Source organism: Denticeps clupeoides, chromosome 8 (assembly GCF_900700375.1).
Source record: "Denticeps clupeoides chromosome 8, fDenClu1.1, whole genome shotgun sequence".
Taxonomy (NCBI): domain Eukaryota; kingdom Metazoa; phylum Chordata; class Actinopteri; order Clupeiformes; family Denticipitidae; genus Denticeps; species Denticeps clupeoides.
Window position 1 is genome coordinate 2533771 of NC_041714.1, and position 140651 is coordinate 2674421.

Here is a 140651-nt window from a genome sequence, read left to right on the forward strand (position 1 = left end):
ACGGCGTTTGAATATTCGTATCAGAGTCTTTAACATGATGTCGGGACGATAAGCGGCGCTGCTGCAGTTTGTCGTCTGTATTTTATCTAGAAATCATGTTGCCAGATCAGAAAGCAGCTGCTCCACCGCCGACAACTTGACTTTTTAGTTACTCACCAACTCGCTGCTACTCAGATTCTCTGTCCTCGCAGCTCTGACTGTTCATTTTAAATCCTGCATGTTGTGATAAACTCCGTTACCATGACAATGACGTACTTTTCCCGACGCGACGTGCAGCATAAAATGTGCTTTTAAAAAATGCAACTGTAAATGAAGCGGTGAAATACTAAAAACAGTAATAAATAAACTTTTTGTAAAGTGAAGTTTTGCTGCTCTTTTAACTATTACAACTCAGTGAGACAGGACGTGTGTGAGTGCTGGACAAGGTAGAAGCTGATCAGATGTGTGTGATAATTAACCCTCGTCATATCCCTCGGCTGCTATACACCTTTTGTCCTCTAGGGGCAAAAATCACCCCGTCTGGTTTACTAATTTAAGAAAATAAAGTTGTTGCTTCACATAATTCTGTATTATGACTTTAATATCAACTTCATTCAAGCACATTGATGCAATTTCTTTATTGTATAACTCATTAACATGCATATTTACCTTGTTTATTAGAAAAAAAACAATACAATTATAAATTATTCTGATTTTCTTAAAATTATTTGAATAAAATCATCAATTATTCTGACTAAAGTCAACAGTCAGAGTAAAGTGTGTTGATAAGAAAGCGAAGATAAAATGAATCTTTATTGTCATTGCACAATCAGTCTTAGTACAATTGCACAATGAGATTGGATTTTCCAGAATTTGCAATATAAAAATCTAAAAGCTGTACAATATAAAAATGTACAAGAAGTGGACGAGTTGTTGAGTGTTCTTCACAACCGCTGAGCTCTATTGGAGGTCTGCATATCATAAGCAATCTGGCGGTGATTGGTGTGTTGGAAAAAACCTGTCAAGTCCAAATTTATTAAAATAAATCACAGAGCAATTAGAAATAGTTCAAATTGTGAGGTCACTACAGAAATGTAACTTAATGCTGCCCACACATGGCATGATGTGAGGTGTCACCAGTTGTCACCCAAGCTCCATCATGAACAGCCTCCTCCTCCTGTACTTCCAGGCCGGTCTCAGACCACTGAATAATGGAGATACTCTGAGAATGTTGTAAAATATAAAAGAAATAAAGACACCAGATCATGGGTCTCGGTGAAGACAAACTTGGATGAGAACTGAGCCTTTCCAGCAGATGCAGTCCAAGGTCATATGAACTAAAGACGTTGTCACAGGAGATAGTCCTTCTCTGACTTGATTCTACCAACTTTCCCCTTAGAGGGTTTATCCTTCGTCTTCACAGAGTCTAAGTTTGAAAGTGTCAACTGTGATGAGTCTCTTCATTCTGATGAATCATATTTAATCTTTGTCTGGATTCATTTTTAATTGAAAATAATAATTTAAAGTTAATTTAAATATGATAAGACTGGCATGACGGATTTTTAATATAAACAAAAAGTTGTTTACTCACAGAGTATGAAGTTAGTAAAAAGCCTGGTGTTGAACCTTGGTGAGACTGTGGGTAAAAGTACATTTGACTGCCTTCATATCAATGAGATAAATCAATAAAATGTTCCAACTTCACTAAAGCCTCACTTCTCTCTTCTCAACTACTGAAAGTATATTGATTGTCATTGTGAAACACTGCAGCACAGCACACGGTGACACAACCAGGTCTGTCCTCTGCTTTTAACCATCACCCTTAGTGAGCAGACATGACAAGTGCCCGAGGAGCAGTGTGTGGGGACGTTCCTTTGCTTAGTGGCACATCATTGGCACCTTGGTGGATCAGAATTCGAACCGGCAACCTTCTGTGCAGCAACACACAAAACAGGCACTGATGTGATACAACACAGTGTCCGCTTACATGATTATCTGCACAGAAACTGCTGGTTTCTTTTCAAGCATGCTTTGGTTATCGGTGTAAAAGATGTCCCAGACTAAGTTTAACTCTCATATTTATTACAAACTGTACAAGTGCAAATATTTTTTAATATTAATTTAATTTTTTTCTTTAGAGTCAAGCTTTTCTTGGCTTCTTGAAAAACCCTGTTTGCTTCCTGTAGCCTCAGCTCAACATCATAAGAGAAGGTAGGCACAATGCAGACAGAAGGAAACTTCAATGAGCTTCTCAGATTTAGTAGAAAGGTTGAACTTGTGGGCAGTATTATCGTGTCTGATGAGCTCGAGGTAGAAGCAGCAGAAGACATGATTCAACAGGGATGAATGGCATCACTTTAGTGTAGAGAGTGACTTCTGTCATATGCAACTGAGACTTATACATATAGTATTTTCACACATGCCCTCTTTGGTAGAAGTTCAGATATGTTGAAAAGATAGCACAGAGCCCCTCTAAACACTGCGTCTTCAAACTGGAGATTAAAGTCACCCTGGATTTCAAGCTTTTCCCTTAATATGTCTTTGAGATGGTCTACAGATTCGGAAATAGCAGGACACTGCACCCTTCTGTAGTTGTTTGGGGAGATGTTCACATGCAGTAACATGGCCTGTAAAAAAAGTAAAAAAAAATAGATGACTCTGTACAATGGACATTTTAAACAGATCTAGAAATGCTAGCTTCCAGACCACACAGTACATTCAAATATGCATACATTTATTTAAAGGAGAATACAATCCATACCATACTATTCCATAAAGCAGAGCAGTCCTCAAGGTAACAAACACCTTTCCTCTGACCTAATAGAAGTGAAAGTGAAGTGATTGTCATTGTGATACACAGCAAGCACAGTGATACAAAGAAATGTGTCCTCTGCATTTAACCCTGTATCACCCTTGATGAGCAGTGGGAAGCTTTGACAGGGAGACAGACTCTTTATCAGGAAACCGATGCCTGACTACAGATCTCTTAGTGACATCCAAAGATGCTATTTGCAAACGAGGCTATCATTTCAACCATCAGCTGATGCTTAAAGAAACTGTGACTCAAACTGCTTATATGTCCTGTCTTATAAATATTATAGTACAAGTTCCTTTTGTAATCAGTTGATAATTTCCCCTTTCCAGATGTTACAAGAATATGATTTGTTGGAAGTGATGCATCTGCTATTTCCTGAACAATATTGTCATCCATCTGTATGTTATTTTTAGTAAATATCATTTTAAGTGTATGTGACTTGGAAACATGCAAGATATCATTCAATTCCATTAAAAAAAAAGTTTCTGTTCAAGAATTTCCCAGAGTGGAAAGATCCTGAGTGTTCAGGTGTCTGATGGGCTGTGGGATGAAGCTATTGCGTAGTCTGGCAGTGTTTTTCTAGATGGCAGGAGGGTGAAGAGTGCATGTGAGGGGTGTGTAGAGACCTTCACAATGCTGGTGGCTTTCCTGATGCAGCGTGTGTTGTAAATGTCCGTTATGGGGGGTAAGAGAGACTCTGATGTTCTCCTCAGCTGTCCTCACTATCCGCTGTAGGGTCTTGCGGTTCAATAAGGTGCAGGAATAACTTCACAATTGAGGATTTGAACCCACAACCTTCTAATTACGGATCTGCTTCCTTACTTGCTAGGCCACCACTGCCTAGAAGGTGTGTGTAAGGTACAAAAGTCGCTGTTAATTCCCTACATCCAGGTGTGGTTGCCACAGAGTGTCATCCTCGGTGACGCGCAGCTCGGCCGCCACCCCGAGTCCCGCTCTCCTCCGCCGCCATCTGCACCTGAGAATTTCGCTGCGATGCTAAATGTCTGCCACAATTCCCTCACTACGCTGATCTAATTCCAGCCCCCCCCCCCCCCCAACTACATAACTATCTTCGCTCCCGGCCACGGACTATTGCCCACTCACAGCGACCCCCGAACACCTCGCTGCTCCCTCCATATAGCTCCTCCCCCCACCTGCAATCAGCCTGGACCACGTGACGTCCCCGAAACCCCGCCCCCCATAGAGTGCGAGAGTATTTACTGAGGCAAAAGGCCATACTACAAATCCCACAATGCAGTGCTTCTTTTGACGTCCTCTGAGGTCGGCTCCAAAGTTCGAAGTCGGTGCTTTGTGCCTCCGACTGCACAGCTTCCTTTAAAATTGTGTTCTACAGGGGCACTCCTCTGCGTTTCATCTGTTTGCAAGGTACTGTCGTTGCTTAACGTGATAACATTGCATTCTGTGGACGTTCTCACGCGCCCCCGTTAACAATTACGCCACGGGCTGGAGAAAGCGCTTTAAACACAACGTTGAGTTGTTCATTTTACGCGGAACGTTAGTTCTCCTGGAGCAGTTTTGTTGCTTTGTGGCCCAGATCATTGCAACTCATTATTTCTACTCTCTTGAGCAGAGTTTGGCCAGCGTTTATGTGCGCCTGTTGTCACGGTTCTCATTACTACAAAACAAACATCTCTTTTTCACAGAGTCTCGTTATTGAAGTATTTACACAGTCACACATCAGCCCCAAAATGGCAGAAGATCCACGGAAGCCTGGAGAAATCCCTGAGGATGTGATTACTGACGACTGCATGGACTCCTACACCCACATCTACTGCCCAGATCTGCTCAAGTTAGTGCATGCATGTAGTCATCGCAAACAACCTGGCAATCTTTTAAGCAAGACCGCATAACAGTAACACATGTGAAGCTACTGAACTTATTAGGAATGCCTTCTACTTACCTCAGTAAAGTTAGCAGTGAGCTCTGTATTCAAGTCATTCACAGGTCTTTGCTGGATTTTTTTCTTACTCATGAGACACCAAACCTAGAAATCTCTACTTTCAAAGTCGGGTATGTCTGTGAATTTACACACACATTGAGCTTTCAATCACTGCAGCCAATAATTTGTAAGAATCCGTAATAATTCAGCGACTCGTCCCCTCTCTGCACTTTTGATTTTAATGCCAAGTTTAAATACAATAAAAGTTCCAAATTGAAAAACAGGGAGTGGTTTAATATACATTCCAGTTTGGGGTCAAGCTGTAAAGCCATGTACATCATGCACTTTGACACTTGTGAAAGTCAAAGATAATAGGGAAAGGGTTGGGGTTTTATTTTGAATTGCAGAAAGTAGTAGACATGCACTGTCTGAGCGGCAGAATTATTTAGCATTTTCACTATTTATCTGATGCAGCAATTGGAAAAACCCACGTGTGTATAAGTTCACAGACATACCTGACATTGTTAAAGTGGAGATTTCTAGTTTTCTGTTTAATGAGTAAGAGAAAATCCAGTGAAGTTCTATGTCTGTTGATTGGTGGTAGTAACCTAGTGAGTAACGCACTCGCCTAAATCCCACTTACTACCATTATGTCTCTGAGCAAGACACTTAACCATAAGTTGCTCCAGGAGGACAGTCCCTGTAACTACTGATTGTAAGTTGTTCTGGAAAAGGGTGACTGATAAATGCTGTAAATGTATGTTGAATTCAGAACTCACTGCTAACGTTACAGGTCTTCTACTATCACTTGTTCCCTTTTCCTAATCTAATTTTATATTAGCATCATGAACAGGTCATTGTTTTCTCTGTAGACTCATGTAAATCACTACTGTTTTTGTGGAAAATGTTTTTTCAGGGATCAGGTGGCCTTTATTACAGGTGGGGGTTCTGGAATTGGTTTTCGCATTGCTGAAGTTTTTATGAGGTAATCTTTACCCTGTGATTGAGTTGTGTGATTTAAAAAAAAAAAAAAAAAGAGTTTGCCTGAAAAGTGTCTGGTGCCAGTTATCTAATATATTACTTATCTAATATAAACCTGGCTTTCTCTTCACAGGCATGGGTGTGATGTGGCCATTGCCAGCCGGAATCGTGAACGCTTGACTGAGGCAATCAATGCACACACATGAAATGATCAGTATTTGCATATAGTGTGTATAATGCAGTGCTGACTTGGCCTGCAGCATCATCTAGGTGTTTGTCTGTATGTAGGCATCTCAGAAGCTGAGTAAAGCTACTGGCCGTAGGTGTCTCCCCATTGTTATGGATGTTCGGCAGCCGGAGACCATAACCGCAGCCGTTGAGGAAACGCTGAAAGAGCTGCACCGCATTGATATACTGATCAACAGTGAGGCGCGCACACACACACACACACCCACACACCCACACACCCACAGTACACGCCTCTCATATGCTCAACAGGTAGATGAAAAAGCTGCATCACCCGTGTTAAGAATAAGCATTTTTTGCACCAGCACAGATTAAGATGCAGAACAGTGTTTCAGTGTTAATATATACAGTTGAAGCCAAAAGTTTACATACATTTGCTTCGTATTTGGTAGCATTGCCTTTTAAACTGAATGACTTTGGTATTCTTCCACAAGCTTCTCACAACAGTTTAATGGAATTCTGGCCCATTCCTCCTGACAGAACTGATGTAATTTAGTCAGGTTAGGCCGCCTTGCTCTCACACGTCTTTTCAGCTCAGACCACAAATTGTCTATGGGATTGAGATCAGGGCTTTGTGATGTCCACTCCAAAACATTGACTTTGTTGTCTTTAAAGCACTTTGTAACCAATTTTGCAGTATGCTTAGGGTCATTGTCCATTTGGAAGACCCATTTGCGCCCAAGCTTTAACTTCCTGGCTGATGTCTTGAGATGCGTTTTCAATATTTCAACATGCTGTTCTTTCTTCATGATGCCATCAATTTTGAGAAGTGCACCAGTCCCTCCTGCAGAAAAACACCCCACAACATGATGCTGCCACCTCTGTACTTCACGGTTGGGATGGTGTTCTCACACTTGAAGGCATTGCCATTTTTCCTCCTAATATAACTATGATTCCTTATGGCCAAACAGTTACATTTTTGTTCCATCAGACCACAGGCCATGTCTCCAGAAATTAGGGTCTTTATCCATTTGTTTAATCTGTCTTTTTTTTTTTTTTTTTTTTTTTTTTTAAATGGCCTTTTCCTGAGTAGCCTTTCAGTGCATGTACAGGACTCACTGTGGATAGTGATCCACTCTTACCAGTTTCAGCAAGCATCTTCACAAGGTCTTTTTGCTTTTGTTCTGGGATTCAAGCCTTATCAATCCTTATTGGTCCAGTTGTGGACCAGTTGCTGCCAACCTGAGCACAAGAGTCAAGTGGCAGTTGAGAGAATTCTCCTTTTATACCCATTCCTTAAACCCCGTACATGGCATCACCCAAAAACATATTATCTTGCACCTTCCTGCATGCACATATGAGTCTTTGAAACCTTTGTACTCCACCATGTGAAAATGGTCTCTGCATCTGTAAATGCATATCTGCATCCATGTATGTGACTGCCGTACTACCACCTATTTTGTATGTGAACAGCACACTTTTCATGAAATATGCAAAACATGCTTTCTGAATAGAAAAATCACCCCGTCCTTTTGATCCCCAGATGCTGCAGGAAACTTTATTTGCCCTGCTGCTGCCCTGTCATTCAACGCCTTTAAAACGGTGATGGAGATTGACACCATGGGCACCTTCAACACCAGCAAAGTGGTCTATGAGAAGTGGTTTAAGGTGAGCTTCTTGTCTGCTTATCACTGGGTAGTAGACGCACCAGTTAATTTCATTGACTGCTGACTGCTCCACTTCCCACTTCTTGTCTTTCCATTTTGGTAGGATCATGGTGGTTCCATTGTGAACATCTCTGCCACTTTGGGTTATAAGGGTCAAGCACTACAGGTGCATGCTGGGTCTGCAAAAGCAGCCAATGGTCTGTGCTCCAAAATATTTATACTTATTATTATTATTATTATTATTATTTAATGTATTTAATGTCCTATATGCGCAGTTTTATTTATTTATTTATTTATTTGGGTTGAGAAATAAGTGCTTTTACCACTTACTACTTTGCCTTGTCCTGTTTGGTTGGGGCAGTTGTGGCCTAGCGGGTAAGGAAGCGGACCTGTAATCAGAAGGTTGCCGTTTCGAATCCTGAGCAATGCACCATCCTCACACACTGCTCCCTCGGTGCCTGTTGTGGCTGCCCACTGCTCACCAAGGGTGATTTGTTAAAAGCAGAGGACACATTTTGTTGTGTCACCATGTGCTATGTTGTGTTTCACAATCACTTTCACTTTACTACACATTTTGTATTTTAATGTACTTTACCTAAGGCCCTGGTCTAGTCAGTCTGGTATCCAAAAACAGCATTCAACAACTTTAATTCAGGCTTTATTAAATTTTCACTTTCTCTGGCTGTCTCATGCAGATGCTATGACACGGCACCTGGCAGTGGAGTGGGGTCCCAGTGGAGTGCGGGTCAACACTGTGGCACCAGGACCCATCTCTGGCACTGAGGGTTACCGCAGACTAGGTGAGGAGGGCCAGCATGAACCCTCCAAACACGTTCATCATCTCTGATCTAGTCACCTAGTCAAGTTTTGTATTTCGTTCTCAGGCGGTTCGCATGCTGAGAGTGGAGGAGCGTTCCGCAGCATTCCTCTGCAGCGAGCAGGAAATAAGACTGAGATGGCGCATGCAGTGCTCTTCCTCTCCAGCCGGGCAGCATCCTACGTCACCGGCAGTGTGCTGGTTGCCGACGGGGGGTCTTGGCTCACTTCAGCCAATGACATGGAAAGCCTGTTGGGTATAATCTCATCTCGCCTAGCTAAACTGTGACAGGCAGCACACAGGTGTGTGATATCGGTGTGTGAGACAGCTACCTTTTACATATACCTGCTTACCTGACACATCCTTATCAATCGGTGGCTGTTCCACTAATCAGTGTATGTGATCCCATCTGAAGGGTCATGTCGTATTTAATAATGTACTGCCATGCTACATGCCTAGATGGGGCAGTGGTGGTCTAGCAGGTAAAGAAACGGACCTGTAATTAAAAGGTTGCGGGTTCAAATCTGGAACCGCTAAGGTGCCACTGAGGTCCCCTTGATCAAGGTACCGTCCCCACACACTGCTCCCCGGGTGTGTCACATTTGACCACTTGTCTCTTCCAAGCAATCAATAAGATTTTAAAAATCTGTTGGATAATTATTAGTGATTTGTGAGACGTTAGCGAATGTTTCGGGTGTTCTTTCCAACCTGTCCTTTCTAAGAAATTAGACAGTTTAGATTGAATGAATAATAATGATTTAGTGTAGGACTAGGCTTAATAATGGAAATATGAATGATTTAAAAAAAAAAAAAAAAAAAAAAAAAAAGTGGTCTGAAATTAATTGAGGTTTTCCCCTTTAGGGTTGTGGTCAACAGAGCTGAAGAGAGACAGGAACTGATGCCATCTGCAGACCAGTGGTCGCATGATAATGGAGAAGAGGAGTCTGCATCAATATTTTGGATCTCTACAGGATCCAAGACTGATTGGTTCAGTGCTACAGTGCAAATACAAATTGACCTTATCAAACCTGTTTATTTAGGGATATATACTAGATTTCATGTTTAGATACTAGATTTTTACTAGATACTGTTTTGCATTTTGGCAGAAACCCTGAATTTATAAACGCAAATCTAATTGCAATATATGTTTTTTTTTTAATATAGTAAAAATACTTCTCTTCATTGCCTGTGATATTGGGCCAATAAGGGAATCCTGTGTAGTTGCCTATTTCAGCTCTAATGTTGTTTTATTTTTTATGGGATGTATATAATTGTAAATGTTGGAAATGAATAATTAAACATCGAACGCAACTATGTACTGAAACGGTACAGGTGGCACTGTCTTTCTTTACATATTTTGTCCACGAGAGGGCGCAACTGCATCTAAAATAATCCAGAACGTAGTAAGAATGGATTTGACGGCTGTTTTAAAAAACGTTTTCATACGCTTTTCCCCAAGTTTGTCCGTGCTTTATCCTGTGTAGTAAAGCGGCCTGCATTGGCTCGATTACGCCGCGATAGGAAGGCGTTTGTGCCGCGGCTCATGTCGGCGGACTGCGGCGCCCTCGCTGCGCCTGCGTGTTGCGGCCGTGGCTCTATCTGCAGCGGTGGAGGTGGCGTCGGATACTGATGCGAGCGCAGCCCGTCGCCCGCCCGCCAGCTCTCACGTTACTGCCCGGGAGTGAAATGGGGGGACGGCGCGCTGTCCCGCTGCGTCGCGGCCCGTCCTCCGGCCCTGAGGGACTAATTACTCGCGTCGGCGGCCGGAAAATGGATAATTAGCCGAGGCAGCTAACCAGCGCAGGTGGACGTTTGGTTTGTGGAGAAGCGTCGAGCAGGCGGCCGCGTCCGGCTCCCCCTGACCCTGCCACGATCGCGGTGGTTTGCCGCAGAACCGAAGCGACCCCGGAGCTCCTCTGTCCCCGGTTCGGGGCGGCCGAGCGGGCTTCCAGGCTCTCCGACTGGTGGAATGATGATGATGAGGATGAGGATGAGGATGCTGCTGCTCTGGTCGCGTTAGCCTGTTAGCCCGGGAACGTGAAGCGCTCCCCGCCAGCGACGCAGTCCGCCGCGGTAAAATCCTGCTAATTATGTGTCATAAACCCGCTTTTAGCGCCTGTCAGGGCGGATTAAAATCCGGGATCTCGGCCTACAGACGTGGAGCGACAAACATGGCCTGAGCTGCCCGGATCACTCGGCCACCAAACGCGGGACTCCACCAACAATATTTTAATATTAGCCATTTTTTTCATGTAAAGGGATGGTGTTTACCTGGTAAATTGTGATTATCTTTTTGTCTATTTTGGCGTTAAAGGTCCACGATGCATGTTTGCATATCGTCAGGGAGAATATTTCTTACTGTGCCAACATTGCATTTGCTATTCTTGAGAACAGAAAAGATTCGGTAATCCATTGTTTTGCCATTTTGGGAGTTTTGTCGTGGATAAGCGCAAGTTTAAAAGAGCCAATCGCCTTATCTGGAGTTTAAATTCTCATTTGCAGGCGGAAGGAAACAAACTGGCTATTAAGTGTGGCACCTAGCAGCAAATAATCCCTCTTCATCATCAGCCGTGTTCCAGCGGCGCGCCGTAACCGTGTCGGTGTGAAGGACCGATTCACTGATGGGTCTGGAGGAGAAGCGTCCTTTCATCCACTTCGCAGTCTGTTGGCCCGTGGCTGCAGCGTAAGAGGACGCTTGTACCAGACGGCACGGCGGACCAGGATGGAACAGGTTCTGCTGTCCAGCCCCGGCAGACATGCCAACTGGGACGCGGACCAGAATTCCCTGGGCTTTCTCTTGTTGGACTCCAGCAGTGCGGACCCACCCGGCGCAGGTCAAGAGACCGGAACCGGTGTGATAGAGTATGAGGGGGGTGAAGTGATGTCCCTCAACCTGGGAGGAATCTTCCAGGAGAACGCCTTAAATTTGGATCTGTTTCGGACTTCCCAGTTTTCCGGCGGGGAGCAGGTATTTCCATGGGAGCCGCATCTAGAGTTGGAAAACCAACCCTCCCCATCCCCCGGCTTTCCTGCCAGCTCGGAGGTGGACGCTCAGCAGGCCACGCCCCCCATGCCGAGCGAGGACCGGGAGCCCCCCGCGCCGAGCGAGGACCAGGAGCCCCCCGCGCCGAGCGAGGACAGTGAGCCCCCCGCGCCGAGCGAGGACAGTGAGCCGGCCACGCTCCCCACGCCGAGCGAGGACCGTGAGCCCCCCACGCCGAGCGAGGACCGTGAGCCCCCCACGCCGAGCGAGGACCGTGAGCCCCCCACGCCGAGCGAGGACCGTGAGCCCCCCACGCCGAGCGAGGACCGTGAGCCGGCCACGCCCCCCACACCGAGCGAGGACCGTGAGCCGGCCACGCCCCCCACGCCGAGCGAGGACCGTGATCCCCCCACGCCGAGCGAGGACCGTGAGCCCCCCACGCCGAGCGAGGACCGTGAGCCGGCCACGCCCCCCACACCGAGCGAGGACCGTGAGCCGGCCACGCCCCCCACGCCGAGCGAGGACCGTGAGCCCCCCACGCCGAGCGAGGACCGTGAGCCCCCCACGCCGAGCGAGGACCGTGAGCCCCCCACGCCGAGCGAGGACCGTGAGCCCCCCACGGCGAGCGAGGGCCGTGAGCCGGCCACGCCCCCCACGGCGAGCGAGGACCGTGAGCCGGCCACGCCCCCCACGCCGAGCGAGAACCGTGAGCCGGCCACGCCCCCCACGGCGAGCGAGGGCCGTGAGCCGGCCACGCCCCCCACGGCGAGCGAGGACCGTGAGCCGGCCACGCCCCCCACGCCGAGCGAGAACCGTGAGCCGGCCACGCCCCCCACGCCGAGCGAGGACCGTGAGCCCCCCACGCCGAGCGAGGACCGTGAGCCCCCCACGCCGAGCGAGGACCGTGAGCCGGCCACGCCCCCCACGCCGAGCGAGGGCCGTGAGCCCCCCACGCCGAGCGAGGGCCGTGAGCCCCCCACGCCGAGCGAGGGCCGTGAGCCCCCCACGCCGAGCGAGGGCCGTGAGCCCCCCACGCCGAGCGAGGACAGTGAGCCGGCCACGCCCCCCACACCGAGCGAGGACAGTGAGCCGGCCACGCCCCCCACACCGAGCGAGGACCGTGAGCCCCCTACACCAAACGAGGACCGGGGGCCAGCCACGCCCCCCACGCCGGCTATACCCCGGCACACCCCTGCACCTGCGCAGGGCTCGGAACGTTCGTTTGAGGACAGGACTCCCCCGCACGGCCCGCTGTACTTCCCCCCTTTCCCTGCGGAGTCTGGATGGCAGGAACCGGTGGAACGTGTGCAGACAGGCGTGCGCTCGGAGCTAGAACCGCACACACCGGAGCGCTCGGCGCTCGCAGACTTCTTCAGCTGGATGGCAGAAGGCACACAAGAAAGTCACAGCGGGCGCGGTTCTCTTCAACACGCGTCTGACCAGTCGGGTCCACACGGAACCGAACCCACACGCGCGTCACAGGAACACGTGGCCGACCTCCCCGACCTCGAACCGCTGTGGGAACTGGTAACGGACGTCCCTTTGGGAATAAACGATTCCGCACCAGAGGCTGAAAGCGTAGCTTGTGCGGAAATTTCAGCTGAGCTTGTGCTCGGCCCAGATGCCTGGTCTGAATCCAGGCCGAGTTTGGAGATCTCCTCGGAAATAGAACAGAGACTGGACCTCCAGCCTGAATTTGCACCTTGGTTGGACTCCCCGTCAGAACCTACTAGGAGAGAAGACGTCTTGCCAGAAGCTCTGGGCTGCTCTTCACACCCTCAGCCAGGTGAACACATGAATGAGATAAATACATCATCCACACCAGAATCTGAAACCGTATCTCATATCTCAGGTGAACCCGCACAGACCACAGACCCCTCTGAAGAGATGAGAGGTGTTTTATGGGAAATGCCAGAACCTCCATGCTGGACAGATGACCCATCGCTAAGCAGAGACGTCTCAGAGTCTGAACCTCTAGTAGATATTTCGTCATCAGAAACAGTCAGACCAGAGAGACATGTCCCACCAGAACCTGCGCACCGGGCACAGTGTCCAAATGACGCCTTGCTAAGTAGAGACACCCCTGAAACGGATATTCTGCTGGAACCAAAGCCTGACATCATCTCTCTAGAACCTGTGCCGTTGATTGACATCTTCTCTGGAGGTATGGAAGCCCCACCAGGAACACACAGTTCATCTGAACCTCGACCCAGGACAGACGGGGCGATTGCGTTAACCGAGCTGGTATTAGAGGGCGAACCCATGTCACAGCAGCGTCTGCCATATATCACAACTAAATGTTCTGTAGGTGCACACACACTCGAGTCTGACCGCTTCGACACACACACACTCGACAACAAAAGCTCCTCTTACTCCTCTGACTTTGACAGACCCACGTCCACAGGAGAGTGTGATTTCAACACAGACGTCCACCCAGATCCGGGCAGAGCGCGTGAAAGTGAGTCTTCCTGCAGTCCCGCAAGCCCCGCCCTCCTCACTTGCACAGGTGACCGTGACCGACTGGCCTGTTCGGCCAATCAGACGCAGCGTGAGGAGGGAGACACCGATACAGAGCTCCCTCGCGCACAGGTCGGTCCTGGGCAGGTAACTCGAGTCCAGGGCCAGCGGGATGGCTCCCCGGCAGCGGAGGCTTCAGGTGGGCTGATGGACCTACAGCACGTTGTTAGCCTTCCTGAACCAGCGTACCCTGAGCCTAGCCCATGCGTGGGAGCGCAAACACCCTTTGGGGCCGTTCCTGAGACCATGGGCCCCATAACTGTGGTTTCCTCAGCTCCGCTGAGGGAGGTCTTCCAGGCGTTGGATCAGGACGGGGATGGATTTGTGCGCATGGAAGAGTTTATGGAGTTTGCTGCTGCCTACGGAGCTGAACATGTAAGTGTGTGTGTGTGTGTGTGTGTGTGTGTGTGTGCATGTATGTGTAGTCAGAAAGTAACTAAAAGACGCCTGAAACGTGGGTCTGTGGAAGGTGTTTTTGGAAACTTGGTGTTTTGCTTAAGATCATTGCACCAAACCTGTTATATGTGGAACCTTTTATATGGAAATCGGCGTAATCACCTTTCCTTTCCCTCGCTGCTCTTGATCATGGTTCTTTTCGTCTTTCACACTTGGTAAGCACCCAGCCACCCACCCACCTCCACCCCATGTGTGTTTTTCCACTGGTCACAATACACTTTGTGGAAATCTGACTCCAGCGACACCCAAGAGCTCCTCTTTTATTATTCAAACCCCAGAGATGTAAAACCCACATTCTTTCTCCGCCTTTCCCACTCCCTTGTGTGTTTTTTTTCCAATATTTTGTTCGATGTGTTTCTGCTTTTGAAAGTCATTTCTGCACATCGGTGCTTTGCAGTCCATATCTGATCTTTATACCTTCAAAGCTCGATTGAAATCAACAGCTGCTTTTTATCAAGAGACTTGCAGCTAAGTGCACAATATGAATTTGTGTCCATGATATCGTATTAGTTCTGTGATCGGAAGCGCTCTGCTGTACCTGCTGGAGGACTTTGAGAAGAGCGAGGTGCTCATGTTTCCCCATGGCACATTCAGCCCCATTAAGGCGGGGCTGGAATAGAAACGCTGTGTTGTCCCAGGTTTCTTTTTAAGTGGGACATCAGTGAAATGATTCTAACGAATGCTCAATGCAATCTTGAGACAGTGATACTTCTATAAGATGGACACAAATTTTATAGAAGCCCTCTACTTTTTATGTAATTTTCTTAATGGTTTCTCTGGGCCTTAATTCACATTTTTAGCAGAAGTTTAAACCAGATTGGCATTTTTGACGGTTCCTCTTGAATTGAGGGTCCGCACTTTACTCCTTATTTCAGAAGGTTTACAACAGTCCTAACCTTTGTGTAAGAACAGATCACATGAAATGTCAGGTGTGTGTTTGTGTGCAGTCCCACTCAAGCTCCTACTGGAAGAGCTTCTGAGCTTCTTGAACTTCAGTCACCTGTTTGTGACATTGTGTCACTCTTCAGCTGGGTTATATTGCTGCTGGCTGTAATCAAACTCAGTAGCTAGAAATATATAATTGGATGGTCACTGTGAAACTAAAATATCCTACGCTGCCTGAATCATGAATGTTAGGTGTGATAAAGATTGACAGAATTTGTTCCTTTATTAAAAAAAAAAGGAAAAAAAGACCAATATTAGGGGTGTTTTACATGTCATCGTAGTATAAACAATTTATTGACAGTTTTTAATTTATACTAGTCACATGATAATTTTAGTGAAACAATTGTCACCATAATCATAAAACTCATGCTGTCAGGTTTAAAATATAACCGTGAGTTTTATGTTATTGCCAAGTGATATTTGTCTACACTCTCTCTGAAATTCCCCAGCCTTGTTCCTCGTTGATGTTGGAACATAGTATTCAAGTTTGTGTTTGTGTATTATCACTAGTAATCCCTGCAGTAACCCAGAAAGAACCCATTAAACCGCCTGTTTCATGGCTTATTTTGAACTAGCTAGAAGTATTTACTAGGCTTGTCACAGTACTGAAATTTCAAACTCGATCCCAATACTAATGATTGTACAGGGAGAGAAAAACATAAATGAATAAAGAATATTTTTAAGTCAGAACACCATATAAACACACACTACATGCAGAAAAGAAGAAAAAAAACATTGATTTAAAAAAAAAACCCAAATAATTCTATTTTAAGAAATGTATTTTAATGTTTTTGAGCCAAACAAAAAAAAGCACGGAGAGGGAAGCAAAGGCCCAGTTGTACATATTTAACTTTTACAGTAAAAATATTTTAAAATATTCATTTTGAACAACAACTTCGCTCCGAAGTTGTCCTGCTGCTCGCGTTGATAGCGACTACTTTGCCGCACTTTTTGCAAACACTCTCCCCAACTTTTGGTTTTCCCCGTTCATCTGGTTGATATGCTCTAGCAAGCTTGGTGCCACAGAATTATGTTTAAATTCTGTCTCTCACGTAAACATTGGGTCCTCCCGGTAGCCAGGGGAGGGGCTGTCCGCTGCAATGCCTGCTGAAAATTGTTGTAGTCTGCCGGCAATTTTCGGGAACCGGCAGATGCAAAACAGGAATTTACCTATCGATACCAGTGCTAATTGATATCGAAAAATATATTTTTAAGAAACGATCATGTTTCTTACCAGACTGGTTAAGTAAGCATGTGCAGGATTCATGTAGAGGGGTCTCGGATACTCTTATCCTATTTGAATGTTTGTGCTGATTGCTATACCGTATTATTTTGTGATCTGATACGGGATGCAAATGAAGACCCAGAAGAGGAAGCGGCTGCTGTTGGGACAGAGTGGTGCTGATGAGAGACTGTGATAGGCTCTGTGTTCGGTAGAAACAGTGGAGAGAGTTGAAATAAAGATGACCTGATGTTGTAGGGTGCAGCCTTCTCCCTCCCTCTGCTTGCTTTTCTCCAAGCCCTGTTAATCTGCTCTGGAATGTCCAAATTTCCCCTTTGTTGGGGGTTTGTGTGTGGCTTTGAAAGAATATTGAACTTATTTTAATGTGTGCGGGGAGCGTAGGTGTGAGGAAGTCAGACCAGCTTGATGTTTCCAGCAACAGTAGAAAGAAAGACACACAGCCAACCTTTTCGTTTCTTCTACACTTGCATGCTGTGTTCTCTACAAGCACAACCACATGCGAAGGGGAAATGCACACCGTGGGACCACAAGGCCACCCGCCCCACACGCCCTGTGACACACACAGAAAGTCCTGTGCAGGTGGTGCTGCTGTTTCCTGTGTTCATACTGATGCTTAGTTTGACTTGTATTTTTCTCACTTTTGAAAAGTCATGTAACTCACTCTCTTACATTCTTACAATGTGGATTCAGTTGTATGCAACATTAAAATTTCATTTTTAATAGTGTTGGGGAAAAAACGTGTTGTTGAAACGGACACAATCAAGGAAAATCTGCCTTGTTACTCAGTGGAAATGGGGAAACTCTGCATTTTATTATAAAGCCAGCAGTTTCCTGGCACCATCTGTGTTAGTTGTACCATAAAATATTTAATAATTATAATAACATGTAACCAATATTAAATATATTATGTTTTGTGTGGAAGTGGTATAACCCCATGGCCAGCACTGGACAGGTGACTGTGCGTTCATTATTTAGTTCCTTTCATTGACTAATCTGAAGATGAAAATGAAGTGAGTAAAACACTGCTGTACCGAGAAAGTGCTTTTCAGCAAGTGTGTTTACTCCGACCGATACTCCTGATGGTCTGAAACCGTAGAGACACACCATCTCGCTGCTGGCTGAATGAGCTGTTGCTTGGTTACAGACCACGTGGATGTCAGCTGGTCAGGAAATGTATTCTATCTAACTGTGGGTGTGTGTGTGTGTGTGCGTGTGTGTGTCAGGTTATGCTGCAGTATGTTGATTAAAAATTATCAAGGCTTTCTGCTTAACAGCAAAGTGCCCTTCAGTTGTTTGGATTCAGTTGTTTGGAGTTGTGTAAAGGGTAATGTGTGTTAATTTCTAACATTTCAAATTTCACAATTCTTAACAGTTACATGTCCTGTTACAAAGAAAAATGTAACCCATAGACTGATCAGCTGAATGGAAATGTTTCTCTGATTTTTATTCTGTTCCAAATTCATTGTTCATATCCTCAGAATTGATCTACTCCATTCACCTAACCTGTCTAATGTGTGCACAAATGGCGGTTTTATAGGCATTTAGGAATAACTTAGCTCCAAAAAAATGACATCCTCTGTACAAGAAGCATAATGAAAACGTTAATTCTAGGGACGTGTATTGGCAAGGATCTCATGATACATATGGATTGATACAATTATATCACAATATTGTGATACTGTATATATTGTGATATTCTACAGTTTACTGATACTGTGAAAACAGCTGAAATACAAGATGCTGGGTACAATCTGTCACATTAATAATTCAGTCAAGACAACATAACTCAGAACTGAATTTTGGTCTACTTTTGTATACAAATATATCGATATTTGATGTCCCTGAATCGATAATAGTAATAATAATAATAATATCACCACATAAAATATCCTGATATATTGCTGCTACGAGATATTCTATTACCCGTAGTTGATTCATTAATTTCATGTAAAATAAAGGAAATGTAATTTTCAAAGACACAGGTCTGGTATACAGTGTATTCCCGCAAACACTAAATATTGAGTCGGTTTAAACCTTGATGTGTATGACTGTTGTGAGAATCAAGACAGCAAATAACTGTTTGTGTGTGTCTGTGCATCATTTTAACAGGTTAAAGACTTAACTCGTTTTCTGGATCCCAGTGGTTTAGGCGTGATCAGCTTTGAGGATTTCCACCGTGGGATTACAGCTATCAGTAGTGGAGGTACAGAATACACACGCGCACACACACCACCTCTGCAGATTTCTCATCTACAGTTACTGCATTGTTAATAATTAATGAGCTGATGAACACACGAATGGACTGAGGCTGCATTACTCTCAGAAGAAGAGTGTTGGACTGTAAGAAGGGTGATTCATTTCAGATGGACTCACATGCTTTTTAATAATTCAGATTTTCAAACACACTAACCTTAACTAAATAGGTCAATAAAACCAAAAACATCTGTGTGGTTCTTACTCCCCCCCCCCCCCCCCCCCCCCCCTCTCTTTTTCTCTCTGATTTCTACATGTTTGATAGAACGCAGATAATAACTGCGCAACAAATGTTATATATGAAACTCAATAAGAAACAGAAGGAGACACACACTAGCTCACTCTATAACCAGCCTTTCTCGCTGCAGGCTCAGATCCAGACCTCTACAGACTGGAGCTCAGCTCAGTGGATACAACTGGACCAGCGGAGGAGTATGACGAGGTAACATTCCAATGTGTTGTGAGGGTTGTGAAGAGGGGAGTACTGCACATAAACTGTACTGATCCTGACTTGGTCATATATATATATATATACACACACACCCACACACCTGCCAAATACAGATTCCACCACACATCATCTCACTTTCATTCAACCTCCACGCTTTTCCCATTCACTCGTCTAATTCTCTCTTTAACCTACAAAGGTGGTGGAATCTTTGTCTGTTATTCTGGTTTGTGGACAGCATAGCTGGCATTCCACGTGTGTGTGTCGGTGTGAGGAGGGGAGAGAGAACTGCATCACCAGCACTGATCGTGTATACGCCTCTGTAACAGAAGCGCCCCCCTCTGGTTTACTTGGTTTATGGAGCCACCAGCATTGTCAGGACTGTTTGGGTCTGGTTATTGATCAGCTGATTTGAATACATCTTTCATGTTTGTCCTGAACTTCCTGACTTTGTGTGTGTTGGGTTTTTTTTTGTTGTCATTTTGTGTACATTTTATCTGGCTTACACTGGATTGGATACAGGTTGGAACTTTCGGTGGTATAGAGAGACAAACACAATTTGATGACTTTCCCTTTTTGCCACCTAGTAAATAAACACAAGATACAATCCTGACCAGAAGTAGGTCAGATAAGATTATACATTTTTTATTAGATTTGATCAAAAATATGCATTATGCAAGTATTAGTTATACATATCCAAACATATTTTAGTTATACATATCCAAAGCATCAAATTCACAGTATGTAAAACATTTATTGTGGCAGCTTTCTAGATAATGTCTCTGAGGCCCTGTGCAGTTTCAGTGTAAGAAATAAGAATGAAGCCACAACAGTATTTCTGGAGAGAAAATGTCGGTAGCCGTGTGTTGTGAAGCCATGTATGATGAATGCTGCTGCTGTTTCTCTGTGTTTGCTTTCAAAACACATGAGGTGGATGGGTGGAGAGCTGTAGAAGGAAGGAACACATTGAAATAGACACACTAAAACACATTCATGCCTTTAACATTCAAACTCGAGGGATGGCACAGACTCACAAGCTGTTCTCTGTGTGAGTTGCGTTGGTTATAAACACTCCGAAGCAGACCTCCCATAAAAAAAACACCCCAACCACTTTGCCCTTCGGACTCGCCTGTGACAACGCATGTGCATACACACAATTTTACACACTCCCCAGGACTGGGTAGAACACACCTCTGATCCCTCTGGACTCTCCCCCCCCACCCCCCCTCTCTCTCTTTCGTTCTCTTGACGGTAGAAGGGAAGTGGTAGGGTGTTGATGGCTCTGCACTGAAGGGCTTGAGAGTTTTCCTGTGGCGTAGCTCAGGCAGGCAGCATGTTGCTGGCCATGGCTGGCGGCGTTGCCGGACTCCTGGCTCCTGGAGCTCCGCTGGAACTCTCACAGGTAGGAGCGATCAGGTTGGGCCTTCTGATGGCGCTCTGCACTGGGTTCACCAGACCGCCTGTCTCTTTGCTTGAGAATCTCTTCTAAATAAGTGATATTGTTGCTTAACTTATTGACCTTTGCATTTTACAGCATTTATCAGACGCCCCTATCCAGACTTACAATCAGTAGTTACAGGGACAGTCCCCCTGGAGACACTCAGGGTTAAGTGTCCTGCTCAGGGACACAGTGGTAGTAAGTGGGGTTTGAGATTGAGCTCTGTCACCACGGACACAATGTTTAATGCTGCTGTGGTTTGTGAGAGGCCAGAGTCGAGGAGTGGATTACTGCTGATGAGTATGAATAATGGATGGATGACTAATGGGATATGAGCAGTGCATAATCATCTCTGCTCAGATTTACGGCTCGGCTTAATCATTACTTCGTTTTTATCCGAGAGAGAGAGAGAGACACCTACGAGTGGAAAATCGTTTTACATCACAGGTCAAAGTTGAACAGGTGGAGATGGAACGTTGGTTGCGGTTGTGTATGCATGTTTGCGGTATACGTGTGTGTGTTTCCTTCCGTAGTTAATATTTGGTTGTGGGAGGGGTGCCTTAGGGCCCTGAACAAGTCTTCTTTTGTACAAGGCTGAAAAACTACTCTGTAGGCTAGTGGTTTAACACTCACCATCCATCTACCTTTTACCCCCCTTCTCTGGAAACTTTATTAGGTTTGCCTACATTTGTAGACTGTTTTTCATCAGCAGTTTCTGGTCAGTGGACCACTGAGGTGGTTTTTGTGTGTGTAGCAATCACAGCGGACATCATGTCATCATTTGGTGGGAAGTGGTCCTCAAAATCGACAACTTCTGGGTTACAGTTTCTAACTCTTAATTGGGGCTGCTGGCATGTAGATATGGTTATAATAGAGTGTCTGGTCCATGTCTGATTATGTGTGTATATAGCACAATGTGAATCCAGCTACAAACATTTAACAAGTCTGTCTTGTGTGTGTGTGTGTGTGTGTGTGTGTGTGTGTACAGCAGGCGGAGGTGTCTGACAGCATGTATCTGGGCTCAGAGAGCGCTTACAGTGAGTGTGAGACGTTTACGGACGAGGACACGGGTGCCCTCGCCCCTCCAGAGCTGCACGAGGACGTGGAGACGGACAGCGGCATCGAGAACACGCTCACAGAGGGAGACGACTCACGCAACAGGTTGGACCTTTTAACCCCCCCCAACCCCGGGACCCAGGCAGCTTTCTGGGGAAATGGCTACTCGACACTCCCATTGCACCGTTACTGACACAGAATCTCTCTCACACACACACACACACACACACACACACACACACACACACACACACACATAATTAGTCTGATTTGTAGGTGTGAGTGATATTTGACATTTAGCTGATATGTTATACAGGATGTTGAGCTTGTGTGTGTGTGTGTGTTTTGCTGACTCAAAAATCCCTGTCTTCAGTTCAGGTGATTGATTGCATCTCATCCGACAGGAGTGTGTTTGTCCTTCCTGTCTGTGTGTGTGTCTGCTGACAGTGCTGTGTTGGGGTTTTCCCATGTTAAGCTCCTCTCTCAATAGCAGGAAGTGTGGTGTTGGCTCTTTCTCTCTCTTCCTCTGTTTGGAATGCCTCAGTCTCTCCATCACTATTCCCAATAACAGGTCAGCGATCCTGTAGCCTAGCTCTCCCTTTCGACTACATCAGCTCTGTGTGTGTTTGTGTATGATTGAGGGAGAAGGAGCACAATGATGCAAAATTCCCAAATTTTGCTGTCTGTGTCACTGAACAAGCTTACTATGCTTACTGAGCGCTATGACATATAGTTGATTTTGTGACCCTGGGTAATGTAGGGGTCCAGTCTGGATGCTTTTGTTAGTGTTTTATAATGGTGGCTAATAAGGTGAAGTGATTGTCTTTGTGAAGCACAGTACATAAAGAAAATGTGTCTTCTGCTTTTTACCCATCACCCTTGGTGAGCAGTGGGCAGCCATGACAGGCGCCCAGGGAGCAGTGTGTGGGCACAGTTCTTTGCTCAGTGGCACCTTGGCGGTTTGGGATTCGAATAGTCAACCTTCTGATAACTGGTCCACTTCATTAACCACTAGGCCATCACCACTGGTGATTTTAGTATGATCAGTATTTTATTAGCTAATCACTATCATAAATGTAGATTTGCATTTAAATTATTTATATCCAGGTTTATCGCCCTATAAAAGCTGCTCTGTGCATCAGATCCAAACACCCACACACATGCATCCTTCCCATAAATTCCAGGCAGGGGGTGTAACTGCAGGTCTATTAAGATCTAGCTCTTCTTAGTAGGCAGAGATCTAATTAGCATTCAGTAAAGAGGAACACCACCTCCTCTTTTTTGGTCTCAGGGGACGGATATTTCAATTCATTGTTTCAATAGTTCTGTGATAATATACATCTGGGATAATATACTGTGATATTAACAGTTGTTGTAACCATGGTAACAAGGGTTCAAACTAACGTATTTGGAACTGGTAAAGCATATTCAAATTGTAGAGTAGTTTCCTGAGAAGTGAATTGCACTCAGACGTCAGCCAAGTTAAGTAAAATATCAAACTGAAGGGATCACTTTTTGCTATAGCAACTTGCCTGATCATTACATATCTCTCGAGTCACAGATTACTGCTCTTATTCCATTGAATATATACATATAATGTATTATATTGTGTTAAACCGAATGCAACGTGAGCTCAGCACTGAGCGATTTCGTCAGAACTGAAAGTGTCAATCTTGCCACAGGCTTCATGGTTACTGTGCACCACCCTCACTATCCAATCACAAAATATTTCATATATTACACCTGGCAGGCCTGGCGTTCAACATTTCTCGTCAGCACCCCGCCTTCCTCGTGGTCTCTTGGTAAAATGATGTGGTTGAATCACAGCTCTAGACACTGTGTGCTTAAAGCCATTCATTCCCCTCTTGACTCATTGCAAGATGATATTTATTGTCCATCTTCAGTCAGTGCTGCGAAAGTTCATCAGGCATCACCAGGTCGCATGGTACACAAATCTCAGAAGAGCAAGACTATTTCAGACAGATGGTGACTGCATTACAAATGACACTACTTTGCACTCATTGGCTGAAGATTTTAGTGACACTTTTTTTTTTTTTAATGAATAATTTTATTATTGCAACACTGGCTTTTAGAAATCACAAAATTCACATGATTTACCATTTAAAGAAATCCCAAAATAAAAAGTAAAGTTAAAAAAAGTTCTTAAAGTAAAACCGCCAATGCAAGACGCAAAAAGTTTATTCTCTGCCACCGCAGCGGTCTGCATCCCATCAGTTGCAAACAGACCTGAACCCATCTCGAACACACCCACTACAATAATCCACCTCTCCTCCATACACAATGCGTCACAGCATGCAGAGGTCCCAGCACACTGAGGTCAAAGTTAAACTAAATTCCATTTTGACCACAGAGGCACAGAACACAATCACTCTTCAGCCACTCAGCTACATAGAAAACGTAGCAAGCACCGCGCTATGGAACCGGCTTTGCATTGGCTTGCATTCCAGACTCACAAATGGATTGGGAAGTGGATCCGCCCTGTTAGTCAGATGCCCAATACGTAAATTGTCATTTTCAGACACTGATATACAATTGGGTTGGGGCCATCCCTAATTACAATAGTGTAAAAATCCTGGTTCGGTTCAAACACTTGGCACTATGAACAGTAGCTGAAGTTCCCTGCATTCTAACATCTACACATTGTTTTATCCCAGTTCACTGCAGTTTTCACTGCCTCAGACGTCTTTCCTCTCCTGACCCACTTTTTTTAAGAATGGCAGACCACTGGGCCATATCTCCCCAATGGTGAGGAGTTTATATGTAATACGTTTCTGATCATTTTAATTAAACTTTCACAACATTAAAGTGTGTGTTGTTTTTTTTTTTTTTTTTTTTTTTAATTTTTTTTTTATGGTGACTTTTATGTTAAAATTGAACTTGACCTATTATAAGCTGCTTTTGATTTCAGTAAATATGATTTTCTTGATTTTCAGCAAATTTAAAAACAGTTGACAATTTTCAGTTCTTTACAATCTACAAAATGTTTTGGAACATTTTGGAAAGTTTAAAAATATATATTATTCGGAGTAACTGTAACATTCAAATTATACTTTATTAGTTGACTTGAAACTGTGTTTTGCATCAGCTATTTTTCGAAAATCAGAGAAGGCTCTCATTAGAGGTTTTTAGGTTTCAATTCTTCCTAATATCAGTGTATTAGTTAATGAATTGTGATGTATTATATTTATTAATGTAGAATACTTGCTGCATTTTTTGAATATTTTGAAGGTGACTGTGTGGCCTGGAACAGTTTGTGTGACACGATTCCTGTCCAGGCTAAGCTTGTGACTTGTTGAACAGTGTTGAAACGGCTCTTTACACACATGCCTGTTAACATACTGAAATGCTATTGCAGGAGATGAATCATTAAGCAGATTTATCTTCATCTCTCTCACTCACACACACACACAGACACAGACACACACACACACTCTTCTGGGCGGAACCGGGTCACCCCTGCTGATCCTTAAATCTGATTAACTCTCAGCCACTCAGTGCCAGGCTGAACACACACACACACACACACACACACACACACACACACACACACACACACACACACACACACACACACAAGCACATAGCGAGAATTGTGTTCCAGACATTCAGTCAGGGATCATGCTCTCGCCTGATACGTTTGTGTAGGTTCAGCCACCCCACCGCTTGTTCGGCGTGACTTTACTCCCAGTCAGTGGTTTTAGAACCGCTACTGTAACATCGACAACCTGTACACCCACCTGTTCAGCGTTTCCAAGGAAACCAGACGGCGTGTGAGAATGCGTTCTCTGTGCGCGCCAGGACTGCTAGTCAGCCATGGGTAAGGGTTTGGGTTTGTGTGTGTATGTGTGTGTGCTGATTGAGCGGTCTGCTGTGTCCTTAGGGTCTTTCAGGAAGCCTGAAAGTCGTGCTAAAACAGGACATGCAGTGTTTTCTGTTTAAATTGTGTGTGTGTGTGTGTGTGTGCACGCTCAAAAAAAGCTGACAACCTGCTTACTGTCCCACTTTTTACTTCATCACCATGGCAACGCTAGTGACCGGTTCAAAGGGCCTGGTTCTGCTGGTTTGTACATTGTGTGGGTTGTACTACTCCATTTTAACTAACTTCAGTTCAGTGGCGATCAGAGCACGTTTTTTGCTGCCATGGAGACGGTGGGATTAACTTGAATTAGCAGATTATCATGTAGACAGCATTTAATCTAAAACTGGCATAACACACATTGAGGTTTAAGATTTAAATCTTTTCTGTTGACTGCTGACCAGAAGATGCCTCTGTTCTATATACAAAGTTAGACTTAAATTGTAACGTTGTAACGTAGAATTTAAATAGAAAATCTAAAAAAGAAGCGTACCAGTAAATCTGCATAAACCGAAACTCTATATTTGGCTGATCAGTACACTGACACAAAGTTGGTTACGTGACAACTTTTTTTTGTTTGTTTAAAGTTTTGTTGAATTATGACATTACTGAAGTGATAACATGTTGTGTCTGTATATTTCACGCAAACATTTTTAAGAAGTGCAGTTACAGTGAGGGGAAATATTATTTGATCCCCTGCTGATTTTGTAAATTTGCCCACCTACAAAGTAATGATCAGTCTCTAATTTCAGTAGTAGGTTTATTTGAACAGTGAGAGACAGAAATAGCATTTTCATGAATGAACTAAGTATTTTATCCCTTTTGCATAACGTGCTTTGGTGTAGTTGGTGGCAATCACAGAGGTCAGACGTTTCTTGGCCACAAGGTTTGCACATATCTCAGGGGAAATTTTGTCATACTCCTGTTTGCAGGTCCTTTTCAAGTCATTATTGTTTTGTGGCTGAATTTGAACATTCAGCTCCCTCCACAGATGTTCTTTGGGATTAAGGTCTGGAGACTGACTAGGCCACTCCAAGACCTTAATATGCTTCTTCTTGAGCCAATCCTCTGCTGCCTTGGCCATGTGTTTTGGATCATTGTCGTGCTGGAACACCTACCCACGACCTGGCAGAGAGAAGGAGGTTCTCACCCAAGATTTGATGATACATGGCCCCATCCATCCTCCATTTGATGCGGTGCTGTTGTCCTGCATCCTTGATACCACAATGTTTCCACCTCCATGTTTTATGGTGGGCTCGATGTTCTTGGAGTCACAAGGCAGCATTCCTCCTCCTCCAAACATGGCCAAAGAGCTCGATTTTGGTCTGGCCACAACACTTTCAACTAGTCCTCCTCTCAGTCATTTAGATGTTCAGTGGTAAACCTGTACTTGTGCTTTCTTGCGCAGGGGGCGTAGTGTGTTTTCTTGGTGAATATGGTCCCAGGTGCCTTTATTTTATGGTTCTTCCATTTTTAATATCCACACCAACTGTTGTCACCTTCTCACACAGCTGCTTGGCTATGGTCTTGTAGCCCATCCCAGCCTCGTGTAGGTCCACAGTCTGCAGTCCACAGGAAAGCTTGAAATTAGAAACTGATCGTTTCTTTGTTAGTGGGGGAACAGATAATAATTTCCACCCACTTTAGGTGTACTTAGCCTGGATCTTTTTACAGACCCCTGACGAATAATCATTTTATACTGTAAAGGTTTAATAATGATGTAGCAAGACTTTTTTTTTTTTTTTTTTTTTTGTTAACAGATTTTTTCTAGAATTATTATTAATTTGAAGATTATAATGAGATTAATTTTAAATGTCCTTTTAAACTGCGCACTAGTAAAGAACTGCCTGTTTGCTAATGCCAGCACACCTTTTCTGCTAGGTACTCTCTGAGTGCGGATTTACATGGCCATGCCCTGACCGCTGTGATTGGAGGAGAGGAGGAACATTTTGAAGACTTTGGAGAGAGTAACACCTCTGAACTGCTTCTGGCCAATCATGAGGAGGGGAGAGCAGGGCTAGATGGGGACGGAGACCCTGAGCCCCCCAACCACCCTGGCAGTCCATTACGCTGCCCTACAGTGGTGACACCCAGGTACAACCCTTCACACACACGGATGCATCTTGACCTCTGTAATCAAACCTCATCCAGAGAAAAGTGTATGTTGCAGCTTTATCGTTTAGATTGTGTGAGTTCATCCCATCCCCTCTGTCTCCTCCACTGGCCAGGCTTTCCCTCACTTCCTGCGTTCAGACTAAAGTGGTGTACTTCTCTGGTGTGTGTGTGTGTGTGTGTGGGAGAGAAATAGATCAAATATTACATAACTGACCATAGTGTGTAAACATACATAAACACACAGTGTGAGAGAGACTGTAATTTTGTGTACATTTATTTTAATCTTCTGGTATATGTATGTGATCTGCTTTAATCACTTGCCCTCAACCCAACATACGTCCCGTTTGACGTATTTGCATGCACAGAAAGACGCACTTCTTCTTTTGCCTTTGCCAGTGCACCTGAGAAGCTCTGACTCACACCTTTTCTCCTTCCTTCCTTTTCTCACACCACCTTTTCTCCCTGTCTCTCACCCCCTGTTCCCCCTTCTTCCGTGTGTGTGTGTGTGTGTGTGTGTGTGTGTGTGCGCGCGCGTGTGTGTGTATGTGCACGCATTACTCAGTGGTGAGATGCCGAGCAGCGTTCAGGCCTTGCTTCAGTCGGAGGCTCTGGACTTTTTCTGTAGCCACTGCCACAAGCAGATCAGCAGGCTGGAGGACCTCTCCACCCGCCTCCACCTGCTAGAGATGAATAGGTAACACACTTTGTGTGTGTGTGTTTCGTGTTTGTGGTTTGGGGGAAAAAAATCCTGATTTGCCACCATCCCCGTGTCTCACGTTGCTTATTTTGTGTGTGTGTGTGTGTGTGTGTGTGTGTGTGTGTGTGCACATGAAAAGATTACACTGAAAGCATGCTGAGTTTATACTGTAGTTGAGTGTATAAAGGTAAGTTTGTGTGGTTCTTCCATTTGTGTGTGAAGATCATTCAGTGAAATATAATTTTTATCACTGTGGTGAAATATTATTTTAGACATGATGTTTTTAAAGCTGTTCATTTCATAATCCTGTTTGTAGTTCTGATTACACACACACACTCTCTCTTAGGCAAGTCGTGTGAAAAGTGTCTCTTAATGGAATAATTAGTCTCATTCAACAATTTGTTTCATTGTTTAACATGTAATAGGGCTGAAAAATATAACGAAATTGAACCGAAATCACCTTTTGAATAAACCGATCAGGCAAGCCCTTTCAGAACGGCTGCAGCCCGCCAGGCGAGAGGGTGCATGCGCCACCCCTGTGTCCAGTCACGTTGCACTGATGTCACCAATCAGATGTGTTGCATTTTAAAGCCACACCCACTTAAACGCAAACAAGGATGCTTGTGCTCAACTCGTGGTATTCTAGTTACAGTGCAATTCAAAATTCAAGATTGGTTTATTGTCAGTAGAACAGTATACAGTGTATTGAAATAATGTTTCACACAGACCCCCCTATAGTGCAATCATAAAAGAAAAATATACATGTACATACACACAAATACTGTACAGGTTATCTCTATGGGTGAAAAGTAAAGCTTTTCTGTACAATGAACAGGTCAAACAGGACATAACTGGACAACATCATGTAGGATGCTTTTAAGTGGATGTGTTGGGTATTTCAAACAGGACACACAAGACAAACATGGGCAAAATGTGCAGGAATGTGCAAAATGAGTTGAGATAGGCACCTGATTTTTGCACAAGGCTGGAGGTCAATTTTTGTTGAGTTTAACAGTACAACGCAGTTCATATTTCAATGTAAGGGTATGCTACAGTATTTAATACACAACATAATGAATAAATTGCAATTGTGATATTTGTCAAGAAAATTGCAATTTTATTAAAAAAATTGTTCTGCCCCATTATGTATACAGCCACTTATGGAGATGACTGGCATGAAGGGCCTTTTATCTGTTAAACGTAATCTAACTTGACTTCATTTTCAGTGTTTCAAAGGCAAATGACCTTTCTTTTTGTTGCTGAAAGTGCTCATTATACTATGATCCCCATAGTCTCACACACCAGCTGAGCATGTTTTCATCATAATAAAAAATACGGCAAGTCAGAAGTAATCACTAAAAATTATGGCTTAACTATGTCCTGTCAGATGTCGAGATGATAACCTCCACCCGCCCCAACCTTGTTGGGGGTAGAGTACCATCCACTCCTTCCTGCTTTCTTTCTCACTGTCTCTCTTCCTGACGTTCATTTCCTGTTGTTTTTCTCCATGTAGCTCTGGCAAGAGGCTTTCCAGCAAAAAGGCTGCAAGGTGAGTAACCGCTGACGGGAACTGAGAGAGACAAACATAAGTTTATTATAAATTTCCAACATTTGTGGGTGTTTTGCAGGCTTCTACAGAGCAGCACTCTGGGTTTGGATGGGATGGGAGACCTGGCCCATGGGCTTCTGGACCTTAGTGACACTGACCTCACAGACAAGGTACCCAATAATAAAACACCTTTTTCCTACTGGATACTCTAATCAACCACATTAAAATGTTCTAATGTGTTCATGTGTGCATCTGCAGGCACAGTAGCTCAACTGAAATTTTTTTTTTTTTAAATGGTATCATATGTTAATCAAAATGTGTTTTATTTATTTATTTGTTAACTGATGATTGTGTCTGTTGGTCAGGTGATTTGCACAATTTCCACTTGCTCATAATTATCAATGGTTTTGTGGTGTAGGTGCTTCTGCTGGAGCGGCGCGTGTGTGAACTGGAGCAGGACTCCCAGACGAGCGAGGAGCAGCATGCCCGACTGCGTCAGGACAACCTGACGCTGGTGCACAGGGCAAATGCTCTGGAGGAGCAGCTGAAGGAGCAGGAGCTCCGCTCAGAGGAGACCCTTCTCTCACACTCACGCAAACACAGGGACACCATTGCCAAGCTGCAGAGAGAGAGGGACCTGGAGATCGAGAACCTGCAGGCCCGGTATGTGTGTGTTATATCTGACTCAGGATCAATCATCAAACGTTAAATGTCTTGTGTGTGCGGAGGTTGTATGTGCTCCCCTTGTTGACGCAGTCCGAATTGAGCCACATTTGTTGAACTGGCTTTAAATTGTCTGTAGGTGTGAGTTTGAGACTGAATGGTGTGGGTGGGCAACTGTGTATGTTTGTTATGTAAATGTTTTGTATTTGTATCATGGGTTATGCACAGTGTGTGTGGTGGATAGTCCATCGTCTTTCATTCTGTGTGTGTAATGGAGTGCACTGCCACCCTGTGGCAGACTAAGGAACTGCATCAGCTGTCAGCTTGTGTGTGAATCAGACATATGTCCTGGGCTTTCTAAGCATGTACAATTCCATACATCAGTTTTTGAATAATTTTCTTTAATTTTATGAATGTTATTGTATCTTGGGTCACTGCCCTGTTTGGCTCTGAAGTGTTTAATCCTCAGCTTTCAAATGCTGTAGAGACTAGATGTGATTGGGTAATTCTCTGAACCAGACATGATGTTAATGTGTGTGATGTATGTGTTTTGTGTTGTGCAGATTGCAGCAGCTGGATGAGGAGAACAGTGAGCTGAGGTCGTGTGTACCCTGTCTGAGAGCAAACATTGAGAGACTGGAGGAGGTGACGTTCATGTTTTCACACTTTCACACAGTTTTACACCCCTCTGTTTTCTAAATTTATGAAAAGTGATGTGGTTTTACATATTTATTTGAAGAATGAAGCTAGTGTTTCATTTTGAAATCCTCTCACCGTACATAGGAGAAGCTGAAACTGCAGGATGAGGTGGAAGACATTTCTGACCGGCTGAACGAGGAGCTGGAGTCCCGGAGGAAAATGACCGACAAGCTGAGCCATGAGCGCCATAGCAGCCAAAAAGAGAAGGAGTCCACACAGGAGGTCAGGGATCACATCTCAGTGGCTTCAAGTTTAAAGGTCACTTCCTAAATTTGAGCATCTGATGATCATGGCTGTGCCTGTATGTGTCTGTGTAGCTGATAGAGGATTTGCGCAAGCAGCTGGAGCATCTACAGCTGTTCAAGTTAGAGGTGGAGGCCAAGAGGGGGCGCTGTCCCAGCGTAGGACTGCAGGAGTACAACACTCGAACACGCGAACATGAGCTGGAGCAGGAGATACGGCGGCTCAAACAGGTAGAAACATGCTCACCTGAGAGGATTGCTAATTTAACTCATCTTAATTTGTGATTTATTCATACTTACACCCTAATTTTATTTTAATTTATAAAAATAAAGAAATAAATAATGTGTATAGAAACTTTTCTGTCTTTATTAGAATTTGATGCATTCTTGGAGTATGACCATTCTTGGCCATAGACAACTTCCATTGTTAACAGAAGCCTGAATGTGAATGCTTGAGGTAGAAAGGGTGAAGAATTTAGTTAAAAATATACTGTACACAATAGCAATACTGTCTCGAGTGGGTTTTTATGCTCTCATATTCCACAGGATAACCGCAGTCTGAAAGAGCAGAATGATGAGCTGAATGGGCAAATCATTAATCTTAGCATCCAGGGGGCCAAGAACCTGGTGACCACGTCTTTCTCGGAGTCCCTCGCCGCGGAGATCAACTCGGTGTCTCGCAGTGAGGTGAGCACACACAAGCGCGCCAATAAACACAGTTCTTTTATATATTCAGGCTTCTTATAACAGGCTTCCCTGTTATTAAACTTCATGGTGTGTGTGTTTCTCTACACAGTTAATGGAGGCCATCCACAAACAGGAAGAGATTAACTACAGGCTGCAGGACTACATTGATCGCATTATTGTTGCCATTATGGAGTCCAATCCCTCCATTCTGGAGGTGAAATAGGTTCCAGCAGCCTGACCCCATGCCTTGAGGACTTCTTTGAAGTGGAGCAAAAGGGACTGGTTTAGCTGGAATAACGGAACTTTGGAAGAATATTGACTGATTCAATGCTCCCTTTGCCGAATCCCTACCGTCTGTCTCTGTCTGCAAGGCTGAATTTTGGTTCCTGTGAGTTCCTTTTGATTTGGGATGAGGGGCCTTATATTCCTCTCTCTCCCCCTGTGTGTGTGCGCGTGTGTGTCAGAGCCTTGTGCTTGTGCCTTGAATGAACGTGCAGCACATCCATTTGTTATTTATTGAACAGGACTCATTCAACACTAATTTGTTTCTGAGAGGTGTAGCCATACACGCATTCTGTTAGTGTGTGTGTGTGTGTGTGTGAGAACGAGAACATATCAACTGTTGAAAACCATATGAAGCATTGTGCATTTGTATGTGTGTTTGGCACACATTGCTTACAGTGCTGAATGAACATATAGTTACGTTTCTCCATCACATGCATGTAGATGAGATGCATGTACTGTTTTGTTTGCAGTGTTTTGCCAGTTTGTCACACCATTTCACCCAGGTGATGGACCACGGTGTGGTGAAAGAGGTCCTGAGGGTTAAAGTGTATGTGTGTGTGTGTGTGTGTGTGTGTGTGTGTGTCTGAATAAGAAGTGTCTTAGCATTTCAAATCCTAACGAAAGGACCAATGATCTATCTGTTGCTGCACTGTTGTCTTTTTGGTCAGTCCACCAATCAGAAAAAAATCACTGAAGAAAATTTCTGATTGTGTAAAGCCTTGTCGCTGGTGTATGCATTTGCATCCGTTTGAATGGAAGGACATGGAACTAGTCACAAAATGCTCAGTCACTTAATACGCACAGATGAAGATGCTTGAGTGACCATATATCCGGTCTGTGAAGAGGCGGAACATGGCCGTTCTTCACTCTGTTCTGCATTGGCTCATTTGAGACACACTGCTTGGTTCAGAAGAGGTCAGCTTAAAGAAAAAAGCATCCTGAGATGCGGACAGGCCTTCTCACCCTCTCTTCGCAGAAACTGAACTCTTCTTGTTAAGTTCTTGTTTTCTAACTGTAGATTGTACTGTAGGTATTTTTGTATAAAAAAAAAAAAAAAAAGATAAAAATGAAGGGTAGGCTTACTTTTATTTTGTCTTCCGCTTCTGACAAGATCTGTCATGAACGCTCTTCTGTGTGTACATATGTCACACGTGTGTTGATCACATGTAGATATTTATTTACTGAATCACACAGCTCACCTACACCCATTGGAGGGATTTTTCTTGATCTTATTTGTTGCAAATCTGAGAAAAGGAAGGACTGACCCCTACACTTATTTTCTGGCAATTCAGAGAATTAAGTCTCTGGTATAGTTTTGCACTTCTGCGAATATTGGGCCTGCCCTTGCCCCCAATCCTTGCCCAATGGTTTGATTCTGAGCCTCTGATAATGGTTGGGCTGTAAACGAGTCCATTCAGGACCAACGCAAGGGGTCTTACAGAGGACCACAGGGTTACCTGATGCACTTTACAGGAAAAAATCTGAGAAATTTTCAAATCAACTTACCATATTTTCATGGGAACCAAAGAGTTTACAAAGGCTTAAAGCCTGGTTCCTCACTTCTTCTTCCTGCTCTGGACGGTATGTGTGTGGGCATAGTCTCTTTCCTCATAATGAGTCTTAGAGAATTAGTAAGTGGGCACACACACAAGCAGTGTTTTTTTTTTTTTTTTGATTTACGATAAAGATTAAAATATGTAAATAAGCAAATAAAATGCTGTTCTTTTGTGAACTCACAAGTTAGTTTCCAAAGAGGTGGGTCTCACTGGTGGAGAATAACTCATCACTTAAAAAAAAAAGAAAGGGGAATGGAAAAAAAAGGGGGGGAGGGCAGGGAGGAAAAAAAAAAAGGAACAATGCATATAACCACATTGTAATGAAGGACCGAACTGTAGAGTGAAGGATTATGTATAAAAGCTAAAATCAGTATTGGACAACTTCTGTATGTAATCTTTACATTTGAGGAAATCTCTGTAAGATGTAACACTTATTGTCTGGGGAATTATAGTTTTCAAGTAATTGTACAAAAAGATCTAGAAGGAAATGAATAAAACTAAAATATCTTAAACACTGTGTCATTCATGTTTTTTTTTTCATTTGTATGAATCAACTGCAGTTGCTGGGTAACCAGATTGTGTAAATTATATTAATAGAGTTTAAAAAGTCAGTCCAGGTATGTCATGCATGCAAATATTTTAATTTTTGTTGTTTTAGTTAAGACCAACACTTTAAAATGTATGAACAAGGAAAAAATGTATGAGACAAAGACTAAACACATTCTAGAGCTACAATGCATTTGAAAATCCTATAATTTATCTAACTATATATATACATGTTTTTGTATGTAAATATATGTGTGATTAATGCGGAGAATCATTTTATCAAATCACAAGTTTTGCATTTGCATTAAATCCATTAAGTGTAAAATTCAGGGCAAGACCCTGACAAAACAGTTATTCTAATGCTAAATGTTAGCAACAGAGATCCAGAGAAGTGTGATTACTATGTCCATACTGTCTACAATTTATAGACATGGTTCACTGTGTTATTTAAAAATAATTTGTTTAGTGAATATATTTTTTTTTAAAGAGTTACTGCAAGAGTCACTGAAGTCAGTACAAACCATAATCTTCAAAGATCATTCGAAAGGGTATCCAAGCCACAGTCCATGGACGACAAGCAAGGTCCAGTCACTTCTGAGAGCCCGTAACCCTGTCAGGAATGGTGACATGGCTCAGTGAAAGAGGAGTTTTGGAAACTCATAAAAGCAGTGAATAATGTCTATGAAAGAAAAAGCTAAGAATAATCCAAGTCAAGTTTGCACCCTTAGTGCTGATCCCTCAATGTCAGGAGAATTAAATTGCTTTTATTTGTCATCTTTGAGGTCAAGAGGCCACACAGACCACACAGACCCCACAGACATTCACTGTCCCGGGATAGAGCTGTATGCTTCAGTCTGTAAATACCAAATAAAGGACCGAAACTTTACTGTCCCACACTGCGTCAGGTCAGCCACTAAAATGCCTCTCCCCAAAAACCCATCCACGAGTGACCTTAGTTACTACAGGCCCATTGTATTTAGTATCTATGGCTGTAAAATGGCTCAGCGTATTGGGCACTGTCTCCCTCACAGAGAATAGCTCAACAAAGACCTCTATAAGAATGACGTTCTTCCCTGAGATCTTGGCGAATAAGATGCCGCTTGTGCCTGGGATAAAGACTAAAATTTAGCTGTGTTCCATTACTCAACATAGTTGCAATATTCACACTTATTCACACTTAGTGCAATACTGTGCAATATGCTAATTGAATATTCAATATTTTATACTGAGCCTCATTAAATATCTGCGCGTGGACGGATGCTGCTCGCTGATTGGCCAGAACGGGTCCCTTTCTGAAAAGGCTCCCCCTGGCAAACAGGCAATCTTGGTAACCGCACTTGGTAACAACACGGTAGAATTTTTGTAAATACATTTACTAATTAATTTCGCCTATATATAAATTAGATAAAATGTTAACGAATAGATTTATTCGTGTATAGGTGGCGTTTTTCAGTCATTTATGCTATACGAGTATGGGAACGAGTACGAGTAACAATATAGTTTCCAGCCGGAAAAATTTACGAGTGCACATCATGTCATATAGCCGTAGTATTTTTAAGAAAGCAACAGAAAGGTTTGCACGTGGTTTTTCCTTTAAAATTCTATAGATTTGATGAACCATTGTATTCATAATTGGTTATGAATTAGCAGTAAAATCCGAAGCATGTGAATAATTATATCTCTCCTCGCTGCTTACATTTCTTCATGCTTAATACTGTCTCCTTTACATGAATCTAAATGTCATAATATTGCTTATGTAACTATTCGAACACGTGACCAATAAAATGCTGATGTTTTAGGCGGTTTTAATAACCTGTGTCGATTAAAATATGAAACCGTAAATTGATGTTTGCATAGCACGTGCTGACATGGATGTATATGATGATATTTTCTGTAGGTTGGGACTCTTGGAAGAGGTTACAGGTTCATAATGGCAGAGCAAGATCTACATTTTGGGGAAGTATTTGCATATTAAATAGAGCTCACTGAAGAAGATTCTAAAGGATGGCTTCTGCCGATGGAGAAGGAAATGTTCGGCTGGCAGTAGCTCAGTGCATCAAAACACTGACATCCGCAAAGGACACAGATGACATAACGAAGGTTCTTCGTCAGCTTTTGTGCTACTTGGAAGACGGACACCACGGCAACATCCCCTCCGAACAGAGGCTGGAGTTCTGTCGCTCACACTATACTCGCGTTCTGCAGGCGCTGGTGAAAGGACTTTCTGCAGACTGGTTTCATCGCATGACTGCTGCCCAGCGCAAGGCATGGTGGGATCGACAGTTCCTCTCCGGTCCTCCAGACCAAGCACTTCTTATATTGCTGGATGCAATTACTGCAAGCAGGTTTGTGTGAATTGTGATTCAGGTTGTTTTGTGGTGAAACTCTTTTCCCTGAGGTTGTATGTGTGCTTCTCTCAGTCCCAGTCTAGGTCTTGAGCATCTGGTGTGTGTTCTGGAAGAATTTCTACGCACAGGGCGCATAGAAACCCTTCTGTGGTCACGTACCGAAAAAGAAAACACGGGGGACTCTCCCCAGTTCAGAGAGGTGGTTTTGGGTCGGCTGGTGGGGCTGCCCTCCATCACTGCCAACAAGCTCCACCCACAAATACCTGCTGCTTTCCTCCCACAACCATACTGTCAACTACTGGGCAGTGCCATCCTGAACACCCTGGAGAAGACCTGCCAAGCCCTGAGAAGTGAGCAGACGCATGAATATAGTTATTGCATAATATATAGTGCAATATTAGCAGCACATGCCATTTACTGAATGACACTGCTCCAAATCAGTTGTTCCCAAATATGTTGAAAGCAATGAGTGCTGTTACAAAGTGAAATGTGTGATATGTGACTCTCTACTACTTTACATCCACTCTGAATGTGATTTGTTTAATCAAGAACGTGCAGTTCGAATTAATTACAGTGTATTAAAACAACTACAATGGAATTTAAAGGAAAAGGATAATCCCGATCTCCCATCCAATTTGCTGCTCCTTTGTTAGAAGTAAGCGATTAGTCCTGTGTGTATATGTATGTACACTGTATGTGCATATATGGATGGGAAAATCCACCCCTCAACCCATGCAGATTTACTGCATTATTTCCAGCAATTATTTGGAAATCAATGTATGTCCAAATCCTCCCTGCACATTTCACGCATGCAGAGTGAATGTCAATTTGCTCATTAAACAACCAATAATTTGAGACTGTAGCTAAATAATGTCCTACTACACACTTCAAAATATGGAAAACCAGTCAGGTAGATTTCGTCTTGTGTTTTCTTGTAATAAAATGCTGAAAAAACTTCTATTGCTTGTTTTACGGTATTGGACAGATGTAAAAGTAATTGTCTGCTGTATATGTGTGTTTTCAGGTGGACAGGACTGCTTTCTGAGTTTTCTAGCTGAGACTCTGGGAAAGGCCTGTGCTCAGGGATACGGTGGTAAGGTCCTATCTGTGTCCTAGGTGGCACATTTATAGCACATCACTGATTTCAAATGTACTTTATAAATTTGCCAACTTTTCTGTGATTAAAAGCTGATGACACAATTTCAAAAGAAATTTAAAGCTGATCATAGAAATCATGCCCTGATTAAAAAGTCAAGGTGCCCCTAAGCAAGCACTGTCCCCACACACTGCTCCCCGGACACCTGTCATGGCTGCCCACTGCTCACCAAAGGAGATGGTTAAATACAGAGGACACATTTTGTTGTGTCACCGTGTGCTGTGCTGCAGTGTTTCACAATGACAATAATTCACTTTCACTTTTTTCACTGTCAGTGTCCATACAATACAATACAACAAACCTGAGCGATGTTTAGTGTACAGTAGCAGCTGTAGCAGAACATTCAAGGTTTAGAGTGAAGGTTTGTTTTTTTTAAATGCATATTACTATTTCTTCATGTTCAGTGCACATTGTTTATTTGTGTGTGTTTAGCACTGCTGTTCGGGAGTCTGGCTCCACAGCTAAGTGCTCATACACACTTTGATGCCCTGTGGTGCCGTGTGTGTGTTAAATTGCTGGAGAATGTTCCGGATCGTTGGATGGAAGCGGTGGTAACAAGTCTCATTCAGACTGTTGATTGGTAAATATGCCCTCCTTTTCTAATTGAGGTCTTCCCATGTTCCTGTGTGTGTTTCTAACATTGCCTGTATGGTTTTATCATTTCTATTAGTCCTGAGGCACTGTCCCGGATCATGGGAAATGTAGCTTTGAAGAACACGAAAGCCCAATTTGTCATCACCCACAAACTCATACTGCTGCAGTACCACCACAAGGTAAAAGTCAGTGTGTAACTGTGATTTTCTGAGATATATATAGATTGGTAAATATAATCCCACTTTACCTTTCTTAGGTCTCTGTGGTGAGAAACCTTCTAGGTTATCTGGCTCTGGATGATGAGCGCAGACCACTACTTACTCAGGTAAGACAGCACAAAAGCCTTGGGCTGAACCAGCAAGGCATCAGTGGTAAGATCAGTGGTTCCCAAACTTTTTTCCCTAAAGACCCCTCAAACCTATTTCCTTCCAACATACACACATTAACAAAATATAAAATAATTCATTTAAAACTTTACATTATATTAGATTTAAGTTTAGATTAAGTTTATGTTAGAGCTGTAATCGTCCCTAAAGTCAACCTGACTGTTATGCTGTGTTGTGCATTTTAAATAAATAAATCCATTTATGTGCTATTTCCATACAGCCATGACCTGAGAGCTCTTGCACTGTTCAACTTTTTGCTTTCTTTGCGCACACTACAAGAGGGGATTTGTGGGTTTAAAATGTAATTGCCTCTGATTCACATCTTCAGCATCCATTTTTGCATCTATCTCATGATAATTGATTATCCGTTTGGGTGGGTAATTATTGTTTATACATTTAATGTTTACAAATATAATTTTGGTCTCCTCAGTGCAGATACAATTCTACGCCCGCCCATCAATAAACCAGCATATTGATACTGTATCCCATTTCCTTTCTTTATTGATGTGTGTGTATTTTTTTTCTTGTAGCTGTTGCAGGGTGTGTGTAATGCATGGAGTAACAAAAGTGCAATTAAACACACACCAGTAGAGCAACAGATGTATGTAAGCAAAGCACTGCTGCTGTGTCTGAACTTACTTAATGCTCAGGAGTTAGAGCAGCTACATTCAGGTAACACACACATACACACACACACACACACACACACAGCATTGCAATGCTTTCAGAAACATTCAGTGATAGACACAGTTTGGTTTTTCTGTCTTTAATTCAGACCTGTTACAGTGTCTGTTAAGTGGTGTTCAGTGCCATTTGGACAGCAATGTGCTGCTCATACGCAGGATTGGAATGGTGGTTGGAGAATGCATCAGTCAAAAACTGGACACACATTCAACACAGCTCTCATTTCAGGTAAAACACACAACCACATTGTTCACATTACACACCAGGCATGTTTTGTCCCATTTTTATTTCATTGGTTCATTTTACAAACTAATTAAAAGCACATTTGATTGTTTAAATAGTCATATCACTCTGTGAAATATATACGTTTGTCAGTATGAACCTGATGATGATTCCCGTGAGTTGCTGGCAATGATGCAGCCTGTAGACAACAACCCAGCTTCTTCACAAAGGTAAGTCATGAACTGAGTTAAAAGTTTTCGTAAATCTTACACTTATCATAAGTGTTTAAGTAGATGTTTTATTTTATTTCATCACGAGTAGATTTTAGGTAAAAAAAATTCATTAAAGCAATAAGTAAAAATTTTTTATAGCCCTGACCCTGCCCCAGAGGTCATTGTGGAGAACCCACCTAAACAGTCAGAGGTTTCAGATCCACCTGATGCGCAAGCCACTAACTCCGACTTGGACAGGTCAGGGTTTCACCAGGGAATTTTGTTCTTTACTATTCACCCAGTTGTGGTTTGGTTTCTCTCTTTTTCTCTTAGACCTACATTTTAAACTCAATTTTTCTTTTAATTCTTTTCAGTGATGATGAGCTGACCCCTTATGACATGCCTGCTGATCAGGAGAGGCAGAAATCGGCAACTCCACGTTACGTCAGAGACTGCTTAGAAGGTATATAAGCCATCTCTATATTAACTGCAGTGGCTAGAAAGGACGATAGGTGTAAAGAGTACTTTGACCATTCTGCTTCACCGTTCAGAGACCAGCAGCTCAGACAGTCAGATCTGGAATTTGATTTGGATCTGATGTCATAAGGGGAAAAGTTACCTCCCTTTCTCATGCTTTTTCCACCCAGAGAATTTTCCTCCCCTCCCATAAAACATTATATCCACTGACCGTCATGGCTTGAAAATGTGCAAAGCATTGCAGTTGATTGGATGATTGGAGCACAAATGTATTTTTTAGTTCCGTCATGCGATACTCTGAAGAACCAGCGGGTTCATTTAATTATTTTCTGGAAAAATTAGATTGACCTCCTGACTGCGCCAAACATTGTGGTTGCTGTTGATGACATCATTTCCACAAATGCCCGCTCACTTCTATAGGCTGCTCTCCTCCTCGTCCCGCCTCTCTCCTCCTCATTAGCATTTAAAGCTACAGACACTGAAATGGTGGATCCTGGAGAATCTCATTGTAGGACTGGATCAAAGTGGCTGTAAATCTGCACCAAGGCTGAATTCCTAAAGAGGCTTCAGATATAGTATTAGGGGATCACTAAGACCGATATAAAAGGGAAAAAAATCAGGACAGGGGACCATATTATTTTATTCTGTAACTACATATTATTTAATAATATGTAGTTACAGAATGCAGCCCTGTACTATGGGTTAACAGTCACGTGAGTCAGTTGTGGCTTGGGGATTGAGGAATGAATATTGATTGCTTGTTTTATTGGTACGCCTGCATCTGTGTGTGTATTGTAGGACTAATCAACTCTGATGATGCAGACCGTGTGGCTGCGTGTTTGTGGGCTGCTGCTGATCTTTTAAGGAAGAACCCTACAGTCACCCAAGAGGTCTCTCAGTGGCTGAAATACCAATATGAGTTGGATGACTGAAAATAACTACTTAGATCAAAACCATAGGTCTCTATAAACCATAGTGTCTGTGTGTATTTTTAGGTGAGCACAGAGTTCACTAAGGTCATGCTGCACTTAGAAGACAAGTATAACACTCTCAACTTTACCAGTCTCAGACACAACACCATGGTGGCCCTCACTGTCACTGACCCACAACCTGTAAGTTAGCACTCACTGGGGAAACTCCTATGAAGTCTCTTCTCTTTCTTTATCTAATTCCTTCAGTTTTTTACTTTGTGTTTTCACTCTTTAGGTGACTGATTATCTAACTACAGAGTTTTACTCTTTAAACTACAACCTGCGCCAGAGGCTGGACATCCTGGAGGTCAGAGGTTTTTCCTGCAACCTGTTTCTAATCTGTTCTTAGATTACACTCTATGTCAGTGAAAAGTTCGTTTTCCTGATTATTATTCTGTGTAATAGGTACTGGCTCTTTCTGCACATGAGCTTTCTCAGCCAATCACAAAGAAGCCTGACTGTACCCCTCCTGCAGCCATGGTGACTGCTTTTGACCAATACAGTGATCTTGTACACTGGAAGCAGGTGGTGGAGCAGCGAATTCGGAGCAAAACCAAATACATAAGCAAGGCAGGACTTTTCTAGGTGTTGGATTTTTGCATGGTTAATACATCTGTTGCTGTTGCATATTTTTGGATTGGTTTGTATTCTAGGGTCCCTCTCAGGCCCCTCCCAGCGCCCAACCAAATCGCTACGCTCCTGTTGCTGGCTGCTTCTTTTTTCCCCTGCTAAGAAATTATGACAGGTATGTAGGTGTAGATGCTTGTATTAAAAAAATACTACATTGTATGATTCATTTTGGCCCTTCTAAATGATGCTAATTATTAAAAAGTACAGTATGGATTCATGTAGTGTAATCATGAATGCTACCATCTAGTGAAGGTTCTGATGCCACTAATGTGAGCAATTTAAATTTATAAGGAGTCATAATAGAGCAGCAATGCTGTTATTCTTTTTCAAAATATGATATCATGAATTAAACACATACATCCCATTCGAAGAAAAAATGCTGCATTCTTTTTTATGAAAGTATGTTTTTCGTGACAAAGTTACATAAAGTTAGGTGGTCCTTACCTTACAACCAGTCTGTTCTTCTGTTTGTCCAGTAACACAGTTATTATTGTGAGGTGTTCTTAGCTCAATTCTAAAAAAATGATAAACAATCAGCAAATAAGTTGTGTAGCACTTATTTACCTCATATTTTGACCTCCATTCCTTCCTGTATTCATAGACCACAGGTGACTTTTGACTTGCTGGGAAGTGACCACATGGTGCTTAGTCGGCTGTTGAACACGCTCGGCATGCTCGTGCATCTTGCTGTTAATGCACCGGTACGTTTTTTTTTTTACTTTGTTTATTGAGTTTAATAGAACACAAGAATATTTACAACAAAACATAAATGTGGAAACTACAACCCCCCACCCAAATCCAAAGTATGTGTGTGTGTGTGTGTGTGTGTGTATATAAATATACATTTACATAAATTGCATCACACATGGGGATGGGATGGATGGGACATTTTTACTCTGCACATGCCTTTCTAAAACCTGTAATGATCATTTCTCTCTTACGCTGTGTTTGTATGTAGGTGGTGACACAGATGGGTAAGGCTCTCATGGACTTTGTGTGGGCACTGCGTTTCCATGCCGACCAGTGAGTATATAGAATGCGTACAGAGCTAAGACTTTAAATACTTGATAAGCACACGATGTAGCTCCCAACTCATCACCCCACTTTTTGCTCTGTTCTCCTCAGATGTGTGAGGCGAGGAGTATTGGTGTGTGTGTGTGCTGTGTTTATGAGCATGCCCAGTCAAAATCTGCTAATTGAACTGAATGAAGATGTGCTGGACACTCGAACTTGGCTGGCAGGTACGGTTAGCTGGATGGACCTTTTCTCTTCTTTTCACCTTCTCCTTATCTGTCCCCAAAAAAGCGTTTAAGGAACCAGATCCGTAATTTAACATTAAATTAAATCGAATCCGTAACCGCCAAGGTGCCAATGAGGTGGCCTTGATCAAGGTACTATCCTCACACTGCTCCCTGGGTGCCTTTCATGGCTGCCCACTGCTCACTAAAGGTGGTGGGTTAAATGTAGAGACCACATTTCATTGTGTGCATCATGTGCTGTGCTATGTTTTAAAAAGGACAATCACTTCACTTTCATTAAGCAGATGCCCTTATCCAGAACGCCACATAGTCAGTAAGACATACAGTGTTGTGAAAAAGTGCTTGCCCCCTCTATGATTTCTTACTTTTTCCCTTCTTAGCCACATTTAAATGTTTCAGATCATCAAAAAAGATTAGTCAAAGACACCACAAGTAAACACCAAATGTGAAGGACTTTATTATTAAGGGAGAAAAAATCCAAACCTACATGGCCCTGTGTGACAAAGTGATTGTCACCCCCCCCATTAAAATATAACATAACAGTGGTTCATCACACCTAGCCTGATGACTGACTGACACACGTGTTTTCAATCAAGAAATTACTTAAATGAGACATGCCTGACAAAGTGATGTATTGCGATTCTCTGGAAGATGAAACCAAAATTTAAACTGGTTCTAATATTTAATGGGATACTCAGATAATGTGGAACATCATTTAACATCATAACTCAGACATTCAAAGTTCAGTGTATATATGTTATATTGAATAGTGCAGCAGGCATAATTAAAATATTCATACAATGCACCACATTTTAACTCTTACTACTGACTATCATATGTTAAACTTAACAGCACTCGTGTAACTTTTAGACCAGTGATATTGTTGTCCCGTGTTGTCATTTTAGCTGCATATATTGGTTTTGCATAAACATTATTTTATTGAAGTGTTGCACAGTTTTGACACCCATTATACACTGAAATATTTGGTGCAATAATTTTGTCAGAATGCTTGTAGAGTTTGCAGAATTTTATTGTGGAACTTCATTTTAACTAGTGAGACTAGTTTTCTGTGTCCCGTGCATCACATGACAAGTTTTCAATCTTTCGAAGTTTGAAAACATGGAACAGTGGTGAACCTTCTCAGGATTACCCCAACTTTTTGGAAGGTGTGTGTCCCAATGCATCTTGTGTAAATGTAACACTGCTTTTCAGAAAAAGAACATCAAACCAAACGGTAAAATATGGTGGTGGTAGTGTGACGGTCTGGGGAAGTTTTGCTGACCTGAAGTGGATCTATGAATTCTGCTGTCTCCAAAATATCCTGAAGGCAAATGTCTGGCCATCTACTCGTGTCCACAATAATAATAATAATGATAATAATATGAAAAGAACTTGGATTCTGCCGCAGGACAATGATCCAAACCACACCAACAAGTCCACCTCTGATTGACTGAAGAAAAACAGAATGTAGACTTTGGAGTGGGCAAGTCAAAGTCCTGACCTGAATTCTATTGAGATTCTATTGTTGCATGGCCTTAAAAAGGTGGTTGATGCTCAAACACCCTCCGTTGTGGCTGAACTACCAAAATTCTGCAAAGATGAGTGGGCCAAAATTCTTCCACAGCGCTGTAAAAGACTCCATTGCAAGTTATTGCAAATGCTTGATTGCAGTAGTTGCTATTAAGGGTCGCCCAACCAGTTATTAGGTTTATGGGGCAATCACTTTGTCACACAGGGCCATGTGGGTTTGGATTTTTTTTCTTCCTTAATAATAAAATCCTTCACTTAACCGCATTTTATGTTTACTTGTGTTGTATTTGACTAATGTTGAATATTATTTGATGATCAGAAACATTTAAAAAGTAAGAAATCACACCACTGTAACTGATGTTCCATTATCAAACGCTCCCATCCACTATTGCACAGGAATATGTTTTTGATCTTTTAGCTATTGTAGTGTCTTTGTGTTTCAGATGTTGCTGAAACTGATGTTGATGCTGACTGCAGGAGTTTGGCAGTGCAGAGCCTGGTGCTGCTTGACAAAAACCTGAAGAAGGAACTTCAGCCTTGAAGGATATTCCTTGTCTTCGTAGTGGACCGACGTATGTGCCCGTTGGTTTGGCTTTGGTGCCACCACTGATCACATGATTTCAAGGAAGAACTGCAGCTGCAGACAGTGAAGTGGAGGTTCCACATCCTGGAACATACACACAATGGGATGAATGCAGTTTATTCATAGACTGAATACAAGGATGAAAGTCATAGGAAATAAAGTATTTATGTACAGAGGAAGTTTTTCTCAACTCTTGTGTTTTCCTTTCTGCCCCCTGTCCCTGGTTCTTGTGTGATCTCTTGCCAGGTCATTATGTAGAAACATTAGGTAACTAGTAGACAAGTGTAGACTGAAGTTGGCTATCCAATACATTTACATTTACAGCATTTATCAGACGCCTTTATCCAGAGCGACTTACAATCAATAGTTATAGGTACAGTCCCCCCCCTGGAGACACTAAGTGTCTTGCTCAGGGACACGATGGAAGTAAGTGGGGTTTGAACCTGGGTCTTCTGGTTCATAGGTGAGTGTGTTACCCACTAGGCTACTATCACCCAATAAAAGGCACTTTAACAGATTTTAGGCATTTAACACTAACACCTTATGTTATATTGAATAACTCAGTATACTTCTTTAAAAACGTGTAGTTTGAAACACAAGAAGAACTTGAAACTGGCAAATTCAAGAGTTCATGCAACACAGAAACATGAACATAACAAACTTTTCATTTGCAGCAGTTTGTTCTGCATAGAAAAAAGAAATTTGTACATTTGTGTATGTATATAAATATATGTATATTTATATATCTACTTATAAACTAGTACTGCGGTCCATTGACATAATATCATTCGTGGTACCGTTCAAATGTCGCCTCCATGTGCGGCTGCCCGTGTCACCCACAGCCAGAAGCCGCAGCTGCAGGGTGCCGGGTGCGAGCTGCGGGGTTCGGGGTGCGAGGTGCCCACCGGCGCCCTCTGTCGGGGGGGTTTGGGAGCGTCTCGTGGCTCCGCTCGTGTTGTCACGGTGCGGGGTTAGGGGTGCCGGGTTTGGGGTTCCGGGTGCCCACCGGCGCCCTCTGTCGGGGGGGTTTGGGAGCGTCTCGTGGCTCTGCTCGTGTTGTCACGGTGCGGGGTGAGGGGTGCCGGGTTTGGGGTTCCGGGTGCGGGGTGCCCACCGGCGCCCTCTGTCGGGGGGGTTTGGGAGCGTCTCGTGGCTCCGCTCGTGTTGTCACGGTGCGGGGTTAGGGGTGCCGGGTTTGGGGTTCCGGGTGCCCACCGGCGCCCTCTGTCGGGGGGGTTTGGGAGCGTCTCGTGGCTCCGCTCGGGTTGTCACGGTAACTGGAAACGACGCTCCAGCACCCAGTGGAGCGAAAAGCGAGTGGGCCGGAGCTCCGCTTCAGCCAGCCAGCCTGACTGCTGTGCCGCGGTCAGGAGCCTCGGGCGCGGCGCGTTGCTGCAGACGTTCGGACGAGCTGGACCCCAAGGTATTTCCTCGGGAGCGGGAAAAAATGGCCCCGCTTGCTTCGGTCAAACATTCAGGCGTCTCGACGCCGTCGCCAGGCCTTACGAGACGGATTAGCAGGCTAACAGCACCCCGCTAGCCTGGAGCTCCTGCAACTTTTAGCCTAATTCCCTGTCCCGGTTATTTATGCACGTAATGGAAGTAAACATTCTACGTTGCGCTTGCAAAAGTAGAAAAGCAACAACTTTTATATATCTGACTGGAAGCTAATGGGGAGGCTCCGGACAGCGCTGAAATCTCATTACTTCACTGTATTTCCAAGTTGCAGATCATGGTACAAGTACTAACTAATGTCCGGCCTTTCTGCTATCCTCGAGAAATGTATTCAGTTTTAAAGTGTGTGCGTTCGCAGATCCTCACTTCCAGACGAACATGGCGGTGTATTTTGACCACCGTATCGAGGCGCCGGAGGAGAGCGGCGCGCCGACGCTGATCGCGTGGCATCCCGCCCACCCTGTCCTGGCCGTGGGATCCCTGAACCCGGCCACTGGCGGCAGCGTCGACCTGTACATGCAGCACGTGAGTCCCGCTCCGACGGAGGCATCATCATCATCATCATCATCATCATCATCATCACACTCACACACAGCAACCCCAAGCTCGGGTCGAACCATGAATAATACTGAGACCACATTAAGACCTCGAGTTATACCCGCTCTATGTCGAGGTGGTCGCTGGTAATAATGCTGCATTCATATAAAGAATATTTAGATTAAATTGTAATTTTCTTGTTGTCGAACTTTGTGTACAGAATCTACAACAGAGTGAATTAAATAGATGTATTCATAGTTGGGGTCCTAGTGAACCGGAATTGATCTCTTCATCGATGGTAACTTGAAAGCACGTTGTAAGTCGCTCTGGATAAGGGCGTCTGCCAAATGCCGTAAATGTAAAAATGTAAATGTAAATTTGTACATGGCAATGGAACTGGAAACTTGTAACTACATACTGTACAGGCCGGACACACCTTCTCAATCAATGTGTTTTCTTTCTTTTCATGACCATTTACGTTGGTAGATTCTCACTGAAGGCATCAAAACTATGAATGAGCACATGTGGAGTTATGTACTTAACAAAAAAGGTGAAATAAGTGAAAACATGTTTTATATTCTAGTTTCTTTGCTCTGATTACTGCTTTGCACACTCTTGGCATTCTCTCGATGAGCTTCAAGAGGTCGTCACCTGAAATGGTTCTCCAACAGTCTTGAAGGAGTTCCCAAAGGTGTTTAGCACTTGTTGGCCCCTTTGCCTTCACTCTGCGGTCCATCTCACCCCAAACCATCTTGATTGGGTCCGGTGACTGTGGAGGCCAGGTCATCTGCCGCAGCACTCCATCATTCTCCTATATTCATTCATAGTTTTATGCCTTCAGTGAGAATCTATCAATGTAAATGGTCATGAAAATAAAGAAAACACATTGAATGAGAAGGTGTGTCCAAACTTTTAGCCTGTACTGTAAAACATGTCCAATGAAGTTAGGTGTCCTGTGAGACTGCGGTGACACCTCTGTTGCATACAGGGGGAGCATGTCGACCAGTGCAGAGTGGAACGGGGCTGTAGCCCGGCGGTGCTGCGCTGGCATCCGAGTAAACCTGTTCTTTGTGTGGGGTGGGAGAACGGAGACGTGCTGCTGCTCACACATCCCTCTGGAGAGCAGACGCCACTCCCACAGAACTCCCACACAGCCTGCATTACGCTGCTGGAGTGGAGCCACAGTGGATCCAGACTTGTTACTGGGGACCAGGTAAGTGCGCACACTCCCGTTCAAATGGTGGCATGTTTTTTTTTGTATTTTTATTGTCGTGTACGTCCATGTGTGTGTCTAGGCGGGGGTGTTGACTATGTGGAAAGTAGATGCGAGGGGCAGACTGCAGGGCAGTCACCTGGTGAAGCAGGACTATGGCAAGCCTCTCACCTGTTGCATCTACCGACCCACTCCACCAGCAGAGTGAGTGGCTGATCAAAATGTCACCCATACGCATAGCAAGAAAACCAATCGGAATCGTAATCCCCGTTTCTAGAGACGTGGCACTATTGGCGCGTGCAGCAGTAAGTGGTGACGAGAGCGCCCTGGACATGTTTAACTGGAAGAAAGCTGGACGAGGAACCAAACCACATGATGGCCATCTACTGTACTGCAGCACAACCGATGGTATGATGTACAACAACAATCATAAATGTTTGTTTGAACGGAGTACGGTTTGTGTTTTTTTTTTTCATGGATTTTTCCCTTCCCTTCCCACCCTGCCTTGTGTGTTTTGTGTTTATCTGTACAGGCTGTGTGTACAGCGTCGATGAGCGAGGGAACAGTGTGTGTGTGTTGACAGTAGAGGGCGCAGTCCAGAGGCTCCTGTTTGTGCCGCGTAAGGCGATGCTGGCTGTGGTCACAGAGTCACTGGTGCTTTCACAGTTTAGCGTCACACCTGACTTTGGAGCGCAAGAACTCAGCAAGGTATATAAGATGTACACTCACAGTAACACGCGCATCCATTACTGTGTTTCAGTGCTAAAATAATACACAATATTTCGTTTTTGTGTTTCAGTCACATACACATGTTTTTAGTCCAAAAAAAGAAATAGCTCACAGTAAATGAACTTGACCTATAGAACACTACCTAGTCTTCATGCTTTACCCGCATCTGCAAATTTTACTTTAAGGTGAAGCTGAGTGGAAGAGGCGGCCAGAATACAGTTATTGTTTGGACAGAGAGTGGCCTGCTGATCACAGCATCAGGAGATCCAGTCATCAGGTCTTTAATGTGCAACCTCAAATCTTTTACTCACTGTTTAGTTAATATTCATAATTAAAATAAGAATGATATATATTTCACGTATTGGCATTACATTTGTATTCATTTATAAAATTTAGGTAAAATAAATTGTTATTTTGTTTGGCTGTCTTTCCTTATGTAGTCCCTTTTGTGTTTTTCAGGTTGTGGGATTTGGAAAAAGATGATAACTACGTTTTAAGTCTGGATGAGAGTTTGGGCTTTGAGAAAGGAGAGCTGCTTAACTGTGTTTCCTACTGTCCAGCTAAAGGTAATTAAAACACATTTAAGTACTTTACTTTATTTTGCAGACGCTTTTATCCAAAGTGACTTACAGGAGGAAGACACCAGCAATTCTCGTTCGATTTCTATAAATACATTTGCATTGATATACCTAGTTATGCCATAATTCATAATTGTGTGTATTATTATTTTCTTTTCCAGAAATCCTTGCGGCAGGCACAAATAAAGGACATGTTGCATTGTGGAGGATGGTGGCAGAATCCAATCAGAAAGCAGTCACAGCAACACAATGGAAATTACAGTCACCTACAGAGGTGGAAGGGAATGTCACTCAGCTACAGGTATGAGTGTCACAGAAGACAGACAAGTGCACATCACACTGTCTTAAACAGAATGTCAAGGTTTCTCCCTCTCCCTCCTGCTCTCTTTCAGTGGGGCTCCAGTATATGGTTGCTGGCTGCGTGCACAAGTAGCACAGTGCAAATCCTGAGTGAGCAGCTCATGTGTTCCCACTTCAGCCAGCAGGCGGCAGCAGTGCAGCTCACGCCCAACACTCTGAGTTTGTCTTACTTCAACACAGACACACAACTAACGCTTCGCACTGACACACACATTCGTGCGGTGCAAGTCACCAAGGTAGCTTATACTTGTAACAAAAATGTTCATTGAAAGTTGTTTAACATAATTGTGGAACATCTATCTGTGTTTTCTTCGTGTTAGAGCACAGTTATTGTTTGGAATGGAAAATATTTGACCGTGTACGAGGCAACAGGACCAACTCTGCACAGCACAGGTACACACAGTCCTTTTCATGATCCTCAGGATCTGATAATACACCTCTTACTTGCATATTACTGACATCAATGTGCGTTATTGCAAAATGTGTAAATTGAAATAATTCCGAACACATCCTTACTCTTCACAAAATACAAAATACATGGTTCTATACCTCATGTCACAAATAACCCTGCTTCCTCAGGATCTTTCCCATGTGAGTCTCCTGCATTGGCCATACACGAAGAGAACATTTACACGGTAGAGCCCAACAGGGTGCAGGTCCGCACACCACAGGTACAAATAACAGAAACTTTCTCTTTTATGCCTCCTTCATGCTTTCTCCAATGTCTCAACTTTCACACACATGTATTATGTATAATATTCAAAAGTTTGGGGTCATTCAGAAATGTCCCTAAAAGCGTTGGATAAAATTGTCTGCTAAGTAAAGTAAAGTAAATGTCCTTGTTTTAATGGAAAAATCATGAAATGAGTTTGAAGAGAAAATGTTTATTTTAAAATAAATAGGAAAATTTCATTGACAAACCTATATATAACTACATGCAACTGTGCCCATGTTTGCTGTTGCAATGCTAAAATGTGCCTTAGTGAACACCGCATTGGCCTCTCTACATTTATGTTGTTATTTTGCTCTACCATGGTCATATGCAACATTAACAATGTATGGACAGTATATATTGGATCTATTTTCTTTAGTGACAAACGGTTGTTTTCTAAAAAAAATTAGGACTTTTCTGAAAGAAAATCCTATATTTTCTAAATCCTGCTTAATATCTGACCTCACATACACAGTAACAGTATTTGGGAAGAGGTGCATTTCAGTTTATGACTTGTCTGGGGCACTTGGGATGTTTGCAGGGTACCGTGAAGCAATTGTTGACTTTCTCGGAGGCAGAGGGGAACCCAGTGTTGCTCAACGTCTGCAGATCATTCCTGGCTGTGGGGACGGACACAGCTCACATCAGAATATTTGACCTGACTAGGAGGTCTGCTAGGAGGACACACACATGTGAACATACATTGCATTTTCCAGGGTTACATGCCTGTGTGTGTTTTGTGTTTGTGCAGGGAAGCCAAGCCCTTGTGTAATGCTAAAGCTCTGGCAGAAGTGATCCCTGATCTGGGAGCTCTTCACTCTGTCAAATGCAATGCAAATGGAAATCAAATTAGCATCCTCATCACACGGGTTAGTACATACATGCACGTAAATGACATACATTTCTGATCTAATCCTGTTACATTTCCATTTCTGGCATTTATCAGACGTGCATATCCAGAGCGATTTACAATCAGTAGTGACAGGAACCGTCCCCCCTGGAGACAAGTGTCTTGCACAGGGTCACAATGGTAGTGAGTGGGGTTTGAACCTGGGTCTTTGTTGTTGTTGTTTGTGTTGTCTGGTTCATAGATGAATATGTTACTCACTAGGTTACTGTGAAGGCTTCTAACAGTCAACATATATTAAATGTATTTTTATGTTGTGTCTTTTATCACTTTCTAACCCTGATATACAGTTAGGTAACTTCAGTGGATAACTAGTTTTGATTATATTGATTATATTTATACACTGATAGGTAAATGGGAGACCAGACCACAGGGTGTATTTTTATGATGTGGAGCTGGACACAATCACTCACTTTGACTTCTTCATTGGAAGACCATCCAGTGGCATGTCACACACAGAGGATAAGGAGAGGTACAATACAGTCATATGTGCAAAACATCCACCTGTTAATTGAACCTCATCCAATCTATTAATGTTTAAATCTTTGTTTTTATCTGTGTGGTAGGAGGCAGGGTGAAGAAGCAGACCTCTGTGGTCGTTATCCAGTCTCTCAGTTTTGGGATGAATCTGAGCCAAGACTTTTTGTGTGTGAGACAGTGCTGGTCAACTCTGTTAGCCAGTCAGAGAAGGTATAATATTATATATTACGTGATAGCATAGGCAGTTTTTTTTTACCTTGGGGTTGCTTTATATGATTTTAGGAAAACATTTCTTTAAGCTTCAACACATATACAGTAGATTAGGCTCAATATATGTTAGATATATGCTAGAGAGAATTAAAAGTAAGAAAAACATTAAATGCTTTCACATAGTAGGTAAAAGGAGAATTTTTAATGCTATTATAGGCAGAAGAGGCTTATAGGTTCTTTTCTATTTGACAGGCAGATGTGTTGGTGGTAACATTCTTCATAACACAGGAACATGGCCTCCTGCTCCAAGATTCTACTCTTAGGCCTATAGGAGTGCAAGGTCTACTTGCCTTGGACACACCCTACTACTACTACACTTGTAAGGTAAAAACATCCTATAACTGTGTAAAAATATCCAGTTTCTTTCCTACAAGAACTGAATGGAATGTGATTGTACAACTAACGTTTACAAGAAAAATGTTCTTTGCATCGGCTTGTTCCATTTATTCCATATAATATAGAAGTTTATATCATTTTAATAATAAACATAACTTTTTATATTATGTTGTGCACTGCTGAATACAAAAATCTGCAGTGTACTTGTCAGAAAGACAGTCAAACAGATCTGGTAAAAATGATTAACTTCATATATGTTATTAATGTTTTCATTCTAAAATATTTTAAATTCTAGCATTATCAGCCTTTTTTTCCCTGGTTGTTATAATAAGTAACATTAGAAGTGAACCCTCACTGGCATTCTATTGATGTATTTATGTAAATAAGCCATCATTGCTTTTTTTTGTTTCTTTGGGGCTGTCTCTGTCTCTTTCTCTCTGTTTTTGGGTTGGTCCTAGCTCTTGTTTCGGAGGGGTGGGCTTTTCCTCCCTGATGTAAGTATCAGGCCTCACTAAACTCTCCCACCCTTCAGCTCCCCCTCCATTTCTGTTTTTCTAAAAGCCGCTCCATGACTCTTGTAGCATTTGTGTTTATCTGTTTCTGTTTGCCGTGTGCTGTGGGAGTCTGCAATTAGAATTTTAGGTTGGTTCATATATTTATAGATTTGTGGTCTGTATTGAATTTAATGGATGCTCATAAAGCACACTGAGCATCTAGATTTCTATTATATAAAGTTTACATTTTAGTTTATTCCTCTACCCATACTTCCAGTGCTTCACTGTGGATGTGTTTTGTGCTAAACACTGAAGTGAAACGTGCCACTTGTGACTTTCTGCTTGCTACCTTCCACACAGAACAGATATATGTGCTTTCTGTTGGTGTGTGGTGGACTTGCTCATCGTGCTTTAGGTCTTTTGTTGGCCTCTCGTATCAGGGCTTTTTTCTCCTTAAAATTATTTGGGGATAATTTAAAATAAAAATTATTCTTAATTATTTTTTACATATCATCCTGCTAGTGTCATTTCCAAGGGGTGCGCTCCTCAAACTTTCTTGTCCCATCAGCCTGGAGAGGGGGCCGGGGATGGAGAGCCAAGCGCCTCACCTCAGATGGTGGTGCGGCGAGCGCTGCGGGATTTCAGTGGCCTGGAAGACTGTGATAAACCCACGCGAGATGCACTGCTCAACTTCAGCTTCTACCTCACCATCTCAGACATGGATGAAGCCTTCAAAGCAATCAAGCTCATTAAAAGGTACATCCATATACACACCACACATACTCCTGGCCTTATCAGGCTCAGAATGAACAACTTACAGATTCATGTCTTTTTACACCCCCACATAACAATATTTCATATTTGACAGAGTGTGTGTGTTTAATGGGAAGTTGAAATTGTTTTTGTCTATTTACTGGTAAGTTAAATATAGGACTGAAAGGATGTGCTTTTATAAACATACAGAGCGTCACACACACATCCTCCTGCAGTTGTTGCCCACATGCAGAAATAGGTCAGTGAGGGCTGGATGTGCATGTCAGTGCTGACTGAGATCCTGTCCTGTCATCACCATGAAAGTGCATCATCTCAGATATGCCACACTAAGTTGTAGAGTGAACTGTAAAATAGAGAGATGGTGCCAGTCTGAGGTCCTATATTCATTTAGACCAAACCTTATCATAAAGACAGGAAAACAAAAATGTCTGGTTGTCACATAAGATTTAAATAAATAATTATAAATATAATTGCCTTTAGCTCCTGAGTTTTAACATCTACGGCATATTTGTTACATATGGTAATCATTTTTAAAGTAGCTTTTGTGAGTATTAACAGAAGTTGTAGTTGAGCTTTTTTGTCATTTCAGCTAAATACATGTTAGTGAAACGAAATAATGTTTCAGCATCACTTCAGTTAATCCGTACAACAGTTAGAAGTTAACAAAATGGATACAGAGAGGTATGTAAATGTAATCTCACATTTAAAACATGTAGCAGTGTCATATGGAATGGAATGTGTATTTTTGGTCTAGAGTCATTTCCTCTTATTCAGACTGTCCTTGAATTGTCCATACACACACACTTTTATAATCAATTAAATGATTTAAGTTCAGGTTGACAGCCACATACCATATTTTCAAATTTCCTGTTTCCCATAAACATGAATCCAGATGTAACCAGCAATTTTTTTCACCATTTCATGGCTATGGTGTTGGGTTCCATCAGGCTGAAAATGCAATAAAGCAGCTTTAATTGTATAGTATTAGTTATCAGTTATCAGTAAATATATTAAAATATTATAAATATTATGACCACCCATCTAATATACAGTTCTTTATTTGAAGCACAATTTTACAAGAAAGGTAACTTACTGAAAATGTGTTAGTACTGAAATAAAAAAAATAAAAAAAGTTTTTTAAGGTCTTGAACATGATTATCATTGTGGCCTGATGATCTGTTTCCTTCTGCCTGTTGGTGAAAGGCAGCGGGGAGAGGGAACACTGGATGCACTGTGCTTTTATTTCTGTCATTTTACTTCTGTGCATTTTGATTAGCACTAATATGTAAACTGAGGCCGTGAAACAGAGACCAGCATCTGCTGATTACAAATGCAAAGTCAGAGGTGTTGAAAAAACCTTTGACCATGAAAATTTTTCAAAAGACTCATAACTGCTACCACAATAATGTCTGGTTCAGGCTTTTAAAAAGCTGTACTTGTCGGGCTTGGGTCTAACTTTCAAGGTCTGATTAAAGCTGCAATCCGTGGCTACATGCACTCTTTCTATCTGATGGGTCCAGTCTATGTGGACCACGGCCAAACAGTGGTGGGTCCTGCCCTTCACCATCTCTGAATGGTTTAGAATACGACATGGACCTAAAATGCCATTTGTTGCCTGAATGACATGGAGTTTACAGAGATTCTCCCAGCTTGTCGCACCGAGGTGACTGCAGATTTTTTTAGCCATTGAGAAATTAGCTCTGTTATCCATGCTGTGCTAGTCTGTTTTTCTCATATCAATATTATGGGAAATCTGGATGCAATCCCAACCCCTGTCTGTAACACCCTCTAACCATGCAAATTATGGTAAGTGCACAAGTGCACCAAAAGGAAGCAAACCACTGCAACACCTATGTATCATGTTTTGATGACATGGAAAAATTCCAGGAGGGGAAATTGCTTTGATGGCCATTGTTTAATATTGTGAGATTATCAAACTCTTCATCATTTTTATGTCTGCCTACAAGCAGCCATAAACATCGACTTCACACGCAATGACATATTGTATTGACGTTCCCAGGTAGTTTAGTGCCCAAAGCTAATGTGTGTGTGTGTGTGTGTGTGTGTGTGTGTGTTGGAGAGCTGCACAGGAAAGAGGACCGTGTTAATTCAAAGAAAACAGAACTCATAATTTGGTTAGACTTGCATTTTCATGAATTTATTTGTCATTTGTACACGTTTTTCCTCAGTGACCTGCAGATATAAGAGGGGGTGTAGCTTTAGAGAAGCAGATTAAAGTATTCATATATTTTACATTTAATTTAACTACATGTACCTCAAGCAAGCTGATAATAAATCAGACTTCACTCTGGACTAGACTCTACTTGGTTACAGCACTGGATGCAATCTTGAAGTTCAGAAACCGGGGTTAAATAAAGTGTGCAAAATAACAAAATGACATAATCTTAAATTATTATTACATCAATACTTTTACTTCACAGCTATGAAGTATGTAGAGTTTCTTTTTTTTGTCTGTATAAATGTTTACTATTTTATCTGCAATTTGGTCAGCGGTCAGTTTGCCACCAACACAATTGTGGTGAAGCTATTTAATGTTTTGGACGTTTTGCAGGTACTAAGTATCATGCAGTATCATAATCCCTTGGTGTAGTGTTTGCCTTTTAAGACGATTCTTTTGAAAGATGAATCCCACTAGGCTATCATTTGTGCCATCTGACTGATGAAGTGAAAATAAGAATTCAAGTTAGGTACCAGATTACCCACAGCAATAATGCAGGGAATAATGCAGTGATTAATGAGTAGTGTGTGGGCCAGCTCAGTCTGATTTTATAAATCTAAACTGCTCTTAATATAACAACCAAGAGTATCAACAATATACACATAATATATAGAGATATGTTCTTTTTATAAGTGCACTTAAGAGTATGTCAAGATCCAGCTTGATCTTCTACTGACCATTTACTTTTATAGACATTGCAGTTTCTCTGTGTGTGTGTGTGTGTGTGTGTGTGTGTGTGTGTGTGCGAGCGGTCTGCGTCCTCCAGTCAGCCAGTTCAGATTTGATTGCTTCCACCAGGCCCTTTGGTTTGTGGTCTCAGCATGGTGACTCCACGTAGTCGTTGTCAAGGCGTGGTCTGAAAGTTGTTGTAAGCGCTCGACTGATGACGATTACTCTTGGGGCTAGACAGTCATCACGGCGATGCAGAATGTCCCAGATGAGCATAGCAGCGGCCAGTGTGGCCAATAGGCATGCAGCAATGTTTATGTAGCAAGAGTAGGAAAGCTGCGTGAACGGACCGATGCGGTAGAACGTCACCAGACCAATCACCAGCACGAAACCTACAGAGGGAAACAGGAAAAAGTTTTTAGGTCTGGTAAACTCCAGAATTAGTGTACTTGTACATGCTCTGTGACTGTATGTGGCTTGTGTGTATTGTACATTTGTGGTGTGTTTTGTGGTCTAGAACTGAGTTGAAAGAGCCAACGCTGATTTCGCTGATTACACACACACACACACACAATCTGAGAGACATGCAGACAAACAGTCTGGTCTTATGTTACTTTGTCTGGGAACATTTCCTTTTTTGTGTTTTTCATTGCACTCAGGAAGGCAGCAATTTGCCAGCTGAAGTAAACTTTGGCTCAATCATGGCTCGACCTTCACAGCACACCTTACCTTGGGTTCAAAACCCAAAGGCTGATACGCAGTCTTTTTCTTTCTTTTTTTTATTCCAAAGATCATAGCATAAAATGGCCGGGGACTATAAGAGGAAGAAGAGTTTCCTGAGACTCGCTCGTTCGTGTAAAGAATTTATCTGACATTTCTGACAATCTCTGTTCATTCTTGGCCCAGTGCAATCTTTAGACTCCTTCCTCTTTCTTGTCCTCTCTTCTCCAGACTCCTTTTTTAAACCCTACCCGCCCCTTTTATCTTTTTACTGGATCCCATTCTCACCACATTCCAAGCGCAGTAGAGCCTCCAAATGTGGCTTTGTAAAAATGTGTGGTGAGTGCTATTAAAATTCATTTTCATCCTTTAGTTTTATTGAAATTCATTAAAGCCAGCAAATCTGTTCTTTTTTATGGTTAGCCGTTTCTCCCTCCTTCAGACTTTTTCTTTTGTTCTCCTTTCTCTTTCAGTAAAAGCCGCTTTTCCTCTGTGCCTTGCTGCAACTCAGTGGCAAGGACAACACAAGGCATTGTGCCAGATATGAACTTCTGCCCACCAGTCCTTTCCCCTAACTTCTCATGATGAGGTGGTGTGTGTTGGGTTTTTTTGTCAGATGTTTGTAGATTTAAGTGTAGGAACCTATACAGAGACCAGCAAGTTTGTGTGTAATGTCAGCCAGTAATATCTGCACAGAGCAAAACCAGGCATTGCAGAGAAATACCAGTTAAAAGGTTTTTCATTTCCAGATTTCAGTGCCATTCATTGAGTAAGAGCCTCTTACAGAACTCAGACCTATATGAGCTATATTGCTTGTCCTATATTAACAAAGTGAAATCTCTGCAAATGGCCGGTCACAATGAAGGAGACAAATAAGATATAACAGCATGGTTCTGCTTTTCAGAAATAATTACTTGGATTACCATACTGCTTAACTGAGATATTAATTCATACATTGCCACCCAGTACATTTGAAACGTGGGTCTTTGCTCCAACGTATGCAGCACTAAATTCCTTCCTTTCTGAGCACCAGGTGGATGGTATTTTTCATTCCTCGAACCTTGGATTAATAAAAATGAAATGGAACTGGAACTGACGTAAAGGTGGCAAGGAAGCATAGGCTGTGACATCAAGCCATTCATTGCAGCACCACCAAACTCTTGACTGACCCCTCCTCATTTCTAGGTAGTGCATGTAGCTTTATTGGCATTGTAACACACTCTTTTTTTTCACCTCATTACACTCAAACACTCTAATTCCAGATTCCTTATATTCCTCTGAATACATTTTGGAATGCATAAGCTGAATGTTTTTATTAAACCTGATCCTGTAAATTCTCTATAAATAGAGTACTAATTAGTTGTTTTCTCAGTGAAAAGTGTAGAAAGGTGTGTGTGGGGGTCTACTGTCAATTAAATTAGGCATGTTTGTCTCTCTTATTGGGCGTTACCATTAGAGCCAAGGGAAACACTGTCGCCATAGTGTTGTGTGCAGTGCTGGTGTGTGTGTGTGTGGGTGTATGTCTGTTATCTGGTACAAAGGAACACAGACTGTGTCTGTTCCTGGACAGTCTGTAAACAGAATCTTTTAAGAAGGGTAGCTTATCAAGACAGTATCCCCACCCAGCACACATGCACACACAATCAGTGTTGGTTAGACCTTACAAATCTTTTTCTTAACATCCTCCCAGAACCCCCTTCCCAAATCACGTAAACTCCTGCACTCAGCTCATTCGCAATCTGGATCTATGCTTATCCATTCTGATCTATAAGTGGTCTGTGTAAAACACAATTCTGTTAGAATTGCCTTCCGTACACAAATACACAAATACAAAGTCCTTGTCATTCCTCGCCTCTGCATCCCCCTTTTCTTTCCTTTGTGTGTGTGTGTGCGAGTGTGCACATGGCCGCTAGGCTTTGGTTTTTTTTTTTAAACAGGTAGTGGCAGCACTTCCCCGTCCTGCGTAGGGAAATCCTGGCGCCTGCCCGTCTCTCCCTCACCGCCTCTCACAGACGCTAAATATAACTACAGCTGTGACACTCACACTGTGCTATCACTGCCTCAACACACACACACACACACACACAATGCACACCAAACTATTCCATCAGTTCATCAGTCCAAATCCCGTATACATTAATACCATACTTTTATACCGCTATAACACTAGATCTCACACAGCACTCAAAAATATAACCTAACAATGATATAAGGGCAGCATGATTAACAGCATAAATAAATTAGATGTATTTCTTTTTTACAGTATGTCTCAATGTGCATTGACAAGCCCTTACAGCTGAATTAACTATTCAGTCTCCCATGGAGAATAAAAATGGAAGAAACTTCAGGAAGGAGTAAAGCAGAGAGGGAACCCTTTCCTGCATGAAGATATGCCAAACCACTCTTATGATCAGAATGGGCTGTTATGAAAATAGCTTCATGCAGACATTTGGACTATTCTTGGTCTTAGTCTCAATGAAGAGGCTTTCCAAGAAGAGTTAGTGTTGATCTGATAAAGACTGACTGGTTCCTGCCCAGGCCTCCAGGTCATTGTTTCTGAGCGTTTGATTCTGAAAGAGCTTGATGGTTGGGGGCTCTGTGGGATTTCATTTTATTTGTTGATATTTGCTCTGTTATAGATCCTCAAAGCACCATGTCCTTTTGCTCCAAGACCCTTTACATCTAATATGAGAGGCAGAGAACCAGCCCCTCCCCAAACATCAACATGTGCTCTCTAAAAATGTGTGTTCTGCTGACATGCAATCCATATTTATTTCACATACATCTCACGCAATACCTGCACTCAACAGCCTTCCTCAGACTACTCAGCCTCATCTTTGAATGCCTTTTAGCTGTGTACAGCTGCAAAAAATGATCAGTGATATTTTATGAAAACCTGGATTTTTCCTTTCTGAAACTTAAAATATTCTACACAGTGAACTACATTATTAAATAATGATAGCAAAGCTCTGTGGCACCATTGTGAGAGCCATTGTGTCGGGGTGAAGAACAGGGTGGTAGTACCCTAGTAGGTAACACACTCGCCTATGAACCAGAAGACCCAGGTCCGAATCCCGCTTACTGCCATTGTGTCCCTGTAACTACTGGTTGTAATTCGCTCTGGATAAGGGCGTCTGATAAATGCTGTAAATGTAAATGTAGTATGCTTGCATTACCACAAACATAACCAGCAAAAAGTTAAAGTAATACCTGACGATGTGAGGAAGCTTCGTTGCTACAGGACAAAATATCAATTGTCTACCACAAAATCTTATAATTAAAACCACAACTTATGATATAATTTATGATTTGTGGGGATGTTAAAATTGGTCACACAGTTAATCATTTGCATGATTCTTAGTTTGTACTCACTTGCCAGCTGGAACAGGGCTGCAATGGCCTCCTCAAACCACTGTGAATCCTGGGTAATGAAGTTTAGCTCCAACAGCCCCAGCAGATAGATCAGCTGACCTGCTGTCAGGGCAAGGGTTGCCAGGAGATTACAGGCTCGCATCATGTCGAACTGCACTGGGACCGGATAGGAAACACATCAGGCATCAGTTCATTATATAGTTGTATGGGCAGTCACTCAACAACAAACACATTTCGCACACACCAACAGGACAGGAATGGTTTAGCTAATTTAACCGCATTTACACGCTTCTCCAGTTCTCCGTAGACTTGTGCAGATGTGCAGTCAGCTGTGCTTATAGGGAATGTGATCCATTCCCAGTATCCTGTAGCCCAGAATCCCCTGCCTGCACAGTCTGCTTGCAGTTCATTCAGTCAACATCAAAATTGATTTCAGTTCAATCAAGGATCATTTCCTTTGACATGGAGATGTAATTAAATAATATATCTCTGAGAAAGTAGATTACAAAATACTAGTACTTTTAGAGTATAATACATCAATGCATTGCCTATTATGAAGTATTTAGGGCTATATTGCTGCATTCAATTTCTATCTATTAACGTGTTAAAAAATTCTTCCTAGCCACAGACAATCCCTACATAAAGACAGTGAAGGAGTTTTATGGCTGATTCAGATGACACATCTTTCGCATGTGGATACAGTACATGGTTTTCAAATGGAGCTGCTGAGAGGCTCAAACACTGGAGCAACAGGCTGTTGTGTGCCCATGATGCACCTGTGTTTTTTTCAGGTGCACAAAGACTGGAAATCAGGGACCATCTGAATTAGGCCTTAAAATTGCCCACTGAATAATTATTTGTTATTTTCACCATTTCCCCCCATTTTATTTACTGTCAGGTAGTCTCCCCAGCAGTCTTTCCCTGACTTGTCTCTGTCTTAGTTTTCAATGTACGTTATAGAAAGTTTTAGTCTTATGAATTAATTCCAATTAAACACAATTCATTTAGTACATTCATCAGTAAAATGTTCCGAAAACACTATTAGATATATTCTAAATAAAGAAACTACATTGATATTTCTAATTCCATTGACAATAATGTATTAATTTTGTAAGGGAATGGACAGAATTAAAAAATAAAACTGAATTTATCATTGAACTGGGTTAAATTAATTTTGTGCTAAATTCCTATTGGACAGTCATTACTTGTTAATTTAATTTAATCACTTAATTTAACCCAGCATCAGTTTTTCTAATTTCTCATTATACACACGAGAGTCATAGGGAAATTAACAAAATAATTTTGGATGCACGTATGTCTACCTATAGAAGACACTTACGTTTGACTGTGCTGCGTGACTCTTGGTACCCGGCATAATCTGAGCCCCAGCTGAGGCCCTGGCACAGGGCCCTAGTGGAGCTTGCAGATCTGGACTCATCCTCCCCTAAGGGGCACATCCTCCACAGTCCCACGCTGCGCCTTCGGCCGCTCTCCATAGTCTGCAGCACCCAGCCAGAGCTCCAGGCCGCCGTGTTGTTCAACACGAGGGATAGTAGGGCGACCGCCACTGCAGCCAGCACCAGCCTCTGCACCGCCATACACACCCCCAGAGAGAGGCTCCCCAGGGTGACACTGGCTGCCACGACCCCTGTGTAACAGGGCTGTCAACTGGCCTTCCTGACCTCCTGCTCTTGCACACTTGCTCAGATGAAAGGATGAAGCTTTAATGTTAGCTAGAGAACATCTCCACTCATCCTCGTATTTTGGGGTGGGGGATTATAGGGTCTCAGGCCGCCAGGGATATTTCTTAGCCCTCTTCTTCTGATGCAGGAACTGCACACGGACCAGGGGACCTCCAGCACACAGCCTTGGCCATCTCACAACTTCTCCTTCTGTTAAAATCCCTCTGACTGTTCCACCCGCTCCTTTAGCCTCTCCGGGTAATCAGCTCCTTAGCGTTTCAGCGGGTCTGGGTGAGGACTCCTCTTCCCTCCTCACCTCCTCTTTGTCTCGGTTTTCCCTGTGCCGTTGCTACAGCTGTTTCTTCTTTTCCTCTTCTTCTCCCTGGTGTCCTCCCCCGCTGGAGGAATGCAGAATGATGGATATCTTGCAGCAGTTGTACCGTCTCACCGTGATCTTGAGTGTGTGTGGTGTGTCTGAGAGCTGTGTGGTTTGTATGTGTTCTGAAGTTGAAAACTGAGACGGTGCGAGTGGGTCCACCTCTGCTCCTCCCTCCCTCCCTCCTTCCCTCCCTCCCGTTCTCTCTCTGTGACAAGCACAGTCAAACTGCGACAGGATGCATTTCCTGAGAGGAAAAGGGGTAGAGGACACAAAACTCAACCCCCCTCTACTATGCGTCTAATTCTCTCGATCTGTCTCCCCCTTTTCCCAGTCCCAGCTGAAAGACTGGGAGGTATGTTGTTCTGGGTTTTTGCTCACTGTTAGTAGGCCCCCAAAGATTCAGAGAATTTCCTGTTGCCAAACTTTAATAAACAGCCCCATCTGTGTTTCAGGAGGGGAGTCAAATAAGGACCAGATGGTTGTGGAATTTAAACTGCTCACGCAGGATTGAGAGAGGGAATGATAAGGAGTTTGAGGGAGAGATGGTGTGTTTTTTTTATATGTTCTCAGTACAATTCATGGTCAGTTTAATGCTATCTAATGGCTTTTCACAGTATATAAATGCACGAGTTTTCATCATTCTCAACTATAGCAAAAGTGCAATTAAGGGTGAACACCAGAAACCGGCAGCACAAATTTGAGGTTCAAATTTGCCGCAATGGGGCTTGACAATGTATGAAAAAATGTGGAAACATGATCTAAAACATCGCATTTTACTTTAGCTGTATAGACCAATTCTATACAATTTTTTTTTTATTTTATTATCTAGAAATTAATCATAAGAATTATATGTTCATTTTGACAGCCTTAAAACATACATAGTACATATTGTCATAATTATAAAGATTCTAAGTACTGTGTTTTTCCTTTTGTTACAGAGGACTTTTATCATTTCCACAGATTTTCATTTTCCAGACTATTTAATATCAGTTTTTCATGACAGCTCTACTGATCTGTTGTGGTGTTAGAGATGTATTTTAAACTTTTCTCAATTAAGTATGATCTCTGAATTCATGCTTGTGTCCCCCTATGTGACCTTCGACCTCAGTGAGGCGGTGTGGGAGAGCATGGCACGGATGTGTGTAAAAAGCAGACGTCTGGATGTAGCACGCGTGTGTCTGGGGAACATGGGTAATGCTAGAGCTGCACGTGCACTGCGGGAGGCGGAGAAGGAGCCAGAACTGGAGGCCAGAGTGGCGGTGCTCGCCATACAGCTGGGCATGCTGGTAATATACATCACACTGACACTGACTCACACACACACATTTTTCACACAACCGTTGAATCCATAAAGGATTCTCAGTAAAGTGAAGTACATTGTAAATTACACCCATGAGCACAGGCGTCCTCTCTACAATTCTCTTCATCTTGCATGAATATGTACATAACGCTATTTTTCAGGATGAGGCAGAGCGTCTGTACCGTGCATGTGAGCGGTACGATTTGCTGAATAAGTTGTACCAGGCGTGTGGTCAGTGGCAGCGGGCGGTTGAGACCGCAGAGACGCACGACCGTGTTCACCTGCGCACTACCTACTACATCTATGCCAAACACCTGGAGGCCATGGGTGACACCACCATCGCCCTGACCTAGTGAGTGACCTCTCAGCACTCAGCACCCTTCACAGAGCCCATAAATGAGCCAATGTATAATTCACGTTGCTGGAATTCGGTTTTGTAGGTGGTATTTTTTTCCAAATAACTTCAGCTACAAAATTAAAGAAAGTGAAATGATTGTCCACAGCACATAATGAAATGTGTCCTCTGTATTGTTCAGCCATGAAAGGCGCCCGGGGAGCAGTGTGAGGGGACAGTGCTTTGTTCAGTGGCACCTCTGTGGCACCTTGATAGCTCGGGATTCCTACCGGCAACCTTCTGATTATGGGTCCGCTTCCTTACCCGCTAGGCCACCACTGCCCCAAAAAAGAATAAGCGCATGGCAGACATTTTGTATTATAATTGTACTTAATATACCAAATGATACATCAGAAGTATATAGTAAGGCCTGCTGTGTTTTGATTTGCTCTTTACTTTGAACTATAGCATGGGCTGTTCTGATATTTATAGTTCTGGATTGGGTTGCATAGACCTAAGAATGTTCCGAGACATTGTTCTGAAAAAGTTTCATTTGGTCCATTACAAAAATGATTCAGCACAAAAACAGTAAATGTGGCAATTACTTCAGTATACCTTATAATCACTGAATGTCAGCTGTATTAGGGTGAATTTATTTGATCTACTTGATGTTTTATATATTTTTTTTTATTATTATACAGACATATTATATTGTGGTTTTCTGTTTTTCTGTTCCTGTAAAACATTTTTATGAGAATTCAGTAGAATACTTCAGACTTCCATCCTTGCCTTTTTTGGGTTGAATAGGACATACAACATACATGATCTATATTAATAAATTTTTTTAGTGTTCTTGCATCATCAGCACATTACTCATTCTTCCTTCCACCCTCCCTTGTGTGTGTGGGTGTGCGAACTGTCTGTGTATTTCTGTATTTTCGTTTTCTAGTGCTCCTTTTTCTTCAGCCATTTGTTTCGATCTGACTCATTATAACCATCCTGTCTGTTCCATTTTTTCCTCAGTTATGAAAAATCTGACACACACCGTGTAGAAGTTCCCAGAATGCTCATTGATGATTCCGTTGCACTGGAAAACTATGTAGACAAAATGAAAGACAGGTAAGTCCTAATCCCTCATTTACTTTCAGGTCTTTTCTTATGATGTTGGAGGACCAATTAATCTCTCTCTCTTCATTTAATTGGATAGGAACCTGTATAAATGGTGGGCCCAGTATCTGGAGAGCCAATCAGATATGGAATCTGCTCTGCACTACTATGAGAATGCTCAGGACTACCTTTCTCTGGTGCGCGTCCACTGCTACTTAGGAAACATTCAAAAGGTAATGTGCCTCAAAGATGGAATAGATGGAACAGTGGAATAGCCACGGCAATGGTCAGAGAAGTGGTGAGAAAGTGGGGAGTGCAACCCCTAGAGGGGCCATTGCGCTATTGCAAAGCGCAGAGGTCAAAAGAACGTCGTCAGTGTCTTGGGAGGAGCTTTGGCTGCCCTGTTTAGGATTCTCTGATTATACTTTCAACAACTGAGTTCCAATATGAACTCATTCATCCAAGATGAATAATTGATCATAGCCACATCAAAATCCATAAAAACATTGTCAAACCTGTCAAAGCTTAGATTCTTTAAATATATGCTGTAGGCACACAGCAAGGACCATGTGGGAACATTCTATTAAAGAGCTTTGAACTGATATCAGCATCTTCTTGAAGTAAGACACTATTATGCCCCCTAAACAAATTCCTAGTTTTTGCACCAAAAGATGTGCATACAGAAGGGGGGTCTGGAGAGAATAGTTTTGAAGCCCCTGGTTTGACCCAGCCTGTACTGCCTTATTTTGTTGATAACCACCAATTTCATCATTTCCCAACATCTCAAATGTTACAATATCTACATGGAGACAATGCGAAATGGGAGATCGATTAGCTAAAGACTGTTTTTATCATATAATTTGCTAAATTGACAGGCAAGTGAGATAGCCAATGAGACAGGAAACCGCGCTGCGTCCTATCACCTGGCCCGTCAGTACGAAGGACAGGAGGACATCAGCCAATCAGTACACTTCTACACACGTGCTCAGGCCTACAACAACGCCATCCGTCTCTGCAAGGAAAATGGCCTCGACGAGCAGCTGCTTAACCTGGCATTGCTTAGCAACCCTGAGGATATGATGGAGGCTGCTTGTTATTATGAGGAAAAGGGGACACACATGGAGCGTGCCGTCATGCTCTATCACAAGGTACACATACACAAACATTTTTACATTTATATTTTACAGCATTCGGCACACGCCCTTATCCAAAGCCACTAAGCTACTCACACCCCCTAGACAAAGAAAACTGAGTGTTGGGTAATGTTGTATTAATCACATGAGCACAGATAAACCTGGTACAGATAATTGACATGATGCCATAATGTAATTTTTGCTCACTGTCATTCTCAGGCTGGCCATGTCTCTAAAGCCCTGGAACTGGCCTTTGCTACGCAGCAGTTTGCTGCTCTGCAGCTGATTGCAGAGGACCTCAATGAGAACAGTGACCCTGCCCTACTGGCACGCTGCTCAGACTTTTTTATCAAGCATGGCCAATACCAAAAAGCTGTGGAGCTGCTGGTGGCTGCCAAGAAGGTGTGTTTGCATGTTTGTGTGCTACACTGACCAGAAATAACTACACTACCCTTGGATTAAGAATAAATATATATAAAACAATGCGTTGCTCTTTTAAAATATGATTGCAAGAAAACGTTCCAAATATTTAAAACAAGTGTAAGTGAGTGGTGGTTCAAATGTAATGTAATAAATTTCATAAAAATTGCCACAGAATCACTGCATCCTCTCCAGCAATTTTTGGAAATAACCACACTATCCAGAAATTCTAGCACAAATGTCTGGTCTATGGTATGCATTGTTACACTTACACAAACATATTTAGTGGTAGGACCATTCTCAGTTCAGCAATGATTTTGATGTGCTAGTGAGATGCTCTCCCTGTAGTGTTTCAGGTAAAGCAGTCTTTATGAGTTAAATAAGGGAGTGTTAATCTGATGCATAAACTATAAAATGGGTGATTTTGTGTTTCCTCTCTGTGTAGTACCATGAAGCACTGCAGGTGTGTTTGGATCAAAGTTTGACTGTATCAGAGGAGCTGGCTGAGAGCATGACTGTGCCACGTGACTCCACCCACCTGTCAGAGGTAGAGCGTAAGGATCTGTTGGAGCAAATTGCTGACTGCTGCATGCGTCAGGGCAACTATCACCTGGCAACCAAGAAGTACACTCAGGCTGGAAATAAACTGAAGGTAATAACTATGATCACACATGTTTCTTCTTTAAGGAGTTTGAATTTAATGGCACTGCACAGTAGAAATAAGCGTTGCCATTAGAGTTATATTCACCTTTGTCACTTCAAGTCCCCATACACCCCCATACTCTTAAGACCTTGTTGTTCTGTGAATTGTGCCATTTAAACACAGCCATAGGTCTTTTAAATTGTGATATTGTGTTCAATTTTTTTTTAAGAATATTACATGTTGCATTTGTGTGTGCGCGTACAGGCAATGCGTGCTCTGCTGAAGTCAGGTGACACAGAGAAGATAGTGTTTTTTGCTGGAGTGTCACGACAGAAGGAGATCTACATCATGGCAGCCAATTACCTGCAGTCTCTGGACTGGAGGAAGGATCCAGAAATCATGAAAATCATCATAGGCTACTACACCAAAGGACGGGCTCTGGACCTGCTAGCAGGGTTTTATGAGGCCTGTGCTCAGGTGGGTGGGCATGAGTGTGTACTACTCTGGAGTAATTACTGTCAGGAAATGGGTTTACGTGTTTGTTTTATGTGTGTAGGTAGAGATCGACGACTATCAAAATTATGAGAAGGCTCTGGGTGCCCTGACAGAGGCCTATAAATGTCTGTCAAAAGCAAAGAGTCGGAATGCAGAGGAGCAAGAGAGCAGACTCACTGAGCTTACCCAGAAAATTTCACTGGTCAAGAGGTTCATCCAGGCACGAAGGTATTGTACAATGATAGGATGCTACATTTTTGTCAAACTCAGCAGTTGTGTGGGCTGGCGCCCTACCCTGCTTCCAATGTCCCAGAATGGGCTCCAGTACCCAAAACCCTGATGCTGATCAGCAAGTAAGTGTACATTGTACTATCAGTATGCACTACTAGCTACCACAATTTGTCTCTGAAAGTCATTACTCTGACCCAACTTACAATGTCATTCATATAGAATCTTGACTATATGAGTGATCATTATACCATCATCATAAACATTATATTCATGGGGAGAAAAACAAAAACAATCATTGCATTTTTTACTCCGTCACTATCCATAACCACTCATCCTAATCAGGGTTGCACTTGCCGGATCCCATCCTGGGGGTAGGACGGGGACTACCCACACACCATTCACACACCTGTGTCTCTCTCTCTCTCACACACACACACACACCCACACCAATTGCCATTTACAGTCGCTTATCCACCCAGCGTTTATATTAGTGGAGGAGACTTGAGATACCTGAGGAAACCAATGCAAACCTAAGCAGTGGTCTTGCTTGTTTTGACAGTTCATTAAATGTACTAATGAATTGAACTTTCAGGGACTTCCCTCTTTAGACTGACAAAAACACACCTACCTATTTTTTGAATTATTATTGCACATTTTATTTGCACATTAGCATTTGCATTATTTTTACTTTGTACTGTAATCGTTAGTTATTTCACTAGCTACACTCATTCTGTCTTCTTGTTGTTATTCTTGCACTGCCTGTGTCCCTGGTTTGTCTGTCGCACATGTGCACTTTACAGCAGTACGTAACTTTGTTTAAATGTTACATGTAGCTCCAGATCCCGGAGAAATGTTGTTTCTATCCATGATGTACTGTCTACCATGTATGTTGCTGAAATGAAATGTGTGTGTGTGTGCGCACTCATACTCAGGCTATATGAAGAGGACCCGGCAGAGGCTGTGCGTTTGTGTGAGGCTCTCCTGCAAGAGGCAGAGCTGGACCCAGCCGTGAGAGTTGGTGACGCGTATGGCTTTCTGGTGGAACACCACTGTCAGCAGGGCAATTTTTCACAGGTGCACTTTTGTCTCCTCTGCGTAAATGCATGTGTGTTTTCATGCTATGTTTTGAACAGTTTTGACTTCCTTTGGTGGTTTGTGCAGGCAATCGCAAAACTAGAGGAGCTGCGACGTATGATGCCCTCTGTGAACTTGAGTTTGTATGTGAGCCAGCGCAGTTTGAAGGCACTACAGGGAGTGACGGGGATACAGCTCACCCACACGGAGCGGCAAGATCCACACACACGGACACAGCACGACAGCAGTGGAGAAGATGACGAGGTGGAGGAAGAGGACAACCTGCAGGACTGAGACCAAGTGACTGTTGCTGCTCCTAGCTTTGGTTGATTTGCCTCTAATTTATATAATACATTTTTTAATTATTATGTATGTCAAGGTTCTGCCTGTCTGCTTTTGCAGAGAGGCTTTTGTGTATGGGTTGAGGAGAAGTTCAGGCTCAGAATCTTTTTAAATGAATTGATCAAGAAGAGGTTCAAAACAATCAATTCCTGATGGAGGATTTTATTTCCTGAACATAACACTTACTCTGTGCTATTGATGTTAAAGTCTTATGAGATTTAAATGAAATATAAATGATTATTATAATGTAAAATGTTAATGTTTTCTATAGTTTATCAATACAGTTTTTCAAATTGTTTATCAATTTTTAATAAAAATCTTTATATGTTTTTGCAAACTTACATTACCAGGTTTTAGGAATCTTGAACACCTTTCTACATCATACACCTAAACTGTACTGGTCTATGTATATTTCACATCTCTAGACCTTTGATTATAATAATACATGTATTTAGAAAATGTTTTATAGTTTTATGACATGGTCCAACTGAAACAATGAGGATGCTATTCTCGAGGTACATATTTGTGTTTGGAGATCACGTAGATATTGAAGTCTTAGACACTTGTAATGTCTCATTTTTTTAAGCTCATTTTAACTTTTAAAATTTGTCAGATGGGCTGGGTTAGCACCAGATGCAAACATATCAGAAATTAACATAAAAAAGGCCTTACACTGTTAATATTTACATTCACTTTTAGTGGGAACTGTGTGGCTGATCAGCCTCAGAGAAAGGCTTGCTAAAATAAGAAGTAAAGAAAATGAGCATGTCGGATGTAAATAGTTGAATGTTGCATGTTGAGGTGTGTGTTAAACGGGGGTTAAACACGGTTTAGTGTAAGTGGGCGGTTAGGTGGCGGCTACATTGCGTGGTGCCAGAGAGTAAGAGCATTCTTACTAGCATTCTCACTAGTCAGTCAGTAAAACCTTTACATTACATTACAATTACATTTACAGTATTTAGCAGACGCTCTTATCCAGAGCAACTTACAATGCTCAGGGACACAATGGGATTTGAACCTGGGTCTTCTGGTTCACAGGCGACTGTGTTACCCACTAGGCTACTACTACACTAAAAATGGGCGTGTTGTACTTCGGCTACCAGCTTGTACAAATAAAAAGCTCTTATTCCAGCCAGAATGACCGGCAGGCGAAAGCTCGCCACATCATTCTAATGTGCGCATCACACAGCTTTTACTTTGTCAAGAATATGTTGTTTATACATTTATTAACATCATGGTCATAGTCCCACACCCCAGACAACTCTATGACCACTTTTTTACCGCTCGCTTGTTCTCTTCGTGTTAAGATCTTCAGCTCCATCTGCAGCCAATGCGCTACCTGGTGGAAGGCCAGACGTTACAGAATTTGGCAGAGCGACTTACAACGTGCTTTCAAGTTACCACAGATGAAGAGATTAATTCTGGTTCACTAGGACCCCCAACTATGAATACATCTTTTTATTCACTCTGTTGTAGATTCTGTACACAAGTTCGACAATGAGAAGTTTACAATTTAATCTAAATATTCTTTAAAGAGGAAGGTCTTGAGCTGCCATTTGAAGGTGCTCAGTGACTGAGCTGTTCTGACCTCGAGGGGACGTTCATTCCACCACCGAGGGGCCAAGACGGAGAAGAGTCTAGATGAGGAGTCTTCCTTTTACCTTCAGAGATGGAGGGACCAGGCGAGCAGTACAGGAGGCTCGGAGTAAACGAGGTGCAGTGCGAGGTGTAATAAGGGCTGTGAGGTAGGATGGTGCTACTCCATGTTTGGCTTTGTAGGCCAGCATCAGTATTTTGAACCTGATGCGTGCAGCTACTGGGAGCCAGTGGAGGGAACGTAGCAGAGGGGTGGTGTGGAGAATTTGGGAAGGTTGAAGATCAGTCGTGCTGCTGCATTTTGTTTGAGTTGTAGAGGTCAGATGGTACGTAGTGGTAGACCAGCTAGAAGGGGGCTACAGTAGTCCAGTCGTGAGATTACTAAGCACTGAACCAGTATCTGGATGGCCTTTATTTCGGCAATTCTATACCAATTTTCAGTGGGATGTTGTTTGCCCACCCCTGTTCTATAGTAATAAAATAAATAATTTTCAACCTTCAAACGTTTCAAAATCTATTTAAAACATTATCGGCAAATTACCCTCAGATCTACCTCATCTTCTAGCTCTGCCCTCTATCAGTATCTGGAAATCTTTTTTTTTTTGCCATGATGATGAAGGCTACACATTTTCCTCTGGTATGTAATGAAACAAAACAACCGCCTGAATAAACTTATAATGCACATCTGTACCAACTGCATGATTCCATTTTGTCATGGACCAAAATTTGTGAAGAATGCTTCCAACACCTTTGTAGAATCTTTTATATTATGTATTAAATATTAAAGAAATTCTAAATGCAAAGTGGGGTCCAACCTGGTACTAGCAAGGTATATAGTATAATACATGGTGTGAAATATAAACCTCCATCTCTCCATCCTACAAATAAAAGGTCACATAAATGATGTCAAGATTCAAGATTTGTATTTTTCACATGCATAGTTCTAGTAGTACAACACACAGGGAAATGCATCCTGAACCACTCTGTTTTGACTGTGCATAGTTAAGTCATAGTTATGGAATTAAATAGAATAGAATTGAATAGAAATATATAATTATACATTTTATATAATATAGTAAATAGGGCTGCATGATTTGGGGAAAAAGACATATTGCGATTATTGAGATCAATATTGCGATATGCGATTGCGATATGATAAAGGACACTTGCTTGTATATCAATGAAAAGTTGCATACTAATAGTGAAATGTTTAATTTCAAAGTGAAACATATAACAACCTGAAATGCCCAGTGCTTTCAAAATACAATATTCTACAAATATAAAATAATCACAAAAAAATATTAAATAATCACAAAAAACTATTTACATTACAGTCGAACGACAAACCCTGGTAAGGCTAAACAACTGTTTTGATTATATTTGGCCATTATAAAATCCCGTATTATAGTTTAACCAAAACGTTGTTTGGAGGCTGACTTGAACACAGGGATGCATAGCTTTGCTAGCTTAGCTAAGGTTAAGATTTTTAAACTGAGGTGAATTTCTTTAGGAAACCTTCAAAGTTTGAAAAAAGTTAACTAAACAGCTGAGAACAGTCTAAATAGTTAATGCCTACGTTTAGCCAAAACGTTGTTTGGAGGCTGACTTGAACACAGGAATGCATAGCTTTGCTAGCTTAGCCTAGCTTAGCTAAGGTTAAGACTTATAAAACGGGATTTTATAATGGCCAAATATATTAAAAACAATTGTCCAGCCTTACCTATGAAATGTAATCCCCCGGGATCTGGTTTGGAGCGTACAGCGGTTTGTACAACCCCAAGCAGCACAAGAGTGAGGCATTTTTATGCACTTCTCTCCGTAGACCTGTATATGCTTCACGCCACAGCAGAGCCTCTCGCAATATGGCGGCGACGTTGACGTACGATGCAGCGCGTCATGCGCCGTCTACCCATATGTCTCCGAATCGAAAGTCATGTGACCATACACGTCACATCCGACTGAGATGTGAGACTTCAGTCAGCTCGCCAACTTTGAGAGAACGAGTGAATGGATCGGCAACATATCCGATCCAATCCATGTACTAATCATTTAAATCGCAGCTTTTTGCGTTCATGTAATCGCACAGACTGACATCGCGATTAGATTAATCGTGCAGCACTAATAGTAAATATAATATAGAATAGAACTAAAATAGAACCGGGGGGTTGACTATCAACAATTTGGGGGGGGGGGGGGGGGGGGGGTTCACGGGAGGCTGTGTCAGTTGATTGGTTAATATTTTTGACCACCCCATTTAAAAAAAACATTTGATATAAAGAAAGCCTCTTCAATGCTGCAAACATTGGGAAGACGTTTAGGAAAATTTCATAATACCTGGGGGGCTAGTATTTTGGCCTCAACTGTAAATACTGTAAAAAAAACAGTAATTGGGACATTTTCATTGATCGAGTGACAAAAAGCAGCATTTCATTTGCAGGAATTACAGGACACATTGCCCAATACAAATCTCAATATAAAATGCTGTGTATTATTAAGACAAATGTAAGATAACATGTAAACACAGGCCAAGGAGACGGTTGATTGTGAAGAGATGATTGAGGATAAAAAAAGAATTGTCTAAAAAGAGGTATGATTTACAGACACGGAGCAGAGAATGTGTAGACGCGGGGTGCGTGGGAGATGGCTGCAGTAGTGGCGACGGTGCATCTGTGGAACGGTCGGCCCAGGTCATGCAGGCGCTCGTGCATGCTGGGTAACATTTATAGCGCAGCTGTAATAGAATATGAGCCACGTCCCACAACAGTGTGGACACACAACACACAGGAGTCCTGGCAACAATCTACTGTTTGTAGTTACACAAGCTGGCAGGGTCTGGACAAGACTTGGACTGCTTCACAAAATGAGTGGACGTGACTCCAGCAGCCCTGTTACTGAACTGCAGGGACAGGTCCGCAGTCTGGGCGATGAGAATGTGAGTACAGGGCCACAAAAAAGCCATTTAGCCCACACGTCAAATACTGAAACAACAGAGCTCTCTGTATTCAGTGACGGAATAGAAGAGTTTTTCACGTTTGCCAGGTTCAGATTCGGGAGAAGAACGAGGGACTCTTGAACAAACCCAGCACCACAATGCAGAATAAACTGGGAACAATGGGAGCTTCCAAAAGTGACCTGTCTGCCAGACTGGTCAGCAGTGAGGAGGAGAAACTCAGGGTGAGGACGAGAAACGACGGGCTGGGAAGATGTCTGACATAGTTAGTATCATGACTAGTTTGTGGGTCTGGAGCAACATGACTCAGTTTTTGTGTATAGATGTCTAAGCAGCTTGTTGAGGCGCAGATTGCGGCCAATAAGATGCGAGAACAATATGAGGCGGAGTGTTTTGAGCTGAAAAACAAGGTAAGAGTTTAGACACACTGACACGAAGCAGCACAGTACGTCTGTGGCGGACAGGATGGGTAAGAATCCAGGTTCTTACCGTGTCCTGCAGATGTTTTCTCAGAAGGACGTCGCCTTGTCTCTTGAGGCGGAGCGGGACAAGCTGAGGCGGGACATCCACGAGGCAACAATGCGATTACAATTTGCTGAAGGCAGCAGCAGGGAGCTGGCAGAGGAGTACACCACCCTCAAGAGGAACTTTTTGAGTGTGTGTGACGCGTACGATCGGACACTCACTCACACCGAAAAGCTTGCCGCTGAGATGCTCGTCCTCAAACAGACACATGACGCGGCCAGAGACCATGCTCACCAACGTGCACAGCAGGAGGCGGACAAGACCAGACCTGTGGTGAGGCAGAGGGCCACACCGAGACATTAACACACACACCTGCATTATCCGGCTTGTAGACCTGGAAAAATGTAGTTCAGAAATTGCGTGGACAAGCATGTATTATACCGGCGACCACACGGGGGCACTGTTACCCCACGGAGGCAGCTGGCCAGCAGGCCCAGCTTTATTATAGTTTATTCTAATAATAAAACCATTAGCATTATATTATCGCTATTTGCCAATAATGAAAACAAAACTCGTTATGTATATGTGTATTTCCAGCTGATCAGGCCAAAAATAATGAAAACAAATTGAATTGTTATTTTGTTGTATTGTATTTTATGTTATTATTATGTGTTTTGTTTTGTGTGTGTGTGCTTCATGAACAGAAAGAGCTGAGAGATGAATTGGAAAAGATGAAGGATGCTTATGATGAACAACAACGTAGGCTGGAGGAGAAAGTGTGAGTCTCTGTTGCTTAATGGGAAATGACCTATTTAAACATTTGCATTTAATTATAGCTTTCCTTACAATCCACTCACACACTTATGACAATATTCCAGAAGCATTCTGAATTTATTAATAAAATGTTTTTGTTTATTCCATGCTGCATAAAAAAAACAACTGATATCATGCAGGACTACATGCATACATTTAGTACAACTAGATTCTGTGTGTGCTGAAACTTTCTCTTGATGTGGTTTCTCTCTGATCTGGTTTCCAGACTGCTGTGTAATGTGGCTTTTGCTGTGATGTGGTGTTTCAGGGTGGCCATGGGGAAAGACCAGCAAGAGAATAAGCGAGCGATCCGCAACACACAGCACACACTCGCTGAACAGTCCGCAGTGAGATTGCACATACACACATATGCATCTGTGTAGTGTGCCATTATACATTTTTGTGTTATGTTGCTTTTAGATGATCTGTGTCTGTGTGTGAAATCCATATTTAATTCCCAGAGGGCTTGAAGTTTCGAATTTCAGGGTTGGGATCAGGTTTAGAATTGGAAAATCTTGTTATATTACATGAAGTGATATATTTGGAATACCGCAGGTCATGGTAAAGTTGAAAAATGTGTGTGTCATGTGTGTTTCCAGACTGTAATAATCTCCCAGCACCAGCTAAAGGAGGTGGAAGCTGAAAACTCACAGCTGCAGAACAAGCTGAAGGAGTTGAACCAGGAGTACCGAGCTCGACTCACACAGTATCTACGGGACCTAGCAGTAAACACACCGAATTTTCCATTTTTATTCAAAAATTCGCAGTCACTCCCACTGTGCTACGCTTTATATTGTGCCTCCAAAATACCCCCCTTTGTGTGGGAAACATAAACACATGTTGAAACTGAGCAGATTTGTCCCACTGGCTCCACAGTCACCGATTTAGAATCCACCTCTACGGGACAAACCTTTAATCATATGCAGGCTCCTGTAGTAATTACTCATTAACAAAAGCTGTCTCCTGTTCACTGGAAATTTGAATTGTTTCTGAATACTCTGCTTATTGGTAATAGAAAAAACCCTGCAATGTGTTTGATGGTGTCATTTCTGAAATACAGAAATACTGTATAAACCGAATCCTTTTAGTGAATGGGGCAGTGGTGGCCTAGTGGTTAAGGAAGCGGCCCTGTAATCAGAAGGTTGCAGGTTTGATTCCCGATCCGCCAAGGTGCCACTGAGGTGCCACTGAGCAAAGCGCCGTCCCCACACACTGCTCCCCGGGCGCCTGTCATGGCTGCCCACTGCTCACTCAGTGTGATGGGTTAAAAGCAGAGGTGTGCATCGTGTGCTGTGCTGCTGTGTATCACATGTGACAATCACTTCACTTTAACTTTACTTTAGCCTTGGTAAGGAGGTGAAGTCATGGCTGTAGTACATGCACTTCCTGTCCACAGGATTTTATGTCTGACTGGGGTCAGCGCTCAGGCCAGCAGGAGGCCTCTGATTGGCTGACTGTGCGTGGTTATGTGGATAGAATGCTGTCTGATGTCAAAGCGGCACACCGGCAACGAGAAGAGCAGCTGGCTGACGCAGCGCGCAGCTACAAACACAGAATACAGACCCTTACGCGCAGACATGCGGCCCTGCTCAGCACGTACAGGTACACATACAGACTCAAACACACACACATTATCATAGCACGGCTACAAACTGCCTCCGCACACACTCCATTTCTGTCCAGGACCCAACGGGAGCAGATCCTTGCCCATTCTGACCCTGGCCTGGAAGCCGGGCCGCCTGAAGCACAGTTCTCCGTGGAAGGGGAGGGGGAGGAGGCGCAGAGAGAACTGCACAACCTCCGTCAGGACAAAGCGCGACTAGAGAGCCAACTCAAACAAACACGGGTGTGTTTCAGCTCAAAAGCAAGAACCCCTGTGCAAACCACTCCTGGTTCTGTACTGTAGAAAATGTGTGTATGATGTGCTGTTAATGTGGGTATCACTGCCATTTGTTGAATCCATTTTCTCCAGGTGATGCTCAACTCGGGTGGTTCTCCACAGTGAGTGATTCTGTCCTCTTCTGCTTTAATTAGGGGTGCACCAAAACTGGTATACCATGATGGCCCAATATCAGGCTCACACACTGCAATTTCCAGATACCTAAATCCAATACCATGTGTGGTATTTTACATAAAAATGTTCAAATATTATTTCCAGTATCTTGTCATTGACACACCAGTACAAAACAAAGCCTTATCATGCAAACAAAAATTGAACAATAGGTTTTGTTAAAAAAGAAAAAACTAAGCCACATGTAGTTATCTCAAATATGTGTATATTTAGTTTGTTTATTTCTGTCTCCTGTCTCCTGTTGAAGACCAAATGATGTAGACATTAATCACATTAATCATGTCATCAGCTAATTACCCCCATTTAATTGGTTAAGTTTTAATATAATTCAAATAAAAGCAGTTCACAGCTTCATTTAAGCATAAGAATGCATTCAGGGCTTGTCTTATGTTTTGACTGTTACAGTGGCAACAGTAGACGAACGCCTGCTAATGGTCCTGTGCTTCTGTGCAGGACTCATCTGAGTGATGACGCATGGACTGACATCAGGAGGCAGCTGAGGGACATCAGTACTACAGCTCAGGTAACCATGGAAATCCAGGCCGAGCTCAACATGGGAGACTTGGGTGGTATCTGATGGAGTTTGTTCTGTATGGCCCCTTCAGGAGAGTTGGGAAAGGGAGCGTGCTGGTCTTATCACGCGGGCAACAGTTGCTGAGGAGCAAGTATTGGAACTTCAGCAGTATGTGGACAATCACCTGGGCAGGTAAATCCCAGACAACGTGTTGTCAGGTGACCCTCAGGTCCGAGCCGGGGAAGGCGTGTAACCTGATTGTGTGTGGCAGGTATAAGCAGGAGATCATTCGTTTGCGGAGCCTGCTGGGATTGGGAGGAGGACGAGCACACAGCGCGGAACACCCTAAGCCCCGCCTTCTCCACAAAACAGTCAAAAACCAAAGCTATGAAATATGAACACCTTTCTCTAGCATTTAAAGTTAAAATCTCTATAAAGGTGATTTGTGATTTTATTGTAAAGAGCAGTACATAAATAAAACAAAACGAATATTATGGACAAAGTAGGGATTTGCAATACCACTGATTTCCTTATCAGGTTGGTTTTGGCGATACTGATCTGATACTGATACTCTATACAAAAACTTAATGTGATTTGAAAATAAAACTAAAAATAGTGTGTTCGCCAGTGCCATGCATACGTTGTAAATGACTCTTCATTTACTCACATGCACCTTAATGTATTTCTCCTCATTCATCACAATCTCACCTTTTGCACTTAGGATACTGTTAGTTTATGATGTTCTTAAATATTTCAAAGTGTTAGATGTTTAACATGTTGATGGGAAAGTGTTTTATCAAAAGAAAGTCACTTTTTCAAGGTCAAACGTGTTTTTGCAGAAAACAAGCTGAAAACACATGAGACATGCTGAATTCTTCAACTTTCTGAGTTGGAAATGAAGTTTCTATGTTGTAAGAAAGAAAATGTTGTAAAAAGATTAGAATGCGCTGTCCGGAATCAACTTTTTCATGTTTGGGCCTTACACGTGCTGAAAATCACTGTAAAGCACTCCATTCAACTTCATGGTGACACAAGATTCGGAAAAGCAATATTTAGGGTAAACAATATGTTAACGTGAAAAGAGACTACAAGTCTGAAGTTTAACAGAAGTATAAAAAAAGAGATATACATTTAGATACTTTGGCATGTGGTACACATTAGTGGATAAATTAAGCAAATCATGTACTTCTTATAAAGCAATAAATTCAATACATTTTATTATGAACAGCACATTTTTCAATATACATTAACAAGAAGTATGTTATATAAGACCAGTGCTCAGGACCCCTAGTGAGCAGCCAAAATCCATAGCCACTACCCAGTGATGACTTGTCTTATGTTCTCCTTGAACATAAATATTTGCTTGCATTTTAGCTTACTTGTTTACTAGCCTTGTTCTTCTTTTATTCTATTTTATAATTGATACTATGCACAGTCAAAACAGATCAGTTCAGGATGCATTTCACTGCGTGTTGTACTATTATAACTATATATAAGTCAAATATAAATCTTGAATCTTGAACCCCGATCTCCCTCTGTCGCTCCTTACTTGTGCCTGCTAAAGTTGGTGAGTCGCTCTCTCGTCTCCTTATTGCCTCTCTCACATTTTAGGTTTGTTCATCTGAAAACTAATTATTTAAAAAAAACGCAGAACGGAAGGAGGAAACGACACGGATAAGCAGCAACTGACAGCTCAACTAAACTGAGAAATGAATTAATCACTTGAGAAAGTGATTCGGTTCAGTACATTCCTTTGAATGAATCATTTGTGAAGTGAAGTGATTGTCACCGTGATACACAGCAGCACAGCACACGGTGCACACAGTGAAATTTGTCCTCTGCATTTAACCCATCACCCTGAGTGAGCAGTGGCCAGCCATGACAGGCGTCCAGGGAGCGGATCGGGATTGGAACCGGCAAGCTTCTGATTACCACTCCCTTAACCACTTGGCCCCCAGTGGTGAACTACATAACAATAATTACAAGAACAACAACAGATGACAAGGAATGACAATAATCGCAGGCCAACTAGACATATCCAAGGTACATTTATATAATACAAACAGTCAAGGCAGTCAAGGAAGGAAGTAAAGGACAAGGAACAGCTGGAAATCCTTTTCTGAAGTATCAAGAAGTTCAGATCAAAATTCATCTTTGGCCACAGTTGTGCAGAGGCTAGCTGAGCTCTGCTTTTCTGCATTACTTTGCTGCAACACAAAATTGGACTTCAGGCAGCACTGCGCTGAAACTGGATTTAATACATTTCTCTGGTGGTGGTGCAGCTGTATTTCAGGTCATTCGCACTGAGACAACTCTTGCTGTCCAATGAGACATTTTCATCTGTTCAACAGCAGGCAAACATGCTACAGCTGCTGCCAGTAAACACCTATATATACAACGAACTTCTGTTTAATCAAAATCCAATTTTTATTTCATAAATGTAAATTTTTTTTACAAAGCAACCCCTAGAAATGATCTCATAACCCTTGAGGGGGGTCAGGACCATCAGGTCAACAAAAACCAACCTAAGATATAATATTACGTCTCTTTAAACATCAGCTATGTTTTGATGTATTACAACTTTAACATCCTATTGACAATTTTTAACAGGACTTAATTCTTATTCAACTAATTTTAGGGGAAGAGCTGTTGGATCAAAACTTGGATCAAATACAAATCCACAAATGGGTGGACCGGTGTTTCTGTTTCAGTGTTCCAAATGCTTGTTTCTGTATTGTGGCCAGGTATGTGCCAGTGGTTTTAAATGATTTTATCCCCTCATAAGTTAAAAGGAACAACACATTTATGATGATGAAGTGGACTTAAAGTCTCCCCTCATAGAACCACAAATAAAGTAAAGTAAAATGAAGATACATTTGCATACTTAAGTACGGTTATAAATTACATTTACTTCCATTACTTCCTAGACCAGTCATATAGCAATTTCTAACTTTCAAAAAGATTTCAAATATGTGTATAATGTGCAATGTATTTTATGCTCTCACCAGCAGAGTGTGCTCTGACTGTGGGTCTGTGTGTGTGTGAGAGGGGCAGTGAAAGAGAGAGATAGGGTCTTGAGAAAATATGTGTGGAATGTTTGTAAAGCTTATGTCAATTTCACGAGCTGCAGAGAAGAAAGCCTGCTGACAAAGAATTACCATACGGGTGAGAATAATGTCATTACGTGCAATACAGACTCACAGAAAAGGACTCACAGGCATTCTTATTCACACAATGACAAATGCTCAAGCACTCACATACACAATGAAATGTTTATTCCTCGATTCAGGGCTCAGAACTTTAACCTTAACATGGCACAGAAAATTCACCATGTACATCATCTGTGCTACCAGGTAGTAAGGTAGAGCATAAGTAGTAAAGTAGTAACGTCATTGTCATTTCAGCCATATTGCCCAATGCAGTACCATGTGTAACAACGAAATTTTCTACTGGCATAGTGCAGGGAAGGACAATTTTGCACGGTTTCACAAACGGGGAGGTTTATTACATAAAACAGGTACATGCATAAGAACAGGATATACAGATTAAGGACCCGACAGGGATGCGGCACAGAAGGCAAACATTTCTACACATGCAACAGCCGCACACAATCAGGATAACAGTGAACAGAACTCAACGAAGCTCAGGCACGAATCGTGCAACCGAAGTGCCCCCTCCAGAGTCATTCCATGACTAAGATAAATATCTGAATATAATTGTGGTGTTAATCTGAAAGAAAGTGAAGTGATTGTCATTGTGAAACACTGCAGCACAGCACACGGTGACACAACAAAATGTGTTCTCTGCATTTAACCATCACCTTTGGTGAGCAGTGAGCAGCCATGACAGGTGCCCGGGGAGCAGTGTGTGGGGACGGTGCTTTGTTCAGTGGCACCTTGGTGGTTTGTGGATTTGAACCCGCAACCTTCTGATTATGGGTCTGCTTCCTTAACCGCCCTTCAGGTTACGAGTCCATTGCGTTAACACTCCCCACATCTGCTTGATGTAAATCCAGTCTGGATTTTGCATTGTGATATTGTGATTGTTTCCTTGGGCCATGAATGCTTTACTATGTTTCGTCAGATGGACAGTGAGTGGTGTGTTGTCCATGATGGAATGCATCTCCTCTGGTCTCTGGTGGTCGCCTTAAAACATGTTCAGGGTTGAGACTGAAAATCTTAAAGAACTTGCTGCCTGGTTTGCACGTCCCTCTGTTCTGAGGTGTTTCTCAAATCATCTCTTAATACTGCAGAGTGTGCAGCATCTGTACCCAGCAGCTGTGTGACAATATGATCCAAATTTCTCATGGTTCACTCCTTTCTCTCACTCTCCCCCTCTCATTCTCTCTCTCTCTCTCTCTCTCTCTCTCTCACAAATACAACCTACCCCCCCCCCCCCCCCCCCCCCACCGTGTCTGTGTGCCAGGGGAGAGGGCATGGGAAGTGGGGTTTAGTCAATAATGTGCCCTTCTGCCCCTTGGAAACGGTGTGTGTATTCGTGTGCCAAATACGAGAGGGTGGCACCAACTGGGCAGCGGAGAACACAGGGCTGGTGGCTCTCGCTGGGCCTGGGTTTTAACACTTCTGAAAGGACGGGAAGATGTTGTAGAGATGGAGCCTCAGTGTACATTGCAGGGAGCACAAATAAATCTTGTAGAATGATTAGCATAATATTTTTGTATCAAATTGGAAGTGCCAATAATAAACTTCTCAAAAAAACAAATGACCAATTAAACTGATTTTAAAAACTAGCAAAAGAGAGATATTTTTGATAGAAATCAAATTGATCATGTTTGTTCTTTTTAAATGAATACATTTCAGTGTTAAGCATTAAAGGAATTATTCTATAATGTTGAGCTGTCCAAATTCATCGTACCAACCTCCATCAACTTAAACGTGTTTTTAATTAATGAATATCCATGAAAGTGCAGCCCACACTTTCCCATGTGGTTGCCCCCGGAAACACAGAGATGTTTAGTGCCAGAATCCAGCAATGGGGCGAGTGGGAAAATGACAGCGTGAAAGAGTTTTCCCTGTGTGGGAATCAGGATAAGAGAGGAAGCCCCCTTCTCTCCCACATACACACACATGCGTACACACGCACACAAACACACAGTCAGCATGTGGGATGCTCAGAAGATTTCCTTTTGTTTAATGTGCTAATGCTTAATTGATATGGGCTTAATGAACACAGCCTGAGAGAGAGAGCGCAAGAGAGAAAGAGGGAAAGGGGGATAGGGAGTGAGGGTGAGGGTGTGTGTGTGTGTGTGTGTCTTTGCATGTCGGCTGGGAGAGTAATTGGAATGGACAAGCTTTGTGAATGGAATGGAAGTAGCCAGGAAAGGAATGTGTGTGAGGCAGAGACAGAAGGGGAAAGAAGGAAAAATGACAATGGCACAGAATGCTGAGTCCATGAAGACCTGACATAAACTATTACATAGTCTGTGTATTACAATGTGTGTGTAATCAGAAGTGTATTGTGGGTAGCCTTTATGTGTGATAATTCTATAAGTGTATATGAAATGTATGCATGACATACTAGTGCATCTACACTTTGAATTGATTTTAATAATTTAATAAAACGTCTCTTCACCCACAGCCATGTATTGACTATAAATGAACAAATATCAGGCATATTTCTGTATTCTGAATCCTTTGATCAACTATACTTAATATTCTGATAATTTGCCATTTCTGATGTTCATAAACTAGAATCTTCACAAAATATTTCACTTAACATGTTATGAATATGGCATATGATCAAGAATAATTGACCTTTAATGACATTTTTACCAGTTGTTAAAGATGTGCTAGTATTGTTTTGTAAATGGTTGTAATTTTTTTGGATGTAAAAGTTCCTGATATGCTCTATATATTATTTATAATTAAAATCTACTCTGTAGCAACATACTATGGAATTCTGATCTTAATCTTCACACCATGTTCAAGTACTGTGAAATATTCTCAGAATTCATGCACTCCATGGCAGCCACACAAGAAAACTTGCTCTCACTCAATCAGAACGAAAGTGGAAGTAGGCTTTTAGTAAACAGATTAAAAGGTAGTGTGCTGCAAAACCCGAAATTCACAAATCCTGTACAAATCAGTACTACATCAAAATGTTGCAATATTGGTCAGAATATCCTTAAAATCCTTGGGACTCTGGGACATTTGCACCAGAGCCTGAGAATCTGGGCCCCATGGAATGTGAATAGCTGAATTTTCTCAGCTATGTTAGACGATAGGAATTCTGTCTGTAACATCTCCTGGCAGTTTACAGTAAGCGAGTGCTGAGTATCTCTGCTCTAAATAGCACAAAGCTCCAGATAAGACTGGGTGAACCCTCAAAACTCAAAGATAGATAGATAGATAGATCGATTCATGGTAAGCTCAGTGTGGAGGGGGTGGAAGCTGGGAACGGAGGGCGAGAGTGTGTAGTGTGTGTAGGGGAGAGAGAGGCCAGAGAAAGTGAGAGCGAGCGTTTTCTTTCCCACACACAGGCTGTTCCCACAGTGTTCCTGTAATCCGGCTCTTAATTAGGAGAGAATTCCAGAGCACATGCTCTCCCTCTCTCTCTCTCTCTCTCTTTCCCTCTGTGCAGTTTTCTCTCAACACGCACCGATCACACAGTGAGAGCCCAGGTTTTCCCATTCTGATTCCTGCTGTGAGAGTGTATTTGTGTGATAGTAAGGGTGTGTGTGCCTGTTTTATAGTCCAATTGTCACTTTCAGATGCATATATCAAAAAGCATGATTTATGTTTCAGAAAGCCCAAAACATGAGATGTGACTTATCATCCTTTTCTGTTATTCATATGGTGGTTGTCAAATGATATTCTTTCTATTAAAAGTGTAAGAATCTCAATGAACAGGAAGGATATGGGGAATGTCTGTGGCTGGTAATTTTGACAGTGGATGACAGTGGATGAAAATGAATGGAAGCTTTATGAATGGAATGAATGGAAGAACATGGACTTGGAGAAGAGAGAAGTGGAGGCAGCAGCAGGTAGAAAAACAACTCTGATTGGCAGTTTCGGTCATCCCTCTCCCCACCTTGCTGCCCTGCTCTGTTCCTTTGATTCGAGGAGTTGGGTGGAACAGCAGTGTCCCCAGAGGAAACCTGAGAGAGCGAGAGAGTGAAAGAGGGAGAAGGGAAGTGTGAGGGACGGGTCACGCTTTACTGTTTACAAGATTACAGAGTAATGCTTGTCTGTTTCTGTTGGAGAGCAGGCTGGCATTCTTTGCCCCAGTTTCTGTCTTTTGTGGGGTTTAAAATCTACAAACCAGGTTTTACTTATGCAAAAAATCATTCTGCAGCTTGACGTGTGTGTGTGTGTGTGTGTGTGTAGGGGTGGGCTACAACAAAAGATATGAATTTTGAGCATTCTAAGGGAGCATAGCATGAACCAGAGTTTACTTTATTTCAGGTAAGATTAAAATAAGATAGGTACTCCAGTATGTCTCCTGTATTCCTAGATGGTTTACTGCATAGTGCAAGGAGTTCAAATGAAGTTCATGCTCTAGTCCAAATTTGTTCAACAAACCATGTAACATTAGCAACATGATGCGCTGTCAAGCCCAGGATAAGCAAGGATCATTTTCATAGTAATGTGCATATTTTAACACATGAACATTAAAGAATTTGTATGACCCCAATTCCCAACCCCAAGTTGGGATGTTGTGTAAAACGTAAATAAAACGGAATACAATGCCTTGCAAAAACTATATATTAAATTGAATACCTGCAAAGACCCTTTAACAACACTCAATAAGCATTTGGGACCTGAGGACACTAATTGTTGAAGCTGTGTAAGTGGAATTCTTTCCATTCTTGCTTGAGGTACAACTTCAGTTGCTTTCCGTTGTTGTATTTTACGTTTCATGCCACACATTTTTAATGGGAGACAGGTCTGGACTGCAGACAGGCCACTCTAGTACCCGCACACATTTACTACAAAGTCACGCTGTTATAACACATGCAGAATGTCCTCGCATCGTCCCTGAAAAAGATTTTGCCTGGATGGAAGCATAACCTGCATTGATGTGATTTCTTTTTTTTAAGCTTTAATAAATTTGAGAAACCTTAAGAAACCTTTCTCACATTGTCATTATGGGGTGTTGTGTGTAGAATTAAATCAATTTTTAAAATATGGCTGTAACATAACACAGCTGGAAAACAGCTGTAACTGGATGCACTGTATATGTATGGATACATGCAACTGAATGGGTACATACATTGTTAATTGGAGTTTTGGGAAACACACTCCTATCATCTTGAATGACACGGTGTTTACATGAAAACAAGGAGATGTTCTTATAGATGCAAACGTGTTGTTTAGTCAGGTAAATGAAGACAGACATGATAGAAGGCAGACATGGACAGGGCACACATGGGAGGCAGGGACGGTGAGGATTGTACCAGGGCTGCAATGCCTGTATTACGTGTGCATGACAAAAGCTCAATGTGCTTCTGACCCTCTCAGCTATTTTGGACTGTAGGATGGTCTAGTTCTAGCTTTTAAAAGAGCAGATGGATTCTGATAGAAAGAAAACTACAGTTTACTGCTTCATGGTTGACTTCCATGAGTTTGCCAGCAGAGCTTTGGTTTCTAGAATGCCCACTTCTGTCGAGTGAATATTTGCACCTTCTTCATTTATAAATCATTTATGACTTCTGAGTACAGCAATAAATCCATCTATTTGTTTTGCTCAAACCTCAAAGTTTAAGGCAAAGCTTATAATGTCTAGATATTAAAAATGTCATGAAATTAGGTGAGGGTTTCTTTGGGCATCACTCAGAAGACTCCAAGTCTGCAATGTCTTGATTGTTTGTGAGTGTTGTTGGAAAGTGTGTGTGTGTTACAAGCTGTCTCATCTCTGTCTTCAGTTTGACAGCTGGTGCTTTCTTAACAATTTTTGGTCATCTTACGTTCATAAATAAACTCAAACCAATGAAGAGTAGAGCATGGAAAGCAAACTCCGTTTAATCTTCTCTCAACACCCCTAATCAGACTAATGTCAGTGTATTGTATATAAGTGAAGTCCCCAGCATGACCACTGATGGGCCAGCTGAGAGCAGTTGAATGGTGGAGGGGGAGGTGTGCGTGTGGCAATTCTTCTTCTCTCTTCCATTACATTGTCGGTTTTGGCGGGAAAACCAGACGCTGCCCACATACCCCTGTCTCTGCGCATACTCGCGTTTTCCCTCCGCATTTTCAGGGGATTAGAACCATCTGCAGACTCTTGAAGAACAAAGGTGGAGTTGCGGTACTAAAGGATGACAGAGCTGTGATGGACACCGTCTGTCCCAGTTATGCCACGGCTTCCTTCGACTGTCCTACAGTCATGTGCTCTAGACCCTGCACCTAAAATCCCTTTTCTAAGAGCACCAACGATACTTCACCATCTTATTCCCCTCAAGTACTGCTGTGGACCTGGTTTCAGAACGTCTTCGTTGTTGAGCTACTGACAGTATGCTCAAAGTAATACTACAGCATTTTGTTTTTTACCAACACAGAAAAACTTACCAAGTCTTTCATCTGTACTGTTCATAGTTTTATCATGAAAAACACGTTGACTAAATTTCTATCAAATTAAAGCAAGCTGTTGCTATTAATAATATTGCAGTGCACACCAGATTTTCAAAAAGATTCTGTACACTGAGGGCATGGGGTCCCCTAATCTTAGCAATAGAAGGCTTTTTTGTATTTATTAAATCTTCTGTTTTAACTAGTCGTTAATTTGACTTTAGAGCTGATGCAGAAAGAATTGAATGATGAAATCAGATGTTACTTAGCCCCTAATAGAGTTTTTATCTCAATTTATATCAAATGAAAGGAGCCAAATACTTATTAAGGCTGATAGGTACTGTTTTTAATATAAATATTGATTGCAGTTCTAACAATAACTATCTCTAGGTAAGAATAGGTTTTGTGAGAAGAAGGTGCATGAATATTATTGCATGGGAACGTAGATCAACACAGATAAATGCAGAGCAGAGTGTATCTATTTTAGCTACTTTTAACATTTTCCATTGTTGGTCTCTTTTGCTGAATAAACTCAATTTCATTTCTGGACTATAATATTTAGTTTTGTAGGTGACATTATGGTTTATCCTAGAGGGATTAATTCTATTGTGTGTATGCGTAGTATGCTTCAAAGTGCTGTGTGTATAGGGAGTGAAGTGAAACCCTTCGCCCCGATTGTGTCTCTTTAGGGCTGGGCTCCCTTCATTTCCCCATTACTGATCACACTCCCTCTGGAACACACACACACACACATCCTCATGGACACCGCCTGACCCACCCCATCCCCCTTCCTCTGTTTCCTGTTTTTGACCACACACTAATTCAGTACAGACCATCAGCTATACATTGCTCTCTACTGGGTTTGTGTATACGTTCAACTGTCCTAGCTGTTTTTCTCCAAACTGGCTCTTCAGGCCATTCTATCATAACTGGAGATCCAGTCAGACCTACCACACACACTCAGAATCACACACACACACACACACACACACACACACACACACACACACACACACATTGTGGGTCACCGTCCTGGAACAGGCCATGGACACGTAAAGTTTTAATAAGACTTTATAGAACTTGACACATACAACAAAAAACACTCCACAATACTGACAGTACACACTTTTGTACATATGTACTTTTGTTTCTAGAACATCTTATTTACAATTTTACAAAATGTACAGAAATATAATTCAATTTCATACTCATCATTCAAATCACATTAGTATTAATCAGAAGACACTCACGAAAAACAGCACTTTTGCCTCCAAACCCCACTTGCCCCTTGGATCTTTTGGTTTAATCTATTCCACTTAGTGCAGAATAAACAGAGGAAGGACATTTTAAACTCCTTAAATTAAAGACACGATGACAAAAACCGCTAGCCAGTGCAGCCAGCGGAAGCCCACCCGCTAATTTCCTTATTTATACAGGGCTGTGGGAAACAGATGACCCTGTTTGAATGCCACGGCAGTCTAATAAGACAGCGGGCCTTTCCGGTGGACGGAACGAAGCTGTGCTCCAGGGCATGAGCTGAAGCTTCTGGCTAATGCTAGCCTCGTCATAAACGCTGCCATTGCTGCTAGCACAGCGCTAGCATCCATATGCTAATACTGGCCTGGCATGAGCCTGGTTTGATATATTATGAGTTTTGTGTTGCTTCTGTGCTACATATATTTTTCCCTTATTTTGGTTTACAGTGCTTAATGCTCTCTAATTCTCTTCTTATTAACAGTGCAATTTGTTATAAAAAAAAAAAAAAAGTTAAAATCTCCAGAAAGGAAATGATCTCCTGAATCATTGATGTGGAAACTCTTAAATAACACGTGAAGTGTTAAATCGCATCTTCCTACTGGCCATAGTCTGGACACAGGCATGTGGTTTCAGGTTAGAGCGAGTCCCTTGTTGCGTGTGTCTCACATAGCTCCCCAGGAAAGGGAGGTGGTGGCATCACACTTTGTAGACCCTGGGGTAGAGAATGTGATCTCGACTCTCCTGAAGGCCCAATACGAGCCGCCTGGCATTGCACAGGTGAGAACTTTCCAACCGGATGCTTCACAGGAGCTTCGGATTCTGACCGGTTCTCTTCCTCTCAGACGGCATCCAGCTCACAGGGCATCTCCTGGTTTTGTTTTGCGAGGGTATATGCTCTCTGGAAGTCCTTGTATCGTGGAGCGCAGCCCAGCCAGGCCTGGCCGAAGTGGGCGTGTCCAGTAAAGAGGAAGCTACCTGCGCCTGGGCGGACGCCACACTGCACCGGCGTGCGGAACTCTCCAAAACGTGTCAGGCGGCCCCCGCCCGAGAACAAGTCTGATTTCTGCCGGAACACTCGAGTGGCAGCGACCTTTATTACCGAGGCACTGAGGGCAGGGTCCGACTCCACTGCACGGATATTTCCACGAACAACTGCACACAAAAGACACACAAACTCAGGTTATTACCACATTCTCACATGCATCTAGTACATCTGCACATAAATAAACAGTTTAGGCTGGAAGTCCCTGCTGTGTTCATGTGTTTTGTCTGGACGCAGCCCTAGGCTCAAGGGGCTTTGACTTTCGTAACGTAATCTCCAATCTGAACACCGTCACTATGGAAATGCCAGTCTGCTCAGACATGTCTCAATTACGGCCGTAAGGGGGGGCAGGGGGATTAACCCACTGTAGACAGCAAGAGGGAGGAGGGGTGGGTGAGTGGCAGTGAGGAACCAACTGCATTAGGGCTGCTGTTTGACCTCTGACCCTGTATATATTAAGCAGGAGGGGTGGGGCTGAAATGCCTATAGTCTTTAGAGGGCTGTGTGTTTGGGTGAAATGGGGTTGAATGGTCAGCACTTCGTTTTCCCTCCAATTTTTGCACAAAGCTGGCTCAGTTTGAACCTGCTCTCACGAAACAGAAAAAGTCTCACCAAAGTCACTGGTACAGACGGCCATGAGTATTTCTGTATTGTTGCACGGTCTGCAGGCTCCTGTGAGAGAAGAAGAGGGAGGAAGAGTGAGTTTTCAGCTGTGGAGGGGACAAATTGTTGATCATGATGAATAATTATGTTACAATATGGAATCTTATGAGATCGAAATGGTTGTAATGTGTTTATGAGTGTGAGGTGGTCCAGTGCTTGGATTGGCCCATCGTTGTTGTATTTTAAATTCTTATGCTCACAAACTTTAAAAAGGCTCCTCTCGACCCCCCTCCCCCGGTCGCCCCTGGAGATGGAACAAAGGGGAGCATCTCAGCTGATGACAGCCCTCCCCCCATTCCTGTCTCCACGGAAACTGCGCTCTCAGGCAGCGCTTTGAAAGAAACGGCCCATGGAGCTGCTACCCCCCTGCATATACAGGCCTTTTGTTCCAGGACCCCCTCCCTCTATCACTTTATCTCTGTTCTCCGCCGCTCTCCCTCCCCCCTCTCCCTGTCTGCTCTGGCCTCTGGGGCTGGAGGCTAATGCACTCTTCAGGCCCGCCATCCAACATATAAACCTATAAGTCCTGTTCCAAGACGAATCAAAACCATTCAAGGAAAATATGAACAGGCCTTGATAATTAATTTCGCTGCTTAGAAAAACACAGATGGGGGAGAAGAGGAATGTCTCCCTGTCTAAGGAACTCAATGGTCTGGGCCCTGTGTAAAAGAATTATTATTTATGTGCACTCAACTTTTACTGAGTAAAAGGACTTTAAAGTTCTTTTGGTTATTGAGCATTTCACAGCCATATTACTTGCTTCATTTACAGGTAAGTAAGCTCTCCTCTGACAGGAGACCCTGAACTCTGAATTCTGGCTCCATACAACTCACCTTCACTGCCGAGAGCATCAGAACTGATGGACAACCTCGGTGGCCAATCCCCTCTCAGCTCATAGCGGAAGGCGGCAACACGTCGGCTGATGTCCTGGTGGGGCGTAGCCTGGAGAAACAGGGCTGGCCTCTCTCCAGGCGTGGTGCTAAAACAGTGCACCTTCGGAGCGATGGAGTTCTCGGCGTCGTCCCCCAGCAGGAGCTGCAGGACTCCGTCCCGCTCCAGGTAGAGCTGCGCACCCCCAAACTGTTCACTGGGCTTCACGCAAACAGACAGCACCGCCGACCCGGCCCCCCCGGCTCCCAGAAGCCCCCACGGCAGACGGGGAGACAGTGTGAGTCTGAGGGCCCCGGCTGGGTACAGCCAGTCAACCGAGCCCTCTGCGCAGCGCAGCCAGACCTGCTCCACACTGTCATGCTGCTGCGACAGGCCACTGCAGAGAGAGACGGGGAGGTGACGGCCAGTTAGTCAACAAATACTGAACTCAGATCTGTCAGAAGCACGCACACACACACACACACACACGCCTCTAAAGATTCACTCAGACACACACACATTCCAAGCAGGAAGTCGGAACATTGTTACAAAGCACAAACAGTGGAGCCTGTGGTGCATGGATTTTAGGATGATTGGACACAAAAATCCCCAACACACAAGCAGCTGTGTGCGCGTGTGCATACATGCATGTGCACAAGCTGCAGGCCACCAGCCTAAAAAAGTGCAAGATTCTCACTCATTCTTTGCAGCCTTCTATTTTGCACAACCGTGTAACCTGGAACCGTGCGTATGAACGTGAAACGTTTTAAACACATCTGGCTCAAATTTCCAATGCTGTTGTTGTCCAAGTTGTCAAAGTCTCTAATCTGTAATAACTATATAAATATTGGCAAATGTTTAGAAATGTTCTTTACTTTTTATCTACAAATACAAACTGTAGCGAGTTTGCACATGGGTCTTCGCCAGAGCACTACTGCCTTATTACAGTTGCACGAATAAGGCTTTATAAAGTCGATATAAATGATTTTGAACAACTTGCCTTCCTCTCCAGGTGCATTGGTCCTCGGAGTAGCTGCACATCACCGCTTGTATCTCGGCGAGAAGCGGCAGAAAAAGCGCCACAAGCCGCGACATCCTCATCTGCTGCTGCGTTCAGGAGCTCCAACGCGCTGCTCCTGCTTCCGACGTCCCCTATTCTCTCAATAAAGTCCCAAAACCTCTCCTATACGACATTTGACCGCCACAATGTGCTGCTACCGCTCGCTGCCCGGCGCCGCACTGAACGTGTCGCCTGGAGTCCCTATCTCACGACGCGAGCATCTCCGTCGCGACACTCGACCCTAAACCGCTGCACTGACCGCCGCTGCAGATGCCGCAGAAGTTTTCTCCCTGGAGAGAAACTCCGCTGGCCAATTAGCACGAAGGAGACGAAACTTTCAACCAATCGCAACGCGGAGGCGTGTCGTAGGGGCGGGATCGGGACCGAATTAAAGCCCAATGTTTGTAATCGCTTTATCTGGGAGAAGAAAGGCCTTCCGAGTGTTGAATCGGTGACCAGCGGTTTTGTGCGCGGCCGATTTAAACAAAAACATATGAGCAACGGCGAAGAGAGAACGACGTTCACTGAAGAATTAATTATTAAGTAATTTAAGAAGTTACTTAATTAATTACCTGCATCCAATCCAGTCATTTGCTTCATAGAACTACACGTGACATTTAAACTTTTAAACATTTTGTAAAAAGTCTAAATTAGTCTAAAGTCTAACATAGAATGATTATGTTGATCAATATGGTGTCTGCATCACCTTTGACCTTGATGCACTACATAAAAGAGTCATGGAGGAAGGGTGGGCTGTGAGTATAGAGAGAGAGAGAGAGAGAGTGATGGAGCGCTGTCCCCACTGGAGGCCTTGGCCTCTGCCCCAGTCCCGTGGTGCTGATCTTTCATGTGCTCACATTATAAGAGAATCAAATATTCTTTTGTGTGGTTGCACCAATCCATCTCTTTGGCCGTGCATGTGCATGAAAAAGTTATGTTGGACTTGGTCAACACATGAACCTTTATGTTAGTAAATTTGTGTAGGAATTATACAGCCATGCATATATTTTTCTTTTATGCCAATATGTGTGTGTATGTGTATGTGTTTGATGTGGTTATGACAAGCTTTTTGACACGTTAAAAGGCCAGTATTCAGAGGTCCAGCTGCTTCGCTGATGGACTGCATTTGTGTGTGTGTGTGTGTGTGTGTTTGCATATGCGTACATGTGCAGTCGTCCTGCTGATCTGTTGACTACGAGTGCAAGGCTTTTGTTCTCAATGGACAATTTCAAAGGGCCGGCACATGAAAGAAACGCGTGTGTGTGTTTGTGTGTGTGAGTGTAGGACATATATAGCTGAAAGTGAAATAAATTAGACATATTTCTTCTGTTTCACCTGCTCATATCTAATTATAAAATAAACATCATTTTGTCTTTCATCTTGCCCACTTCTTCTGTTTGACCACTTGATAAAACAGAGAGAAAAGAAGTCTTCCACAGTCCATGCCTTGGACACCATGGGGATGGATAAGGCCTAAGCAGGGTGAGGTCAAAGGCAGTTACTTCAAATCTATATATAATCTCCCAATGCATTTTGTGTGTGTGTGTGTGGCACGGATCAGCATTTTTTCAAAATGTCTAGCTCACCTTTATTTCTATACATAATCCTGAGCTCAATTTACATGTACAGCATTTCGCTTTTATCCAGAGCAACTTACATAAGTGCTTTAGGACGATGTGACACCTATCCTGTGATCCTGCCATACCGTCGTATTCTTTAAATTAGTGAGTGTGGTGATGTTGGATGTGTGTGTGTGAGAGAGAGAGTTTGTACTGTCATTGCATCCAGCTGTGTTTGCAATCTCCTCCCTCTTGCTCTGGGAACCTTACAAACACACACACTCACATACACACTTACATGAGAAAGTGCAATGAGAACATGAGTGTCGTTTTTCACAGGTCTCTCACAGGAGTTGACATGGCAAATAAAGGTCTGAGTGTGTATGTTTGTGCTTATCTCACACTCCAACTTGCTCCCGCTCTTACAAAGTTGCAGTAAATATAAACCAAAAATCTAAATTCTTTTTTTCAGGCAACACATGTGAATCTCTGTGTGGTTCCTCCACCTCGAAGAGAAGAGTTCTGACATAAAAGTAGGAACTGAGGAGGTGCTGATAATGCAGAAAGGAGGGAGGAGGAGAGACGTGGAGGTAAAAGGAGGGAGGAGAAGGACGGACAGAGAGAGAGAAAGGTGTTGGTGGGAAAAATGGTTCTGAGTGGATCCCACCAAGTCATTAGAGACGCTTTCCCCGACTCAATGTGCAAAAATCACACTCGCGTGTTTAGTGAAGCTGTGAGCTGCAGTGCTGGAATGTTCTACTTCAGTGGCCATGGTGAAAATGTTACACAGAAAAAAAGATTGCAACACAGTGCCCCCTCATAGACATCATCATTTCAAGTGACAAATCTCAACAGAGCAACATCCCTGCTTCTACATGTGCACAGGAAAACATGATGGGTAGAATCGAACACACAGGTCCAGATCAGGGCATGTGTCTGGCTGGAGGACATGCTGACATAAAAGAAATGGGCATTGCTGTCTGCTATCTGCAGTACATTTTTAAAAATCTGTCCTCAAACAAAGAGAAAAAGCCATGAAAACCTGCATCTGAAATGGTTCTCTCACAAATAAAACTGCACCAAAACTGTTTATAGTGTGTGTGTTGGGCTTGCAATTGTTTTTCCCATGTGCACTTCACTTCCTAAACCGCCAGTATAATTAATGCAGCCTGCAGTTAATAAGGTCATCATTTCAGAAAATTGTGTAAATGTACACAGAATAAAATGCAACAAGCATCTGTGCATTTCATTGCAATATTTAATTCAACTTGTTGATAAGTGAGAGTGCCATTATAGAAGACGGTAATGTCTGGGTGCTCGTAATTGTGTGAAAGTACGTACAGAAAGGGTCTCATGCAGGCTGGAAAACATTAGTATGCGTTTGTGTAAGTGTGAGACTTGGAAGGTTTTTCACTCACTGAAGCATAGCTAGAACACGGGGCAAGATTTACAGATAAACACATACCCTGTTCGGAGTGTGTGTGTGTGTGTGTGTGTGTGTGTGTGTGTGTGTGTGTGTGTGTGCGTTCAACCATGTATGTATGTCACAACTAAATAGTGTGGGAAAATGAGTAAGCATGTACATATGTGGGCCGTGCGGATATGTTTACTCTACACCAATGGTCAATAATGTGTTCTCACAGGGTTACAGGCTTGTCTGTTAAGGATGTTCCATGAAGTAAAATGCTGAAAAGACTCTGGAGAGGTGGAACCATGGTCTGGAGAGGAGAGGAATGAAGGTCAGCAGGGCTGAGAATACAGAATACATGTGTGTGAATGAGAGGGAGAATAGCAGGATGGTCAGGTCACAGCGAGTAGAGCTGGTGAAGGAGCAGGAGTTCAGATACTCGGCTTCAGCGGTCCAGAGTGTGAAAGAGTGGTGAAGAGGAGAGTGCAGGCAGGGTGGAATGGGTGGAAAACAGTGGCTGGAGTGTAAGGGAAGTTTTACAAGCCAGTAGTGAGACTGTGGCACTGAAAGAAAGGCAGGAGGCAGAGCAGGAGGGGCTGAGATTTAAGTTGGGGGTGATGAAGATGGACCAGTTAGGGTTGAGTATGTTGGGCGCAGGATGCTGGGGACGAAGCTGCCAGGCAGGAGAGGACATGCAGGTGGTTTGTGTTGTAATGGAGGATGCAGAGGACAATGGGGAAATGGAGATGGTTGAACAGCTTAGTGTTGCTGTGGTCACCTCTTCTGTATGACAGCAACAACGTTCTGTGGCGGAATGTTTATGCTGCCATGTTGATTATATGCAGCCCCACTGTGACGCCTCGGGACCATAACGAGAGAGAGCCGCTCGAAGACACTGTTCTGAACACTTACTGTATGTGGTATGTTTTCAGTTCTGGCAATAACCTCACTTCTGCGGGTTTGTTTTAGATGTGTTTATTTCCCTCATGCCTTAAATTTTGCATTTCATAATAAATCCTATTATTCCTGATGTCCCGTCTGTGTGCTTGCTTCCCCCGTCAGCCCTTGGACGTGATACACACACAAGGTTCGGAATGAATTTTAGTTGTTGTTTAGGTAATGTTGGGGAGGCAATCACTTTTAAAAGAACATCACCAACGTCTAATGTGTTAGAGAGATGAGAGATGAGGACGTAAATGAAATGTTTCTGTTCTGAATGAACCAAAATGAAATCATTTGGTCTATAAAACCTCTGATGTGTGAATACATCAGGATATCAGCTAATTAGTGGTTGAAGTGAGCTAATGAGTGTGTGACTGAGTATAAAGGTCTGTCACAATGAAGTGTGTGCATGCACAAAGATTTGATTGATTTTGCTTTTTTGTTACTGACACTTGAGTTAGCTGATCAGCCAACACACCCGTGAGAGACTGTTACTGGATAAGTGGACATTTACCTGCTGGAAAGTGAAAGCAAGGTGATTGTCATTGGGATACTCCACAGGACAGCACACGGTGACACAACAAAATGTGTCCTCTGCTTTTAACCAGTGGACAGCCATGACAGGCACCCGGGGAGCAGTGTGTGGGGACGGTGCTTTGCTCAGTGGCACCTCAGTGGCACTCAGTGGTACACACACATACACACAATTTGTTTCAGTGATCACTGTGCGTGCACGAAATGATGACATTTAATAAACGTTTGTTTGTAATGTATGAAAATGCGGAAAAAAGCATTTACATCTTCATCCCTCTGCAGCGTCTTCCTCTTGCATGTCTGCAGTCAGCATTTCTGTCCATTCATTCACCCATCCCCCGCCCTGACCACCCCTAACTCCTCACATTGTGTCTTGAGGGTCAATACTGCTTGCATTAAACATGATTAGCTTGCACACACACACACACACACACACACAGAATACCAATACAATGCAATAGACACATGCTGGAGAATAGACACATGCCAGCACCCCCTCCCACCCACTCCCCTCTGCAGTCTTTTTAGTCCAAAATAAAAACCACATGATTTTCTCCCTCTCTTCCCATTTCTGTGTGTGATTAAGACATTTATTGAGTCCAAACCAAACTTTTTTTTCATATCAAGTGTTTTTAATCAAAACAGCATCCATGCTTCAACCTCAGCCCTCCTCCCCCTCAGCCCAGCTCCTCATGCCCTCTAGTAGACAGTCACCATTGTGGCCTGGCAGTCAGCCATGATTTAAACGTCCTTTTCTCTCTGGATCTGTGCAGAATGAACAGAATTGACATTCCTTGCTGCTTGAGTCATTTCGTATTCAGCTGGAGTCACAGTGAGGAAGGAACGCCCGCCAGCGTTGTCAAGGGCAATAATGACCAAATGCTTTTCATGTCTCATCAAGAACATATACATTTCATATCAGTGCTCGTAGTTGGATCGTTCACCATTTAAAGTTCGACATTGTGTTTTCAACCAGAGTAACTATAAATTTTAGGGAAAATATTGGAAATATTCAGCTTCATTACGAAGCATGCCATTGGCCGGTCCTTCAGACAGTTTTTGCCCATTTTAACTTTATCCAACTACTAGAGCATAGAACTGATTTAACTTTTTTTTTTACAGATACACAGATTAAAGGTCTCCACAGATATAGCCTGATATCGACATGTTAATGGAAAATATGGAGAGTTTATTTGTACTTGTCTGGACTACACACACACATACTGCACATGTGTGCACTTTATATTGGAGAGAGTTTATATTGGAGAGAGACAGTAAGAGGGGGGTCACCAAGGGCTAGATATTGTGATGGAAATTTGGACGGCAGGCGTTTTAAAACAAAAACACTTTGGACACCCTGAACGCAGAAGACACACACACACACACACACACACACACACCCTGTCTCATATTAAAATGTTAAAATTCTTTTCTGTTAAACCATACAAGGCACCTACATGGACACACTGCGCTAATGAAACATATGAATATGAATATAATTTATGAATATAATTTATTTATGTGATAGTACAGGCCAAAAGATTGGACACACCTTCTCATTCAATGTGTTTTCTTTATTTTTGTGACCATTTACATTGGTAGATTCTCACAGAAGGCATCAAAACTATGAATGAACACATGTGGAGTTATGTACTTAACAAAAAGTGGAGACCTGGCCTCCACAGTCACCAGACCTGAACCCAATCCAGATGGTTTGGGGTGAGCTGGACCCCAACAAGTGCTAAACACCTCTGGGAACTCCTTCAAGACTGTTGGAGAAGCATTTCAGGTGACGACCTCTTGAAGCTAATCGAGAGAATGCCAAGAGTGTGCAAAGCAGTAATCAGAGCAAATAAATTAGAATATAAAACATGTTTTCAGTTATTTCACCTTTTTGTTAAGTACATAACTCCACATGTGTATATTCATAGTTTTTGAGTCAAAAGACCTTCATCATAAACACTCACAGAGTAGGGTGAAGAACAGTTTCAAGTTCTCTGTTGCTTTATAGGTTTTCTTTTACACACATTGAAAATTCATAAGTTCATATCATAAGTGATATTGTGGTTATTAAGATGGATGGATTCAGCACTACCTTCCCATGCTCTTTGGCTGAGGGACCTCATTAAGATCCATTATTCAGTCAGCAATGTCACTCATTGACATTGTAAAGTGTGAGAACCTTCAGCTTTAAAACTCCAGATATTAAAGACTTCTTTCTTTTCATAAATCTATGGGGTTAGTGTGAAGAAAAGATGGTTTGCACACTTTCTATACAGTTGTAGTTGTGCTCTAATGTTTTTCTGTTGATGCCCTTCCTGATGCAACCCTCCCCATTTATTCAGGCTTGGGACAGACAAGATTATGTAAATTAAATGCATCTTGTCCATTTCTCCTGGGACCCTATAGAACCAGCTATACCAGTATACCAGATCCATGATTGCACAATTGTAATTGTCCTGTAGTTGCACCATTTCCTCTTGGAACCATGTTGGGGTTCTGTACAAGTACTCTATTTGTTGGTATGTTTTTTTAAACATATTGCTAGGTGTTCATAATAAGAAATAAAGATGAATTGGGTTATGGTGTTTTTTTGTGAAACTGCAACCCACTTTCATAAAGAGTTGTTCTAAAATTCCTCTTCAGTCTGCAATTTTTGTAGAAATAATTACATAGTTGCCTCTGATCACTGAAACACAAAAGAAAGAGGGAATATTTGTTGAAAGACGCACAGGAAGGATCGTCATCAAAGGAGAAGGGGGAAGTGGGGAGAGAAAAGGTACCTGTTGAGGCAGGGGGCTTCGGTGGAGGGACAGAAACAGAGAGGGGCATATAGAGAGCAGGTACCACTGAAACACACAGCCCTACACAGATGTGTGTCTGTGTGTGTGAGAGTGTGTGTGTGTGTGTTTTAATGGTGGTGCGATTGAGTACCTCTGAAAAGTTGACCCCTGACCAGATCACTGACCCTTTTAAAACACACTGACCTCTGGCATTGCTGACTGCAGCACTCTGTGTTTGTGTGTGCACTGGTGTGTGTGTGTGTGTCAGTTATCATTTGTCAAGTGCTGTAAACAAATGCAACATCCACACACTTGCAGATTGCATATGTGTACTCATTCAACAACATGTACATTTTATTTTCTATATGTATACATAAAATAGTATAGAACATAAAAATGATTACAACACAAAATTCTTAACACACCCTGACATAATAAACAACTAACATTTCTTCTCTACATGTGCTACGTACAGTATACAATGCACTTCTTACACCACTTCATTTGAATATGGAATATCAGGAACCAGTTTTCTTCTGTTACATACACAAGCATTCATTATACCAGAGGTGAGACTTTCCGTGGGGAATTTTAATAATTTGTGTATTTGTGTACATGACATAAAATTAAATTGCACTCAACAATTTTTTTGTTATTGGAGGGCCAGGCATCACTTGATTCAAAGTCCTTAAATTATTTTTGTCTCCAACTCACAAGGACACCCCCCCCCCCCCCCCCGCCCCACTCCCAGAGGCAGACACCCCCACCCCACCCAGATCCACCAGACACAACAACTACTCTGTATATGTGTGGGGTGTGTGTGTCTGAAAGGATGCCCCGCATACACTGGACTTAACATCAACTGCCACAACCACATTGTAGCACTTACAATAAGGGAGCTCCATTACTCCACCAGCCACATTCCATATCATGATCATTAGAATGTGCAATGGGTGTACCTAACTGCGTGTGCTTCACTCTCCCATAGCCGTTGTATTCATCTCTGGTCATTTGAAACATAAGATTTGTGTGCTTTCAAGACAAAAGCCAATTCTGTCACAAAGTGCTGCTTGTCATCAGTTATAATTACAAGTCTCTTCTTTAGGAAAAGGAGACACCGTCTTTACCCATCATGCTTACTCCTTTTTGAAGAAATATTTGAATGTTGCTGTGATATGTACTCTATTTCTCAATCGAAATGAATAATTGTAATGTTTGTGACTGTGTGTGTGTGTGTATGTGCCTATGTGCACTTCAGAAGAGTGTAGGTGTCAAGTCACCAGTGTAAGGTTCCCTCCAAAATCTTGCCTCTATTGTTATGCCCTAACCCCTGTCCCCAGAGGGAATACCCCCTCTGTCACACACAACCCCATTTAACTATGCATATGAGAGCTGTCACAGAGGTGTGTGTGTGTGTGTGTGTGCGTGTCTGGGTCCCCTGAGGCTAGTTCGCTGTTGCACACACAGTGGGAGTAGAAAAGCTTCCCCTTCCCCCTGTGGAGAGTGTGTTTATGTATGCGTGTGTGTGTGTGTGTGAGTGTCTTGCAAGCCCTGCATCCCACTAATATGAGTGATGCTCCTCTGCAGCATTTGTATAAAAAGCTTCTCTGTGGCTGCTGGTGTCTTGACTGGTTCCTGCATGCTGTTGTGATACCTGTGTAGTCAGAACCCGGTCAACTTGGAGTCAGTATCGATACACTTTAATGTACATCTAAGATAATGCCCCCAGAAGTATGGAATCAGAAAAGATTGGGGGGGGGGGGTAAAAATATTATCTACAAGAATTCCATCAAAGCAGAACATTTTTTAAATATTTTTTGTGGCCTCTGAAAAGGTTTGTCATAGATTTGCTGCATATTGTAAAGTCTTGTTAATTTCTTTACTTCTTGTGTGTGTGGGTTGTGTGTATGTGTATTTGTCTTTGTCTCGGTGTGAGTGTATTTTGCAACACAATAGATTTTTGGAGGGAAATGTGCTGTTAGTCACACTTAAGACTGATTGTCTGTCTCTCACACACCCACACACACCTTGCTATGTAATTCCAGTAATATGTTCAAGCATGTAGTGTATTGGAACAAACCGTGTATGTGTGCGTGTTTAATGTGTTCGCAGACCCAGAGATGTTATCGGAACCCTACAGTGTGAGTGTGACCTCTGACCCTGTAAGAATTCCCGGGTGACTGCAGACAACTCTTTGATGTCCCGACGGTCACAGAAGTACACTCTCATTGTCCAGCAGACTCTGCTTATTGTTGAATTATCTGCTGATACACTTTTGAATGGGTGGGTCTAAAGTGAGCGACGTACTTGAGAGTGATGGGGGAGGCAGATGTGACTTTGGGGGATGGGGCTCAGATTTTGGAGGGAAATCCACTCACAGCATGCACACACAATTGGAGCCAAACAACACACTATTACAACTCACTCGTCTGTACAAACAGAAGTACAAATACGCACATACTGACAGGGAACAACAACGGCTTCACGAGCTATGCAGTGCTACATACCTAGCTGTGTTAATGTGTGGGTGTGTCAGGGCAGGAAATGATCTAAAGACAGAAAGTTATGTTAATGTTGTGTCACAGAGGTGGCAGATGTTGTAGAGTTTGTGAATGGGGGGTCTACAGATTTGGAGGGAAACTCACTAATGAACCTGTTCACAGCACCATCACACCACACAAGCACATTCTTTATAAACCTGAGTCAAGCATGTTACACTATGATATTCTTCTGCATATTCGCATCAGTTCTCTGAAATACGATAAAATCACTTAATAAAACTTGTGAGGTTCTCCGTTTGTTATGATAAAAGTCATAGTTTTCATGCTGATCCAGGCTGGTCTAATACAATGGGTTGGAAGTCGTGGATTTGCTTTCACTCTTTCACAGCGGAAGTTTGTCATTTTTATTTTAAAAGACATGAATCACATCAAGCAGGATGTCCCATCCGCAAAAATAAATGATATGTTGCTTTTCATAATTTTATTACAATAAAACATTAGAAATATTTATACAATTTAGACAAAGAACACAAATTATATACTTGAGTTCAAATTGAGATACCAAAAGAAACAATATCACTGTAGTTAAAATACTAAAAAATTTGAAAGTGAAGTGATTGTCATTGTGAAAAACTGCAGCACAGCACACAGTAACACGGTGAAATGTGTCCTCTGTATTTAACCATCACCCTTGGTGAGCAGTGGGCCGGCATGACAGGCGCCTGGGGAGCAGTGTGAGAGGATGGTGCCTTGATCAAGGGGACCTCAGTGGCACCTTGGCGGTTAGAGATTTGAACCAGCAACCTTCCGATAACAGGTCCACTGCCCTTTAAACTTCCATTTGAGTAAAAGTAAAAAAGTATTTGCTTTTGAATGTTTGAAGGAGAGATGGGCACAATTTATTTAGAAAGTACTTTTAAAGTTGTGTGAGGCATGAGGACGGTGCTTTGCCGTACTGTAGTGCTGATGTGTGCTTATCTGAAAACTGATTTGCAAAAGTGCGTCCCACCAAAAAATAACTTTTGTGTAATTTTTGTGTAAGTAAAAATTCCTTTATCATGGCTGTAATATCCTATTGATGCTGGGGGGGATGCTTAAGACCAAGGTTTTGGTCTTCAGGCTCCTGCTCGGATTCAGGGGTTGCAGTCACGCCTTTGGCCATCAGGCTTTGTCTTGGCTGTACTGGGATCACTGATTGGCCGCCCTTGGTGGCATTAGTTCTGTAAATGGATCACTCCAGCCTTTTATAATAAATTGTACTGCTAAATTTATTGGATTTCTAAGATAAGTACTTGCAGTCATTTGCAATCAGTAATCAGAAAGTAAAATAATTTCCAGTAAAACTAGTCCTTCCATTTAACTCAAATCAGAAAACTCACTCAAAAGCAGCTCTGGGTGCTGGTTTGAAAATTTAAGAATTTGTCTTAAAATAAAACTATCAAAATGTAGACATCTTCAAGCTGTATTTTCTACTTTTTTAATATTTTAACTAAATTGTCAAGTTGCTCATTCAAACATTTAGATACAGTTAAATACCATCTCCTTGCACACACACCCACACACACAGAGGGAGAGAGAGAGTGAGTGAGAACAATGAATCAATCAGGAAGTTGTACTGTTTCAACTCTGCCATTGGGTCCTTCCTCTCTGTGTCTCCATGGGGACCTGACACTGTGCCATGTAGTGGGAGTTGGTTCCCAGAGAGCGACGGCGAGAAGAAAAAGTGTGAAAATGACTGCATTAAACGGAATTATGTGCAAAACGCATCGCTTTGTTTGCTATGATGTGTGTGTATTTGTGTGTTCATGCATGCACATCCAACATGAAAGCAATCTTATTATGTCCATATTTCAGAACGTGGGCTGGAAAATAAGATGTCTGAGTGTATGCATTAAGCAGGTTCATGGTGTGTGTGTGTGTGTGTGTGTGTGTGTGAGGAAAAGTATTTTGCTGAGGTTACTGAGCAAACACAGCTGTACTGAATGAGTGAGAGCTTCTGTGCCTTTATTTCACCCCTTTTCTTTCGAACTCTTCTGTTTTTGTGTGTGTTTGCTCACGGGATGAGCTGTAATCCTTTAAATGCTGACCTTGAACTCAACACACAAATAAAATGTGCACTTGGGTGTTCTCTCACACACTCACTGAAATGGATGGACAGATACTGTCTTATCTGAACAGCCTTCATTCTAAGTCTTCACTCTGTTTCTACGCCAAGTGAAAAAGGAAAGGAGAACATCACACCAGAAAAGATGAGTAAATATGAATGGAAGTTATGCTGTCGTGAGAGGTGATTCTCAACAATCTGATTCATGAACCACTCTTTTACCTGTTAAAAATACATGTTTTATGTATTAGATCCTAACATAGTCTCCATTCCCTCCCTAAAGAATAGGTGTGGCCAAACATTTAATTGGTAGATTTTATTAGGAAGCCAGTGTAGATATGAAATAATACGGAGAATCGTGTTTCTTGTCTGAATCTTTGATGATGGGACAAATTTAATGCTCTGGTCGCGACCCCCTGTTCTTGGGGTGGAACAGGATGAGAGGGTGCGTGTTGCGCCCACTGAAGGCAATGCAGGGGTTCAGTGTGGGATAAACTGCTTCTTTAAGCCCCACATGGAAGGAGTGCAGCAAGGCGAGCGAGTCTGCATTGTAGAAAGACACTGCCCCCTGCTGGAAATCCACCCACACACCAACTTTTCTGATTTGCTTTCTCACCTCCACAGGGATCTCCTCGGAACCATGGCAGGCCAGGTACTTCCCATTTCCATGGTAGATGTAGCAGAACACTCTGTTTGTGTCACTTTCCTCGTCCTCTCTCTTGTATTTAGAACTGCACGCGAGTCCTATCAGCCAGTACGGTTTATCCCAAACAATAACTTCCCAGTAGTGTGAGCCGCTGGAGAAGGACTCCTCAGCCATGACGCTGTACTGGGAGTTGGGGTTCTCGGTGCTCCGGTTGTCCTGCAGAGGCTGCCTGATCCAGTGAACCTTTTGTTTGTTTTCTGAGACCTCCAACTTCGGGTGGGCTGTGTCTGGATCCAGAGTTACTTCTCTGAGGTCTGAAAAAGGAGGAACTTCACTGAGTACTTAAGCTAATGTCAATAACAGTTAATAAATTCCAAAATCCAAAGGAAAAGGGATAAGGAGAGATCAGCTACACTGATATAAAAACATGTACTCTATAACTGATTAAATTTCGATACTGAAAGCATGGCTTGTTCCCATATACTGCAGCACTTCTTATGGATTATGGCCCTGTAAACTCATTTCTGAGGAGCAGCATGTATGACAGGAGCAGATAATATCCCGGGCAGGATACACAAACCACACAAAGTTTACCTGAACCACACAGGCACAGTTTCAGGCGTTTGCTTTCCTTTTATATGAACTGCCGTGCTTACATGACCATATGCGTGGAAAGGTGCGAGCTACAGCTTGGAAGAGCTCTTCAACCAGCCTCTCCACAGTTGCAGTCTTCTCTATGGGAAAGCTGCTTTCTGTCTGCACCTCAGGCAGCTGCGCTGTGCTGTCAGGAGGAAGAAGAATGCAAGCGGGATACATCCGTAAACACAACAGAGCCGACAGCCATAACAGCCCAACAGTCATAATAATAATAATGTAAACACAATTATTCTGATACAGGAGGATAACAATGTCACTCAGTTCCTGCCACTATTTCAAATCAAACCAGATTATCTTATTTAATTCATAAGATTAACCCTTTAACAGCCAATAGCAGGTCCAGACACCCACTCCATGGCAGGGTTCTATGTAGTAACCACATAACAATGAAGAAGATCTGATTCCTGACAGAACCGTGTTTGCATCTGTCATCTGATATAAACATAACAGAAGACAATTCCATAACCTATACTTACCTAATTCCTTGTTTTCTGAAATACTGTAAAAAAAATTCCAATGTTAAACACAAGCATTAACCAAATGTAAGGGTCAGGCAATTTTTTTTACATGTATTATATGTATAATATATGTGTTACCAATTTGAATTTCCTGTAGGATATTCTCTATAAAACCTATACTAGTACCTGCAGGTATTTCAAGTGGCTACCCTCTTGGAAAACAGAGTCACTGGTTTTGGTGAGATAGTCGGTGTCTCTAAGGTAGTGCTGCAGAGACTCTCTCTGAGACTCCAGCCACTGGCCGCAGTGCAGTTCCTCCGACTCCAGCACTTCCAGCATCAGCTGCTCGTCCTTGGCGATGAGAGCCCGCAGTTGGCTGTATCTGTGTGCCACTCTGTCCCTGCACACCTCAAAACAGCCCTTGGGGGAATGGCAGAGATGTGCAGAGGATGAACGTCCAATAGTAGCACATATTTAATTGACTTTTTATTCAAGTTCGATATCATGTTGACACACCTACCATAATCTGTGGTTTGTGTCGGGTATCTACAAGCGTTTCTGCTGGGGAGTTTACAATGGGAGATAAAACTGATACTGTGACACTGATGTGTGCCTGACACTCATAACAACACAACATCAATGCTCCGAGTTAGGGGTGGGTGACATACTCATTTACATTTACGGCATTTTCCAGAACAACTTACTCCGTGCTTTCAGGTTCCCATCAAAGTAATCAGTTCTATGAAAACAGACTGGAGACAGTCACTAAATGTACAAGGATTACGTGTCTGGATGTACGGTGGAGTTAAACACAAGAAAAAACATCAGTCAAATTTATTCCCCCCCCACAGTGGGGGTGGGCAATACATGAAATGTGCTCGGTTAAACAGACAGCATGCATGTTGCTTTTTAGATTAGCTTCTCTGCCCGTCCACTCAGCGGCCAATCCAGAAAACTCTCCTGGCACATGATACAGTTACTTAAATTACCACAATCAACTTATAAATCACTGCTCTAATCAACCTCTCCTCCATGTTGGTTTGAGACGCTGCTCGTGTCTATTGGTTGCATGTCAATTCGGCACAATGCGCAGAGGTCAAAGTTCAATGAAATTGGACCGCATGGTCCACAGAGGCTCTCGGAGCGTCACAAGCCTCTGAAAACTGCAAAACACGGCATAGAAAACAACGGGTTTTAGAGCACAGTTCCATGCTTGCCGCGTTTGGTCTGCAGATGGCTCAGTAAAAGCCCACATGATGTGAGACATTAATGGGAGACGGAGGCGGACAACATGGTTCCAAAGGAAAAAAATGTAAAACTTTGCTTAAATGAATTTGTGTCATTTTATGCAATAAATGGTCGATTGTATCATTTATACAGTGATTCAGTGGTGTATTATGTGTATTAAGGTGTATTATGATATAGAAATATTGTAATACTACTTTTAGGCCATATCACCCAGCACTGTTGTTACAAATATAGTCGACATTTTAGTCACACTGTGGTGCATTACTTGTGATGAACTGTTTTACCGATATATCTGAGAAGAGCTGCTCCAGATCTTTCAACGATCTCTCAACTATCTGCCTTCTCTCTAGCAGCACACTACGGTTGTCTTCCAGAGTCTTCTACAAAAAAAATACAAGAGAGGATTATTTGTCCTCCACGATAAATGTTTCTGATTATTTTAATGAGGAGGAACTTCTTTTTCTCAGGCCATCAGACCCCACTACTTCATTTTTTGGGCTGGCATGGTGGCGGTATTGAAAATGCAAGGGCCATTCTCCCCCTATGATAGATTATAAGAGTGAATACTGTTAAGTTGCTTCTTTAGTTTACCTTGACGTCTGAAAGCGCTTCTTGCAGCGACACTGCCTGGTGGCTCTTGTGCGAGCCGACGATGACACACAATGGACACACCAGCTCCTGGTCATCCTTGCAGTAGAGCTTCAGCTCCTCACTGTGCTCCAGGCACTTGTAGGAGACCAGGTTGGTGGTAGCATCGATCAGCGTGTGTCCCTTCAGGGCCTTCTTCTGCTGGTGCACCTGGGTGTGTGCAGAGCACAGGGACGCATCACAAGTCAGGCAGCTTGTCACCGCCTCCACGGCTTGGTGGATGCAGTGGTCGCACATGATCCCCTGAGATGACGAGCTCGGTTCTGCCAGCAGAGGAAGTCTGTCTTCGGATTTCTCAACAAACTCCTGCACCTTCTTTCCAAGGTCACCGTTGATCTCCGGCCTGGTGTCGGACGGCAGAAGGATCTGACATTCAGGACAAAAAAGGGGCCCAGCAGACGAGCCCATGGCATCCACGTTCCAGACGGTGTTGATGCACGTGTGGCAGAAGTTGTGGCCGCATGGCAGCAGGACAGGGTCTATGAAGACGTCTGCGCAGATTGGGCAGTTGAAAGTGTTCTCCACCAGATCCATGTTCCGTGTGTAGTAGTGGTATGAGTGCGGCTATGAATGTTTAACTGCCTGGGCTCGTGTTACAGTGCCATTGTTGTTTGTGTGCACAGATCACATTCCCAGTCTGGAGGTACGTGTATCACTTTAAACACATTAGATGGTCCGTGCATTCTGCATAAAAACACATCCTCATTGTGGCTTTTTAAATATGCATTTATTTGATATCTCTTTGAAATTCTGTGGCATTTATACTGAGTATTTATACTAAGTATACAAATCCCAGGATACTGACGAAACCTTGACAAATTATTACTCAGCTACGCAGTTAAATAAACAGGGTTAACAAGAATTTGGGGGTTCCTGAGCCTGAAAGCCCCCCGTGTTGGTGGCAGTGCAGCGCTGACTTCATTAAATGGTCCTTTTTCTCCCAGACATATCCTCTTTTTGAGACCTGGAAATTGCGCCTGACTGGGCTCTTGAGCTGCTTATAAAAGTGACAATGAAGTGATTGTCATTGTGAAACACTGCAGCACAGCACACGGTGACACAATGAAATGAAAAGGAATTAGTGTTATTTCTTAGCTGTTTTATTTCATATATCAACGCTTACACATGTAATTAGCATATATATAAGAGAGTTTGTGCGCTCAGATTTAGTCCATTAATAACTACAAATCGTACTTTAGTTATTATTAGGAAATACTACATTTGTACTTGTACTTTTTTTGGATGGCTACTTTTTACTTGTACTTGAGTATTACTATTTAGGAGTAACGCTACTCATGCCTGAGTAAAATTGTTGTCGGCTGCTCTACTCACCTCCGGTGGGGACGGTACCTTGCCGAAGGGGACCTCCTGTCCCCATCAGGCAAGAGATACAGGAGCATTAAAACCAGGACAAAAAGACTAAACAACAGCTTCTACTCTGTTGCCCTCAGGGCACTTAAAGACATTTAATGCATCTTTTCACCTCCAACTCAATTCATTTTTCCTGTGTACACTTTAATTTACATTTTATATTATATTTGGTATTACATTTTGTATCATATTAGTATATGTCTTTTTTTTCTATAGACAGTATTTAAGATTCCTCTCTGGGACTGGACCTAATTTCATTGTACTTGTTAAAACGACAATAAAGATATTCTGATTCTGTGGAACCTGGACCTGCAACCCTTCGGTTACGAGTCCACTTCCTGACCCACTTTTTCTAGTCACCTTAGTTGACAACATGAATATCACGGAAGGGAGTCTTTGGCAAGTCCATTTAGACCAGGGGTCGACAACCCTGGTGCCATTTGGACCCGGTTTCCACAAAAGAGAAAAATGAAGATAACACTGCATACATTATTTTTACTATCTATAAACACAGACCATGAAATAAATAGACAGTGAAATATTTAAATATCTAAAAAGTAATGTGTGAATTAATGACACATTTAAATAGCTATTTAAAATGTCATTTAAATGCTTATTATGTTTATTGTATTGTGGCACTCCCCACACTCCATACATACATATATCTGGTGTGTTGTTGGTGAAATTTTATTTATGCAAAGACAGAGGCCGGGAGTTGACCAGGATTGCACGTGTGCGGATGGGTTATGGGAGCGAACGCTGCCAGTTTTTTTATGCGTGAATATAGAATAGTGTAGAATCCGATGAGGTGACGAATGTTTAATCAACCAGGCAGGTTGAAAATCCCGCCGGACATGTTCGGGGAAACGAGAAGATCTGGTCACCCTGACTTAGCGGCGCTATGCTAACTCTACACAACGTACTTATCAACTTCAAGTCAACATATGCAAAATATTAAACAGTAAATATTGCAGACAACTGTTTACTCACCACAAGAGGCATAATATTTTGAAACGCTACTCTTAATTTAACAATCTTATTAACAGCTCTGGTGTTAAAATGGTTAAATTGTAATTCATTTTCCAAAGCATCGTGGAACCGCAGTGTAAGGATGAGAGAGTCGCAGGTTACCAACCGCTGACCTAGATGTTTGTCTTCTGGAGTCTTACTGTTTTAGTAATATTTTGGTGCATGATTTTAAAGTATAGATTTCTGACCTAGAATAAACCGGAGCAGGATTTACTCCAGGCCGGGAGGTGTCGCTGCAGCGCGCCAGGGGAGAGTTCGTTTCGTGTAAACAGAAGAAGAAGACGCAGCTGTCAGCGTTTCGGGTCGGTTCAGGTCGTCATGCTCCGCGTAAGGGCGCGTTGTTGCTTAACGAACGAGGACCAGGAAGTGGGGATGTAGAAATTCTCCGTCGGCTCACTTTGCGCACAACCCGAGATGAATGAGCCGGAGGGACTGCGGTACCGGCGGGTGAACAGACCCCAGGTCATAACAGACGAGGCTCAAGAGCCCCGACACAAGAGGACGGGGTAGGCAGGCTGTCTGGCGGGCTGCGTCGCGTATTTAAACCGTCCACATGTGCTACAGTCCGTTTTGTCTTTCAGCACGTACAGCGGGAGGGTGTTCCGGGTCACTTTACTCTCCCTGGGAGGCTTCCTTGTCTTGCCGCTGCTGGTGATCCTTTTCCTGCTGGAGTCTCCCATTCAGCCCGAGGCGTTCAGGTAAGATCCTGGCCAGCGTGTTTACTGGATGTTCACAGCAGTGTGCAAGAAATCTCATGCAGAGTATAGACTAGAAGAAATGATTACTACATAGTGGGGAGTGTCATATCAGTAGCACAGAGAGATAGAGATGGTGCCAGTGAGTAGTTGTGCTTTCAGTCCAAAGTACAAAGTATGCTGCAAAAAAAACAAACGGGTACATGCAGGGACGCCACAAGGAATTCTGGGTCCCCTTGCACCCCTGATGGAGTTTCCCAACCCAAACACTGCTGCTGTCTTCTTGAAGATGGAATATGTCAGAATATGTTGTAATGAACAGCCGACTGTTACGTGTCACCCCCTCTTCTCTCTTAACTCCTTCCGTTTTTGACAGGAACACTTGGGCATGTCTGCTGACAATCTGTGACCTGACAAGTAGTTGAGCTTTCGTAGTAAATTGGGCTGTACCAAGTGGTGGACAGTGAAGGGGGATTATGATCAGACTATACAAAAATGATCTAAAAACAAACGACATCTTCACTCAATTTGGTTAATAAATTTGATAACTAAAATACCAAAAAAAAAAAAACATGCAATGGTTAAATATTCTTGGACTTCTATGGGGCTCCCCCTGGATGCTGTGCCTCATGAATCGTAGCATTTATACAGTGTTTACAGTGTACCGGTGCATAATTATTCTGCACCACAACACTGTCACATCACATGATCATCCAGTGTCCGCTCTTTCCGTCTCTAGTGAACGTCATCGTTTATTGAATGTCACAGTTGCAGCTTTTTTTTCCCCAGAATGCAATTAGCTTATGACAACCGATGTTGCTGACCAGTAGATGATGCTGAACCCATTGGCAGGAATCAGCTATATCATAAATATTAGTATGTTTTCTAGAATTAACTTTAGATCATTTTTATCTTGTTATGATTTTTAAACGTTTTAGTTTCCGTACAAAGGGCATTATTTGGGCTGTCCTTTTTTTTTTCTTTTTTTAACATTCAGGTTTGTGTGAAGTGTGGAAATCTCTTCATTTCTCTCACAGGTTTTTCAGGGTAGTTATGATGTAATAACAGTTACTCACTTGATGTGTCATTCTGGTGTACAAAACTGAGTCAATATCCTGTGTGTCTGTAACCTGGAAATTCTTACTCGCACCATAATTATACAACCAAACTACTGTTAATCGATCCTAAATGTGATAGATGCAAAAAGCTGACAGCTACTTTGCTTCATATGTGGACATGCCCAAAGTTGTCAAACTTTTGGGATCTGATATTTGATACCTTTTCTAAAATATGTGGTCAATTTATCGCTCCATCTTCCACCATTCCACCATGTTTGGATTTACCCCTGATGATGTAAAGTTAATTATGGGGCAATCAGACATGATTGCTTTCGGTTCACTTGTTGCTAGAAGACTAATTTTGTGTAAATGGAAAGATTCCACACATCCATCATATGGACACTGGATCAAGGACATAATGTACAATGCGAGAAAATTTGTTTCACTATGAAGGGGAATTCCAAGAGATTCTCAAGTACATGGTAATTCTTTTTAACCTTTGTCAAAAACATGAAAGCTGGTAGATTCAGTTCATTTATACTTGAATGGGGAAACTTCTACATGTCTATTTAACACCCGTACCTGTAAGTCTGTCTTGTCTGGCCTTTTGCAATAATTTTTTTCATTTTTTCTTTCTCCTCTTATGGGATGGGGGTTTAATGTTCTCATAATGTTCTCATTTGTTCTCATAGGTTTATTAAAAAAATACTACTAATAATAAATTGACCCCCTTTAACATTTCCAAGGCATACAGTACAGGCCAAAAGTTTGGACACACCTTCTCATGAATGAACACATGTGGAGTTATGTACTTAACAAAAAGTGGAGACCTGGCCTCCACAGTCACCGGACCTGAACCCAATCCAGATGGTTTGGGGTGAGCTGGACCAACAAGTGCTAAACACCTCTGGGAACTCCTTCAAGACTGTTGGAGAAGCATTTCAAGTGACGACCTCTTGAAGCTCATCGAGAGAATGCCAAGAGTGTGCAAAGCAGTAATCAGAGCAAAGAAACTAGAATATAAAACATGTTTTCAGTTATTTCACCTTTTCTTGTTAAGTACATAACTCCACATGTGTTCATTCATAGTTTTGATGCCTTCAGTGAGAATCTACCAACGTAAATGGTCATGAAAATAAAGAAAACACATTGAATGAGAAGGTGTGTCCAAATTCTGTACTGTACTGTACGTCAGATATTCATTGTGTGTTTGTGTCTTTCCTGTTGTCGCAATATGACTATAGCCTCAGTGAGCCCCCTCTAATGAACGGATGTTATAAGGCCAACCTCAAGCTGAGACAGGCAGAGCGGCTGTTTGAAGACCAACTGGTTGGCCCAGAATCTGTTGCCAACATTGGAGGTCAGTATGACTGTCTGTGTATGTGTTGCAAGTGACTGTGATTGTTTGCCAGGAACAGCGAGGTAAAAGGTTAAAGTACCACTTTTTTTTTGTTTTTTTTTTTAAGTATGACCTTTGTTTATGGAGCTGCATGAAAAAAAGACCTTGATCAATAAACAATTAATACATTCTTTTGTCAATAATTTCTAGAAATGTGACTAATTGAGTATTCTTTAATAATCAAATTATTCCTGTATTGTTTTTGTTCATTTTTGTGTTTAGTTTCTGATTCCTGATTTTGATGTTTGAGGAAAACGTAAAATCTTTTCAGATGTTTTCTACACTGGAACTGCAGACGGGAGGATCCTGAAACTCGAGGGCAGGAGGATTCACGTTGTGGCCAAACTGGGCCGACCACCCTGTGGTGAGGCTTCTCTCTTACACACAAGTGGCAAGAGCGCCTCGGATTCTGAAATCCTCCGTGTTTATAGGTTGTGAAACTACGTTGGTGCTGCACTGCGCAAGACTTGCACTGAGACAGAGGAGCGAGCCTGGGGCTGACACACTAATATGATGAATGTTTAATAAGGGAATGGTTTTGTAATTGAGCTTTTTTTCCCCCTTCTTCTGTGAAGGGTCCACTGAATATGAGCCAACGTGTGGACGACCCCTTGGCATCAGGGTGGGTCCCAATGGCACGCTGTTTGTGGTAGATGCCTACCTGGGTCTCTTTGAGGTCAACCCTGTAACAGGTCAGTGTTAACATATACTTTATACATTTTGTAGCAATGTATGTAGCTGTGTATGGGATACAGCGCTTTCAGGAATATTTATAAGAGACTTGGTCTCTTTCTCTCTGCTCTCTGGCATTAAGGTCATATCACTACTTTGGTGAGTACCAGTCAGAATGTTGGTGGTCGTCAGCTGTCATTTGTGAATGACCTGGATGTGACTCAGGATGGCAAAAAGGTGTACTTCACCGACTCCAGCAGCAGGTGGCAGCGCAGAAACTTCCTTAATCTGGTCATGGAAGCAACTGCCGATGGACGGTGGGTCTGCATATGATTCCGAGTCTCTGATTTAGAGACTTACTGTGCAGTTATTTTTTTAAACATCAAGCTCAAATCATTGGCCCTGTGTTATTCATCTTTTTGAAGGGTCCTTGAATATGACACAGTGACCAAGGAGGTGTCTGTGATGATGGAGGGGCTTCGGTTTCCCAACGGCATTCAGCTGCTCCCCGATGAAGAGTCAGTGCTGGTGCCTGAGACCACAATGGCAAGAATCCGCAGGTGAATATCCCCTGCTGACCATCGCCCCCACTTCTGAAAAACCTCAGAAACACTGTTCTGCTGCTCTGGAGGCTGGAATGCTCATTAATCTTGATGGTAGGGAGAGAAACATGACTTTCCTCTGTTGTTCCCACTTCACACAAGGGTCCATGTGCCTTGGACAGAGAATATATTTTGTCAATAGCAATTGTGACCCTGCAGAACAGAAAAAGAAATGTCATTATCAGAACAAATATCCGGATGTTTTACTTCCATGAGCTCTGACTTCACTAGACTTGTTCACGCTGTGCTTCCTGGACCTGGCAGCTGTAATTTGCAGTGCAGTGCTCCGTTATTGCTGTCAGGCAATCAAGTGAATCAGTCAAGAACAATTTGTGGGCCAAAGCACCCTGTTAGGATGCACAGTGTGTTCTGGGTGTTTCAGTGATTTGCTTCATTCTTTTAACATTAATACTGCTGTGTTTATATGTAATCTGGGCAGCATGTTCATTTGGAAATCACTGTGTGTTTCCAAATGGCTATTTTGGATGCAGGGTGGCTTATTTATTGCTGATATTCCACAACCAGAGTCTATAATGATTGTACGGTCACCTTCTCCTTTCAGGGTCCATGTGTCTGGTCTGAATAAAGGTGGAATGGATACCTTTGTGGAGAACCTGCCCGGGTTCCCAGACAACATTCGCCGAAGCTCGTCGGGAGGTTACTGGGTGGCCATGTCCGCCGTGCGTCAGAATCCAGGCTTCTCCATGCTGGACTTCCTTTCCCAGAGACCCTGGATCAAAAAGCTTATCTTCAAGGTATACAACAAAAATTGAACTAGTGTGACATTATACACAGTGAGTTTCATCTTTAGCTTCATCAAGTGACATTGCTGAGCTAAGAATAAACAGAAGTTCTTTCATATGAAGACTTTGTCTCCACTGCATCTGCAGCAACATGGATTTGAAAACATGAACTGAGCACAGGTACATTTTTTGTGTATTCGGTTACATTCCAAACCCATACACTGCATTCAAACACAGTGCAGCTGTGAAATGTGAGTAATATTTTCAGAGACTCCCCGGGTCCTACTCTCAGTCGATACTGTGGTTAAATAAAAAGCAGTAATGTATATGCGATGATTCTGCATTGCAGCTCTTCAGTCAGGACACGGTGCTGAAGTTTGTGCCACGGTACAGCCTCATCCTGGAGCTGGATGAGAGTGGGGAGTGTTTGAGGAGTTTCCATGACCCCCATGGCCAGGTGGCGGCGTACGTGAGTGAAGCGCACGAGCACAACGGACACCTCTACATCGGCTCCTTTCGCTCTCCGTACCTGTGCAAGCTGGACCTCAGCAAAGTGTGACTGCATCAGCACCCCGGACCTCAGAACGCTCACAGCACGCGACAGTACGGCCACATGCATGAGAACTGAATTTACATTACAGTGCATCGCAGCTCTATAATCAGACTGGCACGTCTGTGGCCATCATCAGCGGTAGTGTTCTGCAAAATAACGCGCCACTAACAGCAGAGATGTCTGGCTGTTTCACTGGATGACTGCATAATACATAATTGGTTTGTACATGTTTTAATCTTTGCCTTGCTGTCCCCCTTCCTGCTCCTAAGTGACGTTAAAGGTCTGTGTTGATTTCGATGAGCGCTCTGTAAGGGATGTGAGTGCCCTGTGTTTTGGGCACAGATCATGTTCCAGCTGCTCTCTGGTGTCATTTAATGCAGCATTGTCTCTCCTGCTTATTGTATGAATGTATGTATGTATGTGAGACCACTAAAGGACATATTTTCCCGGCACTAAGCAAGACTGTACAAGGTGCATGTCCACTAATGTCACATTCACTAGTTTGCTTGACGTGAGGTTAGCAGTCTCCATATTTGGATCGGTAACAGCTGTGATCTTGAAATGACTATAAAGGAGACCTTGTTTGTGTACACCTCCATGAACAAGCAGGATTTGCAGTGAAAAGGGGCGATAGTTTGGGTTTTGGAAATTCCTCTTTTCCCCCAAAGTGCAAGCTAACGTCCTTTGAATCAGACTATTTCTGCAAATTTGGCATTAGCAAATGTATTTAATGATGGAAAAATTATTTACAGATGCTGCCGTTTTCCAGAAATGTGTTGCTAAAATATGATTACTGATAGAGAGATTATATTTAAGATCTGAAGGCTAGCCATTATCCATCATTATAAAAATAGACTTCACTGTACACGTTTTGTCTCTGTCCCTGAAACAATGTGCCATCTTTTTAATGTTATTTCTGCATGCTTCCCCTAGTGAGACGAAATGCACCGTCTCTGCACTGCACAGAGCTGGTGTCAGCCACCCCTTCCCACCTAAAAATAGAGCTGCCCACTCCTGGCTTTGTATATTTCAAGATATGAAAAAGCAATCAAAGGACAAAGAACCTCTGTTCTTCTGCTGTTTGTAATGCACGTCAGGATTCTGGATATAGAATGGAGCTTCATTTCATGAGTTATAAAATGTTTTTTGCATATAATGCTCTGATGGATCTGGCTAATAATTTCTGCTGGATAAACAGCATTGCTTACTCATTTAAATTGGTGTTATTAAAATTGAGAACCAAGTGAATGAATGTGAATGTTATATGATAATAGCAGTCTTACACCTGATAAATCACTTTTTTTTAATATTTCTACATGGAAACTGATTTATTTGGTGAAGTTCAGCAGTAGAAAACCTACAGAACCACCATTGAATAATTAATTGAAAAGGGCGTGTTCAAAATAATATACCATTCATTGCTGATGCAGTTCTTAAAATTTAGGAGTTAGGATTAGATAATGTATTCATTGAACACTATTTTTGTTCTATAATCCTCTGAACTGAACAATTTCATGACCACGAATTAAACTGTATACACACAGCAGACAATGTTTCAGGACAAAATTACTACTGATCCTCAGTATGGTTATTTTTTGGGTGTTGTAGGCGTTTTTGTGGATGCAGTGATCACACTGCACTCATTTAAAAATTCAGCGTTCATCAAGTCACACAAGTGGATTCCATTTAAACATGTGCTGTATGTAAAAAGCGAATGTTAGATTCCATGGTTTCCAAAATTCCAAGATTTTCTGTTGCTCCACAAGAGAACCAACAAGCCCCAATGTCATACCCCTCACCTTAATAAGTATAGGACATGAAAAAATGGAGAAGATAAATGAACAGTAGATGTTTTAACAAGTTTAATATTACTTAAAGGAAACCTCTCCCCAAAGCTTCTTTATGGATTTAATTGTGCAAGATAAATTGGACCCTGCAGCGCTATTTTGTTTTGTTCACTCACTGAGGCATTTTACCGTGATAATGAAGACGCTGCCAAACAGCCCCACTGTGACATGATGGCAGCAAATGACTTTACAAGCCATTCTAATGAACAAATGAACATAATAGCTAGTTATGTTCAGGGTTTACAGAAGAAATCTGTGGTCTTCATCTGTTTCATCCATGGTATGGACCAAACCTCAAAGTGGCAGAAGAAAGTCTGAAAGACAATGGTTTTATCTCTTAAGGGACTATTTGGACAGAATATCCCCTAGACCTAGAATGCATGAAAAACAGCTCATCAATAGAATAATAATAAAAATGCCTATGATTTTTTTCCACAGACATCAGTAGTACATGTTGCTAATTTATATAGGTATTGATAAGACCTTACATTACCTACCTGATATAGGACACCGTTGGGCTGGAAGTCACAGCTGGCCAAATCTATCGGCTTCTCCATCTTTCTGCAAACTGTGCGTGTTACTTCCACCTCTAAAATGTACCGGATTCCCTTCACAACCTGGGACAGGAAGTAGAATAGAAGAAGGTTTTAAGGAGTATACATCCGAACCATGTAAAGCCATGTGCTGCCTTTGCATCTCCTACCTGCCTCTTTGCTGCATCAATGGCTGAAGCCTTGAAGTAAAAAGCATCATTGGATTCATTGTTGAAAGTGTAGGTCCCAGTGAGAGCTGCTTTCACAACGCCGGTATCATTCTTGCTGGTATTATAGTAGTGGCCAGGACCTGGACCATCAACATATGACCTGGCGGAAACTTCATCTGTTGGGAAACCGAGTCCGATAAGCCACTGCTCATACACTGCATGTCCCCCCCAAAAAAAGGAACCAGTGTAGAGTATAGAGTGACAAGTTGCTCAAAGACACTATGAACAAAGTCACAGGTTCAACCCCTACTTATTACAATGTGTCCCTGAGTAAGACACTTAACCCCCAAATTTTACCAATTAAAAACTAAACGTTGAGACACCTGGCATATTGTAGCAGCAATATATTAGGTGTAGTGCGTGTTGGTATGGTAGCAGACATGGTCCTGAGATGACATGGTTACTCTTTTTTCAAGTGCTCATGGGGACAGAAGCTGGAGAGAGGACCATCTCTAAACCTGGGTGTGTGACAGGAGGGAGATTAAATCTGAATTATGGTGGGGAGAGAGCTGTCAATCATGCCTGCAGGCTGAGTTAGTGAAGACATGGAATAGCACCAATCTATTGCTTGTAATGTTTTCATCTTCTGTTCTGTTTAGTTGCTTCAGTGAAGCATAGTTGCAAACGTTTCAGTGTGACTAATCTCGCCAACATTGTGGCTGAGGAAAAACACACACACACACACACACACACAAAACCACCCACCTACACACGCACACAGGACATAAGACGTGACATTTCACTTCAACAGAATACAGCAAAGTGATTCTCAAATGTTCACTCATAACTAGCACTGGTTCAATAATTATAGTTATTGATCAGACATTTACATATGACTAATCAGGAGCAAAGCCTTTAATCTCATTGTCATTTCTATAAATTCAATAATGTTCAGTAATCTTTAGTAATGCCTTTCGCTTAGTAACAGGCATCTCTCTGCACTGCCAAAAAAGCGCACTACAAATAAAGACTAAAGAATATGAGCGACACTAGTTCATACTGTTTAAAAACCAGTACTACAGTCGGCACTACAACGCTTCTACAACAATGTACAGTGGGGATTACCTTTCAACGCTGGGTTTGTCGTGTCCCCTCACTCCATTACAAACTCACTTCCCCATCTATCATCATCTATTAATTATGGCCGTCGCGCGGCAGAGACAGGAAAGGTGAAAGTTCACGGGGGTGATGTTGCGGAAAGGTGAAAGTTCACGGCGCGTCGGACGAGTTCATTGAAAAAACGACGCCGCATAGCAAAGTAAAATGTCCTGCTTTAAAACCACATTTTACCCCGAGCGGCAGCGACGTCGTCCAGCAGCAGCAGCAGCAGCAGCAGCGACAGCAGCGGGAGAGGACGGCAGGCCGCCATGTCTGGAGATGTTCTCGCAGGTCTGACGAGATGTTTCCTGTATCGCAACACTTTGACCACCGCCGAGAAGAAGCGCTCCTCGGCTGCAGAGATGCATTTAAACCTGGAAACAAATCGCTGCGTTTATATCCCGCTTATTCACGAGCGACTGTGCAAAATATGAACACAAACAAGACAGACAGCCGTATTTATTTAAGGCCTTTGGCTAAATGTATTGTTGGAAGTTGGACAATTATACATTTAAGGTAAGAGAAGATGATCATTTATTAGTCAAACAAGTGGGAAATTTAGTCAAGAGAATATATACATTTAAAAACTCACTACAAAGTCTGTCATAATACACGTTTTTTTTAGTTTTTAGTTGGATTAAAGCCCCCACTGGTTTTTCACCACATCCTGCGTGCAAACTGCTGATGACCACAAACGTCCGGGCTTTAATCACATGGTTTCAGCAATCGATAGAAAGTCACTTGGACAGATATTACGACATTTTGCAATCATGTCTATGTATTAAACGGGGTATTTATTTGTAAATTATGTTCGCGGCGTTTCAATATTTATGTTCATAGGTCAAACTCAAAACTTTCTGTGTATTTTTTAAAACATCAGCTGTAATACCCGCGATGACCAGCAGGTGGCAGCCCGCCGCTTGAGCGCAGCGGCGCGTTCTTCATCATCTGCACCGTGGACGCGCTGAATACGGAGTAGACGAATTCGTGTGACGAATAATCTTATTCATTATTTAAGACTTTCTCATATAGAAAATCTGTGACACCCCCACACCTGACCCTTCCACACAAAAAACTGTAGGAGAGAGGAAAAAAAGAAAGGAAGAAGCTTTGGGAAGGAGCGATACAGAGTGAGCCTGCAAGTGGTGTCAGTGCAGGGTTGGTGATTGTCAAATAGGAAAAAAGGCCTATAGTTGTAGAGGTGGAGAAGTCCAAAATGTAGTCTAGTGTCATGGTGTACAATACGTGTCCATTATGATGCTACTGGTCCATTTGAAAATCCCTGAAGCTTTATTTGTTACGGTGGTGGTGGCTGTGGTGATCCTCTGGTTCGTTTCATGCTAAGTCCTTGTTTAGCAGTTGCCACGAACCAGGATTTATCTGCTGGGCTCTTCACTTGTCTGCCAGTAGTCTGTGAGCTTAATTCAGTGTCTTGGAGAGAACAAACAGAAGCAGCAGCAGACGGTGGCATTGTACGACTGGTACTGAAATATGTGGTTATAGTGGTATGTTGGTGCTACAGTGGTCCGGTACCCTCACTAGGACAGCCTAACTAAGGTGAATTTAACACTGTGCTTAACAGGGGACTGTGTAATAAAGTGGACTTAATAATTGACACTGTGTCTGGGACTTTAACAAAAGGCCAGAGAAAACAGATGTATTTTCAGTTTAGATTTAAACTGACAGGCAAGCCGTTCCACAACTGCGGAGCTGTATATAAGAAGGATCTGCTCCCAGCTGTGACCTTCTGTACCTTGGGTACCAGTAGTGACCCCGCACCCGTTGATCGCAGGGGGCGTGGCGGGTCGTAAATAACTAAAAGTTCACTCAGGTACTGCGGGCGAGACCATTTAGAACTTTATAGGTCAAAAGTAGGATTTTGTAGTCAATCTTAAATTTGATGGGTAACCAGTGCAGTGATTGTAAGACTGGGGTGATGTGGTCAAATTTCCTAGTTCTAGTTCGGAGTTTACTCATGCACCTACTAGAGCATCTAGACAGTAGTGTGTTGCAGTAATCTAACCATGATGTAATAAAGGCATGGACCAACTTTTCTGCATCATGCAATGAGATGATGTTTCTTATTTTTGCAATATTTCTAAGGTGAATGAATCGAATCGAATGAGAGACCTGAATCAATAAGGACTCCTAGATCCTTTCGGTACTTGAGATAGGTGAGATAGAAAAGCTATCCAGAGTTATGATGTAGTCAGACAGCTTATGTCTGGCTGCTTGAGACCCAATTACAAGAGCTTTCGTCTTATCAGGGTTTAACAGAAGAAAGTTGGTGAGCATTCACTGTCCAATGTCCTTCAGACAATTTTCTATTCTGTTCAGCTGCTGCCTCTGATCTGGCATTGCTGACAGATACAGCTGTGTGTCATCAGCGTAGCAATGAAAGCTTATAACATATTTGCAAATGATGACGCCTAAAGGTAACACATATAAGGAAAATAGTAACAGACCTAGGACAGAACCTTGTGGAACACCAAACTCAACTTTACTATGTGAAGATGAATCACCATTGATGTCCACAAACTGATACTGATTGGTCAGTATGATCTGAACCATACAAGGGCTGTTCCCTTAATCCCAACAATATTGTCTATCCTGGCAAGGAGAATAGCGTGATCGAGAGTGTCAAACGCTGCACTCAGATCAAGCAGGACAAGCAGCGAGACGCGTCCCTGATCAGACGCGTCCCAACATCAGGTCATTAACCACTTTAACCAGCGCCGTCTCAGTGCTATGATGAGGTCTGAATCCCGATTGATATACTTCATGGATATTGTTGCTGTCTAGGAGTTGCGCTCCGCTGCTGGGTTATGAATTTTCTTAAATTTTTGATATAAACGGAAGGTTGGATATCGGTCTATAATTTGAAAGCTGACTGCAATCGAGATCAGGCTTTTTAACCAGGGGTCAGATGACTGCTACCTTGAACGAACTTGGTATGTGGCCGGTGCTAAGCGATGAGTTAATAATTTTAAGGATAAGATTTATAACATCGGGTGATACTTGTAGGAAGCGGATCCAATGCGCAAGTACATTGATTTTTATGATGGGTTTAGTTTAATTAATTCGTACTCGTTTGTTGTGCTTTTAATCTTATCTCTATTCGTAACTATTTTAGTATTAAAGAAATTCATAAAATAGGTCTCTCCTATGATGATAGTCAGGTCGGCAGTCTTACCCATGAATGCGGTTTTGAGTAATGAAGTTTTTAAAAGCCTCAGAAATCTTTTGCAGGTGTTTAAAATTAATTAGTTGGTTCAGATGATTAGGTTAATAGCTCGTTTAGAGAACCTTTTCATGATATGCTAATTTTTTGAGATAGGAACTTTGGGTTTTCATGAGCTGTATGCCAAAATCATCAATATTAAAACAATAAGAGGCTTGAACTACCTTCAGTTGTGTGTAATGAATCTATAATATATGAAAGTCTAATGTTTATCAGTACATTACAGGAAATAATGAACTTTATCGCAATATGCTAATTGTTTGAGAAGGACCTGTACATGCATCTCACACAAAAGAAAGTGAACATGTGAAACAACCGCTATTTGCTGTTGCTAATTGTGCCTGATTATTAACCATTAGTATTTAACTTTTGTAAGTATTTTCAAGTAGCTAGTCAGTTCTCCAGATGATCAGTTCTCCAGATGATCCAAAATATGGCAGCCCGTCTCATTTTCAATCAGCCAAAATACACCCATGTTACACCTCTTCTTACCTCCCTCCACTGGCTCCCGGTAGCTGCTCGCATTGAGTTCAAATCCTTGATGCTTGCCTACAGGGCTGTAAATGGAACTGCACCCTCCTACATCAACACACTTCTACCTAGCTACACCCCTGCACGCTCTCTCAGATCGGCAAACGAAAGGAGACTAAAAATTCCTTCTTCACGGGGTCTCCGATTCCAATCATGTCTGTTCTCCGTTGTTGTCCCTGGCTGGTGGAACAACCTGCCCTCCTCCACACGACTAGCCGAGACTATCACCACTTTTAAGAAGAAGGTGAAAACCCTCTTATTCCAAAAATATTACAGACAAATCTAACACATACACATGCATACACATTGAACAAACAAATACAAAATGTATAAATACATTATAATTTTTCTTAGTCTAGCACCCAACACTCTCTGAGCATGCTCTTCAATGACAAGTCTAAGCCTTATCAGGGCTCTTAGATTGTATACTCGATATTCTATAGAAATCGAACGAGAATTGCTGGTGTCTTCCCATTGTAAGACGCTTTGGATAAAAGCGTCTGCCAAATAAAGTAAAGTTCTCCTTTAACTCTTATTACTTCTAGTCAAAGATGTTCAAAGCTCAAAACCATGTGTGACATTTGTAACTAAAATGACCATGATTTTTACCACACTGTTGTGGAACCTTAGCTGTTCTTAATCGGCTTAATGATCAGTTTCATGTGGATTAAATAAGTGACTCTGCTCCTAATAGGGTAAATACTGTCTACTGTCAAAGGAAGTGAACAATAAACTAAAAAAAAAAAAAAAAGTGTTGACCCTCGTCTCAGCTAGGTCACACTTGGTGACAGGTGGCCGAGATCACGGTGTAATGATGACAGAAGTTCTCATCGTCTGCTGCAATTGTCAAGTCCAGAGGCACAGTTACTGTCTTCCACACTTGTTATCTGTGACACCTTTACAACACACTGTACTCACACAGCATCTTATCCACACCTTGTTCCTTGTCACTAAGGAGCTTTTTGATGACATCCTTGGCCAAGAAATGCCTGGACAATGAATCTTCTTGCAGAAGAGTTGTTCTGACCGCTTGGTACATGTTTCAACAGAGTGATACCAGCAGGAACAAATAGCTGCTAAAAAAAAGTGTGATAGTTTTCCCCTATCTTTGCTCCAGAAGTACCTGTCTCCTGAACCCTCATTTCATTTGATTGGCCAGAAGCAGTCGCTGAGCTTCCTCTGATACCATGACGCCATGCATCATTGGCTAGTCTGTAGATGCTCTCTTAACACATCAGTACCTTGTTCAAACACCTTATGTTTTATAGACTGTACAGAAAGACCAATGGCAGCACAATATGTGCTAGTGTTGGATTTGTGCAGAGATTGGGGGAGATTGTAGGTGACATCAGGGGCTGGAGACCTGGCGAAAATTGACAGAAGACAGAACCAAAGGAGAATTTAGAAACTCTTCAGGAATACTTTGACTGGTGCTTTTGACAGTGTAATCAATAAGAAAAGCCAAAGTTTAGCTTCAGCAGCCAAAAACAGGACATATTAAACCAAAAGAAGCCGCCTGGCAGAATCCCCTGGATCAACATTGCTGACTGGTAAAGACTTGAATACTGGTGAAGATGCAAGGTTGGCGCTGGTTGAAATTCTACACGGAGAATTGAAATCTCTGAGGCAATTGCTGGAAACACTCACTGTTGAGCGTATCTCTACGGAACTCTGGATCTCGGAATCTATAACTGTAGTTAAACAATACGTGAGCGACTATGGACTTTGTGATGCATGGTGTTCTTTTCACCCCTAACCGAAGGGAATATACTTTCTTCTCACATGTCCATCACTCCTATTCTCATCTGGATTGTTTCCTAGCAGCTCACTGATGAGTGACATTTGAGACACTAGCAGTCAGCGATCATGCATCCGTGTCTTTAACTCTAACGCCTTGCGGTTAAGGATGTGGCCCCGTAATCAGAAGGTTGCCGGTTCGAATCCCGATCCGCCAAAGTGCCACTGAGGTGCCACTGAGCAAAGCACCGTCCCCACACACTGCTCCCCGGGCACCTGTTATGGCTGCCCACTGCTCACCAAGGGTGATGGTTAAAAGCAGAGGACACATTTTGATGTCACCATGTGCTGTGCTGTGTATCACAATGACAATCACTTCACTTCACTTTCAAATACTGAATAAAATACTAGATCTAAATTAAATTAGCAATTGAAAAACTATTAGGACAAAGACGTTTCTGGCAAAAACTGATTAGAAATATATCATTCCCCAACAGCATGTCAGTACAAATGACCAAACGTCCTCCATCTTCTGTGGGGCACCAGGCAGGGATGTCCACTCTCCCCCTCACTGTTTTAGTATATAGCAATTAAAGGCATTAAATGCAGGAATGTGAGTCTTTATGAGTCTAAATGCAGGAAAGTCAGCCTTTATGTGGCTTCAATAAATTGGTTAAAATCTACAGAATAATTGCTCCTTCCAGAATTCTTCTTCCATCCCACTACAATCTGGAAATATTAAATATTAACATTTCATCTAGGCTGGCAGACATAAATTAAACCATATTTCACTTTTAAAGAAGGTAGAAGATCTGGCCAGATGGAAATCACATCTCAATAAAAATTTATGGTTTTTAACCAAAAAAATAATAATTTACAATGATCAAGCCAACAACCATCTGACTGGTTTAGGTCTCTAGACTCCTCCATTTCAAATTAGATAAGATAAACCACCATGTATTAGCTTGTAAATACTGCAAAGGAGGATTAGACCTACCTAACTTTTATCACTATTTCTTAGCCTGGAGGGTGGTTAGATGAACCTTGGCTGGACGTAGAACAGGCACTATGCAATTTCAGATTTCAGACCTACCTTTCAGTAGCTCAATTATCAAATTAAATAATTATCAGCATAACTTATCTGACAACATGGTGAGAGTTTTTAAAAAAATGACTGCGTAGTCACTTATCCCATGCAAACGTACACGCATCTGGAACGATCCAGACATACTACAAAACAATAATATGAAAATCTTCTCAAATTGGAGCTGTAAAGGCATTAAATACTTGGAACAGCTGCTCTGGCAGCTCTCGGAGGGGGTTGGGGGTTGTACTGGGGGTTGCTTGCAGCACTGCTGGGGGATCCTGTGTCTGTGGACATAGGTAGGCCACTCAGGGGTCGATCCAGGATAGCTTGGGAGCCTGTGGCTCTGGGGGTGCTCTACCTCCAGATCAGGGTTCTGGCAGAGTCTGGGGGGCCTTTGTTCCTGATTGGTGTGTCTCCGGTGTTTTTGCCTGGTGTGGCCAGGTCCTGGTGTGGGCAGTGTGGCCTCTTTAGTGGGCAGTGAGAATTACACGCTCTACAGGCGGGGGGATCCATCACAGGTGGAGGATGGATACATCCTGGGTGTCTATTGTCTTATGTAGTTTGGGAGTTGACTGAATGGTGGGGTGGGTGTAGTTTTTCCCTCTGTGGTTAGGCCTGGAGAACTACCCTGGGCCCAGCAGGGCCTGGTGGTACCACCGCCATGGACCTCAGTCTGTATGGACCTTGGCTCTTTGCCCTGGGTGGATTTCAGGGAGTGAAGATACCTATGGGGGGTCAGCAGGCGAGCTTTCCCTCCCGATTCTTTCCTCCCCGTCCCTAAATGCCTCCCCCCTCTCGCTCAGTCATACCAACATACACATAGGACCTTGAGGTGTAGGTGCGTCAGTGGGGTGCAGGGGAGGTATTCTTCTTCTGTCCACTTGGGCCACCTGCACTTCATTACAACTTGGACGTTCTTGTTACTGACCGTCATTATACATACAAAAAGGACTTTGGGGGTGGGCACACTGAATGGCATCCAGAGGGCGGTCTCTTCATTCAGACTTTCCTCTGGTGCCGGTGCCCACTTCTCAATTTTAATCGCGCTTAGATATTGAGGGTTCTTGGGAGGGGCTGAGCTGACACCAACTGTGGTTTGGCAGAGGGTGGTCAGCTCCACACCCCTCTCTTGTTTTAAAAGCATTTTTAGAACAACACACACCAACACGACATTTGAGGGGGCGAGGGGAGGCATGGGGTTGCTCCCTGTTCGCCATCCGGTGCTAGAGGACAATCTGGCAGCCCAGTTGGGGTCTGGTGGGTTTTCTTGCTCCTGCAGGGACTCTGTGGACTTTTGGTCTCCACCCCTGGGTGAAGGGAGACAGTCTCCTGGGTCTGGGGTAGACTGCCTCTCTAGGGGTGGTGGTCTCTGGATCTGGGAGTGTGAATATGTATACAGCGTTTTATGTTTGTGTACCTCCATGATGGGTGAATGTTTGTATGAGGAAGGGAACGTATGCTTGTGTTTGTGGGTGCCTACCTGTCTATGACACTGTGGCAGGTCGGGTCCTGGAGTTCACATCCCAAGCTTCCCCAGTGGTGGTAGCCAATTTCCCCCTCAACTTTCCCTGCCAGTGGAACACTACCCCATCCGCTGGAGCATTGGTGGTTCTCAGCATCTGGGGCTGGATGCCCATAGTACACATGCTCACTCCTGGGGACTGCTTGGCAGGTCCTGGACCTCCTGGCTCTGTTGGATCCTTGAACTTCTGGGTCGCTGGGACCGTTACCTGGTCTGCCCAGGTCCGTCTGCAGGCCCACCGCCACAGCCCCCTGGGGCTGCTGTATTGTAGCTGCCGGGTGCCCCCTTTCCCCCTCTGGGGTTCTCCTCTGGACTTTTCTAGATGGTGGCTGAAATTGTCCCTGCAGTGGCCCTCTTATGACTCCCGTGCCCTGTGGGGGTCTCTGGATGTCTATTGCCTGGGCCTCCTACCTGTACATGGTTGATTTCATGTTCTGGGACGGGTGGGGCTATGGCGCCCCACAAACACTATTAACCACTTACATGGAGAAACCTTGTGGTCTCATTCACACACACAGGTGTGCACCCAGGGCTACAAATAAGAGCTCACACAGGCACACAAACGCGTACGTACACAGGGTGGTGGCAGCCCAGTGGTTAACTCGCATGCCTATGAACCAGAAGACCCAGGTTCAAGTCCCACTTACTACCAGTGTGTCCCTGAGCAAGACACTTAGCCCTGAGTGTCTCCAGGGGGGGACTGTCCCTGTACCTACTGATTGTAAGTCGCTCTGGATAGGGGCATCTGATAAATGCTGTAAATGTACTCACAGACACATTGTGTGTAGCAGCTGAACATGTCTTGTATTATTAGTACTGTGTGCTGTTAAATAATGTTTAATATTCATTATTTACTATGATTTATACGTGTTATACAGATGTTGCTTGTTGCTGTGTTTTTGTCTGCTATTTCTTTTTTGTCTGATTAGGCAGGTACAGAAGCAGATGTTCTGTGTTGGTTCCCTATCATTCTCCAAACCCCAACCCATTTTTTCTCCTCCACTTTCTCCCTCCTATGTATGTCAAATTTCTGTCCAACTTCTCCTTTTCTCTCTCCTTTTTCCTCCCCTGGTCATCTGTAGTGATTGAACTTAAATAAGAAAAATAAAAATATTTTAATTAATTAAAAAAAAAAAAAGGCAATGAATGATGACCGCACAGATACACACACACAGTTTGTCACACACACACATGTGTCATCTGTTTTATAATGTGTTACTGACTGGCTGGGGAAAAGGTGAAAAAAAAAAAAAAGTGTTGGATTTGTGCAATTCCAAATAGCAACAGTAGTTGTGGTAGGTGACATCACATGATCTTCTGAGCCTGAGATGGGCTCATCCTTGCTGTGTTCAGTGGACTGTGGTGGACTAATTGTTTGGAGTAATGATTGGGTTGGAGATTTACAGAACACCCCTTCATGACCCTTATCACATTTTTGCCATTTTTTGCATTAATGCAAAGTGTTTGATCACTGTAGATGTCAAAGTGGATCCATCTAAATGGATAAAATGGTCACTTTTGTAATTACCTTTATATCCGTTTTAGAGCAATCTTCAGTGCAAAAAAAAGAGCCATTGTTCAAGTAAACCCCAGTCATTGTTGGACTTCATTCAGTAATAAACAATGCTTAGAACAATAGTGGTTACTTCTTTGACATAAAGTAAAGAATCTATGACCCTCATTGCCTATTGGATACAATATTTCACCTTGAGAATACACAATACCCCTTCCCCTTAAGCTGAACTTAAGAGAATTTCAATCCCCCCTTTCATGTTTCACAAGGCTAGGTCATCCATTGATTTTTGTTCTTGTTACTGAATTGAACCGCTAGAGGTAAACCGTTAATTAGACTTCAGAGTAGAAATGCAGGATGAGGTTGTTCTCAGTGGAGATCAGCATGACGCAGTTTTCATTGATGGAAAAGATTGAATTCAGTCATGCATCTTTGTATTCAGGCCTCTGGGTGTTGGGAATGGCTGGAACCAGTTGTCATTGTCATTGCTGCTCATGGGCCTCTGTGTTTTTTCTGGGTGGTGGACCAAGCCTTTCACTGAGCACAATGCTGCCACCGACTGCCAAATAATGTTGGCTGACCAAGCACACATTAACCCTAGAACGCAGTGGGTGTGCAGAGGCTTGTGTGAATAGTTGGAGCAGCAGAAGGTTGACTGGAGTGACAAACCATGAAAATGTCTTGAGGTTAGCATCATCTGACAGTACTTTTGATCCTCTCTGTTTGAGAACAGATTGTCTGTGGAGTGGAAACTAAACCAAATCACATACAGATTTATTTATAATTATAGTTTATTTCAATAACACAAAGCATGCTACTACAGTAAATCTCTCAGCAGCAAGCCCTCTGCCTGCTATATCCTGTCACAGAATAAACCACACCCGCATTGGTCAAAGGGGGGGTTATATGGAACCTTTTACCAATGTCTTGCCAGTGTGAACTGGGAGATGATCCAGCAGCGGATAAACTGTTCATCCCCCTTGAGAATGGAACTTATCTTTTCATGTTGAAAGACAGTCCCTTTAACCAACACACATTTTTGTGCTAATTTTTATGGAGAAGGGACCACTGTACAGGAGAATCTGAGCATACACTACAATACACTACTCACAATAAGTTAGGGATATTGTGAGAGACTTAGTGGATGTCATACATACAGTGTTTGTAATTTTCGGCATAGGGTGCAATTGTATTGGGGTGAAAGACACACCTCATTTTGTGTTTTCCATGTAATGTTCTCATTGTGTACAAGTGTGCCTTATATTGTGGCCAATACCAAGAGACACATTCTCATCAATTTCAACATTCTGTGGGTATAAAAAGCTGGTATTGTCAGTAAGTCATTCCAAGTTCATCATTCAGCCATGAACACACAATGTCACTTAAAGCTTGAGCAGAGTCACCAAGCCATGGCGCACCTTCGGTTCGGTGGCAGTCAGATGTTGCTTGTGAACTTGGTGTATTATTGGTGTAATCAAAGTTTTATGCAACTGCCACATGGCTGCTTAGTGGCTCCTTGGCGGATCGGGATTCGAACCGGCAACCTTCTGATTACAGGGCCGCTTCCTTAACCGCTAGGCCACCACTGCCCCAAGAAACTTTGTCAGAAGTGGGGTACTAGGGTTTCCAGACAAACCATTCACAACTGAGTCCACCGCTTTGGCTTGAATGCCAGATGACTGTTGCAGGTGACTCCACAGACACCAAGACACCTCCGTGAACATTTGCAGTGGGCACAAGACCATGTGACCTGGACAATGCAGCAGTGTAGCACTTGTAGAAGAGTGGAACGCATTACCTCAGAACAACATCATGAGGCTGGTGAGGAGTACGAGACGTTGCTGTCAAGCTGTCATTGTGGCAAATAGTGAAACACCCACTACTGACATTGTGAATTTTTGTTATTTGGGGCTATTCCTGTTATTGTTATTACCCCAAAAATGTTTCTTCTCATGCATTATTTGTAATATCAAAGTAACTTTTACTTATTTCATTAAAATTCAGAGCAAATAGGAAAATCACTCATGTAAATAACAATATCCATAACTTGTGATTAGTGTGAAACATTTAATCTTTTATTCAATTCAAATATTTAAAATGCAGCTTAGGGAATTAAGACAAATTAACAGTGGTTTCTTCAGTAGCACATGATGCTCTTGTGCCTCAATATGGAGCATTTGTAAATAACCCCCCCCAGTGAAGAACTCAAGTCATATATCTATTCAGTGTAATGCCTACAAATCATACATAAAACAGCACAGTATTTACCAATGTATCTGATACAATAATTAAAACTATTAATATGCGTTGATGATTGTGTTCTTCAATATCTAGCCATAAATCAATAAACTGGTTTTATTACTTGAACTGAAAATGAGAAAATTTCAAATGCTGTGTTTTTCTCCCAGAGTCACATGGCACTGTAAAATGTCGCCGTTTGCTAGTTACGTGCCTGATTCAGCTCATCAGCTAATTATCTGAATGTTGCCTGCCTGAATTAAAGGCTCATTATCAGACTGAATTATCCTGCCATTTAGCTCTAGTGGCTTTCAGTGGTGAAGTGGGCTGGTCTAATGGGGCTCAGGTGCGATACGGACCAAATGCACATCTGTGGTTTCCCAAAAAGTCTGTGTGAACAGTTATGTAATCGTCTGTTCCTGATGGTGCAGAGGTGCCTGCTGTAACTACAAATACAACAGAAATGTTATCCTTGCTGTTCAATATGGGGGGGGGTGTATTCAGAAAGCTCAGTTCCCTCCTGTATGTTTTGTCTTGTCCTTTTATTTTCACCTTCGTGATCAGCTCAGTAATCTTCTTTTTCAGATTGATGGTGAAGGCTTGGGATTATAGATTTGTATTCTTACCATGTTTCTCTTGCTCGCCTCATGTTGCATCAATATACAAGAGCATTTGAAGTGGGGAGAAAAAGGTGATTATAGCCCAGAGTCCCCAAAGCAGGAATCGGGGGAAGTGGGGCCACTGAGATCGCTACACCACCATCAGGACAGTTTAGGTTGAAACAGAAGGAACAAATGTATTCTTCAAAATACTGTCGTCCCTTGATTTGAGAATTGCAAGAGAAAGTAATATGCAGGAAATGGTCATCATCCTTTTCACCTGATGGAAGCATTCAACAAAATCTGATAGGGTAAAATGTATTCAAAATACAAAGTATTTGTATTTTTTTTATACAAGTAACCCTATTTATACCTTCACATGATTTCAAAGACAATGTTTAGATAAACTGTAATTTAAGTTCCAGGTTTTGTTTTTAATGTAAAGTTACATTTTGCATCTTCTCAGGTTGTTCCGCTTATGTGTACATGATTATTTTGACTGTCATTTGTGTTTGCATCAGATTACTAGAACATCAGCATTAGAACATTTATCAGATTATCTCATGTGCATGTGTATTCCACACAAAATGAATCTCCCTAACAGAGATGATCAATTGTATCAACTTGTTAACCAGGGGCTGAAATGCAGAGGTTTCATAATGAATTTAATCAGATTTGTGTCTTGGCCTTTGTGTTTGACTTTTTATGGTAATCTTTTACCTTCCGGTAGGTGTCTGGTATCTGTCTTAACTTGGAGAAGGTTTGGCCACATTATTGTGTGGCTTGTCATCATCAGAATCATCAGTGTGCTCCGGACACTGATCAGGAGCACCCGCTATGCCAGTATGCCTGTGTATTATGGGATGGAAACAGCTTCATTTGAAGCACTGCCATCTGTGCTAAGATAAAGATATACAAATGTGCACAGGTATTACAACAAAGAACATGTGTTTATATAGTATAAAATGTATTTGTTGATTAAAATGTTCCATGTAAACTAGTTAATCACATATAGAAGACACAAGTGCAAATTGAAATAATTCCTTTTTCCCAATTTCCTGAAAACAGGGAAACAACACTACACTATAAATGGGACCCAATAGTGCAGAACCCCAAACTTATATAAGTAAATGCAGGTCATAAGCATCAGTTTAAAAATTAAGGGATTTGGATCAGCACAACAATAGAGCTTTTCTGTATTTGGCAACCTAACTGAAGCTGCAGGAACTTGGTTCTTAAATTACAGGACTCCCTCTACTGTTAATGGCTGGTGGAATTTTATAGGGAATGACAAACAATATTCATATCTAGAATAAAACTAGTTTTGAAGAAACATTCTCATTTTAACAGAGAATGCAGGTTGAAGCTGTTTATTCCAAGGAAGTGTCTCACATATATGTGTGTGTGTGTGTGTACGTGTGTGTATATAAGAATACGTTATTTTGAGATCTTGAGATTTTTTTTACATTTACTTTACACCATGCTGATACTCATTTAAAAACTCTGCAGCTTTGCAGTGTATATGCACCCAGAGCAACATACAATGAGCAACATTTATGTAACATTGTCTTGTACAAGACAGTCAAAAAGCTGGAGATGTGCGTGTTGCTGATTTAATGTCAATGTACACACAGCCTTACGTGCAATACGGCATTTACTTTTAGTTTACCCTAATGGACTCAAACCCATTAAAACACAATGTTGTAAATGTTATTTAAAACCCACACATACAGAACCTCCCAGGTCTTACAGTTCTTTGGCAGTGGCTGCACCTGACAAAATCTTGCAATTTATTTGATATTCAGCATGACTCTACTTACCCATTGTAGAATGTTGTCACTTAAAAGGAGCATTTAGAACACTCAGTGGATCTGTTTCACTTACACATACTCTTCTAATCACGTGCTGCCATCTTTTTATTCATCGTTTCACCATATGCATCCCCATGTATCAATTGCTCTTTTAACCCTGTCAGGGCTGGGCTGCAGATGCATGCATCTGGTTGGTTTCGAGCAGGACAGACTGCTGCACGTCAGGTAACCTAGCAACAACTCTACCCATAGCAGTGCTGGGTGCATTTTTAAACAATGAACTGCCTGCTTTTTTCAGTCGTTCAGATGTCCGTGTGCTTGTGGCTGTTCATGAGAATGCTATTGGAATGGAAGAGGTCAATCTTTAAAAAAAAAAATAAATAAATAAATGAAATGAGTCTCCAGATGGCACATTTGCACTTGCAGTTGGTCACCTAGGCCATGTGAGAAAATTGTAATTTGTTCTTTTTAGAGTTGGTGACTCCAGGTTCCAATTAATCTCAGATGCTGATCTTAGTTAGGCTGCCTCATGCTCATTTAGTCTTATTTTTAATTATGTTCCCTCACAATTTCATCCCTCTTCTCTGATGGTCTTGCTCATGTTTGGGTGACATCAGTCAGAAAGCTAGAAAAATGAGTAAGAGGAAGGAGAAAGGAGACCGGTGGACAGGCCAGCCTTTACACACTGACGCAAGAGGCAGTAGGCAACGCTAACGTGGGGGAGGGAAAAGACACTCACACATACGCACCTACTCAAAGGAGACCACCCAATGTGACTTTAATTAGCCTCTAGAACACAGCGTCCCGCTTAATCGCGTACTCTCCCGGCAATCCTCTGTGTCATTCGTCTCCGTTTTTCCACCGGTGGAATGGGTTGGGCATATATGTGCATTAAGTGCAAAACCTGTGCTGAAGAGGTGTTTTAATGTAATAGTTTGAACTGGATATAGTTTGCTTCTTGTCTTCAGGCTGATTTTAAGAACGAAGGTGGTGTTGCCATAACATGCTCTACATAGCAGTCATCATATCGACAATGAAAAATATCAGTTTCTGAAAGCTCCGCCTGTAACCCTCCTCTCTGCTGCTGCTCTCCATATGAGGAACTGAGCAAACAAACAGCAGAGGCACAATTCAAGCAGCGCAGTCATTTTAGTAGACTGATGAAGGGGTGGAGTTGGGCGTATCTGAGCATCTCACCACCTTATGGAGAATGAGAATTATCAAAGATGCATTATCTGCATCTTGAAGCAGAGAAATTAACTGTGAATATTTCACCCAGAACACGATCTTGATCTATAATTTTATAAACAGAATTTAAAATGAGAGGAGCCCAATGATTGACAGTTCTCATGCATGCAACTTCCTTTGCTCTTTAATGCTGTTTTACCTCTTTATTTATGTAAATCCTCAGGAAGTCTTTGATCTTACACTAGTCAACAAGCCCCAACGTTTGGCACATAGTGCCAGTTTGAACGTAGCGCCTGATGTCTATGAGTCCATACTGTCACAAGGTTTAAGGTTATTAGGACCGAGCCATCTGCTGCATTCAATTATTTGTTCCATTAAGGGCTTAAGGAATTGCACCACTTGTTTGAACCTATTTGTCATTTGTGACTGATAAATGTCTGTTGTCTTTGTGGAGTATGCTGTATATGTACCGCACACCCAATCAGCCAGTTTGTACGCGGAGGCTCATTTTCTGGAGTTACAAGAGAATCCACTCTCCTCTCTCTGGAGGGGAGGCAGCACTTATCTGCGTATGTGGGTCAGAGCCCAGCGCCTCTGCGCTTGTTCGCTTTCATTTGGTCCTCTGAGGAATTTCAGTGTCAGCTCAAGACTAAAAAAAATCTGTCTGTCTGTCTGTCTGTTATGCACTACGCTATTAGTTTTAAGGTCGTTCAACCTTTCACACCAGGAAGTATGTGTCTGTGTGTGTGTATTTATATTCTAGAGGGCCAAAATGTCCTCACACATAAGAGGAAACATGACATTTAAAGATATTGGAAATGCTTACTTGCAAGTCCAAATATAGATAAAATAAAAGAGCCGAAAGATGTGCACTTTCATGTGCCACAAAGATATAAAAAGTGAAGTAATGAACTGGCCAATGTGCATCATGTTTTTTTTTTTAAGCTATGTTCTCATTAAAGTTCTTATTTTTATCACTGTCTGTCTTTCACTGTCTCTCTGTATTGATGTTTGATCTTGTGGATTGGTACAGTGACCTCCAGATCTCAGTGGTTCTAAGTTCTCTGGAATGACACTCTACGTCACAGCATTACAGCGCAACATTTTCTCCACAGAATGCATGCAGGCATTTTTTTTGGTTGTGAATTATGGATGTGGTCCTCCATACATTAACTTTGTAAATGGGCATGTGGGTGAGGGGGTGCGAGAGCTCTGCCTTTGGCAGACGTGTTCATTTGCTCAGTTTGATGGATGAACTTCATTCCCAGCCCTCCTGGCTTGAAACGCCTTGAAAATCCATATGTGCGCAATGTTAGCATAAATTTGTACTTAGAGGGCAAATTTGTAGGAACACTTCCATTTTTCACATGTTAAATGTTTACTTGTTTGTGCAAATGCTTCTCTGTTTGTTGCTGCCTGAATAATGGCAAACATTCATTAACTTCTTCACTGAGGAATACATCTACAGTGCCATGAAAGTGTATCAAATTACAGATATATCTCTTATTCATTTTGAATGTAATTATTTTCTTCACACGTCATTGCATTTGGGCATAATATCTGTCATTCATAATGCAATTGTAAAAAATTCATAATGTAATATGCATGACATATGTTTGTACTAATCTTGAGCATCTGTGGCCAAAGTGTTACGAACCCCTTTATTCTTTAACCCCTATTTTCGAACCGTTCATAACACATGGGCAACATAACGTCGCACATGTATGGAAGTATGTATGGATTTCCATAGTCACTTGCATACCCATACGTATATGTGTGGCAGCAGAAAACTATTTACAATTTATACTGTCAGTAAATACCAACATTTCATATAAACACAATAACAACAACATAAGAATTATGCAGCTCTGCTACACATAGATATGACAACAGAAATAGACAAAGAATTGTGTTAATTACTGGAGACGGATGGACTTTAATGAGCGAATAAATGCAAATCCTTGACATAATGTATGGAATATTGGGGCTTTTTTCTAAACATCATACGGCATAACATTTAAAGGAAAATGCTTTGGTAATTAATATTTTAATGGTTGATTAATTCTTGCAGAATGGCTTGCTGTTTTCTGATAGCCCCAGTGAGAAGTGGTGGTCACTTATCTGGCTTCCAGTCAAGCAGAGCATCCAGTATTTGCATAGTAATTAAAATCCATTGGTGGCCGTGGGTGATTTCCATTTTGACCCACATTACCTGTCCTGTTAGAGGCTGGTTTATTCAGGCATCGATTTTAAATAAACCTCTCTCCTCATGCCTTCCGCCATCCACTCTTCTGTTTTGCATGCTCTAACATAGACAGTTGTCTATGGCTGTCACTGTAGATCAGGTTCTGCACTTACCTGGTACTATATGAGATTGGGCAACATCGCAGCATTTCTGTGCTCTAGAAAAAGGAGAAAAACAAGATTTTTATCATTTAGAGGGTTAAAACTAACTACCCACTCATATATAATAAATACATTTCTGCAAAGGGTGCATGACAGCTCCTACGAGCCTTCAAATTTCTAGACTTTTTAAAGCCCATCCTATTAGTGCAACACAAATGCATGTTTACTGCAGCATGCAGGATGACATCCCTTTCTCCTCCATTTTACTTTGTTCACTATGATCCTAATACCCTTTTTACATGGGGTATTACTTCAGACATCATTTATCACTGTTTTAGAATGTAACATGTAGATTGATTATCATTGTTTTAATTCAAGCTTTCTGATGGGAAAACTAGAAAATATGGCATGATTTTAAGAAATTGTGATTGGTTAGTTTTCAGGGCGATATGTTTGCAATGCACTATACTGAAAATGCATGTGTTGCCTAGGCAGCACTTGCATAATTAAACTACAGATAATCGTATATGCTGAAATAATTGAACATGAAAAATCCATTATTGGCCAAACCCTAATTTGTCTGCACTGCTGGCCCTCAAAGACTCTTCCTGGAGCCACCTCAGATGACCTGGTCTTTTAATGTATACACGTATTGCATACAGCTTGTGATTTGATTTAAGTGCTCTGCGTACGGGATGTGCTGCAAAGGACTGAAAAATGGCTACTGACTGCCTTCATTAGTCCAATAATTATAGGAGTTAAAGCTTTTTTATAAAAAAATTAAATAAAAAGCAATGGACTCTGGTCAATTGTTGACCATGCACATTGGCCAAACTATAAAATGCATAAGATTATTCAGAGCAGCTTTGTTGTAAAGCAAGTAGCAGGGCTGTGCAGGGCTGAGGAGAATCTTTGCTTACATGCTCGGTATGTGCTGTTGTGGTTGTCCCCTGGGTGCTTCCTTTCCACACACTGTCCAAAGACATGTAGGTGAACAGACTGTATAATTAACTGTCACTGGCACTTGTTTTCCTCTGATGTGATGTTGATTATTACATAAAGTACCTGTCCTGCAAGGACATCAGCGAGACAGAAAAAAGCAAAGGTGTGTTTTACGGTCTTCTTACACAGCAGACATCTTGGTAAACATCCCACCTTGCAAAACCTCAATTCTTGGTGGTTTGTTGCGCATAAATGTTATTCTATGGAATTCTTAAATTAACCATTAACAGTTTGCAAAAGGCTGTTCTTTCAATTTCCACTTAGGTCAGTGGAACCTACTTAAATTTCCTACCTCAGCACAGGCCCTGCACCAGCACCAATGCTTGACTGATAACTGGCTGAGGCTCAAGTTTCTGTTACACTAGATTCCACACTAGTGAACGAGAAGTGATTGTCAATGTGAAGCACAGCAGACGGTGACACAACGAAATGTATCATCTGCATTTAACCCATCACCCTTATTGAGCAGTGGGCAGCCATGACAGATGCCCAGGGAGCAGTGTGTGGGGACGGTGCCCTGCTCAGTGGCATCTTAGATTACGGGTCCGTTTTCTAGGCAACCACTTCCCCATGTTTGAGTTCATGCTGCTGAAATTTTTTGTTTGTGACGAAGTAAAAACGCCCAGACAGGTAATGCCGGAGCACACAAGTTAAAGTTATCATTTCTCATTCACCCAACCTGATTATGTGCAGGCAGAAAGAACTTAGGATGAGATTCAAGTCCAGGGCTTCTGCTTGTAAATTAGCTGTGTTATAAACCACTGCACCCTGCTTGACAGAAAATTCTCAGAGTGCAGAGTCCTGAGTGTCACAGTCCAAAGTGGATGAAAAATAAAATAGTGTCTTCACCTCAATATCTTGTGCTGTGACTTCCTGACACAGTGCGTGATTACACTGTGACTCTGTGAGCAGCCTGGGCATGATTCCTGCTGACACGTACTGTAGGGGTCCCCTGAGGCTGACCAATCTTGTTTTTTTCAGACGTTTTCTCATCTTGGATTAAATCTGATAGGTGATTCTTCTCTCCAGACAAGACAGAAAGTCAGGCACATTTAG

At 42.5% G+C, this 140651-nt stretch overlaps 11 protein-coding genes across 19 annotated transcripts in view; 6 read left to right on the plus strand and 5 right to left on the minus strand.

Annotated features, from left to right (window-relative positions):
• Positions 1 to 34, minus strand: part of LOC114795635 (speckle-type POZ protein-like) — a 2461-nt gene extending 2427 nt beyond the window's left edge. The window contains exon 1 of the mRNA XM_028989146.1: positions 1 to 34. This exon is cut by the window's left edge and continues 31 nt beyond it. The gene's annotated coding sequence lies outside the window, so the exon portion shown is untranslated.
• Positions 35 to 4039: 4005 nt separating this feature from the next.
• On the plus strand, positions 4040 to 9672 carry decr2 (2,4-dienoyl CoA reductase 2, peroxisomal). Of its 2 annotated transcripts, none has more exons than XM_028989287.1 (10): positions 4040 to 4180; positions 4459 to 4604; positions 5611 to 5679; positions 5809 to 5860; positions 5964 to 6099; positions 7405 to 7529; positions 7632 to 7725; positions 8224 to 8328; positions 8413 to 8647; positions 9207 to 9672. In XM_028989287.1, exons 2-9 carry the CDS (start codon positions 4504 to 4506, stop codon positions 8631 to 8633), a joined length of 903 nt encoding a protein of 300 aa, XP_028845120.1. In that variant the 5' UTR covers positions 4040 to 4180; positions 4459 to 4503; the 3' UTR covers positions 8634 to 8647; positions 9207 to 9672. The 2 variants fall into 2 exon arrangements, with proteins under 2 accessions (XP_028845120.1, XP_028845119.1); XM_028989286.1 differs by having other exon boundaries at positions 8413 to 8601.
• Positions 9673 to 9901: 229 nt separating this feature from the next.
• rab11fip3 (RAB11 family interacting protein 3 (class II)) lies at positions 9902 to 33557 on the plus strand. 3 transcript variants are annotated; one of them, XM_028989245.1, is made up of 15 exons: positions 9902 to 10418; positions 10848 to 14220; positions 18599 to 18692; positions 19111 to 19184; positions 21617 to 21789; positions 27443 to 27655; positions 28239 to 28370; positions 29887 to 29922; positions 30002 to 30092; positions 30341 to 30585; positions 31149 to 31230; positions 31369 to 31506; positions 31602 to 31757; positions 32073 to 32213; positions 32323 to 33557. In XM_028989245.1, exons 2-15 carry the CDS (start codon positions 11068 to 11070, stop codon positions 32434 to 32436), a joined length of 4842 nt encoding a protein of 1613 aa, XP_028845078.1. In that variant the 5' UTR covers positions 9902 to 10418; positions 10848 to 11067; the 3' UTR covers positions 32437 to 33557. The 3 variants fall into 3 exon arrangements, with proteins under 3 accessions (XP_028845078.1, XP_028845077.1, XP_028845079.1); XM_028989244.1 differs by having other exon boundaries at positions 9902 to 14220; XM_028989246.1 differs by lacking the exon at positions 28239 to 28370 and having other exon boundaries at positions 9902 to 14220.
• A 2553-nt stretch (positions 33558 to 36110) lies between these two features.
• On the plus strand, positions 36111 to 45831 carry telo2 (TEL2, telomere maintenance 2, homolog (S. cerevisiae)). Its single transcript, XM_028989266.1, has 21 exons — positions 36111 to 36173; positions 36498 to 36945; positions 37021 to 37298; positions 37973 to 38041; positions 38537 to 38684; positions 38775 to 38877; positions 38955 to 39023; positions 39615 to 39756; positions 39860 to 39996; positions 40144 to 40220; positions 40362 to 40460; positions 40577 to 40665; positions 41478 to 41569; positions 41675 to 41791; positions 41886 to 41957; positions 42056 to 42220; positions 42304 to 42395; positions 42882 to 42981; positions 43239 to 43303; positions 43406 to 43521; positions 45513 to 45831. Exons 2-21 carry the CDS (start codon positions 36605 to 36607, stop codon positions 45608 to 45610), a joined length of 2469 nt encoding a protein of 822 aa, XP_028845099.1. The 5' UTR covers positions 36111 to 36173; positions 36498 to 36604; the 3' UTR covers positions 45611 to 45831.
• A 995-nt stretch (positions 45832 to 46826) lies between these two features.
• ift140 (intraflagellar transport 140 homolog (Chlamydomonas)) lies at positions 46827 to 70978 on the plus strand. 3 transcript variants are annotated; one of them, XM_028989253.1, is made up of 30 exons: positions 46828 to 47075; positions 47466 to 47632; positions 48633 to 48857; positions 48940 to 49061; positions 49135 to 49265; positions 49390 to 49565; positions 49772 to 49863; positions 50046 to 50152; positions 50326 to 50465; positions 50557 to 50760; positions 50845 to 50917; positions 51104 to 51195; positions 51778 to 51905; positions 51988 to 52105; positions 52494 to 52615; positions 52710 to 52833; positions 53086 to 53217; positions 53688 to 53723; positions 54292 to 54479; positions 64667 to 64844; positions 65020 to 65210; positions 66216 to 66311; positions 66400 to 66532; positions 67175 to 67447; positions 67652 to 67834; positions 68298 to 68504; positions 68760 to 68972; positions 69052 to 69218; positions 70154 to 70295; positions 70383 to 70978. In XM_028989253.1, exons 2-30 carry the CDS (start codon positions 47486 to 47488, stop codon positions 70587 to 70589), a joined length of 4347 nt encoding a protein of 1448 aa, XP_028845086.1. In that variant the 5' UTR covers positions 46828 to 47075; positions 47466 to 47485; the 3' UTR covers positions 70590 to 70978. The 3 variants fall into 3 exon arrangements, with proteins under 3 accessions (XP_028845088.1, XP_028845086.1, XP_028845087.1); XM_028989254.1 differs by lacking the exon at positions 53688 to 53723; XM_028989255.1 differs by lacking the exons at positions 64667 to 64844; positions 65020 to 65210 and having other exon boundaries at positions 46827 to 47075.
• On the minus strand, positions 56553 to 65422 carry tmem204 (transmembrane protein 204). Of its 2 annotated transcripts, XR_003750537.1 has the most exons (4): positions 62837 to 65422; positions 61498 to 61653; positions 57445 to 57797; positions 56553 to 56572 (listed from the first exon to the last, which is right to left on the minus strand). XR_003750537.1 is itself a non-coding variant. In XM_028989291.1 (3 exons), the coding sequence occupies exons 1-3, from the start codon at positions 63093 to 63095 to the stop codon at positions 57553 to 57555; spliced, it is 660 nt and encodes a 219-aa protein (XP_028845124.1). In that variant the 5' UTR covers positions 63096 to 65422; the 3' UTR covers positions 56634 to 57552. The 2 variants fall into 2 exon arrangements, 1 of the variants encoding a protein (XP_028845124.1); XM_028989291.1 differs by lacking the exon at positions 56553 to 56572 and having other exon boundaries at positions 56634 to 57797.
• A 4033-nt stretch (positions 70979 to 75011) lies between the features above and the next one.
• ccdc78 (coiled-coil domain containing 78) lies at positions 75012 to 79866 on the plus strand. Of its 2 annotated transcripts, none has more exons than XM_028989269.1 (13): positions 75012 to 75165; positions 75273 to 75407; positions 75507 to 75593; positions 75685 to 75981; positions 76353 to 76426; positions 76688 to 76808; positions 77061 to 77186; positions 77858 to 78063; positions 78145 to 78307; positions 78434 to 78462; positions 78986 to 79055; positions 79138 to 79238; positions 79318 to 79866. In XM_028989269.1, exons 1-13 carry the CDS (start codon positions 75094 to 75096, stop codon positions 79442 to 79444), a joined length of 1608 nt encoding a protein of 535 aa, XP_028845102.1. In that variant the 5' UTR covers positions 75012 to 75093; the 3' UTR covers positions 79445 to 79866. The 2 variants fall into 2 exon arrangements, with proteins under 2 accessions (XP_028845102.1, XP_028845103.1); XM_028989270.1 differs by having other exon boundaries at positions 76730 to 76808.
• A 9751-nt stretch (positions 79867 to 89617) lies between these two features.
• On the minus strand, positions 89618 to 93706 carry metrn (meteorin, glial cell differentiation regulator). Its single transcript, XM_028989288.1, has 4 exons — positions 93403 to 93706; positions 92366 to 92799; positions 91482 to 91541; positions 89618 to 90979 (listed from the first exon to the last, which is right to left on the minus strand). The coding sequence occupies exons 1-4, from the start codon at positions 93501 to 93503 to the stop codon at positions 90666 to 90668; spliced, it is 909 nt and encodes a 302-aa protein (XP_028845121.1). The 5' UTR covers positions 93504 to 93706; the 3' UTR covers positions 89618 to 90665.
• A 10884-nt stretch (positions 93707 to 104590) lies between these two features.
• On the minus strand, positions 104591 to 111655 carry LOC114795637 (tripartite motif-containing protein 72). The gene is made up of 6 exons (XM_028989148.1): positions 108894 to 111655; positions 108587 to 108682; positions 107241 to 107474; positions 107073 to 107095; positions 106596 to 106720; positions 104591 to 106253 (listed from the first exon to the last, which is right to left on the minus strand). The coding sequence occupies exons 1-6, from the start codon at positions 109482 to 109484 to the stop codon at positions 105688 to 105690; spliced, it is 1635 nt and encodes a 544-aa protein (XP_028844981.1). The 5' UTR covers positions 109485 to 111655; the 3' UTR covers positions 104591 to 105687.
• apmap (adipocyte plasma membrane associated protein) lies at positions 111589 to 118289 on the plus strand. Of its 2 annotated transcripts, XM_028989274.1 has the most exons (10): positions 111589 to 111856; positions 111932 to 112048; positions 114348 to 114463; positions 114774 to 114866; positions 115078 to 115194; positions 115317 to 115491; positions 115600 to 115734; positions 116339 to 116531; positions 116869 to 117122; positions 118006 to 118289. In XM_028989274.1, the coding sequence occupies exons 1-9, from the start codon at positions 111765 to 111767 to the stop codon at positions 117076 to 117078; spliced, it is 1248 nt and encodes a 415-aa protein (XP_028845107.1). In that variant the 5' UTR covers positions 111589 to 111764; the 3' UTR covers positions 117079 to 117122; positions 118006 to 118289. The 2 variants fall into 2 exon arrangements, with proteins under 2 accessions (XP_028845107.1, XP_028845106.1); XM_028989273.1 differs by having other exon boundaries at positions 116869 to 118289.
• A 672-nt stretch (positions 118290 to 118961) lies between these two features.
• On the minus strand, positions 118962 to 138625 carry cst7 (cystatin f). The gene is made up of 5 exons (XM_028989292.1): positions 138606 to 138625; positions 120973 to 121154; positions 119623 to 119798; positions 119417 to 119536; positions 118962 to 119233 (listed from the first exon to the last, which is right to left on the minus strand). The coding sequence occupies exons 2-5, from the start codon at positions 121049 to 121051 to the stop codon at positions 119153 to 119155; spliced, it is 456 nt and encodes a 151-aa protein (XP_028845125.1). The 5' UTR covers positions 121052 to 121154; positions 138606 to 138625; the 3' UTR covers positions 118962 to 119152.
• Between the last annotated feature and the right edge of the window lie 2026 nt (positions 138626 to 140651).

Bases quoted from the DNA above. Each gene is read 5' to 3' on its own strand.
- decr2 (XM_028989286.1), top strand. From the start codon at position 4,504: ATGGCAGAAGATCCACGGAAGCCTGGAGAAATCCCTGAGGATGTGATT. The intron at 5,680-5,808 runs GTAATCTTTACC...TTCTCTTCACAG, and splicing joins ATTGCTGAAGTTTTTATGAG to GCATGGGTGTGATGTGGCCA. The intron at 5,861-5,963 runs GCAATCAATGCA...GTCTGTATGTAG, and splicing joins ATCGTGAACGCTTGACTGAG to GCATCTCAGAAGCTGAGTAA.
- rab11fip3 (XM_028989244.1), top strand. From the start codon at position 11,068: ATGGAACAGGTTCTGCTGTCCAGCCCCGGCAGACATGCCAACTGGGAC. The intron at 28,371-29,886 runs GTAACACACTTT...TTCTCCATGTAG, and splicing joins CACCTGCTAGAGATGAATAG to CTCTGGCAAGAGGCTTTCCA. The intron at 31,758-32,072 runs GTAGAAACATGC...CATATTCCACAG, and splicing joins AGATACGGCGGCTCAAACAG to GATAACCGCAGTCTGAAAGA.
- telo2 (XM_028989266.1), top strand. From the start codon at position 36,605: ATGGCTTCTGCCGATGGAGAAGGAAATGTTCGGCTGGCAGTAGCTCAG. The intron at 38,878-38,954 runs GTAAAAGTCAGT...TACCTTTCTTAG, and splicing joins TGCTGCAGTACCACCACAAG to GTCTCTGTGGTGAGAAACCT. The intron at 40,221-40,361 runs GTAAGTCATGAA...AATTTTTTATAG, and splicing joins AACCCAGCTTCTTCACAAAG to CCCTGACCCTGCCCCAGAGG.
- ift140 (XM_028989253.1), top strand. From the start codon at position 47,486: ATGGCGGTGTATTTTGACCACCGTATCGAGGCGCCGGAGGAGAGCGGC. The intron at 52,616-52,709 runs GTACAATACAGT...TCTGTGTGGTAG, and splicing joins CACACAGAGGATAAGGAGAG to GAGGCAGGGTGAAGAAGCAG. The intron at 54,480-64,666 runs GTACATCCATAT...CTTCGACCTCAG, and splicing joins GCAATCAAGCTCATTAAAAG to TGAGGCGGTGTGGGAGAGCA.
- tmem204 (XM_028989291.1), bottom strand. From the start codon at position 63,095: ATGGCGGTGCAGAGGCTGGTGCTGGCTGCAGTGGCGGTCGCCCTACTA. The intron at 61,654-62,836 runs GTAAGTGTCTTC...ATCCGGTCCCAG, and splicing joins GTCACGCAGCACAGTCAAAC to TGCAGTTCGACATGATGCGA. The intron at 57,798-61,497 runs GTGAGTACAAAC...TTCCCTCTGTAG, and splicing joins AGCCCTGTTCCAGCTGGCAA to GTTTCGTGCTGGTGATTGGT.
- ccdc78 (XM_028989269.1), top strand. From the start codon at position 75,094: ATGAGTGGACGTGACTCCAGCAGCCCTGTTACTGAACTGCAGGGACAG. The intron at 75,982-76,352 runs GTGAGGCAGAGG...CTTCATGAACAG, and splicing joins CGGACAAGACCAGACCTGTG to AAAGAGCTGAGAGATGAATT. The intron at 78,463-78,985 runs GTGAGTGATTCT...GCTTCTGTGCAG, and splicing joins AACTCGGGTGGTTCTCCACA to GACTCATCTGAGTGATGACG.
- metrn (XM_028989288.1), bottom strand. From the start codon at position 93,503: ATGAGGATGTCGCGGCTTGTGGCGCTTTTTCTGCCGCTTCTCGCCGAG. The intron at 91,542-92,365 runs GTGAGTTGTATG...CTTCTCTCACAG, and splicing joins TGATGCTCTCGGCAGTGAAG to GAGCCTGCAGACCGTGCAAC. The intron at 90,980-91,481 runs GTGAGACTTTTT...TTTTGTGTGCAG, and splicing joins CGTCTGTACCAGTGACTTTG to TTGTTCGTGGAAATATCCGT.
- LOC114795637 (XM_028989148.1), bottom strand. From the start codon at position 109,484: ATGGATCTGGTGGAGAACACTTTCAACTGCCCAATCTGCGCAGACGTC. The intron at 108,683-108,893 runs GTAAACTAAAGA...TTTTTTTTGTAG, and splicing joins AAGCGCTTTCAGACGTCAAG to AAGACTCTGGAAGACAACCG. The intron at 107,475-108,586 runs GTAAAACAGTTC...CATTCCCCCAAG, and splicing joins AGCTCTTCTCAGATATATCG to GGCTGTTTTGAGGTGTGCAG.
- apmap (XM_028989273.1), top strand. From the start codon at position 111,765: ATGAATGAGCCGGAGGGACTGCGGTACCGGCGGGTGAACAGACCCCAG. The intron at 115,195-115,316 runs GTCAGTGTTAAC...TCTGGCATTAAG, and splicing joins TGAGGTCAACCCTGTAACAG to GTCATATCACTACTTTGGTG. The intron at 115,492-115,599 runs GTGGGTCTGCAT...ATCTTTTTGAAG, and splicing joins GAAGCAACTGCCGATGGACG to GGTCCTTGAATATGACACAG.
- cst7 (XM_028989292.1), bottom strand. From the start codon at position 121,051: ATGGCGGCCTGCCGTCCTCTCCCGCTGCTGTCGCTGCTGCTGCTGCTG. The intron at 119,799-120,972 runs GTAAAATGTGGT...GTTTCCCAACAG, and splicing joins CGACGTCGCTGCCGCTCGGG to ATGAAGTTTCCGCCAGGTCA. The intron at 119,234-119,416 runs GTAGGTAATGTA...ATTGTCTTTCAG, and splicing joins CCAACGGTGTCCTATATCAG to ACTTTCTTCTGCCACTTTGA.